This window comes from Pituophis catenifer, unplaced genomic scaffold, assembly GCF_029215685.1.
Source record: "Pituophis catenifer annectens isolate HBS135680 unplaced genomic scaffold, rPitCat1.0.hap2 SCAF_2, whole genome shotgun sequence".
Classification (NCBI taxonomy): Eukaryota; Metazoa; Chordata; class Lepidosauria; order Squamata; family Colubridae; genus Pituophis; species Pituophis catenifer.
Genome location: NW_027256882.1, coordinates 5,786,077 through 5,918,810, shown reverse-complemented (window position 1 = coordinate 5,918,810; position 132,734 = coordinate 5,786,077). Strand labels below are relative to the sequence as shown.

Sequence of the window (132,734 nt, the reverse complement as noted above, 5' to 3'; positions counted from 1 at the left end):
GGCATTAGTCTGTTGGCTAAAAAAATTTTTTTTAGTTTAATTTTTTTTAGTTTTGTAGAACCTGCTTCTTCTTTTCTTAACTTGTTGTGGCTTAGATTTCCACCATGGTTGCTTTTCGAAGACTTGTATGTCAACTGATTGAATTACATGCTGGTCTTTAACTTGATAAGACATCAAATCGAGATCCAGAGCCTCCTATCTTATATTTATAGGTGATCCAGCTGTAGCCTCTGAGAGTGAATCCAGAAGCGGCTCATCCAAAAAGCCCTCTGTAGCTTGTTGTTTTTCCATTACCTCCATCTCCACCTGCTTACCCTGAGCTTCAATCTCTTGTTCATTTTGCTTCTCTTTATCACCCTCCTGTATTCCTGACACTGATGACATACGTGGAGTTGTTGGGCCCATTTTTAAAACCTTGTAGTAAAATTCTTCCGCTTTTTCAACAGTGTTTAATTGATATCTTTCTCCTTGATATCTCAATATTATACCAACTGGGGCATCCCACCTAAATGGGATGTTTTGTTTCTTTAGCTCAGTCACCAAAAATCCAAAGTCCTTTCTGTCTTTTAACATCTTAGACGGCAGCTCTTTATATATCCAGATCTTCCTTCCATTCATTTCAAGAGTGGAGTTAAAAGACTTTTGCACAATATCATTTCTTATTCCTGTCAGGGCATTTATTAATCCCATGTTTGGCTCTGGGACTAATTACCCTGGTTTAGAGGAGATGTACCGTGGTTTATTCCAAGTTGCAATAATCTGAAAAGAAACGCGAGGAAAAAGGTTTCTAATAAAACTCATTTATTTGTTATAAAGAAAATAAAAACACCTCACTATCTAAGAAAAGTTAATTGTTACATTTTTGAAAGTAATTCGGGCCGGCTATCTCTTAGCCGGACCTTTCTGGAAAGAGAACAAAGGAAAGAGTGTGAAGCAAGTGAAGGAATGTGGGTGGATGCGGAAACACATAGCTTACTGATAAGAAGTTGGCAAAGCTACGGAGAGTCAGATAGTCCAGAAATGAGAAGCTCAGCTGGTAAATAAAATAACGCAGTGACAATTCCTTTATCAGTAAAATAAATCACCACATCTCTAGGCAATTGCCTTTGCTTTGCCACCCAAGAATTTACTCTGTAGACCTTATCAATCTTACAGAATACCTCTTCAAAGCTAACCTTTAAAATCACAGCCAGAGCTTCAGCAGACATCTTTCTCAAGTCCTCTCTGCTATTTTCCTTTATTCCCCTCAGTCTGATCGCAAATTCCATGGATCTGAATTGCATCATTGTGACTTCATTTTCAATCCTTTGAGTTATATTATCTACATTATAAGTCTTGTGGTCAGCTTCCTTCATTTTAAACTCTGCTTCTAAGCTATTTTCTTGAATCATTGTCAAATCATTTTCAATTCTTTGCATTTTGCTATCCAAATTATAAATCTTATAATCAGCTTCCTTCATTTTAGACTCTGCTTCTAAATTAATTTCTTCAAATTGTTTATCCATCTTTAGAATTATTTCTGAAAAGCCTTTCAAAGCTGTTACAATATATCGCTTCAGGTTATCATACTTTTGTTGAACCAACTCTTTAATTTCCTATCTAAATTTTTCAAAATTCTGGTTCATAATCTCATCATGTCTTGCCAACACCTCCACAACAGATTCCTCTAAGTCTTTAAAACCGTTTTTCTGCATCTGCAAGCTCAAAAATTGCTCTTGTGATTTATTAATGGGGGAGCCCCCCCCCCCCCACAGCGTTGTTGTCAGGCTTTGTCATTTTTAGTGCCATCCTGCCACGCAAACAGACTCTTTTTTTAAAGAAAAAATCTTCTCTCCACACAATATCAATATCAAGTCTCTAAAGAAAGAGAAGCATGAAGCAGAAATTTTTCTCTTCTCTTCTAACCAGCGCTATTGCTTCAGATACTTTGTAGCATATTAAGCCATTCAGACGGAAGGACTTTCGCTTTCAGCTTTCTTCTCAAGCCTCAGCCAGGCACCATTTTAAACTTTTTTTTCCCCTTTCACTCTTCATTCTTAAAATCACTCATAGGGTTGTTACAAATACTTGCGATTTAGAGACCCAAATCCGGATTTCATCCTGCTTGTTTAAGTAATCTGTTAGTTTTCGCTAATTAGGTTGGTTACATCGTCTAGCTTTGCAGAATGCAGAGTTCCCCCGAAGTCCGGAGCCGCGGCGAGCTGGATAGGGAGCCTCATCCTGCTTCCTCCCCAAGAGTAAAAAAAAAACTCTGGGGACTTAGCAGAGGGCTCTACCTGTTCTCACCGGCTCTCCTCACGTCTCCCCAATGAGACGGAGTTTTTCGAGCCACCTCTCAGCTGTACAGGCGGCTCTTTACGGGCGACGAGGCTGGCGGTCCCAAAAGACCGTCTGGCAACGACGGAAGCCAAACCGGAAGCCTGTATTGTATATATTCTTGTATATAAAGAGGTTTCTTATTTAAATCAATCTTGCTGAATCAGTTACCTGTGTTTGCTTTCTGGGTTTGATTGCTACAACAAACTCTTGACAGGTTATGGGCCCAGAGCACACAGAAAGACTGAATTGTAATGAAGCTGAGGGACAGCCTGTGTCAATAGAGAAAGAACAAGGCAGAGAAAGATTGCAGGATGGCTGTTGAATTTAAGGAGAGCTCTCTGCCTCGTTTGGGACAGAAGAAGTATATAATTTGGCCTGCAAAGATGGAGTGTTTCCTGAAGGCCAAGGAGCTGTGGGATATTGTTGTTAATCCACCCCAGCCACCATTAGCAGCTGCAGATCAGAGGCAGCACGATAAAGCAATGGCCTACATCATCTTGAGTTTAGAAGATAACAGTTTATCAATGTAGCTGATTTAAAGACTGCACAGAAGGTCTGGCTGAAGTTGAGAAGTGTGCATGTGAGTGTGGAGCAGCATTTTGTACAAATACAAACTTTATTTGTTGAGTTAGAACTGTGTGGAATGCAGATTCCTGAAATTCAAAAAGTGCTGTTGGTGTTAAACAGTATGGATGAAACGTGGGACATAGTTTCTGTAGTGTTTGAGTGCAAACCAGAGAAGGAATTATGTTTGGAGGCCTTAAAAGTTTGTTTGATTGGTGAGGAGCACAAGCACCATTTCAGAAAAAGCCACAAGGAGAAATTCCTGAGGTGGGGGCCCAAGGAGCAGAGAGAGAAACAACACAAGATATCTGCAAAGAGAAAAGTAGTAGAAGAGACCAGAATACAGACCAGCAAGAGAGGCGGTGCTTCACCTGTAGTGAAAAGACACATTTGAAGAAAAACTTTGCAAAGAAAAAAACTATTTGAAGGATGAAAGTATTTGCAAGACAGAAACTGTTTGCAAGGAAGAAAATCAGCAGATGGACAAATTGCCGTGGCAAAAGTTAGCTATTGCAATAGCAGAGACAAATGGTTGATAGACAGTGGGGCTAGTTAAACAATTGTTAATAATTCTAAATTGTTTTACAGGCTGGATCCAGCTGCTGGAGATGCAGTAGCCTTGGCAAATGACCAGAAGGCTAAAGTCATTGGAAGAGGCAGTGTGCAAATTCCATATCTGGAAAAGAGATTTAATGATATATTATGTGTGCCTGAAATGGAGCATAATTTGCTGAGTGTCTCTAGTTTAAACAAGCAAGGTTTTGAGACCACATTTATAATTGGGAGGGCTCTCTGACTCTCGAGAGCTTCATGCAGAAGTTGCAGGGCATGTGTCAGCAGGAGGTCCTCTTGGTCGGCTTCCTGCCAGGCACCATCGCCCTGCCAGCATCTGGTAACAGTTACCCCTGGGGGTGTGCTCCTCAGGGGCTTCCATGAGTGGTTTACCATAAGTTTGTATCTATTGTGTGCTCGTGTATTGTTTCGGTTTAAGCTGAAGTATTCATTGACAGGTAGGACATTGTAGCAGATAATTTTATGTACTACGCTTAGGTCGGACCGAAGACGGCGAAGTTCTAAGTTGTCTAAGCCCAAAATTTCAAGTCTGGTGGCATAAAGTATTTTGTTGCGAACAGAGGAGTGGAAGACGCTTCTCAAGAAATATCTCTGGACTCATTCAATTGTATTGATGTCCGATATGCAGTGCGGGTTCCAGACAGATGAGCTGTATTCAAGAATTGGTCTAGCAAAAGTTTTGTATGCCTTAGTTCAATATTACCAGAGAAGAAGCTACGCAAGATCAGGTTAACAATTCTTAATGCTTTTTTGGCAATGCTGTTACAGTGAGCATTGCCAAATGCTTACGTCATTTGAGATGAGTACTCCAAGGTCCTTGACCATTGTGAGCGTCGTGTCAGCTTTGGAAGCCCTATTAGGCCGGAAGCTCCAATGCTGCCACCTTCTCATGTGTGGGAAAGTAGGAGGGGGGATTTAGGAGAGGGGGTTAGTAGACATAATAGCATTCTTCCTGTCACTCAAGGTCAGGGCGATCCAGCATCTGGAGGAGTGGTCAGGAGGCTGGATCGGGATGGAACGGACGTTGATTGGAGCATGTGACCGACTGGGTGGAAAAGGGGATGGTTTTGGGAGCTTTGACTTACTGAAGGAAAACCCGGGCTTTTCAGATTCCGGTTTTCCCAGATGTGCCAGTTTGCCTATTCTAGTAAAGAGAACTCTGGAAAATGCTTGCTTCCTTGTCTTTACTTGGAGTTGGGGTTTTTCTGGAACGCTGACACATCGTCAACTAGGTCATATCCACCCAGCTTGTCTCCTCCCAGCAGCATTGTGGCTGGGGGGAGGTCAACCCCACGGCTCCCCAGTCTACCTGGTTGTTCCATGGGTTGTGTCAGGTGTGCTTCCTTCAAAGTTCAAGAAAGAAATGACCCCAACTCCATTGTTTATAGAGAAAGGTACTTTTACTGAAAATTGAAGTGATCGCAACCAAGGAAAGCAAAATCTGAGGCAGAAGCGTGAAAATTACAGATAGAAAGCATTCCCTCCCATTGTCCACTGTAAATCAACCAATCCAAAGGTCTTCCAGGGGTCAGGTGGAGCAGACGTCTGGCAGCATCATCAATCAGGAATGCCACAACCGTTGACCCTATAGAAGCTTCAAAGACGCAGGGCTGCAGCTTAAGATTCACTTTCAATTTCCCCCTTCATCCTCCAGCACGGTTCTCCTGGGCATTCAAGCTAGCTCCCCCCACCCTCCGTTAGCATGGCAGCCGACTAAGCAAGCATTGAAGGACGGAGGCTGACATTCGGCCCCCCTGCAGAAGAGACCTTATTCCTGCAAGAGAGGGAAAAGGAGATAACAATACATTGCATACCACATACAAACAAATTAAGGCTTATCAGGATATTTGGTGTGAAACAACTGTACTTTCTTTGGCACGCGAACATCACATTTATTTACCCATTCAGCTTTAGATAATGGGAAATGTTTCCAGGCCACCAAATATTGCACTTTACCATGACGTTTCCTGGAATCCAAGATCTCCTTAACTTCAAAATGTTGCTCACCTTCAATCAGAATGGGGACAGGAGGAGGTACTTGGTCCGGCCGTAAAGTGGACGAATGTTCCGGTTTCAGTAAGATGACATGAAACACGGGATGGATTCGTCGTAAGTTCTTTGGCAATTCCAGTTCAACAGTAACTGGGTTAATTACTCGAATTATTGGAAAAGGTCCCACAAATTTAGGTCCCAGCTTTTTTCATTTTCATTTTCATTTCATTTCATTAGATTTATATACTGCCCTACTCCCGAAGGACTCAGGGCGGTGAACAGCCAAAGAGATAAAACATACAGACTACAAAATTTAAAAGACAATATAAAACTCAATTAAATCATTTGGCCCGGAACAGATTAAAATACCCCTAAAATTTTAAAACAGATTTAAAATGTACAATTAAAAAGGGAAGTTAGGCCAGGCCAGCCTGTTGAAATAAAAAGGTCTTGAGGGCATGGCAGAAGGTGCGTAAATCCGGGATCCTCCGTATCTCCGGGGGGAGCTCATTCCTGATAGCAGGTGCCCCCACAGAGAAGGCTCTCCCCCTGGGGGCCGCCAGTCGACACTGTTTGGCCGACGGCACCCGGAGGAGCCCCTCTCTATGAGAGCGTACTGGCCGGTGAGAGGCTACTGGTGGCAGCAGGCGGTCCCGTAAGTACTCGGGTCCTAAGCCATGGAGCGCTCTAAAGGTGGTAACCAAGACCTTGAAGTGCACCCGGAAGACCACCGGGAGCCAGTGCAGTTCACGCAGGAGAGGTGTAACATGGGAGCGCCACGTTGCTCCCATAACCACCCGCACGGCTGTACTCTGCACCAGTTGGAGCCTCCGGGTGCTCCTCAAGGGGAGCCCCATGTAGAGAGCATTGCAGTAGTCCAGGCGGGAAGTGACGAGGGCATGAGTGACCGTGCGTAAGGAGTCCCGATCCAGAAAGGGACGCAACTGGCAGATCAGGCGAACCTGATAAAAAAGTCCTCCCAGCCACGGCCGTCAAGTGCTCTTCTAAAGACAGCTACAAATCCAGGAGGACACCCAAGTTGCGAGCCCTCTCCGTGGGGGCCAATGACTCGCCCCCGATAGTCAGTGATGGCACCAACTGACTATATTGGGACGCCGGAAATCACAGCCACTTGGTCTTGGATGGGTTTAGCCTGAGTCTGTTTCTTCCCATCCAGCTCCGCACGGCCTCCAGGCACCGGGACATCACTTCAAGGGCATCATTGGGGTGGTCCGGGGTGGAGATGTACAGCTGAGTGTCATCAGCATACTGATGATACTTCACCTCGAAACCACGGATGATCTCACCCAGTGGCTTCACATAAATGTTGAACAAAAGGGGCGAGAGGACCGACCTCTGTGGCACCCCACATATAAGGTGCCTCGGGGTCGACCTCTGCCCCCCTGCCAACACAGACTGCGACCGGTCATTGAGAAAGGAGGAGAACCACCGCAACACAGTGCCTCCCACCCCCAACTCTTCCAACCAGTGCAGCATGATACCATGGTCGATGGTATCAAAAGCCGCTGAGAGATCTAATAGGAGCAGGACAGAGGAACAACCCCTGTCCCAAGCCCTCCAGAGATCATCAACCAACGTGACCAATGCCGTTTCTGTGCTGTACCCAGGCCTGAAGCCCAACTGGAACGGATCCAGATAAACTGTTTCATCCAGGTACTGGGGAAGTTGTCGCGCGACCACACTCTCAACAACCTGATAGGTTCCAGACGGAGCTTGGGCCAATTCCTGATGATCTGGCACACGACTCGGCCGAGGACCTGGTAGCTGCCTGGGATCGGGCGGCTGGTGGGGCCTTGGATCGAGTCGTGCCTTTGCGGCCTCTGACCCGCTGTCGATCCCTCGCGGCTCCTTGGTTCACCGAGGAGCTGAGGGAGATGAAACGCCGGAAAAGACGCCTAGAGAGCGGTTGGAGGGCCAGTCGCGCTGAATCTGACCGAACACTGGTAAGGTCGCATATTAAGACCTACCTAGTGGCGATAAAGACGGAAAAGTGTAATTACTTTTCCGCCTCTATTGCGTCATCAGGGAATCGTCCGGCAGCCCTGTTCAGGGTAACCCGCTCCCTGCTCCATCTGGGAGCGCGGGAGGATCCCTTGGAAGGCAGGGCGGAGGATTTCGGACAATACCTGTATGACAAAATCGCTCAGATCCGGGGGGACTTGGACTCTGGGTAGATCAGGGCAAGGTGACGAGGAATAGTCTTGAGAATGTTATCTGGGAGGAGTTTGATGCTGTGACTCCCGATGATGTGGACAGGATTTTGGGGAGACTTAGTGCGGCCACATGTTTACTGGACCTGTGTCCCTCCTGGTTGGTACTGGCCTCCCGGGAGGTTACACGAGGCTGGCTCCAGGGTGTTATCAACGCTTCATTGAGTGAGGGTCACTTCCCCGCGGCCTTGAAAGAGGCGGTGGTGAGGCCTCTCCTCAAGAAGCCGTCCCTGGATCCGGCAATATTGGCTAACTATCGTCCTGTCTCCAACCTTCGCTTTCTGGCGAAGGTTGTTGAGAGTGTGGTCGCGCGACAGTTTCCGCAATTCCTGGAGGAAACATCCTATCTGGATCCGTTCCAGTCTGGTTTCAGGCCTGGGCACAGCACAGAAACGGCATTGGTCGCGTTGGTTGATGATCTCTGGAGGGCTCGGGACAGGGGTTGCTCCTCTGTTCTGGTCCTGTTAGACCTCTCAGCGGCTTTTGATACCATCGACCATGGTATCATGCTGCACCGGTTGGAAGAGTTGGGGATGGGGGGCACCGTGTTACAGTGGTTCTCCTCCTTTCTCTCCGACCGGTCGCAGTTCGTGTTGGCAGGGGGGCAGAGGTCGACCTCGAGGCCTCTTATATGTGGAGTGCCTCAGGGGTCGGTCCTCTCGCCCGTCCTGTTCAACATTTATGTGAAGCCGCTGGGCGAGATCATCCGTGGCTTTGGGGTGAGATACCATCAGTACGCTGATGATACTCAGCTGTACATCTCCACCCCAGGCCACCCCAATGATGCCCTTGAAGTGATGTCCCAGTGCCTGGAGGCTGTACGGATCTGGATGGGGAGGAACAGGCTCAAGCTCAACCCTTCCAAGACTGAGTGGCTGTGGCTCCCGGCATCCCGATATAGTCAGTTGACTCCATCACTGACTATTGGGGCGAGTCTTTGGCCCCCACAGAGAGGGCTCGCAATCTGGGAGTCCTCCTGGATACGCAGCTGTCCTTGGAGGAACATCTGACGGCTGTAACCAGGGGGACCTTTTATCAGGTTCGCCTGATCCGCCAGTTGCGGCCCTTTCTTGATCGGGATTCCCTGTGCACAGTCACTCATGCCCTCGTGACCTCTCGCCTTGATTACTGTAATGCTCTCTACATGGGGCTCCCCTTGAAGAGCACCCGGAGGCTCCAACTGGTCCAGAACGCAGCAGCGCGAGTAGTGACGGGAGCAGCATGGCGCTCCCATGTAACACCGCTCCTGCGCGAGCTGCACTGGCTCCCAGTGGTCTTCCGGGTGCGCTTCAAGGTGTTGGTTATCACCTTTAAAGCGCTCCATGGCATAGGGCCTAGCTATCTCCGAGACCGCCTGCTGCCACCAACGACCTCCCATCGACCCGTGCGCTCCCACAGAGAGGGCCTCCTCGGGGTGCCATCAGCCAAACAATGCAGGCTGGTGACCCCCAGGGGGAGGGCCTTCTCTGTGGGGGCTCCCACCCTCTGGAATCAGTTGCCCCCTGAGATAAGGAGAATCCATGACCTCAGTGCCTTCCGCCGTGCCCTTAAAACCTTCCTTTTCCAACAAGCCGGGCTGGCCTAATTCTTTTTAAGTGTTTTTAATTGTTTTGTTTATTGTTTTTAATTAATGGGGCCAAATTTATATATTTTTTTTAACTGTATTTTAATATTTGTATTTGATGTTTTTATTTGGCTGTTCACCGCCCTGAGTCCTCAGGGAGAAGGGCGGTATACAAATTTAAAAATAAATAAATAAATAAATAAATAAACCTTCACCACAAAGCGAAGGTTGGAGACTGGACGATAGTTTGCTAACACTGCTGGGTCCAGGGAAGGCTTCTTGAGGAGAGTCCTCACCATCGCCTCTTTCAAGACGGCGGGAAAGTCACCCTCACTCAACGAAGCATTTATAATCCCCTGGAGCCAGCCTCGTGTCACCTCCCGAGAAGCCAGCACCAACCAGGAGGGACACAGGTCCAATAAACATGTGGCTGCGTTCAGTCTACCCAGAATCCTGTCCACGTCTTCGGGAGTCACAGAGTCAAACTCTTCCCAGATAACATTCTCAAGACCTGCCTCCATCATCTCTCCTGAATCTACCCAGTCAGAGTCCAAGTCTTCCTGAATCTGGGCGATTTTGTCATACAGATACTGGACAACGTCCTCGGCCCTACCCTCCAAGGGGCCCTCCTGCGCTCCCTGATGGAGCAGGGAGCGGGTCACCCTAAACAGGGCAGCCAGGCGGTTATCTGATGATGCAATAAGAGTGGCAAAATAGTTACACTTTGCCACTTTTATTGCCACTAGGTAAGTCTTAATATGAGATCTTACCAGTGTTCGGTCAGATTCAGAAAGGCTGGCCCTCCAACTGCTCTCCAGGCATCTTTTCCGGCGCTTCATCTCCCTCAGCTCCTCGGTAAACAAAGGAGCCAGCTGAGACCGGCGCTGGGTCAGAGGCCACAAAGGCACGACCCGATCCAAAGCTACAGTGGCCGCCCTATCCCAGGTGGCCACTAGGTCTTCAGTCGAGGCATGAGTCAGAGCCTCAGGGAATGGCCCAAGCTTCGTCTGGAACCTATCAGGCTCCATCAGGCACCTGGGGCGAACCATCTCATTGGTTCCGCCTCCCTACGGTGGGGTGTGGCGGTTCGGAGGTCGAAGCGAAGGAGGGAGTGATCCGACCATGACAAGGGCTCAATAGTTATATCCCCTATCTCAAGATCACTCAACCACTGACCTGAGACAAAAACCAGGTCTAGCATGTTTCCCCCTGTGTGAGTAGGGCCATGAACTAACTGGGTCAGCTCCATAGCCGTCATGGAAGCCATGAACTCCCAAGCCATCTCAGACATCTCGCCGATGGATGGCAAGTTAAAATCCCCCATGACCATAAGTCTGGGGGTATCAACCACCACTGCAGCTATAACGTTGAGCAGCTCGGGCAGGGCTGCTGCCACATGGCAGGGAGCCAGGTATGTGATCAGCAAGCCCACCTGTACCCCATGACCCCACTTCACAGGGAGGGACTCACATCCGATAGTCTGAGGAACAGTGGCCTCCCTCAGCCTAAGACCTTCATTAATGACAACCGCAACCCCCCTGCCCCTCCCCTGCGACCTCGGCTGATGAAATGTGCGAAAACCAGGTGGGCACATTTCAACGAGGGGGACCCCCCCTCCTGGCCCAGCCAGGTCTCCGTAATACCCGCCAGGTCTGCTCCCCCCTCCTGAATAAGATCGCAGATGAGGGGGGCCTCTGACCCGGCACCGATCTCACCTGGCTCCTTGGTTCACCGAGGAGCTGAGGGAGATGAAGCGCCGGAAAAGACGCCTAGAGAGTAGTTGGAGGGCCAGTCTTTCTGAATTGGACCAGACACTGGTAAGATCTCATATTAAGAATTACCTAGTGGCGATAAAAGCAGCAAAATGTACTCATTTTGCTGCTCTTATTGCGTCATCAGATAATTGCCCGGCTGCCCTGTTTAGGGTGACCTGCTCCCTGCTCCACCAGGAAGCGCGGAGGACCCCTTGGAGGGAAGAGCTGAGGATTTTGTTCAGTATCTGTATGACAAAATCACTCAGATTCGGGAAAATCTGGACTCCGACCGGGTAGATCCAGTGAGGGTGACGGAGGCAGGTCTTGAGAATGTTATCTGGGATGAGTTTGATCCTGTGACCCCGGAAGACATGGACAGGATTCTGGGTAGACTGAACGCTGTGCCCTTAAAACCTTCCTTTTCCAGCAAGCCGGGCTGGCCTAATTTTTCAAGTGTTTTTAATTGTTTTGTTTATCGTTTTTAATTAATGGGGCCAAATTTATATATATATATATTTAATTGTATTTAATATTTGTACTTGATGTTTTTACTTGGCTGTTCACCGCCCTGAGTCCTCAGGGAGAAGGGCAGTATACAAATTCAAATAATAATAATAATAATAATAATAATAATAATAATAATAATAATAATAATAATCATCATCATCATCATCATCATCATCATCATCATCATCATCATCATCATCTGAGTGATTTTGTCATACAGGTATTGTCCGAAATCCTCCGCCCTGCCTTCCAGGGGATCCTCCCGCACTCCCGGATGGAGCAGGGAGCGGGTCACCCTAAACAGGGCGGCCGGACGATTCCCTGATGACGCAATAGAGGTGGAAAAGTAATTAAACTTTACTTTTGTCTTTATCGCCACTAGGTAGGCCTTAATATGCGACCTTACCAGTGTTCGATCAGATTCAGCGAGACTGGCCCTCCAACTGCTCTCCAGGCGTCTTTTCCGGCGCTTCATTTCCCTCAGCTCCTCAGTAAACCAAGGAGCCCCACGGGATCGGCACCAGGTCAGAGGCCGCAAAGGCACGACTCGGTCCAAGGCCCCACCAGCCGCCTGATCCCAGGCGGCTACCAGGTCCTCAGCCGAGTCATGTGCTAGATCCTCAGGAAATGGCCCAAGCTCCATCTGGAACCTATCAGGATGTTGCAGTTTTTTGGGTTTATTTTTGCCAGTCTTGTTAGTGACATATGCCATCTATAAAACATCTTCAGCTGGTTTTCCTTGTATGCCACCGCTAATGTTAGTTTTGCGTTCGCTTGCCATAATTTTTCCCACTTCTCCAAATCTATTGTATACTTAAAATTTTGCGCCCATTTGATCATCGTATCCTTCACTGTTTCCTCCATTTTATATTGTAATAGAAATTTATAAATTCTGCTAATTAGTTTCTCTTCTGATTCTAATATAATTTTATCTAATTCTTGTTTTTCTCTGTAAAGTTCGTATATTTTTGTATGTTCCTTGTGTTTAGATTGGATTTGTGTGTAAGTCCACCAGTCGATTTCTCTGTTTAGGTCTGTTTCCAACTGTTGTTTTGATTTCAATTTTCCTTGTTCTTCAATTAAGTCTTTGTATCTAATTACTTTTTAAAGTTCTGTTAAATTTGGATGTCTTACTGCTTCTAATGGTGAAAGCCAGATCGGTATTTTTGTGTAATGCTATTTTTTGATCTTTAGCCAAATTTGTAATAGTGCATTCCTTATTGTGTGTCTTTTGAAATAGGTATGTTTTGTGTCTCTCGTCCCAGAGGAAAGAGTGCCAACCCACTTGTATTTCATGTCCTTCAATTGTTAATATTCTATTCTTTTTTAATTCATTCCATTCTTTTACCCAGGATAACACCGCGACTTGATAGTAAATTTCCTATTCAGAGTGTGCTGTTCCTCCTCTATCTTGTAGTAGTTTAAGTTTAATTCGTGGACGCATCCCCTGACATATAAATTTGGATGTTATTTTATTCAGTGTTTCAAAAAAAAATTTTTCTAATTTTATTGGAATGACCTGAAATAGAAATAAGAGTTTTGGTAAAATATTCATTTTAATGGTGGAAATTCTTCCCATTAGTGATATCTGTAAGTTTCTCCAATTATCTAAATCTTTCTTTATCTGTATTATTAATTTATCGTAATTGTTTTCTTTTATCGATGAACTTCTTGCTGATAACCAAAAATGAAAAGAAAAAAAAGGAGGAGGCGGAACAAAAACAAAACAGTATCAGATTAAGAAAAAGGGGAAGAAATATAAAATAGCAGATGGAAAACCACTATGAAACAATGCTTAAAAAGGATAAGCTATTTATTTATATGTTGTATGTTGAGTAAATGTCTAATTTGTGTTTTAATAAAATTTATATATATATATTTTTAAAAAAAGAATAGAATAGAATTCTTTATTGGCGACTATCTCCCAAACAGATAAGGTGGGCACAATATTTTCAGCGTTTCTCTTTCCGGTTGCGGTATGTTCCTGCTGGGAAAAACTTCCTGGCTGATGCGCTGTCCCGGATGCCACAGTATAATAGCAAGCGAGAGGAAGTGATTAAACCTCTAATTGCACCTTCCCAAACCCTATTAAGACTTACAGATGTAGATGGTCACTTACATACCGAGTTTAAAACAGCTTTACAACAGGATCAATGGGTAATCCAAAACCCCTCTATGGTTAGCTATAATGATGGAATAGCGTGGAGGGAGAATAGAATATATGTTCCAGAACGTTTACGGAACGTAGTGTTATGCAGGTGCCATGATGCCAAATCAGCAGGCCATTTTGGGTATTTAAAAACTCTACACCTTGTGAGGAGGCAATTCTGGTGGCCACGAATGCGTAAGGACATAGAAACATACGTAAAAGGTTGCACAACCTGTGCAACCACCAAACCCTGGTCTGGACGACCGTTAGGACTATTACAGACAGTCGCGAATCCTAGCAGGCCTTGGGAAGAGATCGCTATGGATTTCATAGTCGATCTCCCCCCTAGCCATGGCCACACTGTAATTTGGACGGTGGTAGATCTGTTTTCGAAACAGGCCCACTTTGTGCCATGTAAAAGCATACCATCCGCGCGACAATTAACCGAACTCTTTTTGCAACATATCTATCGTCTCCATGGAGTACCTAAGAGGATTATATCCGACCGCGGTGTTCAATTCACCTCTAAGTTTTGGAGACGATTTGTCCGTTTAATTGGGTCCTCTCAAGGGTTAAGTTCAGCATTCCATCCGAGCACTAACGGGGCGGCTGAATGGGCCAATGCCATGGTCGAAAGATATATCAGATGCTACGTTTCATACCAGCAGACGAATTGGTCAGGACTCCTGCCTTTCGCCGAAGTGGCATATAACAACATACCCCACCGCAGTACTGGGTTCTCCCCTTTCCAAGTAATATATGGCCGAGAGTTTTCAGCCATTCCAGAGTTAGATCCCCCTATGACAGACGGTGACACGCCACGCAGTTGGGCCGATAAAATTAGTAATGTATGGCCAAGTGTAAAAACAGCATTACAAAAGGCAGCAGACGAGTACAAAAAATATGCAGACAAGAAAAGAGCTGATCCAAAACCATTCCGGATAGGAGACAAAGTATACTTATCTACGAAATACCTTAAACTCCGACTGCCCAGTAAAAAATTAGGACCTAAATATATAGGACCATTTCCCATAACACAAGTCATCAATCCTGTAACCGTAGCTCTTAAACTTCCCCCTCTGTTCAGTAGGATACATCCCGTATTCCATAGCAGTTTGGTGAAACCGGTGACGATAGAAAGGCCAGGTACCTCAACTACTCCACCGGGTCCCGTGCATACCAACCAATATGAGATAGACCGAATATTGGACTCCAGGGTTCGTAGGGGGATGTTACAATATCTTGTGCGGTGGAAAGGATACCCTGTAACACAGGCCTCGTGGGTGGCAGCACCCGATGTTCACGCTGCCCGATTGATACAACGGTTCCATCGGAAACACCCAGAGAAACCTAATGCAGGATCGTAACAGTGACTAACATCTGTATGCTTTCTATTTATAGGTGAGCTCCTGGTAGGGGGGGCCGCCTGTCGAGTCCTGCCGGAGCTCGCCATCGATGGGGGGTGTGGGAGACGAAGGAGTGGAGATAAGCAGCCGCAGCGAACACACAAACAGTTCCTAGATAGCAGCATTCAGGGCAATGATTGATGACGTTGCTGGGCCTCTCCGATTCTGCTGTCCTCGCTGCTCGCAGCTGTTACTGTTAAGGGAGTGGGGGGTGCTTGATTGATAATCACCGGATGTATGTTTAAGGGGCTGAGTTTTTGTTAAATAGCGCTGTGGTGTGATTACACCCAGCGCTGACTTTGAACCAAAACACCGACTTGTACTTTACTTTTGACTGCAAGCTTATCATTGCCAAAGTAAACCCTGATTCTCTGTGTGTTACTGGTGATTATTTCCTATCGCAGTTCTGAACGAACGACAAGCCGAGACCAAGTGTGATTGGACACACAAGGATTTTGTCTTGGTGCATAAGCTCTCAGTATACATAAAAGAAAAGATACGTTCATCAAGAATCATGGTACAACACTTAATGATAGTCCTAGGGAACAAATAAACAATCAAATCATATTAGGAAACAAGTCAGTATAAATCGTAAGGATACAAGCAACAAGGTTACAATCATATAGTCATAAGTGGGAGGATATGGGTGATAGGAACGATGAGAAGATTAATAGTAATGCAGACTTAATAATGAGTTTGAAAGTGTTGAGGGAATTATTTGTTTAGCAGAGTGATGGTGTTCGGAGAAAAACTGTCCTTATATCTAGTTATTCTGGTGTGCAATGCTCTATACCATCGTTTTGAGGGTAAGAGTTGAAACAATTTACGTCCAGGATGTGACAGGTCTGTAAATACTTTCACAGCCCTCTTTTTGACTCGTGCAGTATACAGGTCCTCAATGGAAGGCAGATGGTAGTAATTGTTTTTTCTGCAGTTCTAATTATCCTCTGAAGTCTCTGTCTGTCTTGTTGGGTTGCAGAGCCAAACCAGACAGTTGTAGAGGTACAGATGACAGACTCAATAATTCCTTCATAGAACTGGATCAGCAGCTCCTTGGGCAGTTCGAGCTTCCTGAGTTGGCTCAGAAAGAACATTCTTTGTTGTGCTTTTTTGTTATTCAAAATTTCCCCAAATCCCTCCCCCCAGGGATCCAGACTGAATGTCCAATCCCCGCCCCACATAGTGTCAAGTGGGGCAAATCTTCAGGTCTTTTCATCCATCTGGAGTTCCAGGACGGTTGGCCTTGACTGGTTGTAAATAATTCCACTCAGCAGCTAGTAATTCGTGAGAGTAAATCTCCTTTATTCACATGGGCCATCTTCACACCAGCTCTCTTCCCAAACCCCAATGAAATGCCCACCCTCCCTGTTACTATGGCAGCCGATAGCAGGCAAGCATGAAAGGGAAAACCCCTGCTGGAGATCCAGTTGACCCTCCTAATCCTTCTTTTCTGTAGACTAGCCATACCCAGATCCTGCAACCGTTCTTCATACGTTTTAGTCTTCAGGCCTTTAATCATTTTAGCTGCTCTTCTTTGCACTTTCTCCATAGTCTAAACATCTTTTTTGTAATGTGATGTGTTAGAGTTTGCAGCAATCCAACCAGCACACAAGTAAATAATTCAGCAGGATTCATTTATACAAGAAACTTCTTTATATACAATAATATACAGTATGATGCATGTATACAATTCCCATGCAGCAGAAGTCAGAACCAGAACTCAGAATCCAGAAGTCATAATCAAAGAAGCAATATCATACAGAGGCAATATTGCAAGGACAAAAGTAACTGCTCCACCAGGAACTGCGGGAGGACCCCTTGGAGGGAAGAGCCGAGGATTTTGTTCAGTATCTGCATGACAAAATCACTCAGATTCGGGCAGGTCTGGACTCTGACTGGATAGATCCAGCGAGGGTGACGGAGGCAGGTCTTGAGACTGTTATCTGGGATGAGTTTGATCCTGTGACCCCAGATGACGTAGACAGGATTCTGGGTAGATTGAACGCGACCATATGTTTGTTGGACCCGTGCCCCTCCTGGTTAGTGCTGGCTTCCCGGGAGGTGACGCGAGGCTAGCTCCAGGGGATTATAAATGCTTCATTGGGTGAGGGCGTCTTCCCCACCGCCCTGAAAGAGGCGGTGGTAAGGCCCCTCCTCAAGAAGCCTTCCTTGGACCCGGCAGTATTGGCTAATTATCGTCCAGTCTCCAACATTTGCTTCGTTGCGAAGGTTGTTGAGAGTGTGGTTGCGCGACAGCTTCCCCAGTACCTGGATGAAGCGTCGTATCTAGATCCGTTCCAGTCGGGCTTCAGGCCTGGGTACAGCACGGAAACGGCATTGGTCGCGTTGGTTGATAATCTCTGGAGGGCTCGGGACAGGGGTTGTTCCTCTGTCCTGGTCCTGTTAGACCTCTCAGCGGCTTTTGATACCATCGACCATGGTATCATGCTGCACCGGCTGGAAGGGTTGGGGGTGGGAGGCACCGTTTTACGGTGGTTCTCTTCCTTTCTCTCTGACCGGTTGCGGTCTGTGTTGACAGGGGGGCAGAGATCAACCCCGAGGCCCCTTATATGTGGGGTGCCGCAGGGATCGGTTCTCTCGCCCCTTTTGTTCAACATTTATGTAAAGCCGCTGGGCGAGATCATCCGTGGTTTCGGGGTGAAGTAACATCTGTACGCTGACGACACCCAGCTGTACATCTCCACCCCGGACCACCCCAATGATGCCCTTGAAGTGATGTCCCAGTGCCTGGAGGCCGTACGGATCTGGATGGGGAGAAACGGGCTCAGGCTCAACCCATCCAAGACCGAGTGGCTGTGGTTTCCGACGTCCCGATATAGTCAGCTGGCGCCATCGCTGGCTTTTGGGGGCGAATCATTGGCCCCCACGGAAAGGGCTCGTAACTTGGGCGTCCTCCTGGATTCACGGCTGTCTTTAGAAGAGCATTTGACGGCCGTGACCGGGAGGATTTTTCATCAGGTTCGCCTGATTCGCCAGTTGCGTCCCTTTCTAGATCGGGACTCGTTACGCACAGTCACTCATGCCCTTGTCACCTCTCGTCTGGACTATTGTAACGCTCTCTACATGGGGCTCCCCTTGAGGTGCACCCGGAGGCTCCAACTGGCACAGAGTGCGGCCGCGCGGGTGGTTATGGGAGCAGCGTGGAGCTCCCATGTAACATCTCTCCTGCGCGAGCTGCACTGGCTCCCGGTGGTCTTCCGGGTGCGCTTCAAGGTTCTGGTTACCACCTTTAAAGCGCTCCATCATGGCTTAGGACCTGGTTACTTACGGGACCGCCTACTACCATCAATAGCCTCCCACCGACCAGTACGCTCCCACAGAGAGGGGATCCTCCAGGTGCCGTCGGCCAAACAATGTCGGCTGTTCGCCCCTAGGGGGAAAGCCTTCTCTGTGGGGGCACCGATGATCTGGAATGAGCTCCCCCCAGAGATACGGAGGATTCCGGATCTGCGCACCTTCCGCCGCGAGCTGAAGACTCTTTTATTCCATCAAGCTGGCCTCGCCTAAATCTTCTCCCTTTTAAGTGTAAATTTTAAATTTTTATTGTATTTTAAAATATGGGTATTTTAAATTATGGGTATCAATTCAGCCAAATTTATTTAATTCATTTTATTTTATTTTAAATTTTGTATATGTATGTGTTTTATTTCATGGCTGTTCACCGCCCTGAGTCCTTCGGGAGTAGGGCGGTATAGAAATTCAATAAAATAAATAAATAAAATAAACTCTTATATACAAAGTCAAGCTAAGCCACGCCCAGGCTCCGAGATGTCTGGGTCACTAAACAGTCCCCATTGGCTGACGTGTTATCATGTCTATTCCAATTAATGAACTCTTATACACTGACATGATGACCAAAACTGGATGCAGTATTCCAGGTGTAGTCTTAGTAAGGCTTTATAAAACGGTACATGATCCTGATTCTATGCCTCTGTTTATACAATCATGGATTATATTAGCTTTTTTGGCTGCTGCCACACACACGTGACTCATGTTTAAGTGATCATCCATTCGGACTCCCAAGGTCCACCTCACAATTACTGTTTTTGAGCCAGGTTTCAAGTAATCTGTTTTTCCTGCCCAGGTGGAAAATCTTACTTTTCTCCACATTAACTTTCATTTTGTTGGATTCAACCTTGTCTCATTTGGATCAGAAAGGCACAATATGCACACACAAACAAATCTATAGAGACAGGGCGGGTCAGTGGTTAGAATGCAGTACAGGCTAATTGCCCACAGCCAGAAGTTCGATCCTGACTGGCTCATGGTTGATTCAGTCTTTCATCTTTCTGAGGTCGTTAAAATGAGGACCCAGATTGCTGGGGACAATATGCCAACCTTGTAACCTGCTCAGAGAGTGTGGTAAAGCATTGTGGAGTGGTATACAAGTCCAAGTGGAATTGCTATTGCTATATAGTTTCTCCTGAGCGTGGATCCTTTTATGAGAAGTAAGATGACCATTCTGAGCAAAACTCTTTCCACATTCCATGCATTTATATGCTTTCTCTCGTGTGGATCATCATATGGGAAATAAGTTGACCACTTCGAGCAAAGGTCTTTCCACACTCCATGCATTTATATGGCTTCTCCCCAGTGTGGATTCTTTTATGCATAGTAAGTGTACTGCTATGAGTAAAGATCTTTCCACACTCCATGCATTTATACGGCTTCTCTCCTGAGTGGATCTTTTTGTGGATTCTAAGACCACTGCTCTGAGTAAACGTCTTTCCACACTCCATGCATATATACGGCTTCTCTCCTGTGTGGATCCTTTTATGCACAGTAAGTGTACTGCTACGAGTAAAGATCTTTCCACACTCCATGCATTTATACGGCTTCTCTCCTGAGTGGATCTTCTTGTGGATTCTAAGACCACTGCTACGAGTAAACATCTTTCCACACTCCATGCATATATACGGCTTCTCCCCTGTGTGGATCATTTTATGGGAAATAAGACTACGTTTTTCAACAAAGGTCTTTCCACACTCCATGCATATATATGGCTTCTCTCCCGTATGGATCATCTTATGGGAAATAAGATTACCACTTCGAGCAAAGGTCTTTCCACATTCTATGCATTTAAATGGCTTCTCTCCTGAGTGTGTCCTTTTATGGGAAACAAGATTACTGTTATAAACAAAGGTCTTTCCACACTCCATGCATTTATATGGTTTCTCCCCTGTATGGATCCTTTTATGGATAGTAAGTGTATTGTTATGAGCAAAGGTCTTTCCACACTCCATGCATTTGTAGAGCATCTCCCCAGTGTGAACCCTTTCATGGGAAGTAAGTTGCCTGCTTGTTCTAAAGCATTTTCCACATTCCAAACATTTATTAGGCTTCTCTTTTGTGTCAATAGCTTTTTGAGATGTAAGGAAGTTATTTCCAATAGAAAGAATGAATAAATCCTGTTCATTTACTTGTACTTTAGCTTTTATTAGCTTCACACTTTTTCCAGTATATTTTTCCCTTATTTTCTCTTGTTGGGCATGAAAGTCTTGCATTCGTGCATCAATGGAAGATGAGTTTTCCCGATTCCAATTCTTTGACTGGTTTCTCTCATGGCTTCCTAATTCCATTTGAATTCCAAACTTCTCCGTTCCATCTTTACCATTGATCACTTGCAACAGTTCACAGGAATCTTGATTCTCCTGCCCATTATTACCTTCAAAGCAAAAGGGAAAAGAAAATGATAACAAGGTTAGAGAAAAAGATCAAAGTTAGGCCTGAACTACTTTAGTGCAAGATCACACGAGACCAGTAGTGCAAGATTTCAAGCTCTTAATATCACATGATCTCACACCGCAGTACTTTAGGCCTGCGTTCTTTTAAGAACTGAGGACTGCACGAGATCCAGGACAAAATTCACTGAAAACGAAGAGGCCTTCCCTCTCTTTGCAAAGCATTTTTCCCTGGATCTCATGCCGGCCTTGGTTAGCAGAGAAAAGACGCCTAAAGCAGTGTAGTGCGAGATCACGTGAGATCTTTTGTGCAAGATTTCCCACTACTGATCTTGCGTATCTCTCACTACTTTAGGCCTCTTTTTTCTGCAATTTCACCAAAGTAGGTAAAGAAACTGATGGCTCACCACATCCTCTCAAGGTAAATCCCGGCAGGATGGGGTGGGGGAACAGGTTGGGCGAATGTTGTTGCAGCGCCTCTGCTGTCATTCATAAGTGTGAATGACGGCTGTGGTGCTGCAACATTCGTAATTTCAGGAGTCTTAAGTCCTTGGGAGTGGGCTAGGTCGTAACTTGGAACGGTCACTTAGTGAACTGTCATAACTCGGGGATTACCTGTACCTTAGGATGCTCTGAGTGACATTGCATGAGGCCTTTGTTCTTGAATTGGATTGGGAGAATGCTCTTCCATGGACTGAGTGTGAAAGTTCTGTTCTCACACAATTTGAGGATGTTTCAGAGGACAAATGACAACAACACTCCTCTCACATGACCTCCAGAGGACACATAAAAGCACACCTCGTTCTTCTCAGCCCCCACAGGTAAGTTCAAATAGAAATGGAAAAATACAGATGAGAAATGGCAGAGAAAGCATCTAAGCAAAGAGACATTCACTCCTTCCTTCCTTGGAGCACGAGAAGATCCTTTCCTTCTCCCTCCCAGGAGACGATATCTGATTAGTAGTTTTTTATTAAAAAAGCTAACTAGAATCTGCATTCTTGAACTCTCTGATTGGGGACTAGAAAACTCTTACCCAGAGAGGCCACGTTCCTATGGTTTTCAAGCATGACTTCCAAATACAGTGCTTTCTGGTCAGGATCCAGCTGAGACCATTCCTCCTCAGAGAAAGACACAGCCACCTCCTCGAAGGACTCAAGACTCTCCTGAACACGGAAAAAACAGAACAGAACAGGAGGATTCGCAAGATCTGTTCATCTTCATCAATGATTTAGAAAAGAGGATAGAAGGGGAACTCATCAAATTTGCAGACTAGACCAAATTGACAGGAATAAAAATACTCCAGAATAGTGGTCACCAACTGGTGGTTCGTGGACCACTGATAGTCTGGGAGAAAATTTTGGTAGTCCGCAGAGAAATCGTTGCATTTCTCTCGGGGAGCCCAGCCAAGGTTTCCTGCGCCGCTTGCCCTTCAGCACTTTGACTCCCAGAGACAGAATGGGGTCCTTCAGGCAGTTAGCTTGGCCGCCTGTTAGCAGAGAGAAGCAGCCGGAGTCAACCCTGGCTTTGCTGTCCATTTCAGATGCTAGATCAGCCCCCTGCAAACTCGTTTCTCAAGGAGCACTCGCTGAAGAGGCACGGGAAACTTCGGCCGGGCTTCTCGAGAGATGAGTTTGAAGGGGGCTGATCTAGCATCTGCAATGGACAGCAAAGCCAGGGTTGACTCCGGCTCCTTCCCTCTGCTGTAGTGCTTCCTGAACGTGGTTTACCGCTGTGAGCCCCAAGCGCTCCCTCATCAATCCCCTGCAGCAGCTCCCCTCCAGCCGGAAGATAAAGCCCAGTGCCGGCTCTCGTATGCCAAGCCGACCCTTCGTCTACTTCAACCATCCCCCATTAGGGGGACCCCACAAAGCTCTCACCACCTCTTCCATCCTTCTGCCCCCAGGCTTTTGGATGAGGTGGAAATCCTGGATCTTCAGACGTTGGGTAGCCACGGCCGGGAAGAAAAGGAAAAAGAGCAGCAGCGGTTTCAGGAGGAGGAGGAGGAAATCTCCCCCTCCTCCTCCTCCTGGAGATATCTTTTTTTTTTTTTATTAAAAAGTTTTATCAAGTATTACAATTTTTTTCCTCCCTCCTCCCCCCCTCCCCTCCTCCACCCACCCCCATCCCTCCTCCCCCCCTCTCCCTCCAACCCCCCTCCCTCCCCACCCACCCCGGACTTCCCAGGGCAAATACAGGGTATAACATTTAACAAACATAAACTAAAATATGCTAACTTTCTGTAGGCTCCCAACTCCCTCTTGCTCTTTAACTCCCCTTTCAACAAACAAAACATAATTCAAAAAAAAAATGTTGGTTTCATCCATAAGCCATTTGAAGCTTTTTAGTCCGATATTTGTTTTGAATATAGTCAATCCATCTTCTCCATTCCGATATATATCTTTCATTTGAATGGTCCTTCGAGTATGCCGAAATTTTTGCCATCTCTGCTAAATTCACTACTTTTAATGTCCATTCTTCAATGGTAGGTAAGTCTTCCTTCTTCCAATACTGCGCCACCAAAAGTCTGGCTGCTGTTATTAAATTTAAAATCAATTTAGTCTCTATAACCGTACAATCTGTAATTATACCTAACAAAAAGAACTGTGGAGTAAATTTTATCTTCTTTTTGAGAATGTTTTGGATAATCCACCATATTTTTATCCAAAATGCCTTAATTTTTTTACATGTCCACCATATATGATAATACGTGGCATCAGCACATTCACATCTCCAACACTTAGGTTGCAAACTTGGATACATACAGGCTAGCTTTTTAGGATCTAGATGCCATCTATAAAACATTTTATAAAAATTCTCTCTTAAGTTTTGGGCTTGCGTGAACTTTACATTTCTAACCCATATTTTTTCCCACGTTTCCATCATTATTGGTTCTTCAATGTTTTGTGCCCATTTTATCATACAGTCCTTAACTAGCTGTTTCTGAATCTATTTCTACCAATGCATTATACAACCTTTTTATATGCATTTGACTTTGGTCTCTAATTTGTTTTACCAAGTTCTCCTCATTTTGCGAGATGCCCATTTTCTGATCTTCTCTCCATCTAGCTTGCAGCTGTCCATACTGAAACCATGTTTGAATTATCCTTTCTTCTCTTAGTTGATTCAAAGATTTTAGTTGTAAGATACCTCCTTCCATATTAAGAAGCTCTTTATAAGTAATCACATCTTGTTTTTGCTCTCACCACCCCTTCCATCCTTCTGCCCCCAGCCTTTTGGGTGAGGTGGAAATCCTGGATCTTCAGAGGTTGGGTGGCCACGGCCGGGAAGAAAAGGAAGAAGAGCAGCAGCGGTTCCAGGAGGAGGAGGAAACCTTCCCCTCTTCCTCCTCCTGGGGATATCTTTGAGGTACCGTATTTTCCGGCGTATAAGACGACTGGGCGTATAAGACGACCCCCAAATTTTCCTGTTAAAATATAGGGTTTGGGCTATACTCGCCGTATAAGACTACCCCTCTTCCAACGCACACCAAATAAAAATTAAAAAAACATCAACTGGCTCACCCACAATGTAAAAGCAGCTGTGCTAGACCCAAAATGGCCCCTGCAACAAGCAGGAACTTCACACAGCCACAAAAAGCCCAAAAACCCAACTTTCACACTTTACGCACACAAAATTCCACATACAGCTTTGTGAGATTTTGTGTGTTTGTGTAGTTAGAGTGAAACACTACAGAAACACACTAAATCTCAGAAAGCTGCACAAATATTATTTTATTTTATTTTATTTTTATTTTTATATGAAAGCTAAATTTAAAACTTCCTAAACTTTAAATGGCTAGGTCTAAAAAAGAACAACTAAAAAAAAACCCAATTAACTATTTTTTTTTTAAAGCTCCCAAAGGGGAAAAAAACTTACCCAATAGAACAGGGGTCTCCAACCTTGGCAACTTTAAGACTTGTAGACTTCAACTCCCAGAATTCCTCAGCCAGCTTTGTTTTGCTGGCTGAGGAATTCTGGGAGTTGAAGTCCACAATTCCCTGCCTGCTTGATTGCAGGCAGGGAGTTGCTTGCTGATGGAATGGATTCAGGCAAGCGAAGCAAGGCAAGCAGCTAAGGCAGTGGTTCTCAACCTTCCTAATGCCGCGACCCTTTAATACAGTTCCTCATGTTGTGGTGACCCCCAACGATAAAGTTATTCCTAAAACCATCAAAAATATGTGTTTTCCGATGGTCTTAGGTCAGGGGTCCCCAACCTTTTGGACCTCAGGGACCACCAACTTCATAATTTTAAATTTCGCGGACCACTAATACGAATCCAGTGCACCGCTTGCTGAAGCACCTGGATTCCCAGTATGGGATGGGGTCCTTCAGGCACTCTCCCTCCTGTCTGTCTCTCTCTCTCTGTCTCCCACTCTTTCTCTCTCATTCTCTCTTTCTCTCTCTCTCATTTTCTCTCTCTCTCTCTCCCTCTCTTTCTTTCTCTCCCACTCTTTCTCATTCTCTCTTTCTCTCTCCCCCTCTCTCATTCTCTTTCTCTCTCCCCCTCTCTTTCTCATTCTTTCTTTCCCCCACTCTTTCTCTTTCTCTCCCCCCTCATTCTCTTTCTCCCCCCTTTCTCATTCTCTCTCTCTCTCTCTCTCTCATTCTCTCTGATTCTTTGATTCTCTTTCATTCTGTCTCTTTCTCTGTCTCTCATTCTCTCTCTCTCTCTGATTCTCTCTGTCTCTTTCTCTCATTCTCTTTCATTCTGTCTTTCTCTCTCTTTCTCTCTCACTCTGATTCTCTCTCTCTCATTCTCTCTCTGATTCTTTGATTCTCTTTGATTCTCTGTCTCTTTCTCTGTCTCTCATTCTCTCTCTCTCTCTCTCTTTCTGATTCTCTCTGTCTCTCTCTCATTTTCTTTCATTCTGTCTTTCTCTCTCTTTCATTCTTTGTCTCTTTCTCTCTATGTCTCATTCTGATTCTCTCTCTTTCTCTCTCATTCTCTCTCTCTCTCATCTCATGGGCCAGCCAGTGTCTTGGGGCTGAGAGGAAGTCAAGCATCTCCCTGAGAGACTGAGGGCCGAAAGAAGTGTGGGAGCGAAGCACTACTTGAACTTGTGCGGCATGAGCATTCGCCTTGGTATATTTGCGCCAGCCGATGGCCAAGGCAGCCCTCATCTCTCTGCTGAAAGTGCAGCATCAGGATTCTGCCTTGCTATATTTGCGGCACAAGGCAGCCTTTGTTTCCTGCTGCTTGGGTCTCAGAGCGGAAAATAGCGTCTGATCCGGAGAGCAGCTGGATTTTGCTCTCTAATCCGGATGCCAGATCGGCCCCCTGCAAACTCTCATCTCTCGAGGAGCGCTCCCTGAAGCGGGGCTGGAAAATTTGGTTGGACTGCTTGAGAGAGGAGAGCTTGCAGGGGGGCGATCTGGTGTCTGCAATGGAGAGCGGCATCCGGCTTTTTCTCTCCGCTGTAAGAGCGCTGTAAGAGCGGCAGCCCTCATCTCCTAATGCTTGGGACTCGGAGCGGTAAATGGTGACTGGTCCGGGGGGCAGCTGGATTTTGCAGTCCCAAGCACAAATATACCATGGTGAAGGCGGAATGCTGATGCCATGCAAATGCAAGTAGCACTTGACTCCTGCACCTTCCAGCCGTCGCCGCCGCCACTTCAGCCCGCTTGGGCCGCCTGCCCCCCCCTTCCATAACAGCACCTATTATCTCATTCAGGCCAGCATGGGCTGTGTTCCTTTTCGCATGTGGCACCACCTGCAAAGTTGCACATTGCACATGCCACAAGTAAAGAGAAATTTCCTGACAGTGAGAGCAATTAATCAGTGGAATGACTTGCCTTCAGAAATTGTGGGTGCTCCAACACTGGAGGTGTTTAAAAAGAAATTGGACAGCTATTTATCTGAAATGTTATAGGGCTGAGCAGGGGGTTGGACTAGAACAGGGGTCCCCAACCTTTTGGACCTCAAGGACCACCAAATTCATAATTTTAAATTTCGCGGACCACTAATCCGAATCCAGCGCGCCGCTTGCTGAAGCACCTGGACTCCCAGTGACAGGATGAGGTCCTTCAGGCATTCTCCCTCCTCTCTCTCTCTCTCTCTCTCTCTCCCCGTCTCTCTCACTTTCTCTTCCCCCCTCTCTCTTTACCACTCCTTCTCTCTCATTCTCTCTGTCTCTCTCCCTCCCTCTCTCCCCCCTCTCTCATTCTGATTCTCTCTGATTCTCTTTCATTTTGTCTCTTCTCTCTGATTCTCTCTGATTCTGTCTCTCATTCTCTCTCTCTCACTCTCTCCCTAATTCTCCCTCTCGTTCTCTCTTTCATTCTCTGTCTCTTTCTCTCTCTGTCTCATTCTGATTCTCTCTCTCTCTCATTCTCTCTCTGTCTGTCTCTCTCTTTCATTCTCTCTCTGATTCTGTCTCTCTCTCTCTCATCTCATGGGCCAGCCAGTGTCTTGGGGCTGAGAGGAAGTCAAGCATCTCTCTGAGAGACCGAGGTGCATGGGGCACCAACAAGGGCCGGAAGAAGTGTGGGAGTGAAGCACTACTTGAACTTGCACAGCATGAGCATTCGCCTCGGTATAATTGCGCCAGCCGGTGGTGCAAAGCTGCCCCTCATATCCTGCCGCTTGGGACTCAGAGCAGTAAATGGCGATTGGTCTGGGAAGCAGCCAGATTTTGCTCTCCATCGCGGACGCCAGATCGGTCCCCTGCAAGCTCTTGTCTCTTGAGGAGCGCTCCCTGAAGCGGTGCGGGAAACTTTGGTCGGGCTCCTCGAGAGTCGAGAGCTTGCAGGGGGCCGATCTGGCATCCACAATGGAGAACAAAATCCGGCTTCTCCCTGAACCAGATGCTGTTTACCGCTCCGAGTCCCAAGCGGCAGGAGACTAGGGCTGCCTTGTGCCGCAAATATACCAAGGCTGAATCCTGATGCTGCACTACAGCAGAGAGAAGAAGCCGGATTTTCCTCTCCATTACAGACACCAGATTGGCCTCCTGCAAGCTCTCGTCTCTCGAGGAGCCCAACCAAAGTTTCCCGTGCCGCTTCAGGGAGCGCTCCTCGAGAGACAAGAGCTTGCAGGGGGCCGATCTGGTGCCTGCAATGGAGAGGAAAATCCGGCTTCTTCTCTCGGCCTTAAGAGTGGGGACTGGCGTATGGGCGGGGTGATGTGGGCGGTGCAGCCGTGTATTCCTGTGCGCGGGCCAGATTAATTGCTCTCGGGCCATATCCGGACCAGGGGCCATAGCTTGAGGATGAGTGCAATATAACAAATGCAAAAATACGAAAATTTCCCTGTGGACCACCAAAATTTTCCTGCGGACCACCGGTTGGTGACCACTAGACTAGAAGACCTCCAAGATCCCTACCAACTCTGTTATTCTGTTACATTGTTCCCAAATTCTCAAAGCAAAGATATTTACTAACTTAAATTGCTACACAAGTCCTAATTTTAGGTGAGAAAATGGGCAAATCTGAAAACTACTTTCACTGAAGAAATATTTGGGGAAGTTTTATCAAGTCCATTGATTCTCCAAAACCTTCAGTGCTTTTCAGTAAAGTAATCCCACTTCTGGATCACCTGATCTATCACTTTGTCTATCATTGATTGATCTAGTAGTATAAGCCATTGGCTGAAAGGAAGAAAACAAAGAAGAGAAAATTCCCCGGGAAAATTATTTCTCAGCCTTTGCAAATCGGGAATGTTTGATCTCCTAACCGAGGCGCAAATCAGAGGATTGGAAATTATTTTGTAGCCCCAAGTACTGTGATTACATGCTCAACACGGCCACATCCTTTGGATTTTAATAGTCTGCTTTATTTTTTAATTCAATTTGCTTATTTTTTAAAACGTTATTTACACATATCAATGTGTGAATGGTGTGATACCCGGGGATCATACATTTCAATACAAATAAACATAGTATTGTTACTCATAGTTCTTACATTTCCTTTTCACCATTTCATATCATTTACACATACCCCTTGCTACCGCCCTTCAGTTCCTAAACCTCCTCCTCCTTCTTTCATATATTTTAATATCAAATACATATGTACTATTATTCCTCTCTTATTTCTATCTCTGTTTTAACTTTTTTTCCCATATCACTATAATATTCAAAGATGTTTCTTTTCTATTTCCTATCTTTCACCTGTTTTATTATTTATATTTCCCTTATTTAGCTCTTTACATCTATTTATGTTAAAGTTTCATCCTTCATTCTTTCATTATTCAATGTCTGAATGTATGCTTCTAATACCAATCACAATCATTTAAACATATGGAATATGTTCCAAAAATATGGAATTTAAGGTACAGTGCCTTAAATTCATGTTTTTTCCAATCCTTCAATCTCTGTAATTCTACTATTGATAAACCTTTACCTTAAAATATATTCTTTCATTTTCTAATCACCCATGGTTTAATTCTAGCATTTCACTAATCATATTTTTATACATTATTTCATAATACCATCATTCAAACTGTAATTTTCTAATTAATGCTTCATTCTTACTTATAAGTATTCATAATTTCTATATTTTACTCTTCATACCTATTTATATTAAGATATTACCCTAACGTCTGTTGCACTACATACAAAATAATTATCCAACCTATATAATTCTAATATTAATAAACATTATTGAAATATATTCATGGAAGACCTTTTTATTTCTCCAGGTGGGCCTGGCCTAACTTTCTCCCTCTTTTTAAACAATTTTAATATTTTAATATTTTTAATATTTTAATACTCAAAGTTTAAATTTGTTTTAAATTGATTGGGGTTTTAATCTGTCTGGGTCAAACTATTTAATTCGATTTTATTCCTGCTTTTAAATTTTGTATGTATGTATTTTATTGTTGGCTGAGTCCTTCGGGATTAGGGCGGTATACAAATCAAATAAAAGTAAAAGTAAAGTAAAAGAAGATCTTTTACTCTCTTCCCCCCACCCCCCCTTATCCATCATCTCTTACCTATGTAAAAACTTTTAGTCTTTTTTTTTTGGCTTGCCTCCCATATTCTTCTCGTACTCCATCTGCTTATTTTTGAACTACAGGTTATAAATATGGCTTTTTTAAAATGGTATTGTGGCAATGTGAGTATTTATTTATTTTTCATTAGCCTTGCACAATTCCGAGTCAAAGAATTACAAAAAAAAATATTGGACTCTAGCAGTTCCTGCCACTGTGATACGTTTATTCCTATTTCTTGAAGGACTTTTTAAAAAATTGCTTCTTCTAAAGTCAAAGTTGGACGAGTACCTAGGAGAGCAAGATAACCAGAGGAAGCTATGCTTGCTGACAGCAACCTGAACCTGCTATTCTGCTCTCCATGTTGTGGAAGAACAGAAAAATAATCCAGGCCAAACAAGGGGGGAAAATAGAAGGAGGGAGCACTCTGCACACCTGCTTCACTTCCTGAAGGGAAAATAGAAATCTAATAACTTTTTCCTTTCTTACTTGATTTGGAGGTTCAACCGCTGTTTGATCCCCGTCATAAAAACCAGAAAGCTTCATTCTTGGTTTCTCTGTAAGGAATGAATAATTTCAAAATGCATCATTAACAAAATAGGAGGAAGTATTCCATAGAAGAGAAGAGAGAGCGAAGGTAAGACAGATGGGAAATCGGAGGATCTTCCATTACCTCCTGAGGTGTCCAGACTTGGATCTTCCCAAGGGATCTTCCTGAAAAACAGCTCCTGAGGGGAATTTGATGGGTTCTTCTTTCCCTCAGGATCTCTGATCTCCACAGTGAAGCACTTCAAACAGGAAGAAGGAAAAAAGAAGCAGAATTAATGTACCTCACATGAAATAAAGTGGATTCTTATATTTGGAACACAACCTCAAAGCCCCCAATATCCATCTGTGAGGCTGAGTGAGAAAACAAGGGAACAATTGCCACATATGATGAATGTCAGAGAAGTTTGGGAAGGAGGGTGAAGTATTCAACCACTTTCTCTATTTCCTTCTGAGCCCCCTAAAGTCTCTCACCTGCAACTGGACCTGCTCCTTCTGCTCCTCCGCCTGGCTCAGGAGGAGGCCTTCCACCAGGGCCACCGCCTGGGAGCTGGTCTCTGCTCCACACTCCCGCACCCAGCCCTCCATCTCTGGGGGCAGAAGGAACAGGAGCTGCTCCAGGACCACCAGGTCCAGCATCTGGGCTTTGGTGTTCTTCTCTGGTCTCAGCCATTGCCTGCAAAAGCCATGGAGTCGGCTGCAAAGTCCTCGGGGACCCTCAGCCTCCCGGTATTGGATGGAGGTCCAGGTCTGAACTTCTGAAGGGAGGATGGTTTCCTCCTCCAGGATCTCCTGCCCGGTTCTTGTCCAGAGCTTCCCCGCCTTCCCAGGCTGAGCAGCTGAAGGGCCTTTTCCACTTCCCTCCTTTCCAAAAGGTTGTGTCTCCATCCTTTCTCTGTCCTGCAGAGCAACTGCAAATGGCTCCAAGGTAAGGTGACCAGACGTCCCGCTTTTGGCGGGACAGTCCCGCTTTTGAGCAATTTGTCCCGCGTCTCGCGGCGTTTCAAAAAAGTCCCGATTTTTCTTGAGCCCCAGCTGATGGCTAGAAGAAAAAAAAACTGTTTAAACTCTTGCCCGGGGCTTCAAAGGGCCGCCCTACAGGCAATCAGTGTAAAGCAGTTTTTTTTTTTCCCCTAGCTAAGCTTCAGAAACGAAACCGAAACCAGGGTCTTTGGTGCAGCGTGACAAAATGAGGCAGAGAGAGATTTATTTTTATTTTTATTTTTCCTCCCCAAAAAAGGTAGGTGAAAAACTACAAACAATGGGAAATTTAGGAGGAGAGTTCAAGATTTTAAAACACAAAGGAAAAAAAGCTGTATTTAACTAGGGAATTGTAATAATTGAGATACTATTATTATTATTATTTTTTTAAAACAAACTTTATTCGTATTTAAAAAAAAGACATTTAGAACAATTATAAGAAAAACTGAACAAGTTTTTCTTAATCAAACACACAAATTACAAGTACATATACTATACATATATAGTGCTCAATTTCATCTATCAACTACTTTCTAATGTTATATATACATATATATATATATATACACGCAGTGACTATATTTCCTTCTATATCTCTCTGACAGTGCAGTTGTTTATTTACATTGATTTCTCCTAACTTTCATCTCTAAGCATTCCCTCTCTCTGACTTATCCACTGGTACCAACTATTCCATATTTTAAAATATTTTGAATCTTCCTTATCCTGTAGTTTTAGGGTTAATTTATCCATCTCTGCGCATACATAGATTTTCTGTATTACTTCCTGATCAGTTGGCAAACGGTCTATTTTCCAGAGTTGTGCCAATGCTAATCTTGCCGCTGTTATAATGTGGAGTATTAGGTATTTTATGTCCTTCCTAATATTCTTATTAATCATGCCGAGTAAAAAGACTTCAGGTGTTAATTCAATTTCGTGATTTGTTATTTCTAATATCCATGTTTTTATTTTGTTCCAATATTTTTTGATTTTTGGGCAAAGCCACCAAGCATGGTAAAAAGTTCCCTGCGCTTTTTTACATTTCCAGCAAGCCGGGTTCACATTTGGATACATTTTTGCTAACCTTGCGGGTGGCAGATACCATCGGTACCACATTTTATAATGATTTTCTTTGTATGGTACCGATTTTGTCATTCTATAATTATCCTCCCAAACTCTTTCCCAATCTTCTAATTGTATATTATGCCCTATGTTCCTCGCCCAGGCTATCATCTGCCCTTTGACCAACTCTTCTGCCAGATCGAATTCGAGTAAATATTTATAGATTTTTGAGATTAACTTCCCTTCTTTTGATTCTAATAGTTTGTCTAATCGATTTTGTTTTAAATCTATTCCTTCTTTCTCTTGGTCTTTTCTGTATCTTACTTTTATTTGCGAGTAGGGCCACCAGTCTATTTCTATTCCTTGTTCTTTGAGCTCTTCCCTAGTTTTCAATTGAGATACTATTAATTGTATATTGTGTTGAAAGCAGAAATGGTTAAGTTGTGGTTCGGAGGAATATATGGGAGAAATTATTTGGTTTATTATTATTGGTAAATATAATTAATTGATTTGTAAGAAATTGGATTGCATGGAAATAATTGGAATATTCATGTTCATATTGATTAATATACAAAAAAGATAGTTTTATAACTAATTGATTTATATTAAAATGTTGAATTTGTATTAAACAACTGTATTACATAATTACATAATTAAACAATGTGAGGATGGATATAAAAATAGATGACAATGGGAAGGGGTATAATATAGAATAGAAGGGAAAAATTGAATTTGATTAAGATTAGAGATGAGGATGAAGGGTAATATTGGTTTTTTTTAAAAAATAGATGAGGAATAAATATGGCAAAAAGGAAATACAGAAATTGTAAATTTAATTGAAATGACTAAACGCTGTTTAAATTTGTGAACCAGCCAAATATTCTGTTCAAAGAAAATACATTGTATGTTTGTATGTGTGTTTCTAATTATTGCTATTTATTCATATATGTTCTCTTTTATTCTTTAAAGTTTAACAATTCATTCTTTATCTTAATATCTTTATATTTGCTTGGGGTTGGCTTTCTTCCCTTTCATCTTTTTTATTGTACAGCAATCTTTCTCCTCAAACCTACCACCTCTCTCTTTTCTTTCCTTCTTACTTTCTCTTCCCCCCACCCTCTTTTTCTCCTCCCTACTTCCTCTTTCTTTCTCCTTCTCCTCCTCTCTTCCTCCCTCTTACCCTCACTCCTACTCTAATTTCCATTCCTTCATCCCTCTCTATTGCTGTAATCCTTTAATGCATATGGACTACTCAGAGGGCTGAAAAAGTTATTTTTGACTGGTCCTCACACTTTTGACCAGTCCTCGAACTTATGACTGTCCTCACATTTTACATTTTTGCCCTATCTTGTCATCATGGTGAAGAGAAGCAGTTGTAAAATGAGTGACATGGTTGTTAAGAATGCTGCATGGGCATAAATGTGAGGATGGTCATAAGTGTGAGGACCAGTCAAAAGTGCGAGGACCTGTCAGAAATGACTTTTTTCAGCTCTCTGGTTAGTCCTTTTGTGCATATGGACTACTCAGAGGGCTGAAAAAGTTATTTTTGACTGGTCCTCACACTTTTGACCAGTCCTCGAACTTACGACTGTCCTCACATTTTACATTTTTGCCCTATCTTGTCACCATGTTGAAGAGAAGCAGTTGTGAAATGATTGACATGGTTGTTAAGAATGCTGCACGGGCATAAATGTGAGGATGGTCATAAGTGTGAGGACCAGTCAAAAGTGCGAGGACCTGTCAGAAATGACTTTTTTCAGCCCTCTGGTTAGTCCTTTTGTGCATATGGACTACTCAGAGGGCTGAAAAAGTTATTTTTGACTGGTCCTCACACTTTTGACCAGTCCTCGAACTTACGACTGTCCTCACATTTTACATTTTTGCCCTATCTTGTCACCTTGTTGAAGAGAAGCAGTTGTGAAATGAGTGACATGGTTGTTAAGAATGCTGCACGGGCATAAATGTGAGGATGGTCATAAGTGTGAGGACCAGTCAAAAGTGTGAGGACCTGTCAGAAATGACTTTTCAGCCCTCTGAGTAGTCCCTATACACATAGCCATGGCCACCCGGTCACATGACCAGGTAGCCACGCCCACCCAGTCACATGGCCTCCAAGCCACGCCCACACAATAAGCCACGCCCACAATGGTGTCCTTCTTACCAATGTTAAAATCTGTTCACCTTACCCTATAGACATAGCCATGGCCACCCGGTCACATGACCAGCTAGCCACGCCCACCCAGTCACATGACCAGCTAGCCACGCCCACAAAATAAGACACGCCCACAATGTCCCTCTTTACCAATGTTAAAATCTGGTCACCTTACTCCAAGGACTCTGGTGGGTCTCCAGATGCCTTTTCCTTCACGGGACCATTTCTGGGGCTGCAGGACTGATCCCTGCAAGGGATTCCGCTCTTTTTCTTCTTCCCCCAAGAGGAAAGTTTGCCTTGCAAAGATCACAAATGGCTTCCAGTTTCTGTATCTGAGATGGGAAGAAAAAGAAACACCAAGAATTAGAAAGTGGAATTCAGCCACTGAGCGACCTTCCCCCAACCTGCCCGGAGGCCCCCCCTCCGCCCCCCACCTTCCCAGCATCCCGCTTGTTTCGCTTCCCCCGGCAGGGAGAAGGCGGCTGGGGAGCATGGGACCCGGGAAGGACACCCCCCCTCACCTGAGGCACCTCTAAATGTCCCCCAGCCAGACTCTCCCGCACCTCTCTGCCACCTGCGGGGCCCCAAGGGTTAAGGAGAACGAGTGCTGCGTCCTAGAGAGGCAAGGGTTTCTGGTGTCAATTCCTTCGACACCTCCTGTACAAAGGCAGCCGTGAGTTGTCCCTCCAGTGGACCAATGGGGAAGCGCCTGGAGTTCCCTTCCGTTGGCAGAGGGCGCCCCCTGGTGGATTTGGGGCGAAGCGCCAGGATTATAGAAAGGGCTGGAAAGAGGAGCGCCTTGGTGGGGGAAAGGAGAGGGCGGGGAGGATGGGTTTGGGAGTAGGAGGAAAGGCCCCTCCCAATGGCTCCCTGTCAGACAAAAGCTTTTTCCTCTTTTATATCAACCCAAATGCATTGAAGGAAGTTTTCGCCTTTCTTCTGTTGCGTTTCTAGACCTGTTTGGTTATTTCTTCTATATAGTGAAACTACAACTCCACCTCTTTCATTCTCTCTGCTTCTTATTTACAGAAGAGAAGAGAAGAGAGGAGAGGAGAGGATGCCATCATGTCTGCCCTCCTCCTCCTTTTCATCAGACTAGAAAATACCCAGTTCCAGCAACGGTTTTTTTATATGTTTTAGCCTCCATCTTTGTTGCTCTTCTCTGCACTCTTTCTAGAGTCTCCAGATCTTATTTATTTATTCATTTACTATACAAAACACAAAGAAAAATAGGAATAGGAAATCAGGAAAAGGAGAAAGACAGGAAAAGAAAGTCTGAGGTACAAGAGAAAAAATGGGGGGAAAACACGTTGCCTTCATTTTAGCACAATGCAAGATTTTTTTAAAAAAAATCATTCCAGCCTAACAATTTAATCTAATACACAAAAGCAAAGTCATTTTATCTCTTTCCTTTGAACACTTTAAATGTGAAAATGTCCAATTTAACGGCTGGGGAAGGAAAGGACAGAATGGTCCTGAAGACCCCGCTGTGGCTGAGGGAGGGAGGGCTCCCGCCCGAGGGGATCTGCATTCTGATTGGTTGCTGCGGGTGGAAAGGGGGCGTTTCCCATTTTCCCGCCTTTTCCTTCTGGGCGCCGTTTAAGATTTACCTCAGGATCTTCCCGCCTGTCTTCTCTGCTGCGAATCTTAAATACGTTTATAGGGAAATAAAAGTAAAACTTTGTGTCCGTGTCTCCCTCTACCCTTGGACAGCAGCTGCCTATTTCCTCCACGTTAAGCCTCTTCAGTTGCCGCTTCCAGTCGGGGGTTTTTATTTTATCCCCCGAGAATGTCGGAAGAAAAATCAGGCCCAGCCTCCTTCTCTTCCTTTTCCTCCTCCTCCTCCTCTTCTCCTTCACTTCTTCCTCATCTTCCTCCTTTACCTCTTTCTCCTCCTCCACCTCTTCCTCCTCCTCTTCCTCCTCCTCCTCCTCCTTTACTTTTAAATGAAAATCGAGGTACGTGATCCTTTCAAGTTTTTCTCAGTGGTTTTCCTTCCGAATTTATCAGTGGTAAATTAATGGGCTCTTTGCGCTTCCTCTTCCACAACCGAAATAGGCAGATTCCTGGGGAAAAGCTCCAGATCTGCCCTTTTAGACGGGGGAGACGCGGGTTTCAAGGAGGGAAATCGCCTTTTTCTCCCGTAAAGCGAAGCGGCGCCTTTCCCGAGAGAGCCGAGCGGAGGATTCCCGCAGGAAGGGGGAGGGGAGGCTGGGCTAGGTGGGATCCCTGACGATCTCCTCCGCCTCTTCCTGGCTTAGCTGAAGGTTTCCCGTGGCTTCCCTCCGGATATGGGGTGCCTGTCCGTCACCCCCAAGTCTTCCCTGGCTGCGGGGCTGCCCCTCCCCTCTTCTCAGCCAGCGCAGAAACTCTTCCCACGGCAGAAATCTTCATCTGTTAAAGCAACGGGGGGGGGGGGGGGGTAGAGGGGGAGGGGTGTCCTGGCCAGATGCTTCAGCCCCAGAGGAGGAATCGGGGCTCTGAATTGGGGGGAGGAAGCCTTTTTTTCTTTGACTTTTGAGATTGGGAGGGGCCAGATGGAGGCCCCCATCACCGTCCAGTGGTCTAAATCCCTCCCCTCCTGATCTGGGGGCCTGTGGGAATGCGGTGGCCATAGTACATGTATAGACCAGTTTAACTGGTTGGACACGTGTATGGAACTTAGCACCGAAATAATCTGACTATGAAAAGCGGGTTCATATGGATACTCTCTAAAGGGCCCTATTCGTTCTCTCTTTGTTCAGAACATAGACTGTATTTGTAAAGATAGAGACATCTCCTTGTGCTACATTCCTGAGAAGTGAAGTAATCAGATAACAGGAGATGGGCCTCTCGCCTGGTAGTAACTGGCACCAAATTAGCCAGAGTTACGTTTTGTTTTTGCACCTTAAGTATCGCTTTCCTAGAATTCACGTGATTTACTGTAATTGGTAAGAATGTGAAACTTATATGGAGAATATATGGATGTTTTTCTATTTCTTGTATGTAATATGAGATGTGTAGCCATAATAACGCCTTCTGATGACGCTGTATTTGGATAACTAATAAAAGAGATGGCAGGCTTTTGTTCTCTGCTCTCTCATCCCGAGAAAACACCTGTCCTTGTGTTTTTCCTAATCTGGACTCACGAGAAGCCCACCAGGATGAATGCAACAGGGGCCCCATTTTCCCCTGTGAAGGGGGAGAGACCCTCCCTGTGGTGGGAACCTGAATGGACCCTCTTGGGGGAAGTTGGGCCTGATCCTCCTGCTCAGGTGAGGCTCCTTCTCCTTCCCCAGAGCCCCGTTCCTCCACCTCTGCCAGGAGCAAACTCTGGATGGAGACTCTAGAAAGAGTGTAGTGAAGAGCAACAAAGATGGAGGCTAAAACGTATTAAAAAACAGTTGCTGGAACTGGATATTTTCTAGTCTGATGAACAGAAGGACAAGGGGAGACATGATGGCATCTTCCCATATCTCAGGGGCTGCCAGAAAGAATATTGCTCTTTTCTTTTCTTCTTTTCTTTTCTTTTCTTTTCTTTTCTTTTCTTTTCTTTTCTTTTCTTTTCTTTTCTTTTCTTTTCTTTTCTTTTCTTTTCTTTTCTTTTCTTTTTTCTTTTCTTTTCTATTCTTTATTCTATTCTTTTCTCTTCTCTAAATAAGAAGCAGGCCGAATGAAAGAGATGGAGGTGGAGTTGCACTATATAGAAGAAATAACCAAACCGCTCTGGAAACGCAACAGAAGAAAGGCGAAAACTTCCTTCAATGCATTTGGGTTGATATAAAATGGGGAAAAGAAGGTCAAAGCCTTTGACAGGGAGCCATTGGGAGGGGCATTTCCTCCTACTCCCAAGCCCATCCTCCCCTCCCTCTCCCTTCCCCTCAGACGCTCTCCTCTACCATCCAGGCACTTTGCCCCAAATCCACCAGGGGGCGCCTCCACCAAGGGAAGGGAACTCCAGGCGCTTCCCCATTGGTCCATTTGGAGCCTTGCCTCTCTAGGACTTTGCACTCGCTCTCCTTAACCCTGGAGGCCTGGAGGAGGCGGAGAGGCTGCGGGAGAGTCTGGCGGGGGACATACAGAGGTGCCTTGGGTGAGGGGGGGGGGCTCTTCCCGGGTCCCATGCTCCCCAGCCGCCCTCTCCCTGCAGGGGGAAGCAGGGATGCCGGGAAGGCGGTGGGGATCCGGGGAAGAGCCTGAGTGGGGGGAGAGAAGCGGGGCGGCCTCTCCAGCTGCCTCCTCCTTCCCGGCCCTGCTCGATGGGACCTGGGCTCTGCGGTGGGATGAGCCTCTTGGGGCTCCGGGGAGGTTGGGGGAAGGTCGCTCAGTGGCTGAATTCCACTTTCTAATTCTTGGCGTTTCTTTTTCTTCCCATCTCAGATACAGAAACTGGAAGCCATTTGTGGTCTTTGCAAGGCAAACTCTCCTCTTGGGGGAAGAAGAAAAAGGGTGGAATCCCTTGCAGGGATCAGTCCTGCAGCACCAGAAATGGTCCCGTGAAGGAAAAGGCATCTGGAGACCCACCAGAGTCCTTGGAGCCATTTGCAGTTGCTCTGCAGGACAGAGAAAGGATGGAGACACAACCTTTTGGAAACGAGGGAGCCGGAAAAGGCCCTTCAGCTGCTCAGTCTGGGAAGGAGGGGAAGCTCTGGACAAGACCCTGGCAGAAGATCCTGGAGGAGGAAACCATCCTCCCTTCACAAGTTCCGCCCTGGACCTCAATCCAATACCGGGAGGCTGAGGGTCCCCGAGGACTTTGCAGCCGAGTCCATGGCTTTTGCAGGCAATGGCTGAGACCAGAGAAGAACACCAAAGCCCAGATGCTGGACCTGGTGGTTCTGGAGCATCTCCTGTTCCTTCTGCCCCCAGAGATGGAGGGCTGGGTGCGGGAGTGTGGGGCAGAGACCAGCTCCCAGGCGGTAGCCCTGGCGGAAGGCCTCCTCCTGAGCCAGGCGGAGGAGCAGAAGGAGCAGGTCCAGTTGCAGGTGAGAGACTTTAGGGAGCTCAGAAGGGAATAGAGAATCTGTTTGAATACTTCACCCTCCTTCCCAAACTTCTCTGGCATTCATCATATGTGGCAATTGTTCCCTTGTTTTCTCACTCAACCTCACAGATGGATATTGGGGGCTTTGAGGTTGTGTTCCAAATATAAAAATCCACTTTATGTTGTGTAATGTATATTAATTCTGCATTGTTTTTCCTTCCTCCTTTTTGAAGTGCTGCACTGTGGAGATCAGAGATCCTGAGGGAAAGAAGAACCCATCAAATCCTCCTCAGGAGGTATTTTTCAGGAGGATCCCTTGGGAAGATCCAAGTCAGGACATCTCAGGAGGTAATGGAAGATCCTCCGATTTCCTATCTGTCTTAACTTCGCTCTCTCTTCTCATCTATGGAATAGCTCCTCCTATTTTGTTAATGATGCATTTTGAAATTATTCATTCCTTACAGAGAAACCAAGAATGAAGCTTTCTGGTTTTTATGATGGGGATCAAACAGCGGTTGAACCTCCAAATCAAGTAAGAAAGGAAAAATTTATTAGATTTCTATTCTCCCTTCAGGAAGTGAAGTGGGTGTGCAGAGGGCTCCCTCGTTCTATTTCCCCCCCTTGTTTGGCCTGGATTATTTTTGTGTTCTTCTACAACATGGAGAGCAGAATAACAGGTTCAAGTTCCTGTCAGCCAGCATAGCTTCCTCTGGTTATCTTGTTCTGTTAAGTACTCTGCCAACTTTTGAGTTCACAAGAAGCAATTTTTAAAAGTCCTTCAAGAAATAGGATTCAACATATCACAGTGGCAGGACCTGCTAGAGACCCATTTTTGGGGGTAATTCTTTGACTCGGAATTGTGCAAAGCTAATGAAAAATAAATAAATAGTCACATTGCCACATTACCATTTTTAAAAAGCCTCATTTATAACCTCTGGTTTTCTCTTCTTTCTTTTCTTGCTTTCAGCCAATGGCTCAGACTACTAGATCAATCAATGATAGACAGAGCGATAGATCAGTTGATCCAGAAGTAGGGTTACTTTGCTGAAAGGTACTGAAGGTTTTGCAGAATCAATCAACTTGATAAAACTTCCCCAAATATTTTTTCAGTGAAAGCAATTTTCAGTTGATTTCATTTTGTTAGATGGGGCCCAATCTGTCGATCCTTCTATATCTGGAGCTTATCTTCTGGAGTGTTGGTATTCCTGTCAATTTGGTCTTGTCTGCAAATTTGATGAGTTCCCCTTCTAATGAGGTATTAGAGAAAGCCAAAATGCCAAATTCGTGGATGGAGGCATATATAACATTAATCCCCAAAGAAAGTACTGCTAATCAATTTATTCAAAATTATAGGACAATCTTGCTGTTAAATACCGACTACAAAATCCTGGCAATAATAGCAGAAAGATTAAAAAAGATATTAAACAAAATTATTCATTCGGATCAAAATGGGTTTCTACCAATTGACAAATTAAAAACAATACAAGGATTATAATGAACATTTTAGAATATTATGAGGCCCACCCAGAAAAACAATTGGCAGTAATAATGGTAGATGCACAAAAGGCATTCAACAACTAGAATTGACAGTTTTTAATTAATCGGGATGAAATTTGGCGAAAAATTTATAGAAATGATTAAGGCAATTTACTAAAAGCAGACAGCAAAAATTATGGTCAATGGAGATCTTACAGAAAAAGTCAACATAAATAAAGGGGTCAGGCAAGGCTGTCCATTATCTCCCCTTTTATGCATCCTTTCATTAGAAATACTGGCGCAGGCAAGGGGAAATTTAACAGAGAAGAATACAAAACACAGGCTTTTGCGGATGAAGAATAGAGAAATTTGGGACAGTTAGCAGGCCTGAAAATAAATAAAAACAAAACAAGGATAATTACTAAGAACCTCACACAAGGCCAAGATAAGAAATTAGAGGAGAAACTAGGAATTCAAATTGTCAAAAAGGCAAAGTACCCGGGCATTTGGTTAATGGCAAGAACATCCTCAATAAAGGAAGACAATTACTTAAAATTATTACAACAAATTCAAAAATATTTTAAAAATTGGGCAAAATTACAAATTTCTTTGATTGGGAGAATCGCCACAATAAAGATGAATATCCTACCCCAAATTTTATATTTATTTCAAACAGTACCTATGAAATTGGGGAAAACCTTTTTTGACAAGTTGAATAAAATTATTATTAAATTTATATGGCTAGGGAAAAAGCCCAGAATCAAACTTAAAATGTGACAAGATGCCAGAAGTAAGGGTGGCTTTGTCCTTCCAGATTGAGAACTTTACCACAAGGCGGCAGTAATGTCATGGCTCAGAGAATGGATAAATCTAAAAAATGAAGAATTTTAACAATTGAGGGGCATGGCTTACAGAAATGTTGGCACTCCTTCATCTGGGATGGAAAAGACACAGCCCATAAGTACTTCCAGAGGCATCAAGCGAGGGAAGTACTGCTAGAAACTTGGATTAATTTAAAAATTAAAAGGAACTTTTATCCAAAAATCCCAAGGTGGGTGTCGACAATAGAAGCCTTGATCTATCCCAATTTAATTGACTTTAATAAAATAGCAACATATAAGGAATTGTTAGATGGAGTAGGGAATTTGAAATCTAGACAAAAATTATTGGAAGAAGGAATTAAAATTAATTGGTGGCCCTATTTACAAATCCAAACAAAATACAAAAAAAGACTTAGAAGTATATGGATTCCAAACGGACCAAGAAATGGATAAAATATTAACCGGGATCGATGAGAAAATAATCACCAAAACATATAAACGTCTCCTTCAATTCAAAATGGAGGAAGAAACGGTAAAGGAAACGATGATAATTTGGGCGAAAAAATTTGGGTATAATATTGAATTAGAGTATTGGGGAAAATTATGGGGAACATTTTATTTAGCGTATGGCTGGTCACACACAATATTAAAAACACTTCATTTTTACAGGTTAAAACAATTAAGACAATCCAGGGGAGCGGACCTGGCAGGTATTACAGAGACTTGGTTGGGCCAGGAGGGGGAGGTTCCCCTCGTTGAAATGTGCCCACCAGGTTTCCATGCATTCCATCAGCCGAGGTCAGAGGGGAGGACTTGGTTTTTGTCTCTGGACAAAAACACGCTGGATTTGGTTTTTGTCTCTGGACAGTGGTTGTGTGATCTTGAGATAGGGGATATAGTCACTGAGTCCTTGTCATGGTCTGATCACTTTCTCCTTCGTCTCGACCTTCGAACCGCTGCACCCCGCCACAGGGAGCCGGAGCCGGTAAGGTGGTTCTGCCCCAGGCGCCTGATGGAACCCGACAGGTTCCAGATGGAGCTTGGGCCATTTTCTGAGGCTCTGACACACGCCTTGACTGGAGACCTAGTGGCCGCCTGGGATAGGGCGGCCACTGGAGCTCTGGACCGGTTGGCGAAGGTTGTTGAGAGTGTGGTTGCACAACAGCTCCCCCAGCACCTGGATGAAACGACGTATCTAGACCCATACCAGTCGGGCTTCAGGCAGGAGTACAGCACAGAAACGGCATTGGTCGCGTTGGTGGATGATCTCTGGAGGGCTCGGGACAGGGGGTGCTCCTCAGTCCTGGTCCTGTTAGACCTCTCAGCGGCTTTTGATACCATCGACCATGGTATCATGCTGCACTGGTTGGAAGAGTTTTTTTTTTATTATTATTTCTATACCGCCCTTCTCCCGAAGGACTCAGGGTGGTGTACAGCCTGATTAAAAACACAAGACAAACAGAATTTAAAAAATAATTAAAATTATTAAATAAAAGGCTCAATTATAAAACCCCAATTTAAAATCCCATTTTTAAAACCAATTAAAACCAATTAAAATCTTTACATTGATAGCCCCGCCTGGCGGAACAACAAGGTTTTGAGGGCACAGTGAAATACACAGAGATCAGAGATTTTACGAATTTCTGGGGGCAGTTCATTCCAAAGGGCAGGGGCTCCCACAGAGAAGGCCCTCCCCCTGGGTGTCGCCAGCCGACATACTTTGGCCGATGGCACCCTGAGGAGACCCTCTCTGTGGGACCGAACTGGCCGGTGGGAGTTAGGGGTGGGAGGCACTGTGTTGCGGTGGTTCTCCTTTCTCTCTGACCGGTCGCAGTCTGTGTTGACGGGGGCAGAGGTCAACCCCGAGGCCCCTCATATGTGGGGTGCCGCAAGGGTCGGTCCTCTCGCCCCTCCTGTTCAACATTTATGTGAAGCCACTGGGCGAGATCATCCGTGGTTTTGGGGTGAAGTACCACCAGTACGCGGACGACACCCAGCTGTACATCTCCACCCCAGACCACCCCAACGATGCCCTTGAAGTGATGTCCCGGTGCCTGGAGGCCGTACGGATCTGGATGGGGAGGAACAGGTTCAGGCTGAACCCATCCAAGACAGAGTGGCTGTGGCTGCCGGCGTCCCGATATAGTCAGCTGGTGCCATCGCTGACTATTGGGGGCGAATCATTGGCCCCCACGGAGAGGGCTCGCAACTTTGGTGTCCTCCTGGACTCACAGCTGTCTTTAGAAGAGCACTTGATGGCCGTGACTGGGAGGATTTTTCATCAGGTTCACCTGATTCGCCAGTTGCACCCCTTTCTGGATCGGGACTCCCTACACACAGTCACTCATGCCCTGGTCACTTCCCGCCTGGACTATCGCAAGGCTCTACATGGGGCTCCCCTTGAGGAGCACCCGGAGGCTCCAACTGACGCAGAGTGCGGCCGCGCGGGTGGTTATGGGAGCAACATGGCGCTCCCGTGTGACACCTCTCCTGCGCAAGCTGCACTGGCTCCCGGTGGTCTTCCGGGTGCACTTCAAGGTTTTGGTCACCACCTTTAGAGCGCTCCATGGCTTAGGACCTGGTCATCTACGCGACCGCCTACTACCACAAATAGCCTCCCACCGGCCAGTACGCTCTCATAGAGAGGGGCTCCTCCAGGTGCCATCAGCCAAACAATGTCGACTGGCGGCCCCCAGGGGGAGGGCCTTCTCTGTGGGGGCACCCACTATCTGGAACGAGCTCCCCCCGGAGATACGGAGGATCCCGGATCTGCGCCCTTTCCGTCGTGCTCTTAAGACTTCCTATTCCAGCAGGCTGGCCTGGCCTAATTTTCTCCCCTTTCTTTTAAATTTAAATTGTAATTTTAATTTGTTTTAAATTATTGGGATTTTTAATTGTCTTGGGCTTAATTATTTAATTCTGTTTTAATTTATGTTTTTTAACTTTTATATTTATGTATTTTATTCTGTGCCTGTTCACCGCTCTGAGTCCTTCGGGAGTAGGGCGGTATATAAATTTAATTAAAAAAAAAAAAGACTGAGGGGAAACTATTTATTACAAAACATGGAATAGATGGTATACCTGGCTGGAGAAAGAATCTGAAATCAATGTATAAATGTTTAAACGTAAGAGAAGATATTGTAGAGGAATGAAATATTTAATGTGTAATAGATATGTATATATTGTAGTGAATATATGAATTAGTAAGTAATACATAAAATGTATGTGTTTATAGTTGTTCAAAAGACAAAATAGATATTACCAAAGATGCCGGTATCAGAAAGCTGTAAAAAATGTAACAAAGGTGTAAATACTGAATAAAAATTATTTTTTTTTAAAAAAAAAAAGATGAACAGATTTTGCGAATCCTCCTGTTCTGTTCTTTTTTCCGTGATCAGGGGAGTCTTGTGTCCTTCGAGGAGGTGGCTGTGTCGTTCTCTGAGGAGGAATGGTCTCAGCTGGATCCTGACCAGAAAGCGCTGCATTCGGAAGTCATGCTTGAAAACCATAGGAACGTGGCCTCTCTGGGTAAGAGTTCTCTAGTCCCCAATCAGAGAGTTCAAGAATGCAGATTATAGTTAGCTTTTTTATTAAAAAACCACTAATCAGATATTGTATCCTGGGAGGGAGAAGGAAAGGATCTGGCCTCCTCATTCACCAAGGAAGGAAAGAGTCAATGTCTCTTTGCTTAGATGCTTTCTGTGTCATTTCTTATCTGTATTTTTCCATTTCTATTTGAACTTACCTGTGGGGGCTGAGAAGAACGAGGTGTGCTTTTATGTGTCCTCTGGAGGTCATGTGAGAGGAGTGTGTTGTCATTTGTCCTCTGAAACCTCCCCAAATTGTGTGAGAACAGAACTTTCACACTTAGCCCATGGAAGAGCATTCTCCCAATCCAATTCAAGCATCCTAGGGTACAAGTTATAGGTTCACACTTACGCATGACAGCAGAGGCGCTGCAACTTTCCTACCTATTCCCCCACCCCACCCTGCTGGGACTTACACTTTCCCCACCCAAAAAGGGGGTGGAAATATCTGTGCGTCTTATAGAGCGAATAGGGGGCTGGTTTTGGCCTCCCAAAACCTCCACACGTCCCCTTTTTGTCCTCCCTGGCGTCCAGAAGAACTCTGCAGACCAAAAACGGACCTGCTTTTGGCCTCCGGAGGCGTCTGCAGGCGCCGTTTTTGGTCTCCCCAGAGGCTTCCCTGGAGGCTTAAAACGGGACATGCAGAGGGTTTGGGAGGACAAAAACGAGCCTGTTTTTGGCATGCAGACTGTTTCTGGACGCTGGAGAGGGCAAAAACGGGACGCTCACAGACTTTATTTTTCTTGTTTTGCTTCTCTAAACCTTTGCTTCGGTCTTATGGTCCGAAAAATACGGTACCTTCCGGCGATGTGGCAAAGGTTTCTTTGCCTACTTTAGTGCATTTTCAGAAAAAAGGCCTAAAATATTGAGAGATACACAAGATCAGTAGTGGGAAATCTAACACTATTGATCTCACGTGATCTCGCACTAAAGTGCTTTAGGCCTATGTTCTCTGCTAACCAGGGCCTGCACGAGGTCCAGGGCAAAATGCTTTGCAAAGAGAGGGAAGGCCTCTTCGTTTTCAAAGACTTTTGCACTGGATCTCATGAAGTCCTCCGTTTATAAAAGAATGCAGGCCTAAAGTACTGGGTCTGAGATCACAAGAGATTAATAGCCTGAGGTCTTGCACTCTCCTGGTCTCGTGTGATCTCCGACTAAAGTAGTTTAGGCCTTCCGTTCTCTGCGAACAGATGCCTGTACCAGATCCGGCCAAAGAGCCCTTCCAAGCTGATGGGACATTGGGGCAGCGAAATAGCCATTCTTGAAACCTCCCAACCTTTCCAATCTCCGCACGAAGAGCGTTTACAAGCCAATGGGAGGCTTCAGCAAGGGATTTTGCTCCAAAGTCTCATTGCTGGGATCAAGGAATGGGCCGAGCGGGGATCCCGCTCACCAGACACTGTGGAGCAGCTGCTGAAAGGTACACTGTGGAAGAAAGAGTTTGTTTCAAAATTGTTTCATTTCTCACAGGTCTCTGGTGAAATTAACCCACTGCAATAATTCTAAAGTTTTCTCCTAATTCCTCCTTGGATGTTTCTCCTGATTATTCCTTAACTCAAAACTGATTCTGAGTGAGATTTGCTTATATATAGATAATTATAAAGAAAGAGATGTTTTCTAGATATTTCCAAAGCTTTCTGGACTCATGAGTCCTCGGAAAGGGGCGGCATATAAATTGAAACAAATAAAATAAATGAATATAGAAATCATACTGTCCATATCACACCCCTGTAGGCATGCAAACATACAACCTAATGGAATTTTGGAGAAATTCAGAAGGAAATTCAGTTGACTTTCTACACTTTGATCTTTTTCTCTAACCTTGTTATCATTTTCTTTTCACGCAGGGGAGAAACCATTTAAATGCATGGAATGTGGAAAGACCTTTGCATATAATAGTGGCCTTGGAAGACACAAAAAGCTCCACACAGGAAAGAAACCATATAAATGCATGGAGTGTGGAAAGAGCTTTGCTGACAAAAGTAATCTTATTTCCCATAACAGGATCCACTCGGGAGAGAAGCCATTTAAATGCATGGAGTGTGGAAAGACCTTTGTTCATAACAATAATCTTATTTCCCATAAAAGGATCCACTCGGGAGCAAATCCATATATATGCATGGAGTGTGGAAAGACCTTTGTTCATAAAGGTAATCTTATTTCCCATAAAAGAATCCACACAGGGGAGAAGCCATTTAAATGTATGGAGTGTGGAAAGACCTTTGCTCATAGCAGTACACTTACTTTACATAAGATGATCCACGCAGGGGAGAAACCATTTAAATGCATGGAATGTGGAAAGGCCTTTGGTAATAGCAGTGACCTTAGAAGACACAAAAAGCTCCACACAGGGGAGAAACCATATAAATGCATGGAGTGTGGAAAGAGCTTTGCTGAAAAACGTACTCTTATTACCCATAAGAGGATCCACACAGGGGAGAAGCCGTATAAATGCATGGAGTGTGGAAAGAGCTTTGCTGACAAAAGTTATTTTATTTCCCATAAGAGGATCCACACAGGGGAGAAGCCGAATGAATGCATGGAGTGTGGAAAGACCTTTGCATATAATAGTGGCCTTAGAAGACACAAAAAGCTCCACACAGGAGAGAAACCATATAAATGCATGGAGTGTGGAAAGAGCTTTGCTGACAAAAGTTATTTTATTTCCCATAAGAGGATCCACACAGGGGAGAAGCCGTATAAATGCATGGAGTGTGGAAAGAGCTTTGCTGAAAAACGTCGTCTTATTTCCCATAAAAGAATCCACACAGGGGAGAAACCATATAAATGCATGGAGTGTGGAAAGACGTTTACTAAGAGCAGTAGCCTTCAAAACCACAAAAAGCTCCACTCAGGAGAGAAACCATTTAAATGCATGGAATGTGGAAAGACCTTTGCTAAAAGAGATCATCTTATTTTCCATAAAAGAATCCACTCAGGAGAGAAGCCATTTAAATGCATGGAATGTGGAAAGACCTTTGCTAGAAGAGATAATCTTATTTCCCATAAAAGAATCCACACAGGGGAGAAGCCGTATAAATGCATGGAGTGTGGAAAGACGTTTACTCAGAGCAGTGGCCTTATAAGCCACAAAAAGCTCCACATAGGAGAGAAACCATTTAAATGCATGGAGTGTGGAAAGACCTTTGCTCTGAGCAATACACTTACTATGCATAAAAAGATCCACTCAGGAGAGAAACCATATAAATGCACGGAATGTGGAAAGACCTTTGCTCATAGATGTAGTCTTATTCTCCATAAAAGAAGCCATACAGGAGAGAAGCCATATAAATGCATGGAGTGTGGAAAGACCTTTGCTTATAGATGTAGTCTTATTCCCCATAAAATGATCCACACAGGAGAGAAGCCATATAAATGCATGGAGTGTGGAAAGACCTTTACTAAAAAGTGGAATCTTATTTCCCATAAAATGATCCACACAGGGGAGAAGCCATATAAATGCATGGAATGTGGAAAGACTTTTGCTCAAAAAGGTAGTCTTACTTATCATAAAAGGATCCACGCTCGGGAAAAACTATATTGCAATAGCAATTCCACTTAGACTTATATACCACTCCACAATGCTTTACCATAGTCTCTGAGCAGGTTACAAAGTCAGCATATGTTCCCCAGCAATCTGGTTCCTCATTTTAACGAACTTCAGAAAGATGAAAGACTGAATCAACCATGAGCCGATCAGGATCGAACTCCTGGCTGTGGGCAATTAGCCTGTTGTACTGCATTCTTACCACTGACCCACCCTGTCTCTATTGATTTGTATGTGTATGCATATTGTGCCTTTCTGATCCAAATGAGACAAGGTTGAATCCAACAAAATGAAAGTTAAAGTGGAGAAAAGTAAGATTCTACACCTGGGCAGGAAAAACAGATTACATGAAACCTGGCTCAAAAACAGTAATTGTGAGGGGGACCTTGGGAGTCCGAATGGATTAAACGTGTATGTGGCAGCAGGCAAAAAAAGCTAATATAATCCATGATTGTACAAACAGAGGCATAGAATCACAATCACATGAAGTATTAGTACTGTTTTTTAAAGCCTTAGTAAGACCACACCTGGAATACTGCATCCACTTTTGGTCATCACATTACAAAAAAGATGTTTAAGCTTTGGAGAAAGTGCAAAGAAGAGCAGCTAAGTTGATTAAAGGCCTGAAGACTAAATCATATGAAGAACGGTCACAGGATTTGGGTGTGGTAGTCTACAGAAGAGAAGGATTAGGAGTGACAGGATAGCAGTATTCCAGTACTTGAGAGGCTGCCACAAAGAGAAAGGTGGTCAATTTATTTTCCAGAGCACGAGAGGGCAGGACAAGAAACAATGCCTGTGAACTAATCAAGGAGAGAATCAGCCTCGAATTAAGGAGAATCTTCCTTACAGCGAAGACAATTAACCAGTGGAACAGCTTTCCTTCAGACATTGTGGTTGCTTCATCTCTGGACATTTTAAAGAAGAGACTGGATAGTCACTTGTCTGAAATAGATCCTGTAGGAATATCAATAGATCCTGAAATGGTATAGGATCTCCTGCTTGACCCGAAAGTGCGGATAGGGGCGCCAACCACCAAAGACTCGTACTGGGCTTTGGACTTCAGGCACCAGGGCTCCCTCAATTCCTGGATGGACAGAAGGAGAAAGTTGTGTCTCTGGAGGGGTCTTTAAAAAGAAAAAGAAATATTCTTCCACTTCACTAGTGGATCCAGAAGTGAATTAAAAACTCTCTCCAGCAACTCCCATCTCATCCAATTGGAAACCCAAAATGTTATCAGTACATTTTTGTCTAAAATTAGGTGTAATTTTGGATTGGGCCATAAAAATGATTCATGCCATCTGATAGTCTGTTTATTTTCCTACTAAAAGTAATTATACTTGGCTTTTCAAATCCCTTGACCTGGTCTGATGATGGGGTTTTAAGGGTTTTAATGGGTTCATTTTAAAATTTTTAGATTTTAGTCTTTATTTTTATTGTGGCTTGTGTTTTATTGTTGTGAGCCGCCCTGAGTCCATTGTGAGATAGGGCGGCATATAAGCCGAATAAAATAAAAATAAATAAAATAAATAATTATACCCAGCTGTACACCTCCACCCCGGACCACCCCAACAATGCCCTTGAAGTGGTGTCCTGGTGCCTGGAGACCGTGCGGGTCTGGATGGGGAGGAACAGGCTCCGACTCAACCCTTCCAAGACTGAGTGGCTATGGCTGCCGGCGTCCCGATATAGTCAGCTGGTGCCATCACTGACTATTGGGGGCGACACATTGGCCCCCACGGAGAGGGCGCGTAACTTGGGTGTGCTCCTGGACGCACGGCTGTCTTTAGAAGAGCATATGATGGCTGTGGCCAGGGGGGCTTTCTATCAGGTTTGCCTGATACGCCAGTTGTGCCCCTTTCTGGATCGGGACTCCCTATGCACGGTCACTCATGCCCTCGTTACTTCCTGCCTGGACTACTGCAACGCTCTCTACGTGGGGCTCCCCTTGAGCACTCGGAGGCTCCAACTGGTGCAGAATGCGGCCGCGCGGGTACTTATGGGGGCGACATGGCGCTCCCACGTGACACCTCTCCTGCGCGAGCTGCATTGGCTTCCAGTGGTCTTCCGGGTGCGCTTCAAGGTATTGGTTCTCATCTTCAAAGCACTCCATGGCTTAGGGCCCGGTTATTTACGAGACCACCTTCTGCCTCCGATAACCTCCCACCGGCCAATACGCTCCTACAGAGAGGGCCTCCTCAGGGTGCCGTTTGTCAGGCAATGTCGGCTGGCGACCCCCCCGGGGAAGAGCCTTCTCTGTGGGGGCACCCGCCCTCTGGAATGAGCTACCCCCAGGGATACGACTGATCCCGGACCCCCATACCTTCCGCCGGGCCCTGAAGACTTTTTTTATTTCAGCAAGCCGGGCTGGGTTAAAAAATTTTAATTGGACTAACAGCTGTTTATTATAAACATTTACAATCTGAAATGCTAGAACCACTTAAAATCTTATTTAATAAAATACAGGTTGGAGGAGGAGTACCACCTTCTTGGAAAACAGCTTTTGTTTCACTAATTCCAAAGAAGGATCAAAACTCCATCAAACCTGAGAATTTTAGGCCAATCTCACTTTTGAATACCGACTATAAGGTTTTTGCTAAGATATTAGCTAATAGATTAATGCCAGTTATGCAACAAATAATTCATAATAACCAATCAGGGTTCATAAAAGGGAGGCAAATTTAATATAACGTTAGACAAATTGTAAACCTACTGGAATATTTAGAAAAAAATAACCAAGTCCCTGCAGCTTTTACATTTTTGGATGCAGAGAAGGCATTTGATCGCTTGAACTGGCAATTTTTGTTTAAAATAATAGAGAAAATGCATTTTGGAGAGTATTTTATACAATCAATTAGAGCGATATACCAGCAGCAAACAGCACAAATAATAGTCAATGGAGGTTTAACAGAGGTTTTTAGAATTGAGAAAGGAACAAGGCAGGGGTGTCCTCTGTCCCCATTGTTGTTTATCTTGACTTTGGAAGTGCTATTGAATAAGATTCGTGATTCAGAAAAATTGAAGGGTATTGTAATTAGACATCAAGATTATAGATTAAGGGCATTTGCAGATGACTTGGTTGTTACCTTATCTCAACCTATAGAATCGGTTCCATATATATTGGATATAATTGATCAATATGGGAAAGTATCAGGATTTAAAGTTAATTCACATAAGACAAAGATGATAACTAAAAATATGTCTGTATTTGAAACAGATGAACTAGCAAGAATAACAGGGTTTGAAATAGCTAAAAAGGTTAAATATCTAGGAGTGTATATAGCAGCTTCAAATACAAAATTATATAAAAATAACTATGAGGATCTCTGGCAGAAGGTACAGAGGGATATGGAGAATTGGAAAAAAGTACAGTTGTCTTTATTGGGAAGAATTGCAGCAATTAAAATGAATGTGTTACCTAGATTTTTATTCTTGTTCCAAATGATACCTGTGCTTAAGAAAGATGAAAATTTGAGAGAATGGCAGAAAGGTGTTAATACTTTTATTTGGGCTGGGAAAAAACCCAGAATAAAGATGAAAATTATACAAGATACACGTGAAAGGGGGGGGGTCTCAAAATGCCTAATTTAAGATTATATTACGAAGCAGCGGTCTTATCACAAATTAGTGACTGGTTCAACTTAACAGAGGGGAGAATTTTGAATTTAGAAGGTTATGATTTGTTATATGGATGGCATGCCTATTTGTTATATGACAAAAAAGTGGATAAAGTATTTAAGGCCCATATACTTAGAAATGCTTTGCTGAGGGTTTGGAAAAAATATCAATACAAGTTAAATTATAAGATACCTGTATGGGCAAATCCTAGACATGCAATAGAAAATATAAGTATAGAACAAAAACAGGAGGTGATTACCTATAAAGAGCTTCTTATTATGGAAAGGGGGGTAATGTATTTGAAATCTTTAGATACATTGAGAGAAGAAGGTATAATTTATACATGGTTTCAGTATGGTCAGCTTCAAGCCAGGTGGAAGGAAGATCAAAAAACTGGCTTCGTGCAAAATGAGGAGAATTTGGTAAAACAAATTAGAGATCAAAAACAAATGCATATTAAAAGGCTGTATAATGCTTTATTAGAAATAGACTCTGAGACGGAACTGGTTAAAGATTGCATGATTAAATGGGCGCAAAATTTTCAAGAGCCAGTGATGATGGAGACTTGAGAAAAGATTTGGACTAGAAATGTGAAATTTACACAAGCACAAAATTTAAGAGAAAACTTTTATAAAATGTTTTATAGATGGCACTTAGATCCCAAAAAACTATCATGTATGTATCCTAATGTGCAAGCTAAATGTTGGAGATGTGATTGTGATGATGCAACTTATTATCATATATGCTCGACTTGTAAAAAAATCAAAGCATTTTGGATAAAGATTTGGTGGGTGATGCAGAATATTTTTAAAAAAAGACTGAAATTTACTCCGCAGTTGTTTTTACTGGGTATAACTACGGACTGTACAGTTGCAGAGACTAAACTGATTTTGAACTTGATAACAGCAGCAAGATTGTTGATAGCACAACATTGGAAGAAGGACTTTTTGCCTACTATTGATGACTGGATATTGAAAGTAACTAATTTAGCTGAAATGGCTAAAATTTCAGCATATTTGAAGGCTCACACACAAGAAAGGTATAGACAGGACTGGAGAAGATGGATTGATTATATTCAAAATAAGTATCAGACTAAAAAATATCAAATAGCTTATGAATGATTTCTTTTAATTGTATAAGCGCTATATAAGTGATATTAGAAGTATTATGTCTAAGAAGTTGGATTTTATCTATGGGGGGTTAAGAATTTTTTTTTAGGGGGTGTTAGTTTAATGGTTGGTTAAACAATTTAGTTTATTGTTAAAAGTTAATAGAAATACCTTGTGTTCTGCTCTGGGAAGTTGGGGAGGGGGAGGGGGGTTGGGTGGGAGGGTTGTGGGAAAACTGTATTTGTTTTACTAATAAAACTTTTTCAATAAAAAAAATTAATTGGAGAATTTTATGGGTAAGGGGTTTTAAATTGGGGAAGCCAAAGATTTAATTTCGTTTTAAAGTATTTTAATATTTGTATTGTGTGTTTTTAATTTTGGCTGTTCACCGCCCCGAGTCCTTCGGGAGAGGGGGCGGTATAAAAATTTTAAAAATAAATAAATAAAATAAATACGAGTTGAAGATGTTTTCAATAAAAATGCCAAATTAAAACTCTTCAATTTCCACTGATTTAAATCTACTCCATCCATTTTCTTGCTAAAAGCTTCTTTCTCATTGCATTTCTTGTTCAAACAAATAATCATGATTTTCACTTTGCAAAGCTGCTGCCTTTTTTTTTTAGCTATTCCACAAAGATCTTTAACGTTCCAAGATGCAAATGGGCTTATTATGAAAAAAAAAAAACCACACCGGAAATGTTGTTCTTTGTCTGGGTGGCGACCAGATTACATCCCGGCTTTAAATTACCAATAACAAATTGAATGTTCTTCAGCATTAAAGAATTAACAGTTATTAAAAACAATCCCTCAACAGTGAGAAATACTCTGAGCTGGAGTGAACCTTTAAAAGGAACCTCTTGGGGGGCTCACCCAGATCCCTCCCCCTTTTAATCCACCCAAGAGTTGTGCCAGTTGGAGCATTTGGTGAAGGGGGAGATCAAGAGGGACCCACTCCAAGGCTGCTGTGATCCTGGGATCGGCCTGATCTCCTCAGTCCTAACTGCCCCACCTTCCCTTTCCCCAAGATCTCCCTCCCTCTGGATCCCTTCCCGCCCCTCTTCCCCCTTCATCCTGGGCAGAATCTGCCATCTGGGAAGGTGGCTTTCCACTTGCAGGCATAGCCTGGTCTGGGGGGGATCTCCCTCCGAAACCCCCCAAATCAGCCCCCTCAGCAAGGATCTCGACATTTTGGGCAGCTTCTCCTTACTGACACCCCCAAATGCGGTGCAATACAACATAAAAACACACAGAAATTAAAATCTCACCCAGGATGTTGCCACATTTGAAAATGTGAAGAAGGGACGGGAAGGAGGAGCCGTTTAGGACATGGGGGGAAAGGAGAGGGAGCACCCCAAATTTGTGACTTTATCTTCTTGATTCTCCCATTCTGACATTTCACGTAAGTTGTGCCAAAACGCTGCAGGCTCCCTCCTTTGCTGCCACCTCTATCTAGCTCCATCTTCTCTGTTACTCTGAAACGTCTGAAGGGGGGAGGGGGAGGCTTCTCCTCTTGATCAACCCCCCAATTAGGTCAATTAAGCAAAATTCCAAAAGTCCCTGGAGATGACATGGGGGAATCGCTGGTCTTTTGCCCCCTTTTCCTCCCAGAAAGAGGCAGGGAATTCTCCCTCCATCCTTTCCTGTCCAATAAATCTCCCCCCACTGTGTGGGTCTGCCTGGGGGGCTGAAAGGGAGGGAGCAAGCCCACCCTGTGTTTTTCCAGCAGACCCTCTGAAAATATCTCCCCTCCCCAGATGGAGGCCTCCCTCCCCTGCCTCTGGATTGACCATCCCGGATGCTTTGGGTCCGAAGCCAGAATTGGTTCGGGAAGAGGGTGGGGGGATCCCAATGAGGGGAAGAGGCAGGACCCCCTCCTCAATAAGTCCTGCCAGGTGGAGGGGACCCCTCGGAGACCTTCTCTGCTCCCCCTGGAGAGCCTCTTCCGTTGCTTTGAAAATGCTGGAGCTGGAAGGTCTCCTGGGGTCGGCCGGGGCCTCTTCCTCCAGCATTTGAGCCTGTTTGAGTCCCTCACAGCCAGGGGAGGCTCTTGCCCCATTTTGCACCCAATGCCTCTCTCCCTCCCTCCCTCCCTCGCTCCATCAGAGCCTCCCCCAGAGAGCAGGGAGGGTCTCCACACAAAGGGTCCAAAGAGGAAGAATTTTGGTCCTTTGGGCCTTGAGTGACATTTCTCCAACCCTCCATCGGTTTGTTTCCTGGGCTCTCCAAGGTCTCCTCGGGAGTCAGGAACTTCCAAAACTTCAGCCACTTCCAGTGGGCCAGAGGACCAAGAGGCTGCCCCACCTGGAGGCTCACCAACTGGGCGGAGGAGGAGAGTCCCTGAGCTGCCCTGATGAAGAATCGAGGCCTGTTGCCTGCTGGATCCTGGCCAGTTCCTCAGTTCCACTTCGGAGGAGCCCAAAGCTTCAGGCTGGGGAAGCGAAGCCCAAGCGCCTCTGCAGCTGTTGGGGCTTGGAGAAAGAAACTCTATGTATGTGTATTTGTGTGTGTGTGTGTAGCTGGGGATGGCAGAGAAAACTCAGAGAAAATCGCAATATTTGGGGGGTTGGAAGCATGAAAGGGGCCCAGAGGTTCTGCCTGGGCCAGGTGAGGGATGGAGGCCCCACAGTGGCTGCCTGGATCTGGGGCCGACTCTGCAACTGGCTGTGTCCAGATATACAACTGTGGGGCAGATGCGGACTTCAGCTGCTGGGGGGGACCTGGCTCTGGGCTGCTGAGGCTGGTGCTGGGCCAGGGGGGAGTTTGACCCCTCCAGCCAGGAAAGGATCCAGGCCACCTCTGGACCCACAAAGCTCTTTAAACAGGATCTGGAATTCAGGGTCTGTCTAAGCCGCCTTTGTGTAACTCACAGGAACCTGAATCTCCCGCAAAGACTAGAAAAACGGTTTTCTATGGATGTAGTGAAAGAGGAGTAGAAGAAACAGAAGGTCTGTTTGGGGGATAATATGGGGGGTTGGGGGGGAAGAGAAGGCATCTATATGGTTGATGCTATAACCATATAGTTGAGAGTATAGGATTACTGTAGTTCACAGAATTTCTATTAAAATTCCAGGTTATTTTATAAATTATAAATGTATTGCATGGATTGATATACCGTCCACCCATCCATCCTTTCACTCTTCTTAAAATAATATTGAAACCTTTTCCGAGGAAGAAAATCCACTCAGATCCTCTGACACATAGCCATGGATATGGATTTTTCTTCTTCTTCTTTTGGGAAAATATTGTCTTCAGCTCCCCTCCAGAAGAACGGAGCTAATCTCAGAGGATGGATTCTTAGGACGGAGTTTCAGGGCTGATGTCAAGAAAAATGAAGTCCAAGGCATCCATCTTCCTTTTCAAATCCATTTTATTAGGCACGCGTTAAACTGGAAAGGACTCGGTGTGATTCCAATTCTGAACCGGATCCGGAATTACACCCAATAAAAGCAAAAGTTTGAAAATTCCCCCTGAATCACAACCTCCAATCAATCCTCAGTCCAACAGCCCAGGGACCCCAAGCTCCACCTTCAGCCAGCTGAGGCATCTTCTTTCAAGCTACCTAGACACAACGTTCCCCCTTCTCTTTTCACCCCCACGTACAGCAGTTAGAATTTGGGCAACCTGAGATGGTTTTTGAAAGCAGCTCCTACAAGCCCAAGCTCATAGAGAAAAAAGAATACAAAGGCTACAAGAACATTTGGAAACGATATTTCTCTTCAAAGGAAGTGGGGCGAAGGAAGGGAGCGGAGACCACACAGAGACTCCCGCCTCTCTTGCCCTCGACCCCTTTCCCCACTTCTGGGGTCCCAAACCCATCTCCCCCCTCCAGGAGCACTGACTCCCAGACCCTCCCCTCCCCACGACGAGCCCCCTCCTTCCCCCCTTCGCTTCCGGGGATCCCGGCCAGCGCCCCACCAGCAGCATCAGGGGGAGCCCAGCAGAGCCCATGGATGCTGCCCCACAAGCGCCCCCAAAGGGAGAGGAGAAGGACGCGGAGACTCCCAGCCCCAGAGGTGGGTGTGGATGGGAGGGGGGGTCCGTTTTCCTCGGACTTCGGAATTGGGAGTGGCCAGAAAAGCTGAAGGACCAATGAGACGTCTCCCTTCTGACGCGTCATCGGTCTCCGGGCAGAGTCGCCCTCGCCTTCACCCGATGGAGGAGAGTTCCTTGCAGAGAGAGAAGCGGAGAAAGTGGGAGGGGGGCCGTTCAGTCTTGGGGGGGGCGCAGCTCAAGGGGGGGTTCACGCCAGCCCTGGAGGGGAGTACGGACTTCCTTTTACCTGTCCCCCCCCGATCCTACCTGGAGGGGCTCTGCTGGGGATGAATAAAGGAGAATCCCTCCCCCCCTCCCCTGTATCGAACCCCGTGGGAGGAAAAGCTCCCCTAGCCTCGCTCTGAAGTGAAGGAGTAGAAACTATGACAGAAGGAAAAAAGAAATAAAATAAAAATCCCCCCCTCCGCCACCGCTTGCACAGATGACCTGGAGCAGCCCCCCCATTCCTGCGCAGCCTCCAAAGGGCCCTGCTGCTGCTCAAGGAGCCTCTTTCCTCCCCTCTTCCCAGCTGAGCGGAGGGTAAAAAACGTCCCCCTCGGAGACCGGCGCCAGGATGGATTCACCCTCTCTCAGCTGCAGCCCTTTGGCCTCCCAGCCCCTCCCTGACTCTGGGGCTGCCCCCTCCGCCCCTGGGGGGTTCGTTCCCTTGTCCTCCGTAGTCAGCCCCCCCAGTCCCCGTGTCAGGGCCCCTTCCCCTCCCCCGAGTTAGCTAGAAAGAGCCCGGAGGCCCCTTTCAGAGAAGGACCAGCCCCCCCCCGGGGGGGGCAGTTTGGGAACCTAAGCGGACGTCTAGTCCACCCCTTCATGCACCCAGAGGGAAGTCTGGCTGAGGATCGTGAAGAGAGCAAAGAAAGTGGAGGGTCCCTTCTGAGCCTGCCCTGAACCCCCCCTTTAGCTGCAGCCCCCCAAGACTGAAGGGATCCCCCTCCCACTTTCAGTTTCGCTCTCTGCGCCGAAGTCTCCCTCCTCCTTCAGGTGACGTCACAAAGGACTCTGCCTGGAGACCGATGACGCTCGAGCAGGGAGAATTCCCATTGGTGCTTCAGCTCCTTCTGGCCCCTCCCAACTCAAAGGTCCGAGAAAAAGACACAAAGGCACCTTCGTTCCATGCGGAGATTCTGCCGTAGGAAGAGCCGCTGCGCTGGGTGACAAGGGGGGAGCGAGGTAGCGAGGACAGGCAGACACCCTCCAATACGAAGGGACCCTCGGAAGCCCCTCAGCTAAACCAGGGAGAGGCCCCGCTTCGCTTCGGGGCAGAAAAAGGCGACTCTTCTCCTTGAAACCCGCGTTTCTCTTGCTCGGAAGGTCCTTCCAACCCCCCCTTTCCTTTCCTTTCCTTTCCTTTCCTTCTGTGGGTCAGGATCCTCCTTTTCCTTTCAAAGCGGCCCCGAACGGAGACCCCGGATTAAAGTTTGGCCGTTTCTCCTCCGCCTCCCGCTCCTTTCCCCAGAGACCTTCCACGGGGCTGGACTAGATGGCCTCCAAGGTCCCTCTTCTCTTCTGACTGCAGGCTGTTGTTGGTTCCGCCCGTCAATCAACCTCCTTTCTTAAGCAGCCTCCATTTTCTTCCCTTCCTGGAACTGGACCTGATTTTTCTTCCGACACTCTCAGGGGATAAAAGAGAAACCCCCGACTGGAAGCGGCAACCGAAGAGGCTTAACGTGGAGGAAATAGGCAGCTGCTGTCCAAAGGAAGAGGGAGACACGGACACAAACTTTTACTTTTACTTCCATATAAATATATTTTAAGATTCGCAGCAGAGAAGACAGTCAGGAAGATCCTGAGGTAAATCTCAAACGGCGCCCAGAAGGAAAAGGCGGGAAAAAAGGGAAACGCCCCCTTTCCACCCGCAGCGACCAATCAGAGCGCAGATCCCCTCAGGCGGGAGCCCTCCCTCCCTCCCTCAGCCACAAAGGGGTCTTCAGGACCATTCTGCCCTTTCCTTCTTCAGCCGTAAATTGGGCATTTTCACATTTAAAGTGTTCAAAGAAAAGAGAGATAAAATGACTTTGCTTTTGTGTATTAGATTGAATTGTCAGGCTGGAATGGCTTTTTTAAAAAAATCTTGCACTGTGCTAAAAAAGAAGTCAATGTCTTTTTTCCCCCCTTTTTTCTCTTGTACCTCAGACTTTCTTTTCCTGTCTTTCTCCTTTTCCTGATTTCCTATTCCTATTTTTCTTTGTGTAGAAAGTGCAGAGAAGAGCAACAAAGATGGAGTCTAAAACATAAAAAAAAAACAGTTGTTGGAACTGGGTATTTTCTAGTCTGATGAAAAGAAGGACGAGGGGAGACATGATGGTATCTTCCCAATTCTCAAGGGCTGCCAGAAAGAATATTGCTTTTTTCTTTTCTATTCCATTCCATTCTTCTCTTCTCTTCTCTTCTGTATTCTATTCCATTCTTCTCTTTTCTATTCTATTCTCTATTCTATTCCATTCTTCTCTTTTCTATTCTATTCCATTCCATTCCTCTCTTCTTTTCTATTCTATTCCATTCTTCTTTTCTATTCTTCTCTTTTCTATTGTATTCCATTACATTCTTCCCTATTCCATTCTTCTCTTTTCTATTCCATTCTTCTCTGTTCCATTCTTTACCATTTCATTCTTCTCTTCTTTCCTATTCCATTCCATTCTATTCTCTTTTCTATTGTATTCCATTCTTCTCTATTGTATTCCATTCCATTCCATTCTTTTCTATTCTATTCTATTCCATTCTTTTCTATTCTTCTTTATTCTATTCTATTCTATTCTATTCCATTCTTCTCTTTTCTATTCTATTCCATTCCATTCCATTTTTCTCTATTCTATTCCATTCTTCCTTTTTCTATTGTATTCCATTCCATTCTTCTCTATTCCATTCTATTCTATTCCATTCTTCTCTTTTCTATTCTATTCCATTCCATTCTTCTCTTTTCTTTTCTATTCTATTCCATTCTTCTCTTCTTTTGTTTATTATTATTATTTATTTATTTTGTCGCATTTCTATGCCGCCCAACTCCCAAGGGACTCTGGGCGGCTTACAACAAAGAATAAGACAATCCGAACAATCCCATAAAAAAGTTAAAAGAAAAACATTACAACATTAATGTTTAAAAAATGGGTTTTTAATTAGTTACGGGCCATATTGCTTAATATATATTTTAAATTTTAAATTTTCTATTTGTGTGTTCTTATTCTGGCTGTTCACCGCCCTGAGTCCTTCGGGAGAAGGGCAGTATATAAATTAAAATAAATAAATAAATAAATAAATTAAAACTTTAAAAATGTTAAAACACATGCACTCCAATTCGTGGCCGGGTCTCTCAAGATCCTTATAACAAGATCAACGGCCCCAGGCCTGCCGGAAGAGCCAGGTCTTCACCGCTTTGCGGAAGGCCAATAGGGTGGGGGCGCTCCGGAACTCAGGAGGTAATTGGTTCCAGAGAGCCGGGGCAGCCACAGAGAAGGCCCTCCCCCACGGGCCTGCCAGCCAACATTGTTTAGCTGACGGGACCCGAAGGAGACCAACTTTGTGGGATCTTACCGGTCGCTGGGAGCTATGTGGTAGAAGGCGATCTCGAAGATAGCCTGGCCTTGAGCCATATAGGACTTTAAAGGTAATGACCAACACCTAGAATTGCACCCGGAGACCAATAGGGAGCCAGTACAGATTGTGGAGAATTGATGTAATGTGGATGAATCTAGGCGCACCCACTATAACTCGCGTGGCTGCATTCTGGACCAACTGTAGCCTCCGAACACTTTTCAAGGGTAGCCCATGTAGAGCGCGTTGCAATAATCCAACCGTGAAGTGACAAGGGCATGAGTGACTGTGAGGAGAGTCTCCTGATCCAAGTAGGGTCACAATTGGTGCACCAGACGAACCTGTGCAAAGGTCTCCCTAGCTACAGCTGTCAGATGTTGTTCCAGTTTCAGCTGTGAGTCTAGAAGGACACCCAAATTGCGAGCCCGTTCTGAGGGGTGCACTTTCTCACCCCCTAGAACCAAGGATGTACAATCAACATAGTCTTTAGGGGGCAATACCCAGAGCCATTCGGTGTTGTCTGGGTTAAGTCTGAGCCTCTTGACTCCCATCCAGATCCTCACAGCCTCCGGGCACCGGCACATCACATCTACTGCCTCACTGAACTGACGAGGGGTGGAGATATACAGCTGGGTATCATCAGCATATTACTGATATCCCACCCCGTGTCATTGGATGATTTCACCCAGTGGTTTCATGTAGATGTTAAATAGGAGGGAAGAGAGGACCGAGCCCTGAGGCACCCCTATTCTATTCCATTCTATTTATTATTTTTATTATTTTTTATTTGTTCAACTTCTATGCCGCCTTTCTCCGAACACTCAAAACGGCTTACAATGCATTATGAGCCGAGGTGGCACAGTGGTTAGAGTGCAGTACTGCAGCTACTTCAGCTGACTGCTAGTTCAGCAGATCAACAGATCAAATCTCACCAGCTCATTGACTCAGCCTTCCATCTTTTCGAGTAGGTAAAATGAGGACCCGGATTGTGGGGACAATAAGCTGACTTTGTATATATATAAAAAAAGAACACCGCTTGGGGGGGCCGTAAACGCAACTAAGCAGGTATAAATCAAACCAATAAATAAATACAATAAATAAATGAATTTAAAAACCATATATAAAAACATAAAAAACCATATATAAAAACATAAAAGTTAAAACATTCTCTTTTCTATTCTATTCTATTCCATTCCATTCCATTCTTCTCTTTTCTATTCTATTCCATTCTTCTTTTCTATTCCATTCTTCTCTATTCTATTCCATTCTATTCCATTCTTCCTTATTCTATTCCATGCCATTCCATTCTTTTTTCTATTCTATTCCATTCTTCTCTATTCCATTCCATTCCAGTCCATTCCAGTCCATTCCAGTCCAGTCCAGTCCAGTCTTCTCTTCTCTATTCTATTCCATTCTTCTCTTTTCTATTCTATATCATTCTCTTCTCTTCTCTTCTCTTCTCTTCTCTTCTCTTCTCTTCTCTTCTCTTCTGTAAATAAGAAGCAGGCCGAATGAAAGAGATGGAGGTGGAGTTGCACTATACAGAAGAAATAACCAAACCACTCTAGAAACGCAACAGAAGAAAGGCGAAAACTTCCTTCAATGCATTTGGGTTGATATAAAAGGGGGAAAAGAAGCACAGATGTTGAAGCCTTTGTCTGACAGGGAGCCATTGGGAGGGACCTTTCCTCCTACTCCCAAGCCCATCCTCCCCGCCCTCTCCCTTCCCCCTCCCATGCGCTCTTCTTTCGACGATCCTGGCACTTTACCCCAAATCCACCAGAGGGCAGAGACATTCTGCCAAGAGAATGTCACGGTTGCCTTTCTACAGGAAGCTGCGAAGGAAGTGACATCACAAAAGCTTGCCTCTCTAGGACTTTTCACTCGCTCTCCTTAACCCCTGGGGCCCCGGAGAATGCGGAGAGGTGCGGGAGAGTCTGGCGGGGGGACATACAGAGGTGCCTCGGGTGAGGGGGGGGCTCTTCCCGGGTCCCATGCTCCCCAGCCGCCCTCTCCCTGCAGGGGGAAGAGGAAGAAGCGGGATGCCGGGAAGGCGGGAGAGGGGGCTCCGGACAGTTTGGGGGAAGGTCGCTCAGTGGCTGAATTCCACTTTCTAATTCTTGGCGTTTCTTTTTCTTCCCATCTCAGATACAGAAACTGGAAGCCATTTGTGGTCTTTGCAAGGCAAACTTTCCTCTTGGGGGAAGAAGAAAAAGAGCGGAATCCCTTGCAGGGATCAGTCCTGCAGCCCCAGAAATGGTCCCGTGAAGGAAAAGGCATCTGGAGACCCACCAGAGTCCTTGGAGCCATTTGCAGTTGCTCTGCAGGACAGAGAAAGGATGGAGACACAACCTTTTGGAAAGGAGGGAGCCGGAAAAGGCCCTTCAGCTGCTCAGCCTGGGAAGGGGGCGAAGCTCTGGACAAGAACCAGGCAGGAGATCCTGGAGGAGGAAACCATCCTCCCTTCAGAAGTTCCGCCCTGGAACTCCATCCAATACCGGGAGGCTGAGGGTCCCCGAGGACTTTGCAGCCGACTCCATGGCTTTTGCAGGCGATGGCTGAGACCAGAAAAGCACACCAAAGCCCAGATGCTGGACCTGGTGGTTCTGGAGCAGCTCCTGTTCCTTCTGCCCCCAGAGATGGAGGGCTGGGTGCGGGAGTGTGGAGCAGAGACCAGCTCCCAGGCAGTGGCCCTGGCGGAAGGCCTCCTCCTAAGCCAGGCGGAGGAGCAGAAGGAGCAGGTCCAGTTGCAGGTGAGAGACTTCAGGGAGCTCAGAAGGGAATAGAGAATCTGTTTGAATACTTCACCCTCCTTCCCAAACTTCTCTGACATTCATCATATGTGGCAATTGTTCCCTTGTTTTCTCACTCAACCTCACAGATGGATATTGGGGGTTTTGAGATCGTGTTCCGAATATAAGAATCCACTTTATGTCGTGTGATGTACATTAAATCTGCATTGTTTTTCCTTCCTCCTTTTTGAAGTGCTGCACTGTGGAGATCAGAGATCCTGAGGGAAAGAAGAACCCATCAAATCCCCCTCAGGAGCTATTTTTAAGGAGGATCCTTTGGGAAGATCCAAGTCAGGACATCTCAGGAGGTAATGGAAGATCCTCCGATTTCCTATCTGTCTTAACTTCGCTATCTCTTCTTTTCTATAGAATATCTCCTTCTATTTTGTTAATGATGCATTTTGAAATTATTTATTCCTTACAGAGAAACAAAGAATGAAGCTTTCTGGTTTTTATGACAGAGATGAACCAGTAGTTGAACCTCCAAATCAGGTAAGAAAGTGAAAAGTGATTAGATTTCTATTCTCCCTTCAGGAAGTGAAGCAGGTGTGCAGAGGGCTCCCTCCTTCTATTTCCCCCCCTTGTTTGGCCTGGATTATTTTTGTGTTCTTCTACAACACGGAGAACAGAATAGCAGGTTCAAGTTCCTGTCAGCCAGCATAGCTTCCTCTGGTTATCTTGTTCTGTTAAATACTCTGCCAACTTTAAGTTCACAAGAAGCAATTTTTAAAAAGTCCTTCAAGAAATAGAAATCAACATATCACAGTGGCAGGACCTGCTAGAGACCCATTTTTGGGGGTAATTTTTTGACTTGGAATTGTGCAAGGCTAATGAAAAATAAATAAATACTCACATTGCCACATTACCATTTTTAAAAAGCCTCATTTATAACCTCTGGTTTTCTCTTCTTTCTTTTCTTGCTTTCAGCCAATGGCTCAGACTACTAGATCAATCAAAGATAGACAGAGCGATAGGTCAGTTGATCCAGAAGTAGGGTTACTTTGCTGAAAGGCATTGAAGGTTTTGCAGAATCAATCAACTTGATAAAACTTCCCCAAATATTTTTTCAGTGAAAGCAATTTTCAGTTGATTTCATTTTGTTAGATGGGGCCCAATCTGTTGATCCTTCAATATCTGGAGTTTATCTTCTGGAGTGTTGGTATTCCTGTCAATTTGGTCTTGTCTGCAAATTTGATGAGTTTATTTTATTTTTATTTTATTCGATTTTTTATACCGCCCTTCTCCTGCTGGACTCAGGGCGGTGCACAGCCAAAGGTAAAAACAGCGCACACAAAGTTTAAAATTTTAAAAGAATTAAACTAATATTGGCCCAATAAAATTTAAAATGTCCCAAGAAGTTCCCCTTCTAATGAGGTATTAGAGAAAGCCAAAATGCCAAATTCGTGGATGGAGGCATATATAACATTAATCCCCAAAGAAAGTACTGATAATCAATTTATTCAAAATTATAGGCCAATCTTGCTGTTAAATATCGACTACAAAATCCTGACAATAATAGCAGAGAGATTAAAAAAGATATTAAACAAAATTATTCATTCGGATCAAAATGGGTTTCTACCAAACGACAAATTAAAAACAATACAAGGATTATAATGAACATTTTAGAATATTACGAGCCCCACCCAGAAAAAGAATTGGCAGTAATAATGGTAGATGCACAAAAGGCATTCGACGACTAGAATTGACAGTTTTTAATTAATCGGGATGAAATTTGGCGAAAAATTTATAGAAATGATTAAGGCAATTTTTTTTTTAAAATTTGATTTATATGCCGCCCTTCTCCGGAGACTCAGGGCGGCTTACAATGCGTTAAGCAATAGCCTTCATACTTTTGTATATTTATACAAAGTCAGCTTATTGCCCCCACAAACTGGGTCCTCATTTCACCTACCTTAGAAAGGATGGAAGGCTGAGTCAACCTTGAGCCTTGGAGAGATTCGAACCAGCAAGTAATTGCAGGCAGCCGTGTTAATAACAGGGTGCTTAGACCACTGTACTATCAAGGCTCTACTTTACTCAAAGTAGACAGCAAAAATTATGGTCAATGGAGAGCTTACAGAAAAAGTCAACATAAATAAAAGGGTCAGACAAGGCTGTCCATTATCTCCCCTTTTATGCATCCTTTCATTAGAAATAACTGGCGCAGGCAAGGGGAAATTTAACAGAGAAGAATACAAAACACAGGCTTTTACGGATGAAGAACAGAGAAATTTGGGACAGTAGCAGGCCTGAAAATAAATAAAAACAAAACAAGGATAATTACTAAGAACCTCACACAAGGCCAAAATAAGAAATTAGAGGAGAAACTAGGAATTCAAATTGTCAAAAAGGCAAAGTACCCGGGCATTTGGTTAATGGCAAGAACATCCTCAATAAAGGAAGACAATTACTTAAAATTATTACAACAAATTCAAAAATATTTTAAAAATTGGGCAAAATTACAAATTTCTTTGATTGGGAGAATCACCACAATAAAGATGAATATCCTACCCAAAATTTTATATTTATTTCAAACAGTACCTATGAAATTGGGGAAAACCTTTTTTGACAAATTGAATAGAATTATTAGTAAATTTATATGGCTAGGGAAAAAGCCCAGAATCAAACTTAAAATGTGACAAGATGCCAGAAGTAAGGGTGGCTTTGTCCTTCCAGATTGGGAACTTTACCACCAGGCGGCAGTAATGTTATGGCTCAGAGAATGGATAAATCTAAAAAATGGAAGAATTTTAACAATTGAGGGGCATGGCTTACAGAAAGGTTGGCACTCCTTCATCTGGGATGGAAAAGACACAGCCCATAAATACTTCCAGAGGAATCAAGCGAGGGAAGTACTGTTAGAAACGTGGATTAACTTAAAAATTAAAAGGAACTTTTATCCAAAAATCCCAAGGTGGGTGTCGACAATGGAAGCCTTGGTCTACCCCAATTTAATTGACTTTAATAAAATAGCAACATATAAGGAATTGTTAGATGGAGTAGGGAATTTGAAATCTAGACAAAAATTATTGGAAGAAGGAATTAAAAGTGATTGGTGGCCCTATTTACAAATCCAAGCAAAATACAAAAAAGACATAGAAGTATATGGATTCCAAACGGACCAAGAAATGGATAAAATATTAACCGGGATCGATGAGAAAATAATCACCAAAACATATAAACGTCTCCTTCAATTCAAAATGGAGGAAGAAACGGTAAAGGAAACGATGATAATTTGGGCGAAAAATTTTGGGTATAATATTGAATTAGAGTATTGGGGAAAATTATGGGGAACAAATTATAAAATGACATCAGCCGCCTACAAAGAAAATATTTATAAAATGTTTTATAGGTGGCATTTACTCCCAGTGAGATTGGCCAAGATATCCCAAAAAAATTCACCACATTGTTGGAAATGTAACCGTCAACACGGGACATATTTCCACATATGGTGGACATGTCCCAAAGCAAAGGCATACTGGTTAAAAATTAAAAAATGGCTAGATTAAATGACGGGAAAAAATTGTTATGAAACCCAAACTATTTTTGTTGGGAATTATAAAAGAAAAAATCAGAAAAGAAATTTATTACCTCATACTCCACATAATTAGGGCTGCCAGAATTTCATTTGCACAAAATAGAAACAACGATTTGCTCTATCAAATACGATGATTGTAAAGAAGGTGCTAGGAAGCAGATAAATTAACAATGGAACTTAAAGACTGAGGGGAAACGATTTATTACAAAACATGGAATAGATGGTATAGCTGGCTGGAGAAAGAATCTAAAATCAATGTATAAATGTATAAACGTAAGAGAAGATATTGTAGAGGAACAAAATATTTAATGTGTAATAGATATGTATATATTGTAGTGAATATATGAATTAGTAAGTAATACATAAAATGTATGTGTTTATAGTTGGTCAAAAGACAAAATAGATATTACCAAAGATGCCGGTATCGGAAAGCTGTAAAAACGTAACAAAGATATCAAAAATGTAAATGCTGAATAAAAATTATTTTTTAAAAAAAGATGAACAGATTTTGCGAATCCTCCTGTTCTGTTCTTTTTTCCATGATCAGGGGAGTCTTGTGTCCTTCGAGGAGGTGGCTGTATCGTTCTCTGAGAAGGAATGGTCTCAGCTGCATCCTGATCAGAAAGCACTGCATTCGGAAGTCATGCTTGAAAACCATAGGAACGTGGCCTCTCTGGGTAAGAGTTCTCTAGTCCCCAATCAAAGAGTTCAAGAATGCAGATGATAGTTAGCTTTTTTATTTAAAAAACCACTAATCAGATATCGTTTCCTGGGAGGGAGAAGGAAAGGATCTTCTCGAAAGGAAGGAAAGAGTCAATGTCTCTTTGCTTAGGTGCTTTCTGTGCCATTTCTTATCTCTATTTTTCCATTTCTATTTGAACTTATCTGTGGGGGCTGAGAAGAACGAGGTGTGCTTTTATGTTTCCTCTGGAGGTCATGTGAGAGGAGTGTGTTGTCATTTGTCCTCTGAAACCTCCCCAAATTGTGTGAGAACAGAACTTTCACACTTAGCCCATGGAAGAGCATTCTCCCAATCCAATTCAAGCATCCTAGGGTACAGGTTACAGGTTCACACTTACGCATGACAGCAGAGGCGCTGCAACTTTCCTACCTATCTTACAGAGTGAATAGGGGGTTGGTTTTGGCCTCCCAAACCCTCCACATGTCCCCTTTTTGTCTTCCCTGGTGTCCAGAAGCACACTGCAGGCCAAAAACGGACCTGCTTTTGGCCTCCGGAGGCCTCTGCAAGTGCCATTTTTGGTCTCCCCAGAGGCTTCCCTGGAGGCTTAAAACGGGACATGAAGAGGGTTTGGGAGGCCAAAAACGAGCCCGTTTTTGGCATGCAGACTGTTTCTGGACACCGGAGAGGCAAAAACAGGACGTGCACAGACTTCATTTTTCTTGTTTTGCTTCTCTAAACCTTTGCTGTAGGCATGCAAACATACAACCTAATGGAATTTTGGAGAAATTCAGAAGGAAATTCAGTTGACTTTCTACACTTTGATCATTTTCTCTAACCTTGTTATCATTTTCATTTCCCTTTTGCTTTGAAGGTAATAATGGGCAGGAGAATCAAGATTCCTGTGAACTATTCCAAGTGATCAATGCTAAAGATGGAAGGGAGAAGTTTGGAATTCAAATGGAATTCGAAAGCCATGAGAGAAACCACTCGAAGAATTGGAATCAGAAAAGCTCATCTTCCACTGATGCTCCGATGCAAGACTTTCTTGCCCAACAAGAGAAAATAAGAGAAAAATATACTGGAAACAGTTTGAAGCTAATAAAAGCTAAAGTGCAAGTAAATGAACAGGATTTAATCCAAAACAAAGGAGAAGATGCTATAAGATACAAGAGACAAAATTACAATGGGACATTCATTCTTTCTTTTGGAAATAACTTCCTTACATCTCAAAAAGCTATCGACACAAAAGAGAAGCCTAATAAATGTTTGAAATGTGGAAAACGTTTTAGAACAAGGTGGCATCTTACTTCCCATGAAAGGATTCACACTGGAGAGAAGCTCTACAAATGCATGGAGTGTGGAAAGACCTTTGCTCATAACAATACACTTACTATCCATAAAAGGATCCACACAGGGGAGAAACCATATAAATGCATAGTTTGTGGAAAGACCTTTGCTCAAAGATATAATCTTATTTCCCATAAGATGATCCACACAGGGGAGAAGCCATATAAATGCATGGAGTGTGGAAAGACCTTTGCTTATAGCAGTGGCCTTAGAAGACACAAAAAGCTCCACACAGGAGAGAAACCATATAAATGCCTGGAATGTGGAAAGACCTTTGCTCAAAGAGTTAATCTTATTTCCCATAAGATGATCCACACAGGAGAGAAGCCGTATAAATGCATGGACTGTGGAAAGACCTTTGCTCAAAGAGCTAATCTTATTTCCCATCAGATGAACCACACAGGGGAGAAGCCATATAAATGTATGGAGTGTGGAAAGACCTTTGCTCAGAGCAGTGGCCTTAGAAGACACAAAAAGATCCACTCAGGCGAGAAGCCGTTTAAATGCATGCAATGTGGAAAGACCTTTGCTCATAGATGTAATCTTATTTCCCATCAGATGAACCACACAGGAGAGAAGCCATATAAATGCATGGAGTGTGGAAAGACATTTACTCAGAGCAGCGGACTTGGAAGACACAAAAAGCTCCACACAGGAGAGAAACCATTTAAATGCATGGAGTGTGGAAAGACCTTTGCTCAAAGAGGTTATCTTATTTCCCATGAGATGATCCACACAGGGGAGAAGCCATATAAATGCATGGAGTGTGGAAAGACCTTTGCTCATAGATGTTATCTTATTTCCCATAAAAGAAGCCATACAGGAGAGAAGCCATATAAATGCATGGAGTGTGGAAAGACCCTTACTAAAAAGTGTAATCTTATTTCCCATAAAATGATCCACACAGGGGAGAAGCCATATAAATGCATGGAATGTGGAAAGAGTTTTGTTCAGAATTGTCATCTTACTTCTCATAAAAGGATCCACGCTCGGGAGAAACTATATTGCAATAGCAATTCCACTTAGACTTATATACCACTCCACAATGCTTTACAACACTCTCTGAGCAGGTTACAAAGTCAGCATATGTTCCCCAGCAATCTGGGTCCTCATTTTAACGACCTCAGAAAGATGAAAGACTGAATCAACCATGAGCCAATCAGGATCGAACTCCTGGCTGTGGGCAATTAGCCTGTAGTACTGCATTCTAACCACCGACCCACCATGTCTCTATAGATTTGTGTGTATGCATATTGTGTCTTTCTGATCCAAATGAGACAAGGTTGAATCCAACAAAATGAAAGTTAATGTGAAGAAAAGTATGATTTTACACCTGGGCAGGAAAAACAGATTACATGAAACCTGGCTCAAAAACAGTAATTGTGAGGGGGACTTTGGGAGTCCGAATGGATTAAACGTGTATGTGGCAGCAGGCAAAAAAAGCTAATATAATCCTTGATTGTACAAACAGAGGCATAGAATCAAAATCACATGAAGTATTAGTACTGTTTTTTAAAGCCTTAGTAAGACCACACCTGGAATACTGCATCCACTTTTGGTCATCACATTACAAAAAAGATGTTTAAGCTTTGGAGAAAATGCAAAGAAGAGCAGCTAAGTTGATTAAAGGCCTGAAGACTAAATCATATGAAGAATGGTTCAATTTCAAAATCATCTTTAACAAAAAATTTTTTTTCTTTTGTTCTATTTTTGCCAAGATACTTTTCACAAATTTCCATTAATTACTATCTTATGAAATATAAAAAGAAAAGAAACAGAAAGACTAACTCATAATAACTTACTCAAAACAATTACCTTTCTGTTAATTCGCCTTAAATCATAATTTTCAAATAACACAACATAATATTTTAAACAATTATTTCCCTAAATTCTGTCTATTTAACAATACCATTAACCAAAAACCCGTTACATGAATCATTATTTAATATATCATAACCCTATGTTGTTTCAATTTTCTTTTCTTTTTGCTTAGATGACTGTATTCTTAGAAATATTCAAATCATTACAATTGTTATGGATATTTAAACAATATTTTAACTGTTAATCCCATCATAATCATTTTTATTTTTGTTGTTTATCTCAACATAATCATCTTTATTTTTAACTGTTAATCCCAGCATAATCATTTTATTTTTGCTGTTATTCCCAACCTACTCATCCTTATTTTTACTCTTAATTCCAGCATCATCATCTTATTTTTACTGCCATTCCCAGCATCATCATCTTATTTTTACTTCTAATCCCAGCATCATCATCTTTGTTTTTACTGTTAATTCCAGCATAACCATCTTTATTTTAATTGTTAAACCCAGCATAATCATTTTATTTTTACTGTTAATCCCAGCATAACCATCTTTGTTTTTACTGTTAATTCCAGGATAATCATCTTTGTTTTTCTAAAAACCTCCTTTTAATTATTGCCATTCACCTATACATTATTTATTCATATTTAATCAAGTTGTCTTTATCTTCTTTATAGCAATTTAATATTGAGACATAGTTCTTAATTCAAATAAATCATTATATTCCTTAATAAATTTTCTTTTAACATAATCTGTTTCTCATATATTCTAGTTTCCATCCATATTTCAATTTTAAGTATCTGTAATATATTCTTCTCATGTTTCTGTTAGTCATTATTAATCTTAATATAGTTATTCTATAAATCAAAATCCTGGACTTTTCTATCTTACCCCATATTCCCCAATTCTTTCACTAATAATCCCAATGTAATCATCTATTACCATTATTATTCACAATATCGTCTATAGAAACCTCCTTTTTATTATTATTATCCACCTGTACAACACTTATTCATATTTAATCACATTGTCTTCTTTATATCCAGCCGTTGTATCTTGTTTCATCATTTTCTTGTCTGCTTGTGTACCCTTCATTTCAGTTTCAGTATCCACAAATTTTGTCCTCTATGTATCATTTAAATATTTTTCTTATTTCAGGACTTCCGGTTGACGTTGCAGCGAGACAGCTGGGGAAATAGCGGGCTCTGAGGAGCCCTGCAAAAACCCGACTGTCGAACAGCCACCGATGGGTCTTCGGACCAGAACCGTCCTGCAGGGACGGGGTAGAAAGAGAGGCGCCTCGGATGACCAAGAGGAAAGGGCAAGTTCCTCGGAGGTCGGAGGGAAGTCTCTGTAAGTCGGTGGTAGGGGGCGGCAGCCATGGCGGCTGCCACGAAACTGGGACAACCGGGCTAAGTGACGAGCAGGAGGAAAGTGGAGTGGAACGAAGCTCTTTGAAGCCGGGTGAGTGACAACCGACCCAGGATTGAAAAACGTTTAGAGCAACATTTTTATTTATAAGACCCCTAGCCATAAAATAGCGGCTGAGAAACTATGGGGGCATAGAAGTTTTTGAAATGTTTTTTTTTTAAAAGAGAGACCAGATAGAAAATTGTTTTTTTTTTTAATAGATCAAATTGGGAAAACCAAATATCCAGACATAGTTAAAAGACTGGGTAAAATTTGAATTGGACTTTCCTAAAGAAGAAAAGCGATCTAACATTTTTAAACTACAGAAGAAGAAAAGAACAAAGTGAGTTCGTTATATAATTGAAACAAAATGGATACTTGCGTGACTAATGAAGATTGTGGATTGTAGAGAAATACCTTCTGGTTTAAAATGGAATATTGCAAATTGTTGTTGGATTTGGAACATTGCGAAGCCTATAGATAACAACTGTGGGACTTTGCGGAGGAGGTTTTCTTCTTTGTCTGTGGACGGCTTGATTTTGGTGAAAAGAAAGGGAAACTATAACGGAATTCTCATAATTGGCATTAAGTGGCGCAGGAACAAAAGTAGTCAAATGGCGCAGCAATGAAAGCGGAACAACTTGATGTATTTTGCTTGGAATAGATGCAAGAAAAGAATTAAAACTGATACATGGAGAATTAAATTTGAGAATAAAACTGAAATGGAATATACGCTAACAGGCAAGGAATGAGGAAACAAGATATATAAGGCTGGAAAATAAAAACAATGTGATTAAAATAGAAAAAACAATGTAAAGATGGATAGTAACAATAAAAAGGATTTTATAGTTAAATAAGAATGAATATGAAGAATTTAAGGATGAGGATGTGGTTGATGTAAGAACTAAGTCTCAATGTTAAATTGCTATAAAGATGAGAATGATAATATGATTAAATATGAATAAATAATGTATAGATGGATGGTAAAATAAGAAAGGTGATTACACTGAGATAAACAGTAAAATTAAGATTATGCTGAGTTTAACAGTAAAATAAAGATGATTAGACTGGGTTTAACAGTAAAGGAAGACTATGCTGGGATTGACAATAAAATAAAATGATTATGCTGAGTATAACAGTAAAACTAAAAGATTTTGCTGGGATTGACAGTAAAAAAACCTGATTATACTGGGTATAACAGTAAAACTAAAAAGATCATGCTGGGATTGACAGTAAAACAAGACGATTATACTAGGTATAACAGTAAAATAAAGATGACTATGTTGGGAAACAGCCAAAACAATAGATGAATATGCCGGGAAACAGCCAAAAGAAGATGACTAAGAGGAAGATGATAAGTTGGGATAAACAGTTAAAATAAAGATGACTATGTTGGAATTGATAGTAACAATGAAATGATTATGTTGGGATTAATATTAAAAATAAAGATGACTATGTTGATATGAATAGCAAAATGAAGATGATAAGGTGGGGAGTAATAGTTAAAATGTGGCATAAATATTTATAGTGATTGTAATGTGTTATATGTTTAAGATATATATGTTTAAGTTAAAAGAAAAAGGATTGAAATAAAATTGGATCAGGATTTAAAGATTTAAGTAATGGGTCTTAGGATAAGGGTATATTGCTAGATAGATAGAATTTAGGGTAATAATTGTATTAAATATTAAGTTGTGTTATTTGAAAATTAAGATTTGGGGTGATATAATAGAAAGGTAACTGTTTTGATTAAGTCATTATAAAGTAGATTTTTTTTTTGGTTTGCTTTTTTTATAAGATGATAAATGGTGGAGATTTGGAAAAGTTGTTAAAGAGGAGTAAGTGATTGTACCTATCTATGACCAGATCAATACTTCGTTCTAAAAAGATGTATTTTATCTTTATGTTTTAAATTTTTTTAAAAAAAATTTCCCAAAAGTATTTTTCTTATTTCCATTCCAAGTCAAGTACATTGAATTGTTCCTTCTCTAATTCCTACGCCATTTTATTCTTTTAAATCAATATTACGCCAATTATCAGGATTCCGTTGTGCTTCTCTTCTCTTCCCCCCCCCCCCCCGCCCTTCAAAATCAAGCAGCTTGCAGACAAAGAAATCATCCTCCACACATTCTCACGGTTGTTATCTGTAGAATGCACAATTTTCCAAAACAAAAGGCAGGTTACAATGTTCCTTTTTAAACCAGAAGGTGACTCTCTGCAATCCACAATTTCCATTAGTTGCAAGTATCCATTTTGTTTCAGTTATATAACAATCTTACTTAATTCCTCTTCTTTTTGGTTTTAAAAATATCAAATCTTATTTTTTAAAGTCCAGTCCAAATTTAAAACTTTATCCAGTCCTTTGACCATGTCACAATGTGATATCTCAAATGACCCATTTTTCAATTGAATTTATTCAAAAGTCAATTTTCTATCGGGTCTTTGTCTCTTTAAAGTTGCGTTTCAAAATCTTCTATGCCCCCTTGTTCCTCAGCCGCTATTTATCGCTAGGGGTCTTATAGTTAAAAAAATGTTGCTCTTGATGTTGTTACAAGTCTGGGTTGGTTGTCTCTCACCTGGCATCAAAAAACTCCGTTCCGTTCTGCTTTCCTCCTACTCATTGCTTATTCCAGTTGTCCCAGCTTCTTGGCAGCCGCCATGGCTGCCGCCCCCCGCCGCCAATTCATAGGGAGTTCCCTCTGATCTCTGAGGAACTAGCCTATTTTTTTTTTTAATTTGATTAATATGCCGCCCTTCTCTGGAGACTCAGAGCGGCTTACAATGCGTTAAGCAATAGCAAATGTTCCTATTGGTCGTCCGAGGTGCCTCTCTTTCTTCCCCGTCCCAGCAGGACGGTTCTGGCCCGAAGATCCATTGGTGGCGGTTCGTCAGCTGGGGTTTTCGCAGGGCTCATCAGAGCCCGCTATTTCCCCAACTGTCTCGCCGCAACACCAAACTGGAAGCCGCGAAATAGCCATTTTTCAAGCCTCCCAACCTTTCCAGTCTCAGCACAAAGACCATTTACAAGCCAATGGGAGGCTTCAGCAAGGGATTTCACTTCAAAGTCTCATCACTGGGATCAAGGAATGGGCTGAGCGGGGGTCCCGCCCACCAGACGGACACGGTGGAGCAGCTGCTTGAAGGTACACTGTGGAAGAAGGAGTTTGTTTTTTCTCAAAGGTCTCTGCTGAAATTAACCCATCCCAATAATTCTAAAGTTCTCTCCTAATTTCTCCTTGGATGTTTCCCCTGATTAACTCAAACTGATTCTGAGTTAGATTTGCATATATATAGATAATTGTAAAGAAAGAGATGTTTTCTAGATATTTCCAAAGCTTTTTGGATTCATAAATATAGAAATCATCCAATGATGAAATGTAAAATTTCTTACTACCAGTTCTGTGGGCGTGGCTTGGTGGGGGGTAATATGACTGAGTGGGTGTGGCCAACCGTTTGTTTTTTTTTACTTTTAAAACCATTTTTTGTACAACCTCTTCGGCTGAAGAGATTGTAAAAAAATGCTTTTAAATTAAGCCTCTGACGATCCCAGCTGACTTGCCTGATCGGCAGAAGCTTTTTTATTTAAAGCCTCTGATGATCCCAGCTGACTTACCTGATCAGCAGAGGCTTTTTTTGCTTTTAAAAACATTTTTTCTATAACCTCTTCATAGTCATATGAATTAATAAAATTCCTTAAATTCTTCTCATATTCATATTCATTCTTATTCAAGTATAAAAACCTCCTTTTTATTGTTACTATCCATATTCGGCCGAAGAGGTTGTAGAAAAAATGCTTTCAAAAGCCTCTGATGATCCCAGCTGAGCTGCGCGATCATCAGAGGCTTTTTTTTTACTTTTAAAAGCATTTTTTCAGTCAAAGCGGTTGTAGAAAAAATGCTTTTAAAAAATAAAAAAGAAGCCTCTCGTGTGGGGGCAGGGATTTTTGCTACCGGTGCTCCGAAACACCTGCCTCCATCCCTATCGGATCAGGCGATCCGATCCGAACCAGGAGCATTTCACCCCTGAATCATCATATCCATATCACACCCCTGTAGGCATGGAAACATACAAACTAATGGAATTTCAGAGAAATTCAGAAGGAAATTCACTTGACTTCCTAACTTTGATCTTTTTCTCTAACCTTGTTACCATTTTCTTTTCCCTTTTGCTTTGAAGGTAATAATGGGCAGGAGAATCAAGATTCCTGTGAACTGTTCCAAGTGATCAATGCTAAAGATGGAAGGGAGAAGTTTGGAATTCAAATGGAATTAGAAAGCCATGAGACAAACCACTCAAAGAATTGGAATCAGGAAAGCTCATCTTCCACTGATGCTCCGATGCAAGACTTTCATGCCCAACAAGAGAAAATAAGAGAAAAATATACTGGGAAAAGTGTGAAGCTAATCAAAGCTAAAGTACAAGTAAATAAACAGGATTTAACCCATAACAAAGGAGAAAATGCTATAAGAAGACACAACAGACAAAATTACAATGGGACATTCATTCTTTCTTTTGGAAATAACTTCCTTACATCTCAAAAAGCTATTGACACAAAAGAGAAGCCTTATAAATGTTTGGAATGTGGAAAATGTTTTAGAACAAGATGGCATCTTACTTCTCATGAAAGGATTCAAACTGGGGAGAAGCTCTACAAATGCATGGAGTGTGGAAAGACCTTTGCTCATAACAATACACTTACTATCCATAAAAGGATCCACACAGGGGAGAAACCGTATAAATGCATTGAGTGTGGAAAGACCTTTGCTCAAAGAAATCATATTATTTCCCATAAGATGATCCACACAGGGGAGAAGCCGTATAAATGCATGGAGTATGGAAAGAGTTTTACTCAAGAGCAGTGGACTTAGAAGCCACAAAAAGCTCCACACAGGAAAGAAACCATTTAAGTGCATGGAGTGTGGAAAGACCTTTGCTTTGAGCAGTACACTTTCTATGCACAAAAAGCTCCACACAGGAGAGAAACCATTTAAGTGCATGGAGTGTGGAAAGACCTTTGCTTTGAGCAGTACACTTTCTATGCACAAAAAGATCCACATGGTGTCAGAGAATTCATGACTGGCAGAGACATGGTAACAAGGTCAGCCAATGAATAGGCATAGCAACTGGGTCAGCCAACGAGGGCTGTTTGGATGCTGAAACAGCTTGGGGCCTGGACGTGGCTTAGGTTAACTGAAATGTATACATATAAGTTGTGTGCTCCTATTATTGTGCTTCTGTGAATACTCCTCCTGTTAACTGTGCTTCTGTGATTATGCTTCTGATTCAGAGAACTGCATGGGTATTGTATATATTCTTGTATATAAAGATGTTTCTTATTTAAATCAATCTTGCTGAATCAGTTACCTGTATTTGCTTTCTGGGTTTGATTGCTACAACAAACTCTTGACAGGTTATGGGCCCAGAGCACACAGAAAGACTGAATTGTAATGAAGCTGAGGGACAGCCTGTGTCAATAGAGAAAGAACAAGGCAGAGAAAGATTGCAGGATAGCTGTTGAATTTAAGGAGAGCTCTCTGCCTCGTTTGGGACAGAAGAAATATATAATTTGGGCTCCAAAGATGGAGTGTTTCCTGAAGGCTAAGGAGCTGTGGGATATTGTTGTTAATCCACCCCAGCCACCATTAGCAGCTGCAGATCAGAGGGAGCACGATAAAGCAATGGCCTACATCATCTTGAGTTTAGAAGATAACAGTTTATCTATGTAGCTGATTTAAAGACTGCACAGAAGGTCTGGCTGAAATTGAGAAGTGTGCATGTGAGTGTGGAGCAGCATTTTGTACAAATGAAAACTTTATTTGTTGAGTTAGAACTGTGTGGAATGCAGATTCCTGAAATTCAAAAAGTGCTGTTGGTGTTAAACAGTATGGATGAAACGTGGGACATAGTTTCTGTAGTGTTTGAGTGCAAACCAGAGAAGGAATTATGTTTGGAGGCCTTAAAAGTTTGTTTGATTGGTGAGGAGCACAAGCACCATTTCAGAAAAAGCCACGAGGAGAAATTCCTGAGGTGGGGGCCCAAGGAGCAGAGAGAGAAACAACACAAGATATTTGCAAAGAGAAAAGTAGTAGAAGAGACCAGAATACAGACCAGCAAGAGAGGCGGTGCTTCACCTGTAGTGAAAAGACACATTTGAAGAAAAACTTTGCAAAGAAAAAAACTATTTGAAGGATGAAAGTATTTGCAAGACAGAAACTGTTTGCAAGGAAGAAAATCAGTGGATGGCAAAAGTTAGCTATTGAATAGCAGAGACAAATGGTTGATAGACAGTGGGGCTAGTTAAACAATTGTTAATAATTCTAAATTGTTTTACAGGCTGGATCCAGCTGCTGGAGATGCAGTAGCCTTGGCAAATGACCAGAAGGCTAAAGTCATTGGAAGAGGCAGTGTGCAAATTCCATATCTGGAAAAGAGATTTAATGATATATTATGTGTGCCTGAAATGGAGCATAATTTGCTGAGTGTCTCTAGTTTAGACAAGCAAGGTTTTGAGACCACATTTATAATTGGGAGGGCTCTCTGACTCTCGAGAGCTTCATGCAGAAGTTGCAGGGCATGTGTCAGCAGGAGGTCCTCTTGGTCGTCTTCCTGCCAGGCACCATCGCCCTGCCAGCATCTGGTAACAGTTACCCCTGGGGGTGTGCTCCTCAGGGGCTTCCATGAGTGGTTTACCATAAGTTTGTATCTATTGTGTGCTCGTGTATTGTTTCGGTTGAAGCTGAAGTATTCATTGACAGGTAGGACATTGTAGCAGATAATTTTATGTACTACGCTTAGGTCGGACCGAAGACGGCGAAGTTTTAAGTTGTCTAAGCCCAAAATTTCAAGTCTGGTGGCATAAGGTATTTTGTTGCGAACAGAGGAGTGGAAGAGGCTTCTCAAGAAATATCTCTGGACTCATTCAATTGTATTGATGTCCGATATGCAGTGCGGGTTCCAGACAGATGAGCTGTATTCAAGAATTGGTCTAGCAAAAGTTTTGTATGCCTTAGTTCAATATTACCAGAGAAGAAGATACGCAAGATTAGGTTAACAATTCTTAATGCTTTTTTGGCAATGCTGTTACAGTGAGCATTGCCAAATGCTTACGTCATTTGAGATGAGTACTCCAAGGTCCTTAACCATTGTGAGCGTCGTGTCAGCTTTGGAAGCCCTATTAGGCCGGAAGCTCCAATGCTGCCACCTTCTCATGTGTGGGAAAGTAGGGGGGGATTTAGGAGAGGGGGTTAGTAGACATAGTAGCATTCTTCCTGTCGCTCAAGGTCAGGGCGATCTAGCATCTGGAGGAGTGGTCAGGAGGCTGGATCGGGATGGAACGGACGTTGATTGAAGCATGTGACCAACTGGGTGGAAAAGGGGATGGTTTTGGGAGCTTTGACTTACTGAAGGAAAACCCGGGCTTTTCAGATTCCGGTTTTCCCAGATGTGCCAGTTTGCCTATTCTAGTAAAGAGAACTCTGGAAAATGCTTGCTTCCGCGTCTTTACTTGGAGTTGGGGTTTTTCTGGAATGCTGACACGTCGTCAACTAGGTCATATCCACCCAGCTTGTCTCCTCCCAGCAGCATTGTGGCTGGGGGGAGGTCAACCCCACGGCTCCCCAGTCTACCTGGTTGTTCCATGGGTTGTGTCAGGTGTGCTTCCTTCAAAGTTCAAGAAAGAAATGACCCCAACTCCATTGTTTATAGAGAAAGGTACTTTTACTGAAAATTGAAGTGATCGCAACCAAGGAAAGCAAAATCTGAGGCAGAAGTGTGAAACTTACAGATAGAAAGCATTCCCTCCCATTGTCCACTGTAAATCATCCAATCCAAAGGTCTTCCAGGGGTCAGGTGGAGCACACGTCTGGCAGCGTCATCAATCAGGAATGCCACGACCGTTGACCCAATAGCAGCTTCAAAGACGCAGGGATGCAGCTTAAGATTCACTTTCGATTTCCCCCTTCATCCTCCAGCACGGTTCCCCTGGGCATTCAAGCTAGCTCCCCCCACCCTCCAGTAGTATGGCAGCCGACTATGCAAGCATTGAAAGATGGAGGCTGACAGGTTGACATTGTGTGCTCAGCCCCTGCGATAGACTAGGTCTCTAGATTGTCTGATAAAACAGATCTTGCTTGTCAGGGTATGAAAGAGTTAATAGCTGACATATAAATTTGGATGTTATTTTATTCAGTGTTTCGAAAAAATTTTTTTCTAATTTTATTGGAATGACCTGAAATAGAAATAAGAGTTTTGGTAAAATATTCATTTTAATGGTGGAAATTCTTCCCATTAGTGATATCTGTAAGTTTCTCCAATTATCTATATCTTTCTTTATCTGTATTATTAATTTATCGTAATTGTTTTCTTTTATTGATGAACTTCTTGCTGATAACCAAAAAAGAAAAGAAAAAAAAGGAGGAGGCGGAAAAAAAACAAAACAGTATCAGATTAAGAAAAAGGGGAAGAAATATAAAATAGCAGATGGAAAACCACTATGAAACAATGCTTAAAAAGGATAAGCTATTTATTTATATGTCGTATGTTGAGTAAATGTCTAATTTGTGTTTTAATAAAATTTATAATTTTTTTTTTAAAAAAAGAATAGAATAGAATTCTTTATTGGCCAAGTGTGATTGGACACACAAGGATTTTGTCTTGGTGCATAAGCTCTCAGTATACATAAAAGAAAAGATACGTTCATCAAGAATCATGGTACAACACTTAATGATAGTCCTAGGGAACAATAAACAATCAAATCATATTAGGAAACAGTCAGTATAAATCGTAAGGATACAAGCAACAAGGTTACAATCATATAGTCATAAGTGGGAGGATATGGGTGATAGGAACGATGAGAAGATTAATAGTAATGCAGACTTAATAACGAGTTTGAAAGTGTTGAGGGAATTATTTGTTTAGCAGAGTGATGGTGTTCGGAGAAAAACTGTCCTTATGACTACTTGTTCTGGTGTGCAATGCTCTATACCATCGTTTTGAGGGTAAGAGTTGAAACAATTTATGTCCAGGATGTGACGGGTCTGTAAATACTTTCACAGCCCTCTTTTTGACTCGTGCAGTATACAGGTCCTCAATGGAAGGCAGTTGGCAGTAATTGTTTTTTCTGCAGTTCTAATTATCCTCTGAAGTCTGTTTCTGTCTTGTTGGGTTGCAGAGCCAAACCAGACAGTTATGGAGGTGCAGATGACAGACTCAATAATTCCTCTGTAGAACTGGATCAGCAGCTCCTTGGGCAGTTTGAGCTTTCTGAGTTGGAGCAGAAAGAACATTCTTTGTTGTGCTTTTATGTTATTCAAAATTTCCCCAAATCCCTCCCCCCAGGGACCCAGACTGAATGTCCAATCCCCGCCCCACATAGTGTCATGTGGGGCAAATCTTCAGGTCTTTTCATCCATCTGGAGTTCCAGGACGGTTGGCCTTGACTGGCTGTAAACAACTCCACTCAGCAGCTAGTAAGTCGTGAGAGTAAACCTCCTTTATTCACATGGGCCATCTTCACACCAGCTCTCTTCCCAAACCCCAATGCCATGCCCACCCTCCCTGTTACTATGGCAGCCAATAGCAGGCAAGCATCAAAGGGAAAACCCATGCTGGAGATCCAGTTGACCCTCCTAATTCTTCTTTTCTGTAGACTAGCCACACCCAAATCCTGCAACCGTTCTTCATACGTTTTAGTCTTCAGGCCTTTAATCAACTTAGTTGCTCTTCTTTGCACTTTCGCCAAAGTCTAAACATCTTTTTTGTAATGTGATGTGTTAGAGTTTGCAGCAATCCAACCAACACACAAGTAAATAATTCAGCAGGATTCATTTATACAAGAAACTTCTTTATATACAATAATATACAGTATGATGCATGTATACAATTCCTATGCAGCAGAAGTCAGAAACAGAACTCAGAATCCAGAAGTCATAATCATAGAAGCAATATCATACAGAGGCAATATTGCAAGGACAAAAGTACCTCTTATATACAAAGTCAAGCTAAGCCACGCCCAGGCTCCGAGATGTCTGGGTCACTAAACAGTCCCCATTGGCTGACGTGTTATCATGTCTATTCCAATTAATGAACTCTTATACACTGACATGATGACCAAAACTGGATGCAGTATTCCAGGTGTAGTCTTAGTAAGGCTTTATAAAACGGTACATGATTCTGATTCTATGCCTCTGTTTATACAATCATGGATTTTATTAGCTTTTTTGGCTGCTGCCACACACACGTGACTCATGTTTAAGTGATCATCCATTCGGACTCCCAAGGTCCCCCTCACAATTACTGTTTTTGAGCCAGGTTTCAAGTAATCTGTTTTTCCTGCCCAGGTGTAAAATCTTACTTTTCTCCACATTAACTTTCATTTTGTTGGATTCAACCTTGTCTCATTTGGATCAGAAAGGCACAATATGCACACACATACAAATCTATAGAGACAGGGTGGGTCAGTGGTTAGAATGCAGTACTACAGGCTAATTGCCCACAGCCAGGAGTTCAATCCTGACCGGCTCATGGTTGATTCAGTCTTTCATCTTTCTGAGGTCGTTAAAATGAGGACACAGATTGCTGGGGACAATATGCCAACCTTGTAACCTGCTCAGAGAGTGTGGTAAAGCATTGTGGAGTGGTATATAAGTCCAAGTGGAATTAGCATTGCTATAGTTTCTCCTGAGCGTGGATCCTTTTATGAGAAGTAAGATGACCATTCTGAGCAAAACTCTTTCCACATTCCATGCATTTATATGCTTTCTCTCGTGTGGATCATCATATGGGAAATAAGTTGACCACTTCGAGCAAAGGTCTTTCCACACTCCATGCATTTATACGGCTTCTCCCCAGTGTGGATTCTTTTATGCATAGTAAGTGTACTGCTATGAGTAAAGATCTTTCCACACTCCATGCATTTATACGGCTTCTCTCCTGAGTGGATCTTTTTGTGGATTCTAAGACCACTGCTCTGAGTAAACGTCTTTCCACACTCCATGCATATATACGGCTTCTCTCCTGTGTGGATCCTTTTATGCACAGTAAGTGTACTGCTACGAGTAAAGATCTTTCCACACTCCATGCATTTATACGGCTTCTCTCCTGAGTGGATCTTTTTGTGGATTCTAAGACCACTGCTATGAGTAAACATCTTTCCACACTCCATGCATATATACGGCTTCTCCCCTGTGTGGATCATTTTATGGGAAATAAGACTACGTTTTTCAACAAAGGTCTTTCCACACTCCATGCATATATATGGCTTCTCTCCCGTATGGATCATCTTATGGGAAATAAGATTACCACTTCGAGCAAAGGTCTTTCCACAATCCATGCATTTAAATGGCTTCTCTCCTGAGTGTGTCCTTTTATGGGAAATAAGATTACTGTTATAAACAAAGGTCTTTCCACACTCCATGCATTTATATGGTTTCTCCCCTGTATGGATCCTTTTATGGATAGTAAGTGTATTGTTACGAGCAAAGGTCTTTCCACACTCCATGCATTTATATGGTTTCTCCCCTGTATGGATCTTTTTATGGATAGTAAGTGTATTGCTCTGAGCAAAGGTCTTTCCACACTCCATGCATTTGTAGAGCTTCTCCCCTGTGTGAACCCTTTCATGGGAAGTAAGTTGCCTGCTTGTTCTAAAGCATTTTCCACATTCCAAACATTTATTAGGCTTCTCTTTTGTGTCAATAGCTTTTTGAGATGTAAGGAAGTTATTTCCAAGAGAAAGAATGAATAAATCCTGTTCATTTACTTGTACTTTAGCTTTGATTAGGTTCACACTTTTTCCAGTATATTTTTCCCTTATTTTCTCTTGTTGGGCAAGAAAGTCTTGCATTCGTGCATCAGTGGAAGATGAGCTTTCCTGATTCCAATTCTTTGACTGGTTTCTCTCATGGCTTTCGAATTCCATTTGAATTCCAAACTTCTCCCTTCCATCTTTAGCATTGATCACTTGCAACAGTTCACAGGAATCTTGATTCTCCTGCCCATTTTTACCTTCAAAGCAAAAGGGAAAAGAAAATGATAACAAGGTTAGAGAAAAAGATCAAAGTTAGGCCTAAACTATTTTAGTGTGAGATCACACGAGACCAGTAGTGCAAGATCTCAAGCTCTTAATCTCACGTGATCTCACACCGCAGTACTTTAGGCCTGCGTTCGTTTAAGAACTGAGGACTGCACGAGATCCAGGACAAAATTCACTGAAAACGAAGAGGCCTTCCCTCTCTTTGCAAAGCATTTTTCCCTGGATCTCATGCCGGCCTTGGTTAGCAGAGAAAAGACCCTAAAGCACTGTAGTGCGAGATCACGTGAGATCTTTTGTGCAAGATTTCCCACTACTGATCTTGAGTATCTCTCACTACTTTAGGCCTCTTCTTTCTGCAAATTCACCAAAGTAGGTAAAGAAACTGATGGCTCACCACATCCTCTCAAGGTAAACCGGGGAACAGGTAGGGCGAATGTTGTTGCAGCACCTCTGCTGTCTTTCATAAGTGTGAATGACGGCTGTGGTGCTGCAACATTTGTAATTTCAGGAGTCTTAAGTACTTGGGAGTGGGCTAGGTCGTAACTTGGAACAGTCGCTAAGTGAACTATAGTAACTGGGGGATCACCTGTACCTTAGGATGCTCTGAGTGACATTGCATGAGGCCTTTGTTCTTGAACTGGATTGGGAGAATGCTCTTCCATAGGCTGAGTGTGAAAGTTCTGTTCTCACACAATTTGAGGAGGTTTCAGAGGACAAATGACAACACGCTCCTCTCACATGACCTCCAGAGGACACATAAAAGCACACCTCATTCTTCTCAGCCCCCACAGGTAAGTTCAAATAGAAATGGAAAAATACAGATAAGAAATGGCAGAGAAAGCATCTAAGCAAAGAGACATTCACTCCTTCCTTCCTTGGAGCACGAGAAGATCCTTTCCTTCTCCCTCCCAGGAGACGATATCTGATTAGTAGTTTTTTATTAAAAAAGCTAACTAGAATCTGCATTCTTGAACTCTCTGATTGGGGACTAGAGAACTCTTACCCAGAGAGGCCACGTTCCTATGGTTTTCAAGCATGACTTCCGAATGCAGGGCTTTCTGGTCAGGATCCAGCTGAGACCATTCCTCCTCAGAGAAAGACACAGCCACCTCCTCGAAGGACACAAGACTCTCCTGAACACGGAAAAAAGAACAGAACAGGAGGATTCACAAGATCTGTTCATCTTCATCAATGATTTAGAGAAGAGGATAGAAGGAGAACTCATCGAATTTGCAGACTAGACCAAATTGACAGGAATAAAAACACTCCAGAATAGTGGTCACCAACTGATGGTTCGTGGACCACTGATAGTCTAGGAGAAAATTTTGGTAGTCCGCAGAGAAATCGTTGCATTTCTCTCGGGGAGCCCAGCCAAGGTTTCCTGCGCCGCTTGCCCTTCAGCACTTTGACTCCCAGAGACAGAATGGGGTCCTTCAGGCAGTTAGCTTGGCCGCCTGTTAGCAGAGAGAAGCAGCCGGAGTCAACCCTGGCTTTGCTGTCCATTTCAGATGCTAGATCAGCCCCCTGCAAACTCGTTTCTCAAGGAGCACTCGCTGAAGAGGCACGGGAAACTTCGGCCGGGCTTCTCGAGAGATGAGTTTGAAGGGGGCTGATCTAGCATCTGCAATGGACAGCAAAGCCAGGGTTGACTCCGGCTCCTTCCCTCTGCTGTAGTGCTTCCTGAACGTGGTTTACCGCTGTGAGCCCCAAGCGCTCCCTCATCAATCCCCTGCAGCAGCTCCCCTCCAGCCGGAAGATAAAGCCCAGTGCCGGCTCTCGTATGCCAAGCCGACCCTTCGTCTACTTCAACCATCCCCCATTAGGGGGACCCCACAAAGCTCTCACCACCCCTTCCATCCTTCTGCCCCCAGCCTTTTGGATGAGGTGGAAATCCTGGATATTCAGAGGTTGGGTAGCCACGGCCGGGAAGAAAAGGAAAAAGAGCAGCAGCGGTTTCAGGAGGAGGAGGAGGAAATCTCCCCCTCCTCCTCCTCCTGGAGATATCTTTTTTTTTTATTAAAAAGTTTTATCAAGTATTACAATTTTTTTCCTCCCTCCTCCCCCCCTCCCCTCCTCCACCCACCCCCATCGCTCCTCCCCCCTCTCCCTCCAACCCCCCTCCCTCCCCACCCACCCCGGACTTCCCAGGGCAAATACAGGGTATAACATTTAACAAACATAAACTAAAATATGCTAACTTTCTGTAGGCTCCCAACTCCCTCTTGCTCTTTAACTCCCCTTTGAACAAACAAAACATAATTCAAAAAAAAAATGTTGGTTTCATCCATAAGCCATTTGAAGCTTTTTAGTCCGATATTTGTTTTGAATATAGTCAATCCATCTTCTCCATTCCGATATATATCTTTCATTTGAATGGTCCTTCGAGTATGCCGAAATTTTTGCCATCTCTGCTAAATTCACTACTTTTAATGTCCATTCTTCAATGGTAGGTAAGTCTTCCTTCTTCCAATACTGCGCCACCAAAAGTCTGGCTGCTGTTATTAAATTTAAAATCAATTTAGTCTCTATAACCGTACAATCTGTAATTATACCTAACAAAAAGAACTGTGGAGTAAATTTTATCTTCTTTTTGAGAATGTTTTGGATAATCCACCATATTTTTATCCAAAATGCCTTAATTTTTTTACATGTCCACCATATATGATAATACGTGGCATCATCACATTCACATCTCCAACACTTAGGTTGCAAACTTGGATACATACAGGCTAGCTTTTTAGGATCTAGATGCCATCTATAAAACATTTTATAAAAATTCTCTCTTAAGTTTTGGGCTTGCGTGAACTTTACATTTCTGACCCATATTTTTTCCCATGTTTCCATCATTATTGGTTCTTCAATATTTTGTGCCCATTTTATCATACAATCCTTAACTAGCTGTTTCTGAATCTATTTCTACCAATGCATTATACAACCTTTTTATATGCATTTGACTTTGGTCTCTAATTTGTTTTACCAAGTTCTCCTCATTTTGCGAGATACCCATTTTCTGATCTTCTCTCCATCTAGCTTGCAGCTGTCCATACTGAAACTATGTTTGAATTATCCTTTCTTCTCTTGATTCAAAGATTTTAGTTGTAAGATACCTCCTTCCATATTAAGAAGCTCTTTATAAGTAATCACATCTTGTTTTTGCTCTCACCACCCCTTCCATCCTTCTGCCCCCAGCCTTTTGGATGAGGTGGAAATCCTGGATCTTCAGAGGTTGGGTGGCCACGGCCGGGAAGAAAAGGAAGAAGAGCAGCAGCGGTTCCAGGAGGAGGAGGAAACCTTCCCCTCTTCCTCCTCCTGGAGATATCTTTGAGGTATCTTTGCCTTACTTTTCCGTACAAAGCCGACTGGCTCTTTCCCCTTCTTTCCCTGTGGCCCTTTCTGGGGGGTGGGGGGGAAAGACCCCTTCTTCTTTTTGTATCCAGCTGGCGCTTTCCAAAGCTGGCTTTTCCAGCTTTGATTGTAATTTTTAAAAATTATTATTTACATCATTGCCCGTCCCTGGAAAGGCATTAAAGACTTCTCTTTGTATTAGATTGATGGATAAATCCTAGGCATGAATATGTATTTAAACTGGGAATGAGCAGAAATTCTTCAAAGAAATTTAGCATGAAGCAGGGGAACTGAGATTTGTTAGCTTTGCTTTCTTTCCTGCATTGCCTTGCTTATGTTGTGGAAAAAATAATAATGATGCACTGGTTAAGATTAAGATGCCAGATCGGTCCCCTGCAAGCTCTTGTCTCTCGAGGAGCGCTCCCTGAAGCGGTGCGGGAAACTTTGGTCGGGCTCCTCGAGAGTCGAGAGCTTGCAGGGGGCCGATCTGGCATCCGCAATGGAGAACAAAATCCGGCTTCTCCCTGAACCAGATGCTGTTTACCGCTCCGAGTCCCAAGCGGCAGGAGACGAGGGCTGCCTTGTGCCGCAAATATACCAAGGCTGAATCCTGATGCTGCACTACAGCAGAGAGAAGAAGCCGGATTTTCCTCTCCATTACAGACACCAGATCGGTCCCCTGCAAGCTCTTGTCTCTCGAGGAGCGCTCCCTGAAGCGGTGCGGGAAACTTTGGTCGGGCTCCTCGAGAGTCGAGAGCTTGCAGGGGGCCGATCTGGCATCCGCAATGGAGAACAAAATCCGGCTTCTCCCTGAACCAGATGCTGTTTACCGCTCCGAGTCCCAAGCGGCAGGAGACGAGGGCTGCCTTGTGCCGCAAATATACCAAGGCTGAATCCTGATGCTGCACTACAGCAGAGAGAAGAAGCCGGATTTTCCTCTCCATTACAGACACCAGATCGGTCCCCTGCAAGCTCTTGTCTCTCGAGGAGCGCTCCCTGAAGCGGTGCGGGAAACTTTGGTCGGGCTCCTCGAGAGTCGAGAGCTTGCAGGGGGCCGATCTGGCATCCGCAATGGAGAACAAAATCCGGCTTCTCCCTGAACCAGATGCTGTTTACCGCTCCGGGTCCCAAGCGGCAGGAGACGAGGGCTGCCTTGTGCCGCAAATATACCAAGGCTGAATCCTGATGCTGCACTACAGCAGAGAGAAGAAGCCGGATTTTCCTCTCCATTACAGACACCAGATCGGTCCCCTGCAAGCTCTTGTCTCTCGAGGAGCGCTCCCTGAAGCGGTGCGGGAAACTTTGGTCGGGCTCCTCAAGAGACAAGAGCTTGCAGGGGGCCGGTCTGGTGCCTGCAATGGAGAGGAAAATCCGGCTTCTTCTCTCGGCCTTAAGAGTGGGGACTGGCGTATGGGCGGGGTGATGTGGGCGGTGCAGCCGTGTGTTCCTGTGTGCGGGCCAGATTAATTGCTCTCGGGCCATATCCGGACCAGGGGCCAGAGCTTGAAGGTGAGTGCAATATAAAAAATGCAAAAATACGAAAATTTCTCTGCGGACCACCAAAATTTTCCCGCGGACCACTGGTTGGTGACCACTGGACTAGAAGACCTCCAAGATCCCTACCAACTCTGTTATTCTGTTACATTGTTCCCAAATTCTCAAAGCAAAGATATTTACTAACTTAAATTGCTACACAAGTCCTAATTTTAGGTGAGAAAATGGGCAAATCTGAAAACTACTTTCACTGAAGAAATATTTGGGGAAGTTTTATCAAGTTCATTGATTCTCCAAAACCTTCAGTGCCTTTCAGTAAAGTAATCCCACTTCTGGATCACCTGATCTATCATTTTGTCTATCATTGATTGATCTAGTAGTATAAGCCATTGGCTGAAAGGAAGAAAAGAAAGAAGAGAAAATTCCCTGGGAAAATCATTTCTCAGCCTTTGCAAATCGGGAATGTTTGATCTCCTAACCGAGGCGCAAATCAGAGGATTGGAAATTATTTTGTAGCCCAAAGTACCTTAATTACATGCTCAACACGGCCACTCCCTTTGGATTTTAATAGTCTGCTCTATTTTTTAATTCAATTTGCTTATTTTTTAAAACGTTATTTACACATATCAATGTGTGAATGGTGTGATACCTGGGGATCATACATTTCAATACCAATAAACATAGTATTGTTACTCATAGTTCTTACATTTCCTTTTCACCATTTCATATCATTTACACATACCCCTTGCTACCACCCTTCAGTTCCTAAACCTCCTCCTCCTTCTTTCATATATTTTAATATCTAAATACATATGTACTATTATTCCTCTCTTATTTCTATCTCTGTTTTAACTTTTTTTCCCATATCATAATATTCAAAGATGTTTCTTTTCTATTTTCTATCTTTCATCTGTTTTATTATTTATATTTCCCTTATTTAGCTCTTCACATCTATTTATGTTAAAGTTTCATCCTTCATTCTTTCATTATTCAATGTCTGAATGTATGCTTCTAATACCAATCACAATCATTTAAACATTTAAGGTACAGTGCCTTAAATTCATGTTTTTTCCAATCCTTCAATCTCTGTAATTCTACTATTGATAAACCTTTACCTTAAAATATATTCTTTCATTTTCTAATCACCCATGGTTTAATTCTAGCATTTCACTAATCATATTTTTATACATTATTTCATAATACCATCATTCAAACTGTAATTTTCTAATTAATGCTTCATTCTTACTTATAAGTATTCATAATTTCTATATTTTACTCTTCATACCTATTTATACTAAGATATTACCCTAACGTCTGTTGCACTACATACAAAATAATTATCCAACCTATATAATTCTAATATTAATAAACATTATTGAAATATATTCATGGAAGACCTTTTTATTTCACCAGGTGGGCCTGGCCTAACTTTCTCCCTCTTTTTAAACAATTTTAATATTTTAATATTTTAAATATTTTAATACTCAAAGTTTAAATTTGTTTTAAATTGATTGGGGTTTTAATCTGTCTGGGCCAAACTATTTAATTCGATTTTATTCCTGCTTTTAAATTTTGTATGTATGTATTTTATTGTTGGCTGAGTCCTTCGGGATTAGGGCGGTATACAAATCAAATAAAAGTAAAAGTAAAGTAAAAGAAGATCTTTTACTCTCTTCCCCCCACCCCCCCTTATCCATCATCTCTTACCTATGTAAAAACTTTTAGTCTTTTTTTTTTTGGCTTGTCTCCCATATTCTTCTCGTACACCATCTGCTTATTTTTGAACTACAGGTTATAAATATGGCTTTTTAAAAATGGTATTGTGGCAATGTGAGTATTTATTTTTCATTAGCCTTGCACAATTCCGAGTCAAAGAATTACAAAAAAAAATATTGGACTCTAGCAGTTCCTGCCACTGTGATATGTTTATTCCTATTTCTTGAAGGACTTTTTAAAAAATTGCTTCTTCTAAAGTCAAAGTTGGACGAGTACCTAGGAGAGCAAGATAACCAGAGGAAGCTATGCTTGCTGACAGCAACCTGAACCTGTCATTCTGCTCTCCATGTTGTGGATGAACACAAAAATAATCCAGGCCAACAAGCGGGAGAAATAGAAGGAGGGAGCACTCTGTACACCCACTTCACTTCCTGAAGGGAAAATAGAAATCTAATAACTTTTTCCTTTCTTACTTGATTTGGAGGTTCAACTGCTGTTTGATCCCCGTCATAAAAACCAGAAAGCTTCATTCTTGGTTTCTCTGTAAGGAATGAATAATTTCAAAATGCATCATTAACAAAATAGGAGGAAGTATTCCATAGAAGAGAAGAGAGAGCGAAGGTAAGACAGATGGGAAATCGGAGGATCTTCCATTACCTCCTGAGGTGTCCGGACTTGGATCTTCCCAAGGGATCTTCCTGAAAAACAGCTCCTGAGGGGAATTTGATGGGTTCTTCTTTCCCTCAGGATCTCTGATCTCTACAGTGCAGCACTTCAAACAGGAGGAAGGGAAAAAGAAGCAGAATTAATGTACCTCACATGAAATAAAGTGGATTCTTATATTTGGAACACAACCTCAAAGCCCCCAATATCCATCTGTGAGGTTGAGTGAGAAAACAAGGGAACAATTGCCACATATGATGAATGCCAGAGAAGTTTGGGAAGGAGGATGAAGTATTCAAACAGATTCTCTATTCCCTTCTGAGCTCCCTAAAGTCTCTCACCTGCAACTGGACCTGCTCCTTCTGCTCCTCCACCTGGCTTAGGAGGAGGCCTTCCGCCAGGGCCACTGCCTGGGAGCTGGTCTCTGCTCCACACTCCCGCACCCAGCCCTCCATCTCTGGGGGCAGAAGGAACAGGAGATGCTCCAGAACCACCAGGTCCAGCATCTGGGCTTTGGTGAGCTTTTCTGGCCTCAGCCATCGCCTGCAAAAGTCATGGAGTCGGCTGCAAAGTCCTCGGGGACCCTCAGCCTCCCGGTATTGGATGGAGTTCCAGGGCGGAACTTGTGAAGGGAGGATGGTTTCCTCCTCCAGGATCTCCTGCCCGGTTCTTGTCCAGAGCTTCCCCCCCCTTCCCAGGCTGAGCAGCTGAAGGGCCTTTTCCGGCTCCCTCCTTTCCAAAAGGTTGTGTCTCCATCCTTTCTCTGTCCTGCAGAGCAACTGCAAATGGCTCCAAGGACTCTGGTGGGTCTCCAGATGCCTTTTCCTTCACGGGACCATTTCTGGTGCTGCAGGACTGATCCCTGCAAGGGATTCCGCTTTTTTTCTTCTTCCCCCAAGAGAAAAGTTTGCCTTGCAAAGACCACAAATGGCTTCCAGTTTCTGTATCGGAGATGGGAAGAAAAAGAAACGCCAAGAATTAGAAAGTGGAATTCAGCCACTGAGCGACCTTCCCCCAACCTCCCCGGAGCCCTCCCCCCTGTCCCCCCACCTTCCCGGCATCCCGGTTCTTTCGCTTCCCCCCGGCAGGGAGAGGGAGGATGGGGAGCATGGGACCCGGGAAGAGCACCCCCCCCTCACCTGAGGCACCTCTAAATTTCCCCCAGCCAGACTCTCCCGCACCTCTCTGCCACCAGCGGGGCCCCAAGGGTTAAGGAGAACGAGTGCTGCGTCCTAGAGAGGCAAGGGTTTCTGGTGTCAATTCCTTCGACACCTCCTGTACAAAGGCAGCCGTGAGTTGTCCCTCCAGTGGACCAATGGGGAAGCGCCTGGAGTTCCCTTCCGTTGGCAGAGGGCGCCCCCTGGTGGATTTGGGGCGAAGCGCCAGGATTATAGAAAGGGCTGGAAAGAGGAGCGCCTTGGTGGGGGAAAGGAGAGGGCGGGGATGATGGGTTTGGGAGTAGGAGGAAAGGCCCCTCCCAATGGCTCCCTGTCAGACAAAAGCTTTTTCCTCTTTTATATCAACCCAAATGCATTGAAGGAAGTTTTCGCCTTTCTTCTGTTGCGTTTCTAGACCTGTTTGGTTATTCCTTCTATATAGTGAAACTACAACTCCACCTCTTTCATTCTCTCTGCTTCTTATTTACAGAAGAGAAGAGAAGAGAAGAGAAGAGAGGAGAGGATGCCATCATGTCTGCCCTCCTCCTTCTTTTCATCAGACTAGAAAATACCCAGTTCCAGCAACCGTTTTTTTATATGTTTTAGCCTCCATTTTTGTTGCTCTTCTCTGCACTCTTTCTAGAGTCTCCAGATCTTATTTATTTATTTATTTATTATACAAAACACAAAGAAAAATAGAAATAGGAAATCAGGAAAAGGAGAAAGACAGGAAAAGAAAGTCTGAGGTACAAGAGAAAAAAGGGGAAAAAAGACATTGATTTATTTTTTAGCACAGTGCAAGGTTTTTTTTAAAAAAGCCATTCCAGCCTGACAATTCAATCTAATACACAAAAGCAAAGTCATTTTATCTCTCTTTCCTTTGAACACTTTAAATGTGAAAATGCTCAATTTACGGCTGAAGAAGGAAAGGGCAGAATGGTCCTGAAGACCCTGTTGGCAAGGCTGAGGGAGGGAGGGCTCCCGCCTGTGGGGATCTGCGCTCTGATTGGTCGCTGCGGTGGAAAGGGGGCGTTTCCCATTTTCCCGCCTTTTCCTTCTGGGCGCTGTTTAAGATTTACCTCAGGATCTTCCCGCCTGTCTTCTCTGCTGCGAATCTTAAATACCTTTATAGGGAAGCAAAAGTAAAACTTTGTGTCCGTGTCTCCCTCTTCCTTTGGACAGCAACTGCCTATTTCCTCCACGTTAAGCCTCTTCGGTTGGTACTTCCAGTCGGGGGTTTTTATTTTATCCCCCGAGAGTGTCGGAAGAAAAATCAGGTCCAGTCTCCTCCTCCTCCTTTTCCTCCTCCTCCTCTCCCCCTCCTCCTTCACTTCCTTCTCCCCCTCCTCCTCCTCCTCCTTCACCTCCTCCTTCACTTCCTTCTCCCCCTCCTCCTCCTTTTCCTCCTTCACTTCCTTCTCCCCCCTCCTTCTCCTCCCCCTCCTCCTCCTTCACTTCCTTCTCCCCCTTCTCCTCCTTCTTCTCCTCCTTCTCCTCCACTCCTTCTCCTTCACCTCCTCCTTCACTTCCTTCTCCCCCTCCTCCTCCTCCTCCTTCACCTCCTCCTTCACTTCCTTCTCCCCCTCCCCCTCCTCCTCCTTCACCTCCTCCTTCACTTCCTTCTCCCCCTCCCCCTCCTTCTCCTCCTTCACTTCCTTCTCTCCCTTCTCCTCCTTCACTTCCTTCTCCCCCTCCTTCTCCTCCCCCTCCTTCACTTCCTTCTCCCCCTTCTCCTCCTTCTTCTCCTCCTCCTTCTCCTTCTCCTCCTCCACTCCTCCTTCTCCTTCACCTCCTCCTTCACTTCCTTCTCCCCCCTCCTCCTCCTCCTTCACCTCCTCCTTCACTTCCTTCTCCCCCCTCCCCCTCCTTCTCCTCCTTCACTTCCTCCTCCCCCTCCTCCTCCTCCTTCACTTCCTTCTCCCCCTCCTCCTCCTTCTTCTCCTCCTTCTCCTCCTCCACTCCTCCTCCTCGTCCTTCACCTCCTCCTTCTCCCCTCCTCCTTCTCCTTCTCCTTCTCCACTCCTCCTTCTCCTCCTCCTCCTCCCCTCCTCCTGGTCCTTCTCCTCCTCCTCCTCCTCCACTTCTCCTCCTCCTTCACCCCCTCCTCCTTCTCCCCCTCCTTCTCCTCCCCCTCCTTCACTTCCTTCTCCTCCTTCTTCTCCTCCTCCTTCTCCTTCACCTCCTCCTTCACTTCCTTCTCCCCCCTCCTCCTCCTCCTCCTCCTTCACCTCCTCCTTCACTTCCTTCTCCCCCTCCCCCTCCTCCTCCTTCACTTCCTTCTCCCCCTCCTTCTCCTCCCCCTCCTCCTCCTCCATTTCCTTCTCCCCCTCCTCCTCCTCCTTCTTCTCCTCCTTCTCCTCCTCCACTCCTCCTCCTCGTCCTTCACCTCCTCCTCCTCCTTCTCCTCCACTCCTCCTTCTCCTCCTCCTCCCCTCCCTCCTGGTCCTTCACCTCCTCCTTCTCCTCCACTTCTCTTCCTCCTTCACCCCCTCCTCCTTCTCTCCTCCTCCTCCTCCTTCTCCTCCTCCTCCATTTTTAAATGAAAATCGAGGTACGTGATCCTTTCAAGTTTTTCTAAGTGGTTTTCCTTCCGGATTTATCAGTGGTAAATTAATGGGCTCTTTGCGCTTCCTCTTCCACAACCGAAATAGGCAGCTTCCTGGGGAAAAGCTCCAGACCTGCCCTTTTATAGGGGGAAAATTTCTTCCGAGCAAGAGGGATGTGGGTTTCAAGGAGGGAAATCGCCTTTTTCTCCCGTAAAGCGAAGCGGCGCCTTTCCCGAGAGAGCCGAGCGGAGGATTCCCGCAGGAAGGGGGAGGGGAGGCTGGGCTAGGTGGGATCCCTGACGATCTCCTCCGCCTCTTCCTGGCTTAGCTGAAGGTTTCCCGTGGCTTCCCTCCGGATATGGGGTGCCTGTCCGTCACCCCCAAGTCTTCCCCGGCTGCGGGGCTGCCCCTCCCCTCTTCTCAGCCAGCGCAGAAACTCTTCCCACGGCAGAAATCTTCATCTGTTAAAGCAACGGGGGGGGGGGGGGTAGAGGGGGAGGGGTGTCCTGGCCAGATGCTTCAGCCCCAGAGGAGGAATCGGGGCTCTGAATTGGGGGGAGGAAGCCTTTTTTTCTTTGACTTTTGAGATTGGGAGGGGCCAGATGGAGGCCCCCCATCACCGTCCAGTGGGGGTAAGTCCCTCCCCTCCCTCCCCCTCCTGATCTGGGGACCCCATTTTCCCCCTGTGAAGGGGGAGAGACCCTCCCTGTGGGGGGAAACCTGAATGGACCCTCTTGGGGGAAGTTGGGCCTGATCCTCCTGCTCAGGTGAGGCTCCTTCTCCTTCCCCAGAGCCCCGTTCCTCCACCTCTGCCAGGAGCAAACTCTGGATGGAGACTCTAGAAAGAGTGTAGTGAAGAGCAACAAAGATGGAGGCTAAAACGTATTAAAAAACAGTTGCTGGAACTGGATATTTTCTAGTCTGATGAACAGAAGGACGAGGGGAGACATGATGGCATCTTCCCATATCTCAGGGGCTGCCAGAAAGAATATTGCTTTTTTCTTTTCTTTTCTTTTCTTTTCTTTTCTTTTCTTTTCTTTTCTTTTCTTTTCTTTTCTTTTCTTTTCTTTTCTTTTCTTTTTTCTTTTCTATTCTTTATTCTATTCTCTTCTCTTCTCTAAATAAGAAGCAGGCCGAATGAAAGAGATGGAGGTGGAGTTGCACTATATAGAAGAAATAACCAAACCACTCTGGAAACGCAACAGAAGAAAGACGAAAACTTCCTTCAATGCATTTGGGTTGATATACAAGGGGGAAAAGAAGGTCAAAGCCTTTGACAGGGAGCCATTGGGAGGGGCATTTCCTCCTACTCCCAAGCCCATCCTCCCCTCCCTCTCCCTTCCCCTCAGACGCTCTCCTCTACCATCCAGGCACTTTGCCCCAAATCCACCAGGGGGCGCCTCCACCAAGGGAAGGGAACTCCAGGCGCTTCCCCATTGGTCCACTTGGAGCCTTGCCTCTCTAGGACGCCGCACTAGCTCTTCTTAACCCTGGAGGCCTGGAGGAGGCGGAGAGGCTGCGGGAGATTCTGGCGGGGGGGGGGGGACATACAGAGGTGCCTCTGGTGAGGGGGGGCTCTTCCCGGGTCCCATGCTCCCCAGCCGCCCTCTCCCTGCAGGGGGAAGCAGTTATGCCGGGAAGGTGTCGGGGATCCGGGGAAGAGCCCGAGTGGGGGGAGAGAAGCGGGGCGGCCTCTCCAGCTGCCTCCTTCCCGGCCCTGCTCGATGGGACCTGGGCTCTGCGGTGGGATGAGCCGCTTGGGGCTCCGGGGAGGTTGGGGGAAGGTCGCTCAGTGGCTGAATTCCACTTTCTAATTCTTGGCGTTTCTTTTTCTTCCCATCTCAGATACAGAAACTGGAAGCCATTTGTGGTCTTTGCAAGGCAAACTTTCCTCTTGGGGGAAGAAGAAAAAGAGCGGAATCCCTTGCAGGGATCAGTCCTGCAGCACCAGAAATGTTCCCGTGAAGGAAAAGGCATCTGGAGACCCACCAGAGTCCTTGGAGCCATTTGGAGTTGCTCTGCAGGACAGAGAAAGGATGGAGACACAACCTTTTGGAAAGGAGGGAGCCGGAAAAGGCCCTTCAGCTGCTCAGCCTGGGAAGGGGGCGAAGCTGTGGACAAGAACCGGGCAGAAGATCCTGGAGGAGGAAACCATCCTCCCTTCAGAAGTTCCGCCCTGGACCTCCATCCAATACCTGGAGGCTGAGGGTCCCCGAGGACTTTGCAGCCGACTCCATGGCTTTTGCAGGCGATGGCTGAGACCAGAGAAGAACACCAAAGCCCAGATGCTGGACCTGGTCGTTCTGGAGCATCTCCTGTTCCTTCTGCCCCCAGAGATGGAGGGCTGGGTGCGGGAGTGTGGAGCAGAGACCAGCTCCCAGGCGGTGGCCCTGGCGGAAGGCCTCCTCCTAAGCCAGGTGGAGGAGCAGAAGGAGCAGGTCCAGTTGCAGGTGAGAGACTTTAGGGAGCTCAGAAGGGAATAGAGAAAGTGTTTGAATACTTCACCCTCCTTTCCAAACTTCTCTGGCATTCATCATATGTGGTAATTGTTCCATTGTTTTCTCACTCAACCTGACAGATGGATATTGGGGGCTTTGAAGTGGCGTTCTGAATATAGGAATCCACTTTACGTCGTGTGATGTACATTAATTCTGCTTCTTCCTTCCTCCTTTTTGAAGTGCTGCACTGTGGAGATCAGAGATCCTGAGGGAAAGAAGAACCCATCAAATCCCCCTCAGGAGCTATTTTTCAGGAGGATCCCTTGGGAAGATCCAAGTCAGGACATCTCAGGAGGTAATGGAAGATCCTCCGATTTCCTATCTGTCTTAACTTCGCTATCTCTTCTTTTCTATAGAATATCTCCTTCTATTTTGTTAATGATGCATTTTGAAATTATTTATTCCTTACAGAGAAACAAAGAATGAAGCTTTCTGGTTTTTATGACAGAGATGAACCAGTAGTTGAACCTCCAAATCAAGTAAGAAAGGAAAAATTTATTAGATTTCTATTCTCCCTTCAGGAAGTGAAGTGGGTGTGCAGAGGGCTCCCTCGTTCTATTTCCCACCCTTGTTTGGCCTGGATTATTTTTGTGTTCTTCTACAACATGGAGAGCAGAATAACAGGTTCAAGTTCCTGTCAGCCAGCATAGCTTCCTCTGGTTATCTTGTTCTGTTAAGTACTCCACCAACTGAGTTCACAAGAAGCAATTTTTAAAAAGTCCTTCATGAAATAGGAATCAACGTATCATAGTGGCAGGACCTGCTAGAGAGCCATTTTTTTGGGTAATTTTTTGACTCGGAATTGTGCAAGGCTAATGAAAAATAAATAAATAGTCACATTGCCACATTACCATTTTTAAAAAGCCTCATTTATAACCTCTGGTTTTCTCTTCTTTCTTTTCTTGCTTTCAGCCAATGGCTCAGACTACTAGATCAATCAAAGATAGACAGAGCGATAGGTCAGTTGACCCAGAAGTAGGCTTACTTTGCTGAAAGGCACTGAAGGCTTTGCAGAATCAATCAACTTGATAAAACTTCCCCAAATATTTTTTCAGTGAAAGCAATTTTCAGTTGATTTCATTTTGTTAGATGGGGCCCAATCTGTCGATCCTTCTATATCTGGAGCTTATCTTCTGGAGTGTTGGTATTCCTGTCAATTTGGTCTTGTCTGCAAATTTGATGAACTCCCCTTCTAATGAGGTATTAGAGAAAGCCAAAATGCCAAATTCGTGGATGGAGGCATATATAACATTAATCCCCAAAGAAAGTACTGAATTTATTCAAAATTATAGGCCAATCTTGCTGTTAAATATCGACTACAAAATCCTGGCAATAATAGCAGAAAGATTAAAAAAGATATTAAACAAAATTATTCATTCGGATCAAAATGGGTTTCTACCAATCGACAAATTAAAAACAATACAAGGATTATTATGAACATTTTAGAATATTATGAGGCCCATCCAGAAAAACAATTGGCAGTAATAATGGTAGATGCACAAAAGACAACTAGAATTGACAGTTTTTAATTAATCGGGATGAAATTTGGCGAAAAATTTATAGAAATGATTAAGGCAATTTACTAAAAGCAGACAGCAAAAATTATGGTCAATGGAGATCTTACAGAAAAAGTCAACATAAATAAAGGGGTCAGACAAGGCTGTCCATTATCTCCCCTTTTATGCATCCTTTCATTAGAAATACTGACGCAGGCAAGGGGAAATTTAGAAGAATACAATCCTTCCAGATTGGGAACTTTACCACAAGGCGGCAGTAATGTCATGGCTCAGAGAATGGATAAATCTAAAAAATGGAAGAATTTTAACAATTGAGGGGCATGGCTTACAGAAAGGTTGGCACTCCTTCATCTGGGATGGAAAAGACACAGCCCATAAGTACTTCCAGAGGCATCAAGCGAGGGAAGTACTGCTAAAGACGTGGATTAATTTAAAAATTAAAAGGAACTTTTATCCAAAAATCCCATGGTGGGTGTCGACAATGGAAGCCTTGGTCTACCCCAATTTAATTGACTTTAATAAAATAGCAACATATAAGGAATTGTTAGATGGAGTAGGGAATTTGAAATCTAGACAAAAATTATTGGAAGAAGGAATTAAAATTGATTGGTGGCCCTATTTACAAATCCAAACAAAATACAAAAAAGACATAGAAGTATATGGATTCCAAACGGACCAAGAAATGGATAAAATATTAATCGGGATCGATGAGAAAATAATCACCAAAACATATAAACGTCTCCTTCAATTCAAAATGGAGGAAGAAATGGTAAAGGAAACGATGATAATTTGGGCGAAAAATTTTGGGTATAATATTGAATTAGAGTATTGGGGAAAATTATGGGGAACATTTTATTTAGCGTATGGCTGGTCACACACAATATTAAAAACACTTCATTTTTACAGGTTAAAACAAGACAATCCAGGGGAGTGGACCTGGCAGGTATTACAGAGACTTGGTTGGGCCAGAAGGGGGAGGTCCCCCTCATTGAAATGTGCCCACCAGGTTTCCATGCATTCCATCAGCCGAGGTCACAGGGGAGGACTTGGTTTTTGTCTCTGGACAAAAACACGCTGGATTTGGTTTTTGTCTCCGGACAGTGGTTGAGTGATCTTGAGATAGGGGATATAGTCACTGAGCCCTTGTCATGGTCTGATCACTTTCTCCTTCGTCTCGACCTTCAAACCGCTGCACCCCGCCACAGGGAGCCGGAGCCGGTAAGATGGTTCTGCCCCAGGCGCCTGATGGAACTCGACAGGTTCCAGATGTAGCTTGGGCCATTTCCTGAGGCTCTGGCACACGCCTTGATTGGAGACCTAGTGGCCGCCTGGGATAGGGCGGCCACTGGAGCTCTGGACCGGGTTGTGCCTTTGCGGCCTCTGACCCGGCGCCAATCTCATTTCGCTCCTTGGTTCACTGAGGAGCTGAGGGAGTTGAAGCGCCGGAAAAGACACCCTGGAGGGCCAGTCTTTCTGAATCGGACCGGACACTGGTAAGATCTCATATTAGGAATTACCTAGTGGCGATAAAAGCAGCAAAATGTAGTTATTTGGCTGCTCTTATTGCGTCATCAATAATCGCCTGGCCGCTGTTTAGGGTGATCCCCTCCCTGCTCCACCAGGAAGCGCGGGAGGACCCCTTGGAGGGTAGAGCCGAGGATTTTGTTCAAGTGTTGAGTGACAAAATCACTCAGATTCGGGAAGATCTGGACTCTGACTGGGTAGTCTCAGGGGGAGGGACTGGGGCAGGTCTTGAGAATGTTATCTGGGATGAGTTTGATCCTGTGACCCCTGAGGACGTGGACAGGATTCTGGGTAGACTGAACGCGACCACTTGTTTATTGGACCCGTGTCCCTCCTGGTTAGTGCTGGCTTCCCAGGAGGTGACACGAGGCTCCAGGGGATTATAAATGCTTCGTTGGGTGAGGGTGACTTTCCCACCGCCTTCCCTGGACCTGGCTATGTTGGTTAATTATCGTCCGGTCTCCAACCTTCGTTTTGTGGCGAAGGTTGTTGAGAGTGTGGTTGCGCAACAGCTCCCCCAGCACCTGGATGAAACGACGTATCTAGACCCGTACCAGTCGGGCTTCAGGCAGGGGTACAGCACAGAAACGGCATTGGTCGCGTTGGTGGATGATCTCTGGGGGGCTCGGGACAGGGGGTGCTCCTTAGTCCTGGTCCTGTTAGACCTCTCAGCGGCTTTTGATACCATCGACCATGGTATCATGCTGCACCGGTTGGAAGAGTTTTTTTTTTATTATTATTTCTATACCGCCCTTCTCCCGAAGGACTCAGGGTGGTGTACAGCCTGATTAAAAGCACAAGACAAACAGAATTTAAAAAATAATTAAAATTATTAAATAAAAGGCTCAATTATAAAACCCCAATTTAAAATCCCATTTTTAAAACCAATTAAAACCAATTAAAATCTTTACATTGATAGCCCCGCCTGGCGGAACAACAAGGTTTTGAGGGCACAGCGAAATACACAGAGATCAGAGATTTTACGAATTTCTGGGGGCAGTTCATTCCAAAGGGCAGGGGCTCCCACAGAGAAGGCCCTCCCCCTGGGTGTCGCCAGCCGACATACTTTGGCCGATGGCACTCTGAGGAGACCCTCTCTGTGGGAGCGGACTGGCCGGTGGGAGTTAGGGGTGGGAGGCACTGTGTTGCAGTGGTTCTCCTTTCTCTCTGACCGGTCGCAGTCTGTGTTGACGGGGGCAGAAGTCGACCCCGAGGCCCCTCTTATGTGGGGTGCCATAAGGGTCGGTCCTCTCGCCCCTCCTGTTCAACATTTATGTGAAGCCGCTGGGCGAGATCATCCGTGATTTCGGGGTGAAGTACCACCTGTACGCTGATGACACCCAGCTGTACATCTCCATCCCGGATCACCCCAACGATGCCCTTGAAGTGATGTCGCAGTGCCTGGAGGCGTGCGGATCTGGATGGGGAGGAATAGGCTCAGGCACAACCCATCCAAGACCGAGTGGTTGTGGTTTCCGATGTCCCGATATAGTCAGTTGGTGAGGAGAGGGCTCGCAACTTGGGCGTCCTCCTGGATTCATGGCTGTCTTTAGAAGAGCATTTGACGGCCGTGACCGGGAGGATTTTTCATCAGGTTCACCTGATTCGCCAGTTGCACCCCTTTCTGGATCAGGACTCCCTACACACAGTCACTCATGCCCTGGTCACTTCCCGCCTGGACTATTGCAAGGCTCTCTACATGGGGCTCCCCTTGAGGAGCACCCGGAGGCTCCAACTGACGCAGAGTGCGGCCGCGCGGGTGGTTATGGGAGCAACATGGCGCTCCCGTGTGACACCTCTCCTGCGCGAGCTGCACTGGCTCCCGGTGGTCTTCCGGGTGCGCTTCAAGGTTTTGGTCACCTTTAGAGCGCTCCATGGCTTAGGACCTGGTTATCTACGGGACCGCCTACTACCACAAAGAGCCTCCCACCAGCCGGTACGCTCTCATAGAGAGGGGTTCCTCCAGGTGCCATCAGCCAAACAATGTCGACTGGCAGCCCCCAGGGGGAGGGCCTTCTCTGTGGGGGCACCCACTATCTGGAACGAGCTCCCCCCGGAGATACGGAGGATCCCGGATCTGCGCCCTTTCTGTCGTGCTCTTAAGACCCTCCTATTCCAGCAGGCCGGCCTGGCCTAATTTTCTCCCCTTTCTTTTAAATTTAAATTTAAATTTAAATTTGTTTTAAATTATTGGGATTTTTAATTGTCTCGGGCTTAATTATTTAATTCTGTTTTAATTTATGTTTTTTAACTTTTATATTTATGTATTTTATTCTGTGCCTGTTCACCGCCCTGAGTCCTTCGGGAGTAGGGCGGTATATAAATTTAATTAAAAAAAAAAAAAGACTGAGGGGAAACGATTTATTACGAAACATGGAATAGATGGTATAGCTTTCTGGAGAAAGAATCTAAAATCAATGTATAAATGTATAAACGTAAGAGAAGATATTATAGAGGAACAAAATATTTAATGTGTAATAGATATATTGTAGTGAATATATGAATTAGTAAGTAATACATAAAATGTATGTGTTTATAGTTGTTCAAAAGACAAAATAGATATTACCAAAGATGCCGGTATCAGAAAGCTGTAAAAATGTAACAAAGTTGTAAATACTGAATAATTTTTTTATTTTTTTTTTTAAAGATGAACAGATTTTGCGAATCCTCCTGTTCTGTTCTTTTTTCCATGTTCAGGGGAGTCTTGTGTCCTTCGAGGAGGTGGCTGTGTCGTTCTCTGAGGAGGAATGGTCTCAGCTGGATCCTGATCAGAAAGCGCTGTATTCGGAAGTCATGCTTGAAAACCATAGGAACGTGGCCTCTCTGGGTAAGAGTTCTCTAGTCCCCAATCAGAGAGTTCAAGAATGCGGATTATAGTTAGCTTTTTTATTAAAAAACCACTAATCAGATATTGTCTCCTGGGAGGGAGAAGGAAAGGATCTTCTCGTGCTCCAAGGAAGGAAAGAGTCAATGTCTCTTTGCTTAGGTGCTTTCTGTGTCATTTCTTATCTGTATTTTTCCATTTCTATTTTAACTTACCTGTGGGGGCTGAGAAGAACGAGGTGTGCTTTTATGTGTCCTCTGGAGGTCATGTGAGAGGAGTGTGTTGTCATTTGTCCTCTGAAACCTCCCCAAATTGTGTGAGAACAGAACTTTCACACTTAGCCCATGGCAGAGCATTCTCCCAATCCAATTCAAGCATCCTAGGGTACAGGTTATAGGTTCACACTTACGCATGACAGCAAAGGCGCTGCAACTTTCCTACCTATTCCCCCACCCCACCCTGCTGGGACTCACACTTTCCCCACCCAAAAAGGGGGTGGAAATATCTGTGCGTCTTATAGAGCATATAGGGGGCTGGTTTTGGCCTCCCAAACCCTCCACACGTTCCCTTTTTGTCCTCCCTGGCGTCCAGAACAACTCTGCAGACCAAAAACGGACCTGCTTTTGGCCTCCGGAGGCGTCTGCAGGCGCCGTTTTTGGTCTCCCCAGAGGCTTCCCTGAAGGCTTAAAACGGGACATGCAGAGGGTTTGGGAGGCCAAAAATGAGCCCGTTTTTGGCATGCAGACTGTTTCTGGACGCTGGAGAGGGCAAAAACGGGACGCTCACAGACTTTATTTTTCTTGTTTTGCTTCTCTAAACCTTTGCTTCGGTCTTATGGTCCGAAAAATACGGTACCTTGCGACGATGTGGCAAAGGTTTCTTTGCCTACTTTAGTGCATTTGCAGAAAAAAGGCCTAAAATATTGAGAGATACACAAGATCAGTAGTGGGAAATCTAACACTATTGATCTCACGTGATCTCGCACTACAGTGCTTTAGGCCTATGTTCTCTGCTAACCAGGGCCTGCACGAGGTCCAGGGCAAAATGCTTTGCAAAGAGAGTGTTATGTCCTTATAAGGACACCCGCCGGTGATTGGCTAATCCACCGGCGGGAAAATCAAGATCTGTCATTGGGCGGCTGAGTCTGCCGGAGCGTATTTAAAGAGCCCCGGCAGCACAGCCGCTCGTCTTTTTCTTGTGTTTGAATAAAGTGCTGAATTGGACCAGAGCTGGTCGCGTCTTGCTTTCCCTGCGCCGATCTAACACTGGCGACGAAGGACTAGAACCAAGCAACGAACCTCGTGGCGCGAAGCCAACTTCAAGAGCCAAGTCACTTAGCAGCTGAAGTCACTGGTAGGCATTTCCAGAGGCATGGCAGCAGCTGAAGTCACATTGCCAGCCCTTGCTCCTTTCCGCCCAGGGAAGGACATGTGGAAATCATATGTGGTCAAATTCCGGCAATACCTGAGAGGCAACAACATCAGGGATGCCAACGACGACCACAAGAAGGGCATTTTCCTGGCCAACTGCGGCTCAGAAGTCCTCGACATGGCCATCGATCTGGTGGCACCATGGGACATCGAGGAAGTGCCATGGACGGACCTGCTGCAGATCCTGCAGGACCATTATGTCCCAACCGGAACACCGGTGGCAAACCGGTTCACCTTCCACCAGAGGGACCAGAAGGAAGGTGAGATCATCAAGGAATTCGTGGCCGCCCTGCGCCAAATCGCAGCCAGCTGTGAATTCGACCACGTGGACAATGCCATAGCTGACTGCGTGGTTTTTGGCATGAGGGACAGAGCCCTTCAGAAAAAGTTCCTGAGCAGGAAAAAGCTCGTGCTCAAGGATGTGGTGGAGGAAGCTACCGCATCCGAAATCTCCGAGAAAGCAGCAGCCGCAGTGATCCGGGCGAAGGGAATCCAAAAGATTCGCAGTGCCACACAGTCATCGACTGAGGATTCCACAGCTGGCTCGGAGTTGGAAGAAGAATCGGCTGTCCACAAGGTCTCCAGACCCCCGAAGCGGGAAACCGCTCAGAAAAGCTACAAGGGGGAGCGCTGTGCCAGCTGCAGAGGGGACCATGCCAGGGCACACTGCAAATGGAGGGACACAACCTGCAGACGTTGCAACAGAAGGGGGCACATCGCCGAAGCGTGCAGAGCCGAGGAACCAGCCCCAGAGCCCTCCAGCCACCGACCTCGTGAAAATCGGGAGGACAACGCGAAACGGTTCTCCTACCAGTACAGACGGGGCGAGAGCGATTGGGACCCAGAGGAGAGCGGTGCACCAGACGACCATAGACCTCTCCGATGCCGACGCCACCACCACCAAGTGCCATGTGACCATACATCTGGAGGGAACCCCGTGCTCCATGGAAGTAGATTCCGGCTCAATCTACTCCATTATGGACTGGTGAAACCTCAAGCGTATCAAGCCAGACATGCGAAAGAAGGACCTGACACCCCTACGTTCCAGGCTGGTCGATTTCAGAGGGAACCCCATCGGAGTCCTGGGGAGAACCTCACTGCAGACTTCATTCCGAGAGTTCCAAGGCAATCTCCCCATCACCATAGTCGAACACAGCCGCCCGAACCCTGCTTGGCATGCAGTAGTTCAAGCCATTAGGGCGCGGGATAAAAGGGGTTAACCAGATCCGGCAGTATGAACTCGACACCCTCCTCGAAGAGTTCAAGGAAGTCTTCGATGGTAAGCTGGGGAAATTTGTGGGAAAGCCCATTTCCTTTAATCTTGATAAGACAATTACCCCCATTAGGCTTAAGCCCCGCGGAGTTCCGTTTGCCTTGAGGCCCAAAGTAGATGCTCAGCTAGATAAGCTGATAGCCCAAGGCGTGTTGGAACCAATCGATCATGCAGCATGGGAGACGCCCATTGTGACTCCCATGAAGCATGATGGATCTGTGCGCATCTGCGCTGATTATAAATGTTCAATAAATAAGGCCCTATCGCAGAGCGCATACCCAGTTCCAGTGGTGCAACATCTGCTGCATTCACTTGGGAGTGGGACAATATTTGCCAAACTGGACCTGGCCCAGGCTTACCAGCAATTGCCAGTAGACGAAAAAACTGCAGAGGCGCAAACTATTGTCACTCATAGAGGCGCATTTAAGTGTAACCGTCTCCAATTTGGAGTCAGCGCAGCCCCAGGGATTTTCCAATCAATGATGGAACGCCTTCTCCAATGCATTCCAGGGGTGGTGCCATACTTCGATGATGTATTAATCTCCGGGCACTCTAAAACCCAGCTACTTGAGTGACTTAAACAAGTTTTACAGCGCTTTAAGGAGAAGGGTTTAAGAGTTAGGAGAGACAAATGCATCATTGGGGTCCAGGAGGTCGAGTTCCTGGGCTATGTCATAGATGGCACTGGCATCCACCCCACCAAAGCTAAAGTTAGGGCAATCCACGAAGCTCCAGCCCCCAAACACAAAGCGGAGCTTCAAGCATTTTTGGGATTGCTGAATTTTTATGCGGTGTTCCTTAAACAAAAGGCAACAGCTGCTGAGCCACTCCATCGATTGCTGGGGAAAGCGGTTCCGTGGAGATGGGGGACAGAGGAAGAAGCTGCCTTCAAGACCATCAAGGGACTCCTATCATCAGACAGCGTGCTCATCCAATACCATGAGACACTTCCACTGCTGCTGACCTGCGATGCATCACCATACGGAATTGGCGCAGTCCTCAGCCACCAACTCCCCAACAGATCAGAGGCACCGATCACCTATTTTTCCAAGACAACGTCCAGCACCGAAAGAAATTACAGTCAGCTGGACAAGGAAGCCTTGGCCATTGTGGCTGGCGTCAAGCGCTTCCATGAATACCTGTATGGCCGGAACTTCATGGTCATCACGGACCATAAGCCACTATTGGGACTATTAGCGGGTGACAAGCCCACACCTGGTTACATGTCGCCCAGGATGACACGCTGGGCCATCTTCCTTGCCGGGTATTCTTACAAACTCGTCCACAAGCCCGGCAAAACCATCGGGAACGCAGATGCCCTGAGCAGATGCCCATCCAAGGAGCCAGTAGAAGACCCCGCACCCACCATCAGCCTCCTTCACATCGATGCCGACAGAGACTGCCCGGTGACGTCTGCCGATGTGGCAGCCCACACCCAGAGGGACCCCATACTCAAATAAGTAAGATCCTGGGTCCTGCGAGGCTGGCCAACCGAGAAACCGGCAGAAAAATTCAGCCCTTTCACACGCAAGCAACAGGAGCTGTCCACCATGAAAGGCTGTATCCTATGGGGAGACCGGGTGCTGATTCCCAGCGCTCTGCAGAAGAAGACGCTCAAGACACTCCACAATGGACACCCTGGCATCGTGCGCATGAAAGGACTGGCACGGAGTTACGTCTGGTGGCCGTCCCTAGACAAAGACATCGAAGAGTGGGTCGCCAGATGTGACCCGTGCCAAGAGGTACGCCCTGCCCCCGCCCAAGCCCAATCATCGGAGTGGGAGATGCCCAGATGCCCATGGGCACGAATCCACATCGATTTCGTGGGTCCGATGCAGGGGCAGTACCTCTTAATTGTTGTGGACGCCTTCTCCAAGTGGCTAGAGGTCATCCCCATGGCATCTACCACTTCCGAAGCCACCATCAGGGCACTCAGGTGCCTGTTTGCCACACACAGGCTGCCGGATGTCCTGATCTCGGACAATGGACCTCAACTTACGTCCAAGTCCATGGAAGAGTTCCTGGCCGAACGGGGCATCCGCCATGCCCTCTCGGCACCCTACAGGCCAGCGGGAAACAGGCAGGCGGAACGGATGGTGAGACTCACCAAGATGGGCCCGGGCGACTGGAAGGAAAGAATTGACAACTTCCTCCTGACGCAGCACATCACACCGCATGCCACCACCCGCAAGAGCCCAGCGGAGTTGCTGATGGGCAGACGCCTGAGGTCACCCCTGGATCGACTACACCCACAGTACAACCCAGAGGTGACAGCAACGGCCAGCCGGGCACTTCGCGCTTTCGGCATAGGAGACCCGGTCTTCGCTCTCAATTTCCACGGGTCTCCGAAATGGATTAAAGCAGCGGTTCTCAACCTGGGGGTCGCGACCCCTTTGGGGGTCGAACGGCCATTTCACAGGGGTCGCCAAAGCCCTCTCTCGCCCCCCCCCCCACGATTTCACTCACCCTCACCCTCTGCCTCTGTTGGATCTCCCAATCACCGTTCGCTTACCCCGCCCACTCCCAATCTATTGCTGCCTCCGGAGTCCCAGCTGATGGCCAGAGGGAAAAAAACTTTAAATTCTTGCCGCGGGACTTCAAAGAGCCACCCTACTCTCAGCTGTTTTGCGGAGGGCTCTGTTGCTAGCTAGCTGCAAAGAGGCAAATTCCTGGAGCAGATTTTTTTTCCCCTAGCTATGCTGAGAAAGGGAAATTGAAAGTAAGCAGGGTCTTTGCTGCAATGTGACAAAATGAGGCAGAGAGATTTCTTTTTCTTTTTCCTCACCAAAAAAGGTAGGTGCAAAACTGCAAACAATGGGAAATTTAGGGCAAGAGTAAGGTGACCAGATTTTAACATTGGTAAAGAGGGACATTGTGGGCGTGGCTTATTTTGTGGGCGTGGCTAGCTGGTCATGTGACTGGGTGGGCGTGGCTAGCTGGTCATGTGACCGGGTGGCCATGGCTATGTGTATAGGGTAAGGTGAACAGATTTTAACATTGGTAAGAAGGACACCATTGTGGGCGTGACTTATTGTGTGGGCGTGGCTTGGAGGCCATGTGACTGGGTGGGCGTGGCTAGCTGGTCATGTGACCGGGTGGCCATGGCTATGTGTATAGGGACTACTCAGAGGGCTGAAAAGTCATTTCTGACAGGTCCTCACACTTTTGACTGGTCCTCACACTTATGACCATCCTCACATTTATGCCCACGCAGTATTCTTAACAACCATGTCACTCATTTCACAACTGCTTCTCTTCACCATGGTGACAAGATAGGGCAAAAACGTAAAATGTGAGGACAGTCGTAAGTTTGAGGACTGGTCAAAAGTGTGAGGACCAGTCAAAAATAACTTTTTCAGCCCTCTGAGTAGTCCATATGCACAAAAGGACTAACCAGAGGGCTGAAAAAATCATTTCTGACAGGTCCTCGCACTTTTGACTGGTCCTCACACTTATGACCATCCTCACATTTATGCCCGTGCAGCATTCTTAACAACCATGTCACTCATTTCACAACTGCTTCTCTTCACCATGATGACAAGATAGGGCAAAAATGTAAAATGTGAGGACAGTCGTAAGTTTGAGGACTGGACAAAAGTGCGAGGATCAATCAAAAATAACTTTTTCAGCCCTCTGAGTAGTCCATATGCACAAAAGGACTAACCAGAGGGCTGAAAAAAGTCATTTCTGACAGGTCCTCGCACTTTTGACTGGTCCTCACACTTATGACCATCCTCACATTTATGCCCATGCAGCATCCTTAACAACCATGTCACTCATTTCACAACTGCTTCTCTTCACCATGGTGATAAGATAGGGCAAGAAACATAAAATGTGAAGACAGTCGTAAGTTCGATGACTGGTCAAAAGTGCGAGGACCAGTCAAAAATAACTTTTTCAGCCCTCTGAGTAGTCCATATGCATAAAAGGATACAGCAATAGAGAGGGATGAAGGAAGGGAAGGGAAATTAGAGTAGGAGTGAAGGTAAGAGAGGGAGGAAGAGAGGAGGAGAAGGAGAAAGAGGAAGTAGGGAGAAGAAGAAGAGGGGGGAAGAGAAAGTAAGTAAGAAAGAAAAGACAGAGGTGGTTGGTTTGAAGAGAAAGTTTGCTGTACAATAAAAAAGATGAAAGGGAAGAAAGTCAACCCCAAACAAATATTAAGATATTAAGATAAAGAATGAATTGTTAAACTTTAAAGAATAAAAGAGAACAAATATGAATAAATAGCAGTAATTAGAAACACACATACAAACATACAATTTATTTTCTTTGAACAGAGTATTTGGCCGGTTCACAAATTTAAACAGTGTTTAGTCACTTCAATTAAATTTACAATTTCTATATTTCCTTTTTGCCATATTTATTCCTCATCTATTTTTTTTAAAAAACCAATATTACCCTTCATCCTCATCTCTAATCTTAATCAAATTCAATTTTTCCCTTCTATTCTATATTATACCCCTTTCCACTGTCATCTATTTTTATATCCATCCTCACATTGTTTAATTATGTAATTATGTAATACAGTTGTTTAATACAAATTCAACATTTTAATATAAATCAATTAGTTATAAAACTATCTTTTTTGTATATTAATCAATATGAACATGAATATTCCAATTATTTCCATGCAATCCAATTTCTTACAAATCAATTAATTATATTTACCAATAATAATAAACCAAATAATTTCCCCCATATATTCCTCTGAACCACAACTTAAACATTTCTGCTTTCAACACAATATACAATTAATAGTATCTCAATTCAATTATTACAATTCCCTAGTTAAATACAGCTTTTTTTTCTTTTGTGTTTTAAAATCTTGAACTCTCCTCCTAAATTTCCCATTGTTTGCAGTTTTTCACCTACCTTTTTTGGGAGGAAAAATAAAAATAAAAATAAATCTCTCTCTGCCTCATTTTGTCACGTTCCACCAAAGATCCTGGTTTCGGTTTCGTTTCTGCAGCTTAGCTAGGGGAAAAAAAAACTGCTTCAGGAACTCTTTACACTGATTGCCTGTAGGGCGGCCCTTTGAAGCCCCGGGCAAGAGTTTAAACAGTTTTTTTTTCTTCTAGCCATCAGCTGGGGCTCAAGAGGCAGCGGGACTGAGGAGGCAGAATGAAAAATCGGGACGTTTTTTAAACGCCGCGGGACGCGGGACAAATTGCTAAAAAGCGGGACTGTCCCGCCAAAAGCGGGACGTCTGGTCACCTTAGGCAAGAGGAGGTTCAGGATTTTAAAACACAAAAGAAAAAAAGCTCTATTTAACTAGGGAATTGTAATAATTGAGATACTATTAATTGTATATTGTGTTGAAAGCAGAAATGGTTAAGTTGTGGTTTGGAGGAATATGTGGGGGAAATTATTTGGTTTATTATTATTGGTAAATATAATTAATGGATTTTTAAGAAATTGGATTGCATGGAAATAATTGGAGTATTCATGTTCATATTGATTAATATACAAAAAAGATACTTATATAACTAATTGATTTATATTAAAATGTTGAATTTGTATTAAACAACTGTATTAACCAATGTGAGGATGGATATAAAAATAGATGACAATGCGAAGGGGTATAATATAGAATAGAAGGGAAAAACTGAATTTGATTAAGATTAGAGATGAGGATGAAGGGTAATATTGGCTTTTTTAAAAAATAGATGAGGAATAAATATGGTAAAAAGGAAATATAGAAATTGTAAATTTAATTGAAATGACTAAATACTGTGTTGGAAGAAATATCCTTCTGGGTTCTGCTCCAAGTGGGGAAAAAGACACTGGAAACATGGAGACTGCTTGGAAAGATGGTTTAATGGTGGACAGGATCACATGGCTTGATGGGGCCCATTGTGTTAGTTTCTGTTGCTATTGTGTTGCAAATGTCCTTTGACAAAGGATTGACTTTCTGCCTCTGGCCCATTAACAAAGGGTGGGGGGCAGGAAGGTGGGAGCTGCTTTGTCTGTAAAATATGCTTCTCCATTTCTCATCCAGGGAAATATAATATTCTGCCTTTTTAATATTTCCCAAAATATTTCATTCTTCTAGGAAAGGGGTGGGTGCTAACCTCCTACAACTGTTTAAATTTGTGAACCGGCCAAATACTCTCTTAAAAGAAAATACGTTGTATGTTTGTATGTGTGTTTCTAATTATTGCTATTTATTCCTATTTGTTCTCTTTTATTCTTTAAAGTTTAACAATTCATTCTTTATCTTAATATCTTAATATTTGTTTGGGGTTGACTTTCTTCCCTTTCATCTTTTTTATTGTACAGCAAACTTTCTCTTCAAACCAACCACCTCTGTCTTTTCTTTCTTACTTACTTTCTCTTCCCCCCTCTTCTTCTTCTCCCTACTTCCTCTTTCTCCTTCTCCTCCTCTCTTCCTCCCTCTCTTACCTTCACTCCTACTCTAATTTCCCTTCCCTTCCTTCATCCCTCTCTATTGCTGTATCCTTTTATGCATATGGACTACTCAGAGGGCTGAAAAAGTTATTTTTGACTGGTCCTCGCACTTTTGACCACTCCTCGAACTTACGACTGTCTTCACAATTTTATTTTTTATTTTTATTTTATTTTGAATTTGTATACCGCCCTTGTCCCTGAGGACTCAGGGCGGTGAACAGCCAAGTAAAAACATCAAGTACAAATATTAAAATACAGTTAAAAATATACATATATAAATTTGGCCCCGTAAATTAAAAACAATAAACAAAACACTTAAAAGCACTTAAAAAAATTTACGTTTTTGCCCTATCTTGTCACCATGGTGAAGAGAAGCAGTTGTGAAATGAGTGACACGGTTGTTAAGAATGGTACAATGGGCATAAATGATGACCAGTCATAACTGCGAAGACCGGTCAAAAGTGTGAGGACCTGACAGAAATAACATTTTTCAGCCCTCTGGGTAGTCCTTTTGTGCACAGGGACTACTCAGAGGGCTGAAAAAGTTATTTTTGACTGGTCCTCGCACTTTTGACCAGTCCTCGAATTTACGACTGTCCTCACATTTTACATTTTTTGCCCTATCTTATCACCATGTTGAGGAGAAGCAGTTGTGAAATGAGTGACATGGTTGTTAAGAATGCTGCACAGGCATAAATGTGAGGATGGTCATAAGTGTGAGGACCAGTCAAAAGTGCGAGGACCTGTCAGAAATGACTTTTTTCAGCCCTCTGAATAGTCCCTATACACATAGCCATGGCCACCCGGTCACATGACCAACTAGCCACGTTCACCCAGTCACATGACCTCCAAGCAACACCCACAAAATAAGCCAAGCCCACAGAACAGGTAGTAAAAAAATTTAGAACCCACCCCTGGTTGGGGGTCACCACAATATGAGGAACTGTATTAAAGGGTCACGGCATTAGGAAGGTTGAGAACCACTGGATTAAAGGAAAGATCGAGAGCACAACCGGCCCAAAGTCCTACCGAGTGGAGCTGGAAGATGGACAGGTCTGTAGATGTCACATCGACCAGCTCCGGAAAAGTTGGAGGGGATCGGAAGGAAACCAGCCAGACGAGGTGGGCCTACAACACCCCGGTGAGGTAGGCCTGCAACACCCCGACGAGGTAGGCCTGCGACACCCCAACGAGGTAGGCGTACCACACCCCGACGAGATAGGCCTGCAACACCCCGACGAGGTAGGCGTACCACACCCCGACGAGGTAGGCGTACCAAACCCCGACGAGGTCGACAGATGCCATTACCGCGAGCTGAACCGTCAACAGTCCAGAGTGGTAGACCGGTACCTACGGCCTGAGGGACAGCGACACCAACCCCGCGAGGCAGGCACCCGCCACTCCAGGGAGAGGGACCGCCAACGCAGCCTGGAGGGAGACCGGGAACGACCCGGGGGGGAGAATCTCAACCCCCCCAGCAAAGGCAACCAACAACACCCCAGCCAGGGAGGCCTCCGCTCCAGGCCAGTAGACCGGGGACAACCAAGCGAGGGAGGCACACAACACCCCAGCAGAGCCAGCCAGCGACCGACCGGTGAGGGAGACCTCGACCAACAACCTGACCAGGTTGACCAGCACCAACCCTGCGAAGTCGACCTGCACCCACCCGACCGAGGAGGCGAACAACATCCTGGCGAGGTCGACCACAACCAACACCGACATCAACGGGAGCCGCAGAAGCATAAGAAAACACCAGTGGACTTACCGGGTTTCGGACGGCACCCACCGGACAGCAGCGATGTCCGAGCGCGAGGTTCCAGAGACTCCGGGCAAGGGAAGGACCGGCGACACCAGCAGGAAGATCCAGACGTTGTGGCCGGAGGTGCTGGGACGGATCCCGCACACTCGACGGCCGGACTCTGGGCTGCTCCAGCCAGGGAGCCGGAGAGGACAGGAGCTTCGCCCACCCAGGTCAGCGGCGAAGCTCAGAGTGAACTGTGCAGGTCTTCCAGGACGGTCAGGCATTCCGCCTACCTGCGTGACTTCGTAACGTATATAGACTTTAATGGACAACTTTCAGACTAAGGGGGGAGGAGTGTTATGTCCTTATAAGGACACCCGCCGGTGATTGGCTAATCCACCGGCGGGAAAATCAAAGATCTGTCATTGGGTGGCTGAGTCTGCCGGAGGGTATTTAAAGAGCCCCGGCAGCACAGCCACTCGTCTTTTTCTTGTGTTTAAATAAAGTGCTGAATTGGACCAGAGCTGGTCGCGTCTTGCTTTCCCTGTGCCGATCTAACAGAGAGGGAAGGCCTCTTCGTTTTCAAACACTTTTGCACTGAATCTCGTGAAGTCCTCCGTTTATAAAAGAATGCAGGCCTAAAGTACTGGGTCTGAGATCACGCGAGATTAATAGCCAGATCCGGCCAAAGAGCCCTTCCAAGCCGATGGGACATTGGGGCAGCGAAATAGCCATTCTTGAAACCTCCCAACCTTTCCAGTCTCAGCACGAAGAGCGCTTACAAGCCAATGGGAGGCTTCAGCAAGGGATTTCGCTCCAAAGTCTCATCACTGGGATCAAGGAATGGGCCGAGCGGGGGTCCCGCTCACCAGACAGACACTGTGGAGCAGCTGCCCCAAGGTACACTGTGGAAGAAAGTGTTTGTTTCAAAATTGTTTCATTTCTCACAGGTCTTTGGTGAAATTAACCCACTCCAATAATTCTAAAGTTTTCTCCTAATTCCTCCTTGGATGTTTCTCCTGATTATTCCTTAACTCAAAACTGATTCTGAGTGAGATTTGCTTATATATAGATAATTATAAAGAAAGAGATGTTTTCTAGATATTTCCAAAGCTTTCTGGACTCATGAGTCCTCGGAGAGGGGCGGCATATAAATTGAAACAAATAAAATAAATAAAATAAATGAATATAGAAATCATACTGTCCATATCACACCCCTGTAGGCATGCAAACATACAACCTAATAGAATTTTGGAGAAATTCAGAAGGAAATTCAGTTGACTTTCTACACTTTGATCTTTTTCTCTAACCTTGTTATCATTTTCTTTTCCTTTTTGCTTCGAAGGTAATAATGGGCAGGAGAATCAAGATTCCTGTGAACTGTTCCAAGTGATCAATGCTAAAGATGGAAGGGAGAAGTTTGGAATTCGAATGGAATTTGAAAGCCATGAGAGAAACCACTCAAAGAATTGGAATCAGGAAAGCTCATCTTCCACTGATGCTCCGATGCAAGACTTTCTTGCCCAACAAGAGAAAATAAGGAAAAAATATACCGGAAAAAGTGTGAAACTAATCAAAGCTAAAGTACAAATAAATGAACAAGATGTAACCCTAAACAAAGGAGGAGATGCTATAAGAAGACACAACAGACAAAATTACAATGGGACATTCATTCTTTCTCTTGGAAATAACTTCCTTACATCTCAAAAAGCTATTGACACAAAAGAGAAGACGTATAAATGTTTGAAATGTGGAAAATGTTTTAGAAAAAGGTGGCATCTTATTTCCCATGAAAGGATTCACACTGGGGAGAAGCTCTACAAATGCAACGAGTGTGGAAAGACCTTTTCTCAGAGCAATACACTCACTATCCATAAAAGGATCCATACAGGGGAGACGCCGTATAAATGCACGGAGTGTGGAAAGACCTTTGCATATAATAGTGGCCTTAGAAGACACAAAAAGCTTCACACAGGAAAGAAACCATATAAATGCATGGAGTGTGGAAAGAGCTTTGCTCACAAAAGTTATCTTATTTTCCATAAGAGGATCCATACAGGGGAGAAACCATATAAATGCATGGAGTGTGGAAAGACCTTTACTCATAACAGTAATCTTACTTCCCATAAAAGGATCCACTCGGGAGAGAAGCCATATAAATGTATGGAGTGTGGAAAGACCTTTGCTCATAGCAGTACACTTACTTTACATAAGATGATCCACACAGGGGAGAAGCCATTTAAATGCATGGAGTGTGGAAAGACCTTTGCATATAATAGTGGCCTTAGAAGACACAAAAAGCTCCACACAGGGGAGAAACCATATAAATGCATGGAGTGTGGAAAGAGCTTTGCTGATAAACGTGATCTTATTTCCCATAAGAGGATCCACACAGGGGAGACGCTGAATAAATGCATGGAATGTGGAAAGACCTTTGCTAAAAGAGATCATCTTATTTCCCATAAAAGAATCCACACAGGAGAGAAACCATTTAAATGCATGGAATGTGGAAAGACCTTTGCTAAAAGAGATCATCTTATTTCCCATAAAATAATCCACACAGGAGAAAAACCGTTTAAATGCATGGAATGTGGAAAGACCTTTGCTAGAAGAGTTACTCTTATTTCCCATAACAGAATCCACACTGGGGAGAAGCCATATAAATGCATGGAATGTGGAAAGACTTTTGCTCATAGCAGTACACTTACGATCCATAAAAGGAACCATACAGGGGAGAAACCATATAAATGCATGGAATGTGGAAAGACCTTTGCTAGAAGAGTTACTCTTATTTCCCATAAAAGAATCCATACAGGAGAGAAGCCATATAAATGCATGGAGTGTGGAAAGACCTTTGCTCATAGATGTAGTCTTATTCCCCATAAAAGAAGCCATACAGGAGAGAAGCCATATAAATGCATGGAGTGTGGAAAGACTTTTGCTCAGAGCTGTAGCCTTATAAATCACAAAAAGATCCACACAGGAGAGAAACCATTTAAATGCATGGAATGTGGAAAGACCTTTGCTAAAAGAGATCATCTTATTTCCCATAAAAGAATCCACACAGGAGAGAAACCATTTAAATGCATGGAATGTGGAAAGACCTTTGCTCAGAGCTGTAGCCTTATAAATCACAAAAAGATCCACACAGGAGAGAAACCATTTAAATGCATGGAATGTGGAAAGACCTTTGCTAAAAGAGATCATCTTATTTCCCATAAAAGAATCCACACAGGGGAGAAGCCATATAAATGCATGGAATGTGGAAAGACTTTTGCTCATAGCAGTACACTTACGATCCATAAAAGGATCCACACAGGAGAGAAACCATATAAATGCATGGAATGTGGAAAGACCTTTGCTCAAAGAGCTTATCTTATTTCCCATAAAATGATCCACACGGGAGAAGCCATATAAATGCATGGAATGTGGAAAGACTTTTGCTCAAAAAGGTAGTCTTACTTATCATAAAAGGATCCACGCTCGGGAGAAACTATATTGCAACAGCAATTCCACTTAGACTTATATACCACTCCACAATGCTTTACCATAGTCTCTGAGCAGGTTACAAAGTCAGCATATGTTCCCCAGCAATCTGGTTCCTCATTTTAACGAACTTCAGAAAGATGAAAGACTGAATCAACCATGAGCCGATCAGGATCGAACTCCTGGCTGTGGGCAATTAGCCTGTTGTACTGCATTCTTACCACTGACCCACCATGTCTCTATAGATTTGTGTGTATGCATATTGTGTCTTTCTGATCCAAATGAGACAAGGTTGAATCCAACAAAATGAAAGTTAAAGTGGAGAAAAGTAAGATTCTACACCTGGGCAGGAAAAACAGATTACATGAAACCTGGCTCAAAAACAGTAATTGTGAGGGGGACTTTGGGAGTCCGAATGGATTAAACGTGTATGTGGCAGCAGGCAAAAAAAGCTAATATAATCCTTGATTGTACAAACAGAGGCATAGAATCAAAATCACATGAAGTATTAGTACTGTTTTTTAAAGCCTTAGTAAGACCACACCCGGAATACTGCATCCACTTTTGGTCATCACATTACAAAAAAGATGTTTAAGCTTTGGAGAAAGTGCAAAGAAGAGCAGCTAAGTTGATTAAAGGCCTGAAGACTAAAACATATGAAGAACGGTCACAGGATTTGGGTGTGGTAGTCTACAGAAGAGAAGGATTAGGAGTGACAGGATAGCAGTATTCCAGTACTTGAGAGGCTGCCACAAAGAGAAAGGTGGTCAATTTATTTTCCAGAGCACGAGAGGGCAGGACAAGAAACAATGCCTGTGAACTAATCAAGGAGAGAATCAGCCTCGAATTAAGGAGAATCTTCCTTACAGCGAAGACAATTAACCAGTGGAACAGCTTTCCTTCAGACATTGTGGTTGCTTCATCTCTGGACATTTTAAAGAAGAGACTGGATAGTCACTTGTCTGAAATAGATCCTGTAGGAATATCAATAGATCCTGAAATGGTATAGGATCTCCTGCTTGACCCGAAAGTGCGGATAGGGGCGCCAACCACCAAAGACTCGTACTGGGCTTTGGACTTCAGGCACCAGGGCTCCCTCAATTCCTGGATGGACAGAAGGAGAAAGTTGTGTCTCTGGAGGGGTCTTTAAAAAGAAAAAGAAATATTCTTCCACTTCACTAGTGGATCCAGAAGTGAATTAAAAACTCTCTCCAGCAACTCCCATCTCATCCAATTGGAAACCCAAAATGTTATCAGTACATTTTTGTCTAAAATTAGGTGTAATTTTGGATTGGGCCATAAAAATGATTCATGCCATCTGATAGTCTGTTTATTTTCCTACTAAAAGTAATTATACTTGGCTTTTCAAATCCCTTGACCTGGTCTGATGATGGGGTTTTAAGGGTTTTAATGGGTTCATTTTAAAATTTTTAGATTTTAGTCTTTATTTTTATTGTGGCTTGTGTTTTATTGTTGTGAGCCGCCCTGAGTCCATTGTGAGATAGGGCGGCATATAAGCCGAATAAAATAAAAATGAATAAAATAAATAATTATACCCAGCTGTACATCTCCACCCCGGACCACCCCAACGATGAAGTGGTGTCCCGGTGCCTGGAGACCGTGCGGGTCTGGATGGGGAGGAACAGGCTCCGACTCAACCCCTCCAAGACTGAGTGGCTATGGCTGCCGGCGTCCCGATATAGTCAGCTGGTGCCATCACTGACTATTGGGGGGTGACACATTGGCCCCCACGGAGAGGGCGCGTAACTTGGGTGTCCTCCTGGACGCACGGCTGTCTTTAGAAGAGCATATGACGGCCGTGGCCAGGGGGGCTTTCTATCAGGTTTGCCTGATACGCCAGTTGCGCCCCTTTCTGGATCGGGACTCCCTATGCACGGTCACTCAAGCCCTCGTTACTTCCCGCCTGGACTACTGCAACGCTCTCTACGTGGGGCTCCCCTTGAGGAGCACTCGGAGGCTCCAACTGGTGCAGAATGCGGCTGCGCGGGTACTTATGGGGGCGACATGGCGCTCCCACGTGACACCTCTCCTGCGCGAGCTGCATTGGCTTCCAGTGGTCTTCCGGGTGCGCTTCAAGGTATTGGTTCTCATCTTCAAAGTGCTCCATGGCTTAGGGCCCGGTTATTTACGAGACCACCTTCTGCCTCCGATAACCTCCCACCGGCCAATACGCTCCCACAGAGAGGGCCTCCTCAGGGTGCCGTTTGTCAGGCAATGTCGGCTGGTGACCCCCCCCCCCCCGGGGAAGAGCCTTCTCTGTGGGGGCACCCGCCCTCTGGAATGAGCTACCCCCAGGGATACGACTGATCCCGGACCCCCGTACCTTCCACCGGGCCCTGAAGACTTTTTTTATTTCAGCAAGCCGGGCTGGGTTAAAAAATTTTAATTGGAGAATTTTATGGGTAAGGGGTTTTAAATTGGGGAAGCCAAAGATTTAATTTCGTTTTAAAGTATTTTAATATTTGTATTGTGTGTTTTTAATTTTGGCTGTTCACCGCCCCGAGTCCTTCGGGAGAGGGGGCGGTATAAAAATTTTAAAAATAAATAAATAAAATAAATACGAGTTGAAGATGTTTTCAATAAAAATGCCAAATTAATTTTTTTTTTATATATTTTTATTTTTTTATTCATTTTATATTTTAAATTACTAACATTACAAACAACATATACAATATTTCACCCTGTGCTATACATAAGAAAGGAAGATTTGGTTCTTCGTATATATCCTCATGATCACCAAAATCCACGTTCTCGGGGTACAGGTACTGAAGCATCCAATTTTCCCAGCGCATAGTCCAAAATGCCAAATTAAAACGCTTCAATTTCCACTGATTTAAATCTACTCCATCCATTTTCTTGCTAAAAGCTTCTTTCTCATTGCATTTCTTGTTCAAACAAATAATCATGATTTTCACTTTGCAAAGCCGCTGCCTTTTTTTTTTAGCTATTCCACAAAGATCTTTAATGTTCCAAGATACAAATGGGCTTATTATGAAAAAAACAACAACAACCCACACCGGAAATGTTGTTCTTTGTCTGGGTGGCGACCAGATTAGATCCCGGCTTTAAATTACCAATAACAAATTGAATGTTCTTCAGCATTAAAGAATTAACAGTTATTAAAAACAATCCCTCAACAGTGAGAAACACTGTTAGCAAAGTACTCTGAGCTGGAGTGAACCTTTAAAAGGAACCTCTTGGGGGGCTCACCCAGATCCCTCCCCCTTTTAATCCACCCAAGAGTTGTGCCAGTTGGAGCATTTGGTGAAGGGGGAGATCAAGAGGGACCCACTCCAAGGCTGCTGTGATCCTGGGATCGGCCTGATCTCCTCAGTCCTAATTGCCCCACCTTCCCTTTCCCCAAGATCTCCCTCCCTCTGGATCCCTTCCCGCCCCTCTTCCCCCTTCATCCTGGACAGAATCTGCCATCTGGGAAGGTGGCTTTCCACTTGCAGGCATAGCCTGGTCTGGGGGGATCTCCCTCAAAGAGGGAAACCCCCCAAATCAGCCCCCTCAGCAAGGATCTCGACATTTTGGGCAGCTTCTCCTTACTGACACCCCCAAATGCGGTGCAATACAACATAAAAACACACAGAAATTAAAATCTCACCCAGGATGTTGCCACATTTGAAAATGTGAAGAAGGGACGGGAAGGAGGAGCTGTTTAGGATGGGGGGGGGGGAAAGGAGAGGGAGCACCCCAAATTTGTGACTTTATCTTCTTGATTCTCCCATTCTGACATTTCACGTAAGTTGTGCCGAAACGCTGCAGGCTCCCTCCTTTGCTGCCACCTCCATCCTAGCTCCATCTTCTCTGTTACTCTGAAATGTCTGAAGGGGGGAGGGGGAGGCTTCTCCTCTTGATCAACCCCCCAATTAGGTCAATTAAACAAAATTCCAAAAGTCCCTGGAGATGACCTGGGGGAATCGCTGATCTTTTGCCCCCTTTTCCTCCCAGAAAGGAGCGGGGAATTCTCCCTCCCTCCTGTCCTGTCCAATAAACCTCCCCCTACTGTGTGGGTCTGCCTGGGGGGCTGAAAGGGAGGGAGCAAGCCCACCCTGTGTTTTTCCAGCAGACCATCTGAAAATATCTCCCCTTCCCAGATGGAGGCCTCCCTCCCCTGCCTCTGGATTGACCATCCCGGCTGCTTTGGGTCCGAAGCCAGAACTGGTTCGGGAAGAGGGTGGGGGGATCCCAAAGAGGGGAAGAGCCAGGACCCCCTCCTCAATAAGCCCTGCCAGGTGGAGGGGACCCCTTGGAGAGCCTCTATTTCTGCTCCCCTTGGAGAGCCTCTTCCATTGCTTTGAAGCTGCTGGAGCTGGAGTGTCTCCTGGGGTCGGCCGGGGCCTCTTCCTCCAGCATTTGAGCCTGTTTGAGTCCCTCACAGCCAGGGGAGGCTCCTGCCCCATTTTGCACCCAATGCCTCTCTCCCTCCCTCCCTCCCTCCCTCGCTCCATCAGAGCCTCCCCCAGAGAGCAGGGAGGGTCTCCACACAAAGGGTCCAAAGGGGGAGAATTTTGGTCCTTTGGGCCTTGAGTGACATTTCTCCAACCCTCCATCAGTTTGTTTCCTGGGCTCTCCAGGGTCTCCTCAGGAGTCAGGAACTTCCAAAACTTCAGCCACTTCCAATGGGGCAGAGGACCAAGGGGCTGCCCCACCTGCAGGCTCAGCCATGGGGCGGAGGAGGAGAGTCCCTGAGCTGCCTTGATGAAGAATCGAGGCCTGTTGCCTGCTGGATCCTGGCCAGTTCCTCAGTTCTGCTTTGGAGGAGCCCAACACTTCAGGCTGGGGAAGCGAAACCCAAACGCCTCTGCAGCTGTTGGGGGCTGGAGAAATAAACTCTGTGTATGTGTATTTGTGCATGTGTGTAGCTGGGGATGTCAGAGAGAACTCAGAGAAAATCACAATATTTGGGGGGTTGGAAGCATGAAAGGGCCCAGAGGTTCTGCCTGGGTCAGGTGAGGGATGCGGGCCCCACAGACGCTGCCTGGATCTGGGGCTGACTTTGTGTGAGTGGCTGAGTCAGATACACAACTGTGGGGCAGATTCGGACTCTGCCGCCTCCTTCAGCTGCTGGAGGGGACCCGGCTCTGGGCTGCTGAGGCTGGTGCTGGGCCAGTGGGGAGTTTGACCCCTCCAGCCCCCCATCCCTGAAAAGGACTCAGGCCACCTCTGAACCCACAAAGCTCTTGAAACAGGATCCGGAATTCAGGATTAACTGCGTAACTGAGCAGAACCCGAATCTCCTGCAAAGACTAAAAAAAATGTTTTCTATGGATGTAGTGAAAGAGGAGTAGAAGAAACAGAAGGTCTGTTTGGGGGATAATATGGGGGGTTGGGGGGGAAGAGAAGGTTTCCAGACTTTAATGGTTGATGCTATAACCATATACTTGAGAGTATAGGATTACTTTAGTTCACAGAATTTCTATTAAAATTCCAGGCTATTTTATAAATTATAAATGTATTACTTGGATTGATATACCGTCCACCCATCCATCCTTCCACCCTTCTTAAAATAATATTGAAACCTTTTCCGAGGAAGAAAATCCACTCAGATCCTCTGACACATAGCCATGGATATGGATTTTTCTTCTTCTTCTTTTGGGAAAATACTTCCTTCAGCTCCCCTCCAGAAGAACGGAGCTAATCTCAGAGGATGGATTCTTAGGACGGAGTTTCAGGGCTGATGTCAAGAAAAATGAAGTCCAAGGCATCCATCTTCCTTTTCAAATCCATTTTATTTAGGCACGCATTAAATTGGCAAGGACTCAGTGTGATTCCGATTCTGAACCGGATCCGGAATTACACCCAATAAAAGTAAAAGTTTGGGGACTTCCGACGGTGACGACATCGTGAGTGGGGTGAGGAACGGCAGCAGCCATCTCTGAAACCCCAATATTCTTTGATAGAAGCCTTTAAAGGGCTTTTCCAATCCCGTAGACATCGGAAAATAAGAGGGGAAGCTCTAAAGCCTCCAGACGCTGCACTAGCGTCGAAGAGGAAACGGGACAAACCCCCCGAAACTATTAAAGAAAAAGTCCGCTCTTCAGGCGAACAGGAGCGATGGCGGCCGCCTAGAGTGAAGCTACCTATAGAAAAGCCGTTTTGAGTGGCAGAGCGGAGTGGAGATCCCCAGCAGCGAGGTGAGATGAGAGAAAAGCGGAGAAGAAGGAGCACGATTGGACTATTAAGTTGTGGCGGCGGGCTTCCGGTTTGCTGCTTGTAGCCGCCAGACGTTCTTTCGGGATCGTCAGCCCCACTGCCTGTAAAGAGCCACCTTCACAACGGAATGGCGGCTCGAAAAAACTCCGTTTCCATGAGGAAATGGAGATAGAGCCGGCTGGGGTGGGTAGAGCTCTCTGCATAGTCCCAAAAGTTTTTTTTTTACTTTTGGGACGGAGCGGATGAGACTCCCCATATCCCCAGCCGCTGCTCCAGGCTTTGGGAGACCTCTGCTATATGCAGAGCTAGGCGTCAAGAGCAAGCCTGCAAATTTAACAGATCAATTAAAGAAGACCTGAGCTGGACCTGTGCTCCTGAATCGCAAGTATTTTACTTATTTTACAAAAGCTATTTAAGAAAGAAAAAAAGGAAAGGGAAAAAAAAAGATTTTTAAAATGGCGACTGCCGCGGCTTCAGAAGAGGCTGAAAGGGAAAGTCCTTCCGTTTTCTATAATTACAATGTAGCGGAATAAATACTTTTGGCTACAATTGAAGACAAAACTTCACTTTCATGTTTTTTTTTCCTGGAGATCTGATATTGCTTTTGGTTGGAAAGAAGTTTTCTTTTCTTTTCTAATAAAGTTTGTCTGGGCGGAAACATGGCATTGAGACTTATAAAGTCAGACAAACAAGCAGCGGGGGGGGGGATTCCCCCATTAACAAATTACAAGAACAAGTTTTAAGTCTCCAGTCTCAGAAACCTGATTTTAACATAATAGAATTTCTCTTAGAGGAGATTGTAAGAAGGGATGAGATTGTGAATCAGCATCTTGAAAAATTTAAGCAGGAAATTAAAGAATTGGTGAAATCTAAGTTTGACTTTTTGGAGCGAAAGATTTTAAAAATGGCTAACGGTTTTTCAGAATTTATGATTCAGTTGGATGCAAATACTAAGTTATTAGAGTCTAAATTGGAAGAAACTCAGGATAATCTGGATAATAGAATCCAAAAAATTGAAAATGACTTGACAAATATTCAAGATAATAGCTCAGAAGAAAAACCTAAAATGGAGGCTGATCAAAAGACTGGTAACGTAGAAAATTTGCAACAGAGGATTGAAAGAGAAGTTTTAATGATGCAGTATAATTTCACAGAATATGCGATTAGACTGAGAGGTTTGCAGGAAAATAACAGAGATGATTTAAGGAAAATATCTTCTGAAATTCTGGCTGGGATTTTAAAGGTTCAACCTGAGGAAGTGTTTTGTAGGATTGACAGAGTTTATAGAATAAACTCCTGGATTGCAAAGCAAAGGCAATTGCCTAGAGATGTGGTGATCTATTTTACAGATAAATAAATTAGGAATAATATTGTACAAAATTCCTTTAATTCTACTTTGCAATTGTATGGAAGAAAGATTTGGATCTATAAAGAGCTCCCGCCCAAGATGCTAACGGAAAGGAAGAAATTTGGTTTTTTGGTGACTGAGTTAAAAAAAAGAAATATTCCATTTAGGTGGGACGCCCCAGTTGGTATTATATTGAGATATCAAGGAGAAAGATACCAACTAAATACTGTTGAAAGAGCTGAAGAATTTTATCAAAAAATTTTGAAAATGAACTTAACATCTTTAGGCACAATACAGGATAAGCAGAAGGAGTTGGAAATAAAGGGGAAACATCGAATTACTGAGGTTGCGGTAGATAAACTGCCTTTGGATTCTTTAGATACCCCAGCTGGATTATCTACAAATATGAGAGGGGTGGCATCTGACTCCAATGTGATGATTCATCAAGTCAAAGACAAGTATGGAAACCAATTAGCTGATATACAACTGGCAAAAAAGAAATATGAGATACAAAAACAAAACCAACAAGATCAATTTATAAAGCAGAATGAAAACCGATTAGTTGATACACAACTTGTAGAAAGGAAACCAGGATGGAAATTAAACCCACAAAAAGAAAGGAAAAAAAGAAATAGGTCTCACAAAAACAGAAACTTCTAAATCAAGCAACAGTGAAGCCAGTGATTTTAAAAAAAAATGAATGAATATGTGAAAAGATAGTGGAGGCGAAGTATTGGTTAATATTATCCTGAGGACAGTGACAGACCTCTGCAATGCCGTAATTTTGGGATGTGAAAAGGGCCTTAAATTGTTGGATTTGAATTATCTACTTTGGATTTCTTTCTTATATTGATAAATATATTATAACTATCCTGAGGCACAAGGCAAGAGAGCTACGCTGGGGCATGCAGAAGATCTGGTTGTTACCCACTAGGATGATGGGAATTAATAATCCTGATGAAAGCCACGATTACAACTATATGGAATATAATTATAATGTCACTCGGGTGGTTGTTTTTACTTTTATATATATATGAGGATATTTACTACTGATGGGGGCAGATGATGACTGAAGATTTTGAACAAACTGTTGCATCAGGAAGCTATGTTACCCTATTATGGATGATCGACTCAACAATCCAGTGGAAAGACATCAAAGAAGATACTACATGGATTATAAATTTAAAGTTATTGTCTTTTTCTTTTTTTATAATGGAATATACACATATATATATATATATGTATACTTTTAAGCAGAGTGGGCAGTGGATTAAAGATATTAAGAATTGTTGTGTATGGCAATTTTGTAGGAAAGTGGGTGGAAATAGGTTAGTTTACTGATTGATTAGTTTAAGAAAAGGGATGTTTAAGTGATATATTTAGGGGAGTGGAGGAAATGGATAGAGTTGAATAAATGTTAAATTAGGATTTATGGGGAAGGCTGCATTGAAATGTTATATTTATATACACAAAAGATTAAATGTTAAAGTAGGATTTATTATATAGTTTTAAAGTGGAAGGTGGTTATGAAATGTTGTAATAATATACAGATATAAGTTTGCGAGAGGAGAAGAAGGGCAGATTATTGCTAAATTGGGAGTTTTAATAATATTACGCTAAATTAGAAGTTATCATACAATGTTATAGTAGAATGTTCTTTTTTTGAAATGTATGGTTAAAGGGGGAAGTAACAATATTAATAATATATTTTGTAAGTAAGGGTTAGTATTTAGAGGAGGGAGTAAGGGGATGGTAAAATATTATGTAATCTGTTATGAATTAGGTCTTTGTTGTAAAGAAGTCACAGGGGGGGATGGGTGGTGAGGGGGGGTTAGGGAAGAGGGGGGGAGAAAAAAGGGGGAAAATTTGTATTTGAAAACTTTTTCAATAAAAGAGACAGATGGGGAAAAAAAAAAAGTTGTGGCGGCGATTTACGAGGGGAACGCATATACCAGGTCAAAAAGGCAGTGAGTGAAAGAAAACCTCACAGAGTGACTAAGCGATTCTAGGGGAACGAGGAGCTCTAAGACTTTGACGAGCAATCTAGCGGTGGTGGAATAAACACAAAGAAGGAGACTAAAGACAACCAGAAGTTAAAGAACTTGAAAATCTAAACCAGTGGCTGGACGCTAAGCTGTTGAGTGGTGTTACTGAGGATCGCAGCGATAAGACAGAAGGAAGGAAAGCTGTTCTGAACGACAAGCAGGAGCAGCCATATTGACCCACAGAAGAGATTGGATTAAACACTGGACTAAAAAACGTTAAGTACGATTAAAAAAAAAAGAGGGGGGTAACCCTCTAGATCTTTTCCTATCTACCAATAATTTGGACATATTGTATATGCTGTTTATTTGTTAAAATAGTAATTTATTAGACATTTAAAAGTGAAAATAGCTTTACTTATTACAATTTAAATTTTGCAAAATTTATATTCCACAACGTACATTTGTTAATCTATCCATTTCCTTATCTATTAAGCTAACTATTTATTAATCTATCTGTTAATTTATTAAATTTTAAATATTGATTGTGTTATAAACCTGAAGGAAAAATAAGATTGGGTTAAATTTAAATAAGATTAATTAAGACTCTCTGATTGATATTGTAAATAATAGGTGATAATTGACTGATTTGATTGATTGAATTGATTGATTGAATAACTGAAAAAATAGTTAATTACTGATACAGTAAAGCTAACTGCTTAGTAAATGAATATTGGGAGATTAAGGGGTGACTGAACTGTGATAGTTGATAACAATAGAAACGAACCTTGCGGAAGAAAGTATAGAAACAGAGGATAGTACACCAATATACAAAAATTATATGTTAGCCTGGGTAAGTTTTTCTAGAACTTTAAAAATGTCAACAATTTCCACCATTACAAAGACAGTGAAAAAACCAGCAGCAAATATGACAGTAGTGGCACCATCACCTCTACAATAAAAAACAATAGACAGTATGGTAGTAAAAGAAAAGGAGAAAGAAAAAATGGAAATGACACTAACCACTATGCAAAACATGTTCTCGACAATACAGGAAACGCTACTAAGGACACAAGAAAAAATTGCAGAGATCCAAGAAGAAATGAGGTCACTTCACACAGAAATTAGAAATGAAATTGGAGAAGTTAGGGGAGATATCAAACATATGAATGATAGAATTGGAGACATCCGACAATCATTAACTGAAAATGAACAAAGAATCAGGAAAGCAGAAGCTAAAATAGACTCAGTAGAAACGAAAGTAGACAAAATGGAACAGAAAACAGCTCAAATAAATAAAGAACTGTCCGACTCTCTAGCAATTCTTGAGATGGAAAAAGCCTCCTATTTTCTGCGATTTCAAAATATTTCAGAAGACAAAGATGAAGACCTTGAGGGAAAAATGGCAGAAATAATAGCAGAAATAACAGAGAAAGATAAACAAGATATACAGGGACAATTAGAGGAAACCTACCGCGTCCAGACAAATTACATAAGAAGGCATCGGTTGGCAAGAAAGGTGCATGTGAAGTTTTCTAAAAGATCAATTAGGGATGAGGTCTACATGAAATCCAGGGGAGGGACATTGACATATAAAGGGAAGGAAATCATTATATTAAAACAAATACCCCGAAGAATTAGAAGTCAGAGACAACAATTCCAATTCCTAACCAATCAATTGAATAGGCACAAAATCGCCTTCAGATGGCTAATACCAGAAGGGATTCTGGTCACGTGGGAAGAAAAAAAATACAAATTGGACACACTAGAGAAAGCAAGAGAGTTCCATGAAACACACTTTAATCAGGAAGACAACCAAGACAGTAAAGATGAATTAGAAAGTAGAAGTCAAGAAGAAACTCTATCAGAGACTTCTCAGGAGAAAGAAGTAAGAACAAGACAGGACAAAGAAAGAGGGGAGAGAGAAGGTGCAAGGACGAAAAACCGGATGGAGACAAGGAATACTAAAAAACAGCTACACTAGACAATGGAAGAGGCCCTGAAACTTTTTTCGGTAAATATAAATGGATTGAATGAGCCAAAAAAAAGATCCCAAACTTTCACTAAATTACGAAAAATAGGAGCGGATATGACGTGTCTTCAGGAAGTACATATAAAAAGAAGATATCAAAAGATTTTAGAAAATTCCAAATTAGGGAAATTATATACATCGTTGACCTCAAAAAAGAATAGAGGAGTGGCAGTATATGTCAAAGACTGGATCCTCTCGAAATTAAAATATGCAGATGAAGACGGTAGAACAGTCATGATTGAATTAGTACTGGAAAGTAGGAAGATATTGCTAGTTGTAATATACGCACCGAACCAAAACCAACAGGATTTCTTTAAGAGAATACATAATAAAATAGTCGAGTTGGAATACGAAGACATTTGTTTAATTGGCGATTATAACGCGATTGTGGATGTGAAAAAAGATTACAAAATGGGGAAAGAGAACAAGAAAAAAAAAGAGACTCTTCCAAAAGAATTCTTCGATATGACTAAGGAGCTAAATTTGAGAGATGTTTGGAGGGAAACCCATGAAGACCAGAACCAATTTACCTTCTACTCTCATCCCCGCCAATCCTGGTCAAGGACTGATATGGCGTGGATGTCTACAAACATCAGAAATGGGGTAGAAAAGATAGATATAGAAATGAATCAGTGGGCAGATCATAACCCAATACAGGTAATTTGGAAAGGAGTGAAAAGATTTAAACGATGGACAATGAACCAAAGAATTTGCAAAGAATTAGAATTTAAAGAAATGTTAGAAAAAGAATTAGTTTGGTTCTTTAAAATAAATAAGAAAGAGGAAACCTCCATCCAGAATACATGGGACACGGCAAGAGCATTGGTTAGTACAGTGGACTAACGCACTGTAATTTAACATCTGCTGCCTGCAATTATTGCAAGTTCAAATCTCACCAGGCTCAAGGTTGACTCAGCCTTCCATCCTTTCTAAGGTAGGTAAAATGAGGACCCAGACTGTGGGGGCAATAAGCTGACTTTGTATAAATATACAAAAGTATGAAGGCTATTGCTTAACGCATTGTAAGCCACCCTGAGTCTCCGGAGAAGGGCGGCATATAAATTAAAGCAAAAAAAAAAAAAAAAAAGCGTTTATGAGAGGTTTGATTATAGCCTACACAGGGAGAAAGAATAAAGAAAGAAAACAACAACTAAATAAGCTCCAGGAAGATCCTCCGATTTCCCATCTGTCTTACATTCACTCTCTCTTCTTTCTTCTCATCTATGGAATAGCTCCTCCTATTTTGTTAATTATGCGTTTTGAAATTATTTATTCCTTACAAAGAAACAAAGAGCAAGGATTTCTGCTTTTTATGACGGGGATCAAACATCGGTTGATCCTCCAAATCAAGTAAGAAAGGGAAAAATTATTAGATTTCTATTCTCCCTTCAGGAAGTGAAGCAGGTGTGCAAAGAGCTCCCTCCTTCTATTTTTCCCCATTGTTTGGCCTGGATTATTTTTGTGTTCTTCCACAACATGGAGAGCAGAATAGCAGATTCAAGTTCCTGTCAGCCAGCATAGCTTCCTCTGGTTATCTTTTTCTGCTAGGTACTCCTCCAACTTTGAATTCATGGGAAGCAATTTTTAAAAAGTCCTTCAAGAAATAGGAACCAACCTATCACAGTGCCAGGATCTGCTAGAGACTCTTTTTTTTTTTGGTAATTCTTTGACTTGGAATTGTGCAAGGCTAATGAAAAATAAATATATTGCCACATTACGATTTTTAAAAACCCTTATTTATAACCTGTAGTTCAAAAATAAGCCCAATTGTATTAAAAAATAAAGCAGGCTATTAAAATCCAAAAGGATGTGGCCGTGTTGAGCATGTAATCATGGTACTTTGGATTACAAATAATTTCTAATCCTCTGATTTGCGCCTCGATTAGGAGATCAAACATTCCCGATTTGCAAAGGCTGAGAAATGAATTTCCCAGGGAATTTTCTCTTATTTGTTTTCTTCCTTTCAGCCAATGGCTCAGACTACTAGATCAATCAGTGACAGACAGAGCGATAGATCAGCTGACCAGGGGCGGGTTCTAAACTTTTTTACTACTGACTAGGGGTGGCTTATTTTGTGCGTGTGGCTTGGAGGTCATGTGACTGGGTGGGCGTGGCTAGTTGGTCATGTGACCGGGTGGCCATGGCTATGTGTATAGGGACTACTCAGAGGGCTGAAAAAAATCATTTCTGACAGGTCCTCGCACTTTTGACTGGTCCTCACACTTATGACCATCCTCACATTTATGCCCGTGCAGCATTCTTAACAACCATGTCATTCATTTCACAACTGCTTCTCTTCACCATGGTGACAAGATAGGGCAAAAAACGTAAAATGTGAGGACAGTCGTAAGTTTGAGGACTGGTCAAAAGTGCGAGGACCAGTCAAAAATAACTTTTTCAGCCCTCTGAGTAGTCCATATGCACAAAAGGACTACCCAGAGGGCTGAAAAAAGTGATTTCTGACAGTTCCTCGCACTTTTGAACGGTCTTCGCACTTATGACTGGTCATCATTTATGCCCATTGTAGCATTCTTAACAACTGTGTCACTCATTTCACAACTGCTTCTCTTCACCATGGTGACAAGATCGGGCAAAAACGTAAAATGTGAGGACAGTCGTTAGTTCGAGGACTAGTCAAAAGTGCAAAGACCAGTCAAAAATAACTTTTTCAGCCCTCTGAGTAGTCCATATGCATAAAAGGATACAGCAATAGAGAGGGATGAAGGAAGGAAGGGAAATTAGAGTAGGAGTGAGGGTAAGAGAGGGAGGAAGAGAGGAGGAGAAGGAGAAAGGAAGAGGAAGTAGGGAGGAGAAGAAGAGGGG

General features: G+C 44.0%; 6 protein-coding genes and 1 pseudogene across 6 annotated transcripts; 4 read left to right on the top strand and 3 right to left on the bottom strand.

Moving 5' to 3' along the window:
• Positions 1–18,836: 18,836 nt before the first annotated feature.
• On the bottom strand, positions 18,837–38,377 carry LOC139309267 (zinc finger protein 383-like). Its single transcript, XM_070933319.1, has 7 exons — positions 38,304–38,377; positions 34,947–34,999; positions 34,596–34,624; positions 30,361–30,475; positions 30,177–30,244; positions 21,795–21,924; positions 18,837–20,745 (listed from the first exon to the last, which is right to left on the bottom strand). Exons 1-7 carry the CDS (start codon positions 38,375–38,377, stop codon positions 19,574–19,576), a joined length of 1,641 nt encoding a protein of 546 aa, XP_070789420.1. The 3' UTR covers positions 18,837–19,573.
• Positions 38,378–38,892: 515 nt separating this feature from the next.
• On the top strand, positions 38,893–40,237 carry LOC139311692 (zinc finger and SCAN domain-containing protein 12-like). Its single transcript, XM_070936167.1, has 3 exons — positions 38,893–39,377; positions 39,622–39,736; positions 39,853–40,237. Exons 1-3 carry the CDS (start codon positions 38,976–38,978, stop codon positions 40,089–40,091), a joined length of 756 nt encoding a protein of 251 aa, XP_070792268.1. The 5' UTR covers positions 38,893–38,975; the 3' UTR covers positions 40,092–40,237.
• Positions 40,238–47,130: 6,893 nt separating this feature from the next.
• Positions 47,131–71,057, top strand: LOC139311695 (zinc finger protein 91-like). Its single transcript, XM_070936170.1, has 2 exons — positions 47,131–48,680; positions 69,429–71,057. The coding sequence occupies exons 1-2, from the start codon at positions 47,140–47,142 to the stop codon at positions 70,504–70,506; spliced, it is 2,619 nt and encodes an 872-aa protein (XP_070792271.1). The 5' UTR covers positions 47,131–47,139; the 3' UTR covers positions 70,507–71,057.
• A 4,359-nt stretch (positions 71,058–75,416) lies between these two features.
• Positions 75,417–80,196, top strand: LOC139311691 (zinc finger protein 664-like). Its single transcript, XM_070936166.1, is given in 3 exon segments — positions 75,417–75,856; positions 76,890–77,566; positions 77,568–80,196. Coding segments are annotated over 3 exon segments (1,011 nt in total). The 5' UTR covers positions 75,417–75,744; the 3' UTR covers positions 77,790–80,196.
• A 2,337-nt stretch (positions 80,197–82,533) lies between these two features.
• LOC139309266 (zinc finger protein 85-like) lies at positions 82,534–86,557 on the bottom strand. Its single transcript, XM_070933318.1, is given in 3 exon segments — positions 82,534–83,475; positions 83,477–84,716; positions 86,440–86,557. Coding segments are annotated over 3 exon segments (1,455 nt in total). The 3' UTR covers positions 82,534–83,378.
• A 342-nt stretch (positions 86,558–86,899) lies between these two features.
• Positions 86,900–92,595, bottom strand: LOC139311693 (zinc finger protein with KRAB and SCAN domains 5-like). The gene is made up of 4 exons (XM_070936169.1): positions 92,304–92,595; positions 91,957–92,071; positions 91,773–91,840; positions 86,900–87,239 (listed from the first exon to the last, which is right to left on the bottom strand). Exons 1-4 carry the CDS (start codon positions 92,466–92,468, stop codon positions 87,171–87,173), a joined length of 417 nt encoding a protein of 138 aa, XP_070792270.1. The 5' UTR covers positions 92,469–92,595; the 3' UTR covers positions 86,900–87,170.
• A 4,241-nt stretch (positions 92,596–96,836) lies between these two features.
• LOC139311694 (zinc finger protein 493-like) lies at positions 96,837–119,683 on the top strand (annotated as a pseudogene).
• Positions 119,684–132,734: the final 13,051 nt, after the last annotated feature.

Bases quoted from the DNA above. Each gene is read 5' to 3' on its own strand.
- LOC139311693 (XM_070936169.1), bottom strand. From the start codon at position 92,468: ATGCTGGACCTGGTGGTTCTGGAGCATCTCCTGTTCCTTCTGCCCCCA. The intron at 92,072-92,303 runs GTGAGAGACTTT...TCCTGTTTGAAG, and splicing joins AGGAGCAGGTCCAGTTGCAG to TGCTGCACTGTAGAGATCAG. The intron at 87,240-91,772 runs GTAAGAAAGGAA...ATTTAATAACAG, and splicing joins CAGTTGAACCTCCAAATCAA to CAGCCAGACTTTTGGTGGCG.
- LOC139311692 (XM_070936167.1), top strand. From the start codon at position 38,976: ATGGAGACACAACCTTTTGGAAACGAGGGAGCCGGAAAAGGCCCTTCA. The intron at 39,378-39,621 runs GTCCAGTTGCAG...TCCTTTTTGAAG, and splicing joins CGGAGGAGCAGAAGGAGCAG to TGCTGCACTGTGGAGATCAG. The intron at 39,737-39,852 runs GTAATGGAAGAT...CATTCCTTACAG, and splicing joins AAGTCAGGACATCTCAGGAG to AGAAACCAAGAATGAAGCTT.
- LOC139309267 (XM_070933319.1), bottom strand. From the start codon at position 38,377: ATGGGGAAGCGCCTGGAGTTCCCTTCCCTTGGTGGAGGCGCCCCCTGG. The intron at 30,476-34,595 runs GTGACCAGATTT...TCCTGTTTGAAG, and splicing joins ACCAGAGTCCTTGGAGTAAG to TGCTTCACTGTGGAGATCAG. The intron at 20,746-21,794 runs GTAAGAGTTTTC...TTTGCTTTGAAG, and splicing joins TAGGAACGTGGCCTCTCTGG to GTAATAATGGGCAGGAGAAT.
- LOC139311695 (XM_070936170.1), top strand. From the start codon at position 47,140: ATGGAATGTGGAAAGACCTTTGCATATAATAGTGGCCTTGGAAGACAC. The intron at 48,681-69,428 runs GTGGAATCTTAT...TTTTAGAACAAG, and splicing joins GGAAAGACCTTTACTAAAAA to GTGGCATCTTACTTCCCATG.